The sequence below is a fragment of the Equus quagga genome, chromosome 12 (genome assembly GCF_021613505.1).
Source record: "Equus quagga isolate Etosha38 chromosome 12, UCLA_HA_Equagga_1.0, whole genome shotgun sequence".
NCBI lineage: Eukaryota > Metazoa > Chordata > Mammalia > Perissodactyla > Equidae > Equus > Equus quagga.
In genome coordinates this window covers 6,824,086-6,968,264 of record NC_060278.1, presented here as the reverse complement: position 1 = coordinate 6,968,264, position 144,179 = coordinate 6,824,086, and the positions used below count along the sequence as shown (strand labels likewise).

The following is a 144,179-nucleotide window of genomic DNA, read 5'->3' as shown; positions in this document are numbered from 1 at the left end:
ATTTCTGAAATCCAAATGCTGCCTCGAGGGACATTCTGCTCTTGTTAATGAACAGTTTGTGTATACTGAACTCTTCTGAAAAACTTTAATCAAATGGTCCTTGAGCCTCTTACTCTTTGAAAACTCATTACAGTGCCTGCTAAATACAAAACAAACAGCAAATCCTGTGTTATTAGAAATTCTCCCTGAGGCTGAGCTAGTTGAATATTTTAAAAATGACATTCACTCTGCCATCACTCGGAGAACTTAGTTCTATCAGTAAACACATACTCACTGACTGTTTTCCCAGACAGCACATATGATGAAGGTATGACAGCATTTCCTTGTTTGTGCTCAAATAGTAAAAGTACCACCTCTTTAAATGAGATCTCATAGCCTGTTAGCAGTTTAGTTAATAAGTAGTTAGTTTCAACCTTTTCTAGCTCTTGACACCTGATTTAAGGAGGCCCTTGGCCCCCGGGAGGCTCAGGATCTACCTGGAGACTTTCAAAACAATCTACGGTTAGGAACCTCTAAGGAGAGCGCTTCCACGTATGAGCTTTTGTTCTTTCTTTTTAAAAGAATAACTAAAAGTTCTTTTTTTCCCTAAAGATTGGCACCTGAGCTAACAGCTGTTGCCAATCTTCTTTTTTCTTTTTTTTTTCTTCTTCTCCCCAAAGCCCCCAGTACATAGTTGTGTATTCTAGTTGTGAGTGCGTCTGTGCTGTGTGGGGCGCTGCCTCAGCATGGCTTGATGAGCGGTGCCATGTGCGCACCCAGGATCTGAACTGGCCACACCCTGGGCCACCAAAGCAGAGTGTGTGAATTTAACCACTCGGCCACGGGGCCAGCCCTTAAAAGTTTTTTGAGAAATAATCAACTGTATATTACATCTCTAAATTGCCTTTAAATCACTCAGCTTGTGTCAAGGACTGATTCCGAATTCTTTGGTTTCTAATGGCTGTAATTGATAGCTTGAAAAGATTGTGGTTCTGTGTGTGTGTGTGTGTGTATACTATATATTATAATAAATAATTTTGTTATTTAAAGCTTCTGGCCTAGTCTGAGATGTTAAGAATTAATTCATGCAATCTAATTAAGCGCGCTTAACTCCAGGTTCCTGAAAAAAGAAGGGAGGCCTATTTATGAGATAAAAGAACGAAAAGTCTGGAATCACCCCAACCTTCTGTCCCTGCTGCGCTCATGACCCGAGTGTTCTTCCCCAGGACGGAGCAGGCTCAGGACTCTGGGAGTTCACGCCCATTGGCTCATGACCTGCCTGTTCTGGGCACCCTTGGTTTCAGATCCTTTGTTTGGTCTTATAAGAAAAATTTTCAGGGTTGAATAAGTTGCCTCAGTTACTAAATGTTGAAGTTAAAATTTTAAAAACACAAAGCCTGCCTCAGATCCCCGATCTCAACCATTTCGTCATATGTAATAGACAACATATTCCAATTGAAAACATTTTCATAACGCAATCGGAATTCCCCTTGACCCCCAGCACGTATCAGTTCCCCTCCCAGAGGCAACTTCTCTTAGGAGTTTTTCAAATCTTTGTTTTTATGCATTTGTGGTATATGTCTATAAACATGATTTCCTACGGTGGGATTTAAAATATACAAACTATCTCACATTGTGCGTCTTAACCTGTAACTTGTTTTTTTAATGTAACAATGTATTTTAGAGATTTTTCCAGTTCAACACAAAGGCTGGGCTTTATTTCTTTTAAACGGTTGCCTAGTATCCTATGTTGTGGATATACCCTAGCACATTTCCCTCCTGACAGATGGTGATTAGACTTTTTAAATAAAATAAAAGAGCTGCAATGAGCATCCTTGTGTAGGCCCCCTTTGCAGACTTCTCTTTATTTCTAAGAGGATACAATGCTAACGTTCTGTGGCATCATTCCTAACACACTGACTGGCTACTTCACCTTTTCTTCTCCTCCAACATAAGAGAAATTCAATTAGAACTTTTGAAAATTGTCTGTGCAGATGATGTTTGTATTTTTTTAAAACAAATTCTTACCCTTTATGTCCAGGGGTTCATAGGACGGCAGAGCACATCTGAGCCAACATGGGGCCCATGACATGGCCAAGTGAAGGTGAGTCCCTTGCCCTTGGCCAAATGCTCACTCGTTTCTTCTCCTTAGAGGAGAAATGGCTTGGGAAAGAATTTCCTCCAGTATGCCAGCTTTGGCCTCCCCTGAACACTGTCCAGTGACCTTTCTCCTGTGTGAACCACCTTAGCTGGGGAGAAAAACCCTCCTGTACATATATCTTGTATATATTTTACATATGCAAGGGAAACTGATTTCTGGACTTTTCCATCCAATTTGTGGATGGTTCGGTAACAGCATCAGTAGATTTTGCCACCTGTGAGTTCACTAAAATGTGTAGACAAACCCCTGGCTTTCTTTGAAATCGCGTTTCCGTGGAGAATCATGTCATTCCACTCCATGTCTTCACACCAGAAAATTCTCCAAATTTTCAACTTTCATTAAAATTTTCTCTCTTCCAACAAACAGTTTTTCACACTGGCTGGATCACTGACTAAAGCGGTTCCCTGAAGTGCTTTTTCTTGTGTTGATGTGAAGGATAACCTGGACTCCTTTACATTCTACATCTGAGCTAACTGCAAGGTTTAGCTTCTACTCTTAATTTATCTCAAAGTCTTTGTTAAGACCCTTGACTTTCTTAGGTATCATCACCCCTTTAATTATCACTAACACTGCTATTACTGACTCCCTAAAAATGAACTAATTTGGCTATTTCTCCTCTGTCTTAATTAGAACAGTTTCATTCCTTTCATTCCACTCCTAGGGCTTTGCCACACTATCGTAGATTTGGTCATTTTTTAAGAGAGTCATAGAATTTGAGAGCTGGGCATACTTTCAGCTGTCATTTAATTTACATAAGGAGACTGCGTGTTTAAGTGAATATCCTGATGATGGACTAGAACTCAGAGCATCTCATTCAAGTTCAGTGCTGTTCCACTCCACTTATGTTGACCTGCGTTTCTGAGCCAGAACTTGATGAACAGTTTCCATGGAGGGAGGTCTGAGTTCTTCTGGCCAGTGGCTGGGGTATTTTGGGGGGGGGGAGGGGGGAAGGGAATGGGAGAGTTTGTGGGGATTACAACACACTGCAAACCCTAAACAAACGTAAAAGGCTCCTATAGGTTTTAGTGGTTGGTGGGTCTCGAGCGTGTCTAGAGCAGGACTGACCAGGTCCGGATTTCTAGGTCTCTCGCACTCCTTACACACTTTGGAATCAGGAACTGTGGGGCTCTTCCGCCCAAGACAACCCCAGAGGGGCACCAAGAACCTCACCTGGCCCTTGGGGGCATGCGGTGGGGAATGTGGTTCCCCTGGCCAAGGGGTTTAAGGAAGTGTTTAGTTGTGGCTCTGTCGAATGTGGTTGGGCACGTTGCGGCTCTAAGGAGGAGAGGTCCTTGCAGCCGTCATTGTCTGAGCAGGACAGGCTCCCAGCATCTCTCTAACTCACAGAGACAAGTGGCATGACTTTGTGCTGTCAAAATCTTTGTGAGCATTCCAGACAAATAAAGCCCCCTGACAGGGGACCTGCATTGGTGACCATACTCCGAGATGATGGAAGGCAAGTTCGTGGCACATGGCTTACAGTGGAGCCCCGAGAGGTGGGACTCAGGAAGGGGGCGGGAAGCAATCAGGTTGCCTTCGGCATGGGCTTCCCCTCGTATGTCTTTCCTTTCTCTTCTCTGTGTTCCTCCTCTTCTTTCTCTTCGCCGAAATATTAGAAAGGCGTGGTGTCTTTGGGGCTCTTTTTGTCCCCACCTCCTCCATTCTACCTGTACCTGTTGACTCACTCTGGAGAGTTCTTTCATTGGCTTCTGGTGCAACCTGGCTCAACACTGTCAAGTCGGGCTGTTCTTATAGGACGTGCCCACTGATAGCCAGGCAGTAGATGCCGGCATCACCCTGCTGACTAAAGAGGAGCGGGGCTGTGGGCACTGGTGCCAGGAGGCACGTTTGCTCTTACTAGTGGGAAGGACTGGTGGGCAAGGAGTCCTGAGAAACGCAAGCGAGAAAGTAGGAGGCAATCCGAGGAACCGGACACTACTGCTGGTCCTCATTTAGACTTTGTCTGGAATCCTCAGGACCGTTCTCTCAGAACGTGGGTTCTAAGAAGCACCACAAGTAGGCAATGCGTTGCCGACAACTCTTAATGCTAAGTTTAGGAGGCAATGCAACATTCTAGAGAAAAAGAAAAATGGTGTATATACGTGGTTATATACATGGCATATATAGATATATATACACAAACATATGGCTCCTATGTGTATATATATATGCCTCCAATAACTTTGTTTTTAATTTGTTCTGGAGGTCGCATGTATGTGAGCATTTTTTAGTCAATATTGAGAATATTATAACCTCATTGAAAGACGCATTTTCCTCCAGAATGACCACAAGAGGAAACTATTAATGATACGATTTTGAGGCTATTGTGCGTTCTCGGCGTGCTTCCCTAATGATCAGCATTTGTTCTCCAGGCCACAATTCCCTCCACCACTTCTGGGCGGGGGAAGAAGAGCTTTCTCCATATCACACAGCAGTGTTTTGGGGTGAAAATGTGGGCTAAAATTAAATGTTTCTCTAATTAATGTTAAACCAAAACTCTGATTGTGCAAAGTGTTTCCTTTTGAGACGGCTCCAGATTGTTCATTATTGAGTCCATTTGCTGCCACTCTTTGGCCCTGGGATGCTCTTTTCTTCAGTTTCTCTTTCTCACTGAGCTCTAATGTGCAGGATATAAGGTATCCTGTATTCACCAGTTAGGGCTTTTGAGGTAAAATTTAAAAATGAAACGTGGCTTCTCTGAGACTCTGGGAAATTGAATATATTGATTTGACTTTACCATGTGGTAAAAGATTTGATTTATGTACCTTTTAATCTTCAAATCTTGGCACTGAATAAAGGTGACAAGAGAAATGGGCTCTGAAAGGACAGTTTGGTTTGGTAAGACACACCGGCCAGGGTGTTTTTGCATCCACTTCTGGGCTGTGTCAGGATAAAGGGCCCGTGGAACAGGTCATGACGGCACCTGTGGCCGAAAGCAACGCCCAGGCAAGAAGGCAGAGAAAGGGTCTGCTCAGGTCTGTGGTTTGTGGGGGCACAAGGAAGGAAAGCCATCCTGCCCCCAAGTTTTCTCCTACCAAGTCCCACAGGGTCTGAAATGCTGAAATTTGAGATCCACTCTTCTGGGTTAAGCACCTCTTTCCCTGGGTTTTAACCAAAGGGGAAAAAAATCCAGATATTGAAATATATTGTCACTAACACTTTGCTGTGAATGTATTTCTCAGCCTTAGTGACTGAAAACATCACGGAAAGTACTTACAACTTTTTCAGTGAGGCTAAGGCAGTCCTGTTTTTGCAAATCAAATCTAATTGGAACACAGCTGTGGCCATTCGTTTACATATTGTCTATGGCTGCTTCTGCACTGCAGTACAGGGCTGAGCAGTGAGAAGCCACATCGCTCACAACGTCTAAAAGATTACTGTCTGGCCCTTTACAGAAAACTATGCTGACCTTTGGTCCAAAGTTGTGATGTCTAATTCAGTAACCACTAGCCACAGGTGGCTAGTCAAATGTAAATTTTGTAAAATTAAATACAATTAAAAGTCCACTTCCTCATTTGCACCGGCCACATTTCAGGTGCTTATTAGCCCCCTGTGGCTAGTGGCTCCATATTGGGCAGTGGAATATAGAGCATCTCCTTCACTGCAGAAAGTTCTGTTGCAACATATATATTAATTAAGAAGTTATATAGTAACGTACATGAACCCTTTATATTAATCAACTCACACCTCAAACATATCAAGTTCTTTGATCTCTATCACTTTTTAAATCCCAAACAAAAATCACCTTAGGGAAAGATCGTTAAGCGTGTTGCCTCTCTCTGGGTGGTACAGTATACCTCGTTCTATGAATCCATACAGAATATCCTCCACAGTATTTGTGATCCAATTTGTAAAAGTGATTATTTTCTTCTTATACAAGAGTCTAAAGGCTGTAGGCATTCTAATAATTTCCACATATTTCATGACTCCTGCATTCACCATCCCTTGCTGGCCTCTTGGTAGGAGATACAGACTCCCTGGACAATGGACTGGACTTCTCTTGCTCAGAAGGAAGGTCACTCCGCACCACAGCTTGAGATCCTTGGCTGCCATGTAAGAAGAGAGCACCAAACTCTTCCAGAGGGAGCGCTGGAGACGTGGCTGCTGCTAGGAGTGAGCTGCTCTCCTGTGCAAAGATTTTGGAGGCTGGGGGAATCATTGCCCCAGGCTCGGCAGAGGGTTGTCTCTCTTTGAAATGACATGATATATTGAGAACGGGTAAAGAAGCAGGTGGGACCTGAGGACTCCCCTTCTGACCTGATCTGAGAATCATTTCTGTATCAGTTAGGGCCAAAGTCTCAGCTGCTGCTCAAAGGGATCCAACGGGGCAGTGACTTAAAAGACAGAGAAATTTATTTCTTTCATATGACAGTCCAAGGTGAATGTTCCAGATGCAGGCTGCTCTGTTCCACAGTTATTTAAGGACATAGGTTCCTTCCAAGTTTTTGATCTGTCCTCTGCCATCCTCCTACTCCTTGGAAGAATTGTCATCTACATGGTTGAAGCTGGTTATAGGCATAGCCAAGTTTCCACTGGCGAGAAAGAAAAAAAAACTATGGAGGAGGCATGCCCACTCCCTGAAGGCCTGATCCGAGCAGTGTAAGACATGGCTCTGCTCACGGTCCACTGGACAGGACCATGACACCTAACTACAAGGGTGGCTGGGAAGTGTAGTCTTGACTTGTGCTCAGGAAGAAGTGGAAAATGGATTTTGGTAGACTGCTGGAACTCTCCACTGTACAGTCATGCGTCGCTTAATGACAGGGATGCTGTCTGAGAAATGCATCGTTAGGCGATTTTGTTGTGCGACTATCATAGCGTGTACTTACACAAATGTAGATGGTATAGCCCGCTGCACACCTAGGCCATATGGTACTAACCTTATGGGACCACCATTGTATATGCGGTCCGTTGTTGAATGAAACATCGTTATGTGGCGTGTGACTGTACTTTTCTTCTCTCAGTTCTTTATGTTTTTTCCTTTCAAACAACAAGACTCCACCAAGAAATTATATTTTTTCTCTGCTTCCCTTCCATTTTTACCTCCCTCTCTACATTCAAAAAAAAAAAAAAAAGAATGAAAGAGAATTAGTTTTTTCAACCTTTTTATTATTGTTTCAAAGATGACAAACCCTCAAACACATATACTGGATTGAAAGTACATTACATTTCTGTAGGAAATGCCTTTCCATATAAATGCTAAACTCTCCACAACAGGAGATATTTAGTGCTTTCCTGGAGCAGGGTTGGTGTGGAACATTGACCCCTCTCATCATATCTTCAACAGCCGGAAACATAGATACAACTGGAATGTTCTTCAGAGCCAATCAGCTGCATGCAGGCTCGGAGTTCCTCATTACTTTGTTCCCTTCATTCCACTAGAGCAGCTCCAAGTCATGACAACCAGCGGGATAATTGACGTGAAAATGCTCAACTCCAAGTGCCCAAGCTTCCCCCAAACAATTGCTGGATTGTTCTGGGAACTGTTGATGCAACAAACCTCATGCTGAGAAGTTTGCCTCGTAATTAGCAAGCAGCAGCTGTCAAGCCCATCAAATGGTTTTATGTGATGAAGTGAATGAGACAAAGCAGTTTCTTCTTCTTCTCTGGCAGGGAAGACAGTCGGTTTTTGAGTGGAGCTGACACTTCTGTAAAGGAAACTAAGTGAATTTGGCTTCCATTTCACACTCGAGCATTCCAGACTGATATCGAATCTATGAGGCTCATCTCTTGAGCCTGGTCCCCTGGCAGTTGGCTGATGGGGCGGCCAAGTCTTGATGAAGCTCAGGGAGAGGAAGTAAAGGCTGTGGGTTGTAAGCCCCTTCTGCTCTATGCCTGGACAACCCTTAGTGACCTCTGGGAATTCTCAAAATGGAGAATGTTTTGCACTTCTTCAACACCGAAAGGAAGTTCAATATGTGATAGTTTTAACCTTGACATTGTCTTTTTATATTTGGGGAAATTTGAAATGATGTAGGGTGAACTCAAAGTTACTCAGTGCTAGAAGCACACCAGTCACTATAGAACTGTGATGGAAGTAAACGTAAATTGTATCTTATCTTTTATCTGCATTTAATGAAAACATACAGTTGTAAAGAGACACTGTGGAGTTATGAGGAAAGCAGCAGATGAGGAGAAACTGGGTAGAAGTTGTTTAATTTCTGTGGATCTTGGCTGGCTCACCTGTAACTTGGAAACATTCCATAATCTTTAGAATCTTATCCAACTCCAAATATATATGGATTGATGGATGGTGTCCTTTACCAAATATTGTAATATGTATAGTGATGTTCTTAAAGTGGCTGTAGGTAAAATCTATCTTTTATATACATATATTAATATTTATATGTTTGCACATGTATTTACATGAAATATAATAGCACTCTGTGGACACCCTGATGCATTAGATACTTTCCCATATACTCCTATGTACCAGTTAGAAATAGATATGAGTTCAAAACGTGACTCACGTGTTCCTGTGTTGAATGAGAATGGAAATACAGTTACTTAGCATTATATATATATAGATATTCAAATAGTCACTGTTATTAATATCATCATGACTGTGAATGACGCCTGGAACCCTATTAACGAGGTGTCTAAACAGTGGAAATTCTGTTTGCACTTGTTGGGTGCTAAAGGAACTGTGATGGGAAATCTTTTAAAATAGAAAAATTCCCATTTGCTTTAACTCTCACTATAGCTTTAATTCTTGAAAAGCCTTCAGCCAAGTGTGTCATTATAGAATTGGGGAAATGTATACAGTGCGTAAGTATACATGGTTTACTGTGTTTTCCAAACGATGCCATCTCTTGGAGGGCTTTCAACTGTAACCAGGTGAAGTGAAATCTAACCGCTGACATCAATAGGACATGCGCACCTGTGACGTGAATTGAATATGAATATATATTTGGGAATTGTGTTTACATTTCCTTCCATTTCAGATTATCTCATAGAACAAAAGAGCAGCTGCTGCATGGCCTCGGAGATAATGTAGTGAAGAAGAATGTCTTATTTGATTTAGAGTACGACCCAATCTGCAGGTTAAAGAAATAAAATGTTACTTTTCAATTACTGCACGTTTTATAATCTAACCTATTAAGAATCTTAATGCCAGAGATGGGAACACGTTAATGCAGACAGTTAGGAAGCAAGCCCTTCTATTATGTTTTTGCCTTTATTCTCCCCATTGTATTCCTAACTTACATCACCGCACCTGGCGTATAGAAAGAATTCCACAAATATTTGTTCAGTGAATAAAGAAACAAATGCATGAATAAGGGAAGAGTTTCCTCTAAGGTCTTTGTGAAACTCAGAGTTACTTTTTGATAAAACTGTCTGAGACCAAAGATGAAGAACTTCTAATCTATCCGGGGCCTAAGGGAATGAAATGTTTTATCATCAGCTAAACATCGCCCAGGAATGCTTCCAGTCATGAGTGAGGTTCAGATTCACCTACTTGGACATTGTAGAGACAGCAAGCAAGACAGTGCTGGGAGCTACATCTCAGCTCTGCTTCCCTCCGAGTCAGAGTTTAATATCTCTATTGGGACTGAACGACATTTGTTTGTTCGTCAATTGTTTCAAAATATTTGCTGAACACCCACCATGTGCCAGGCACAGGGCTAAGTTCCAGAGATCCAGAAATGGATGATAGAGGTCTTGCACTTCTACTGAGGAGTTCTAAGTGCGTCAGGGGAAAGGAACACATAAAGAGACCCAGAGGTGAGCAGACTAAATTTGGAACTCAGCTTTGTCGTTTTCTAACCAAGTGGCTGTGACTAAATGCTGATTCGGTTTCTTTGTCTACAACGTGGGAGACAGCATCCCTGGGTATTGCTACCCAATTGCATATTTGAAGCCTGATCTCTTGGAATCGTGTGTCTGCTGTGTCCCTTCTGTTGGGTGGGGCTGCTTCAAGTGGGTTGAGAGGACAATTCTCTTTTGCCACAATCTTAGGGTCCCTTGTTGGAGCAGACTGGCTCCCCATCACCTCCTCTGCCCGAAGGACTCCAGGCTGGCTTTCTGTTCATTTGTGTATTGCTACATCTTGTCGCTTTACATGGGGCTTCTCTCCTTCTCCTCCCACTGTGAAAACAGAACAGAACCCTGGTGCTACTTCCTTAGCCTTCTGTACTTGAAGCAAATTTACACCTTGTTGGAAATTTCCAAGATTCTTTTCTCTAGTGGCCGGAAACAAAAGTGCAGGAGGCTTGTGTGGGCACGCGTGTGTCTTGAAGAGTTGGATGTGAGCGCAGGCTTCCTTTTGGGTTGTATCTTGGGTCTTTCCCTGCGGCTTCAATTTTTTTTAAGACACAATGTTTTTGTTGTTGTTACGTTGTACAAAGGAGAAAATTTCAAGTATATTTCAGAGTGAAGTAAGACACAAAAGGAGTGTCCTGGGTGAAGAGCATTATAGAGCGTGCGGCTGAGTGGGTGAGAAGAGGAGTCATGAGAGGATGGGTTCACTCAGAGCTCTCACTAAGAATATTGCCTTTAAGGGATGAGATTGATAAGTGTGCTAGTGTAAAAAAAGACTGCAAATTTCTTGACACGACTCCCATTAAGAGGTGGACTCTGAGTCCTCTCCTCTTAAATCTGGGTGGGCTGACAACGTACTTGTGGCCAATAGTGTGCTGCGTGATTTTCACAGCTAGGCTGGAAAGGGTGGTGCTGCTTTCCCTTTGTTGACCGGACACTCGCTATTGGAGCTCTGAGCTGGCCATTCTGCGAGGAAGCCCAGGCCACATGGAGAGGGCACATGTAAGTGCTCTGGGTGAGGTGCCAGCTGGCAGCCGGCATCAACCACCAGATGTGTGAGTGAAGGTAGCACCGGAAGATTCCCGTGTCCAGCTGTTCAGTGATCTGTTGCTGTAGCATTTTTGCAGTCGAGGTTCTAGATATTGCCGAGCAGACATAAGCAATTTTCATTGTACTCTAACCAAACCCCTGACCCACAAAATTTGTGAGCATAAAGAAATGGCTGCTTTAAGCTGTTAGGTTTTTGGGTAATTTGATATGCAGCAATAGTAACCGGAGCAATGGGGCATAGGAATAAGGATGTGGAGAGGTAGGGGCGATAGCCGGCATGAGGTGTTACCTTCGCTTTTCCTTGGCACCACATATTCTGTCACGGATGTTTTTGTCCTGAACAAACACTGGGGCAAAGTAGGAAAATTGAGGATAAGAGTCCAGAAGGGCCTTAGCATCAGTTTCAAGGGGAAGGAGAGGGAGAAAGAGAGGAAGTTCCTGCGGCCAACAGCTTCAGGTCCCATTTTTAGGCAACGCAACACAAATCCAGTGTAAACAAATCCGTAGGTACCTCCACAAAGGTTCCTTTATAAGAACCAAAGTTTCAGGGATGAGGATTCTGTTTTTGCATACTCAGAGATATATCAGTTTCCTAGTCAAGATTTTTCAAAAGGAATGTTTCTATATGGACTGTGGGGATGGTTATTCTCTTGAGTAGCTGACAGCAGAGAGGAATGACACAGATGAAATAGAACCAAGGGTACTCTGTCCAGGCCAAGTTAGGTCCATGAAACCACAGTAGGGAGGGTGGCTATCGTCCCAACCCAGAGGAGGCCCCACCATTGAGAGTTAGGGACCGCTGCTCCAGAACCCTCCATCCTGAGGTACAAAGTGGTTCTCACAAGGCATTGAGATACTGTGCTACACAAATAAAGAGTGCATGGAGATTTGGTGCTCACTATACCCAGCATGAAGTTTTCCCCTAGGATATAATTTATAGATTAATCCTTTTTTAAAAAATAAATAAAAAGATCTCAACTAGGGGAGAAAGGCTTCCAACCCAGTAGGTTTCTTGAATCGTTCTTATGAATAGACTGTTTTTCTAATTTCTTCCCTAAGTTTGTGTATGATATATTATTACACCAGAATGTGAAACCAGCCAAATGAGCCCCAGGAAAGAAACATTGCTCCAAAGTAAATATAGGAACTCGGTTAATACCACACGATCAGATATCTTACAAATAAGACACACAATTAAAATATCATCATATATGAGATTGGGAGTTACAGATCGCATGAGATAGTCCCACCATACTGAACTGGAAATCTGATATACTTATTGAGCCTTGAGAAGAATTCTGGGAAAATGGAACTTTAAATCTGTTTAGGGAGGAGAGAATGATTTTGTAGAAATATGCCTGAAAACTAGGGGACACAGAGGAACAAATGCAGGTCATAAATCTTTAATGTAAACGTTTAGCAAACTATCGTAGCTGCAGAAAGAGACACAACTTTTGTGGACATGAGGCAATTCTCAAATTTTAGTTTGCACCAGTCAGCACGGAACTGTCAGGTTAAATTCTATTAAAGCATACATGTATTTAAAAGAATCTTCTCGTAGAAAAGAAATTCAAAGTGAGACAGTGGTCTACTTATTTTAAGCAGATGAAACTCCACTAAATGAAAGCATTAAGGATGAGGAGGTATTCTTTTAAAACTTATTATAATGTGATTTTTACCTTGCAAAGTACATCGTTTAACAGATGCGTGAATAAGTTTACCTTTTAGTAGCGTCAGAAAAATAAGTAAAGGGCAGGAAAAAGGAAACCACAGACCAAGAGACAAATAATACAAACTCTAAGAGACTGTCTTATGATTACATAGCTTAAAATAAGTCATTGCCCAGGATTGGAAACATTTTTATTGCAAAAACTTTTTATATTGTGACATTATTTTACTTTAATGAGGCAGCTTAGACAATTTGGGATATATATTTAAACAAAAAGTTAGGAAGAGACTGTCTTCCCATAAATGAAGAGTATTAGGCACAAAGGAGATTCAAAGATTTCCCTAGAAAATTCAGCCTAACTTTTTTTTTCTTTTTTGCTGGCAGAAAGTTAATGCAAATCTCTCCTTTTATGGTAGTGATGAACTTTATTCTGTGCTTGGTGTAGATGGGACCCTGCTTTCCTGGCATTGTGCATTTTCACATTTTTAAGGGACATTTCCTTCTCTAGGGTCTTACAAATGATTGACGCTAGTCCAGCAAATTTGCAGACCCTGGTCTTAAAGGATCAAAGACTGAAATGGAGCTAATTTCCTACAATGATTCTACAGCCTGAGGAGTTAACTAAGGAAGAAAAGGCTGCCTATTGCCATTTACTGAACTAATTAAAAATAAAAACATAGCTTTCAATAAAAAGTATATCTCAGAGCATGATACTAATTAGTCGTTTTGAGGTTTTTTTTTTGCCTTGAAAAAAAATGTAACCTTATCCTTCTCTTTTGAAGGTTACCAATGCTCAGTAAATTTTGTTAATTGGTTTATTAACTTTTCCAATCCTGGGATAATTCCTGTTCAGACTTTCTTTTATAGGTTCACATTCACATCCTTTTGTAACCTCTGATCTTAGATTGGATTTTCTTACTACAGACCAACAAAAAGAGGACACTCTGTTGGAAGAGAGCTTGGAAGGTTATTTAGTCTCATCTCTGCCTTTAAGCAAATGCATTCTAAGCCAATAAATGAAGATGTACAAAAAACAGCTGGGGAGGTGGTTGAGTTTAGACCAAGGGTGGCTAGTGAGGTCATGATGGGGTAAAATCTTATTGTCTACCTTCACTGTGTAGAAATTCAATATTCATCTCTTTCAACAGTAATCATGCTGTGGGGAGAGGGCACAAACCCACGATGCAGAGTTCCATCAGAATAACGATTACTAGAATTACTTTAATCTTGGGAGTACATTTCCAGTGACTTTGATTGTAGGCTCTTGACCTACAACAGCTGTGCTTTGAGGCCTTATAGGCCTTATATTCACCTTTTATAGGAGTTCGTACAAGATGTTTGGGTTAGGAGATGTCATAGCTGGCCAGGTCCGTTAAATCTTCTTATGTTCTCTTTTGACATGTCGTTGTCTGAGGGCCTTACCGGTCTTGGTGGAGTGCATGGCCTTGTATAAGAAAACCACAGCCCTTTGAGTAAAGAACTCTCTCTAATTTTGCCTCGTTCAAGGTTTCTAAGTGGAACACTTTTTCATAAACATCTTCAGTTCTAACCAAGTACCCCTGGACTCAGAAGTGAGGATTTCCTAAATATTTGTAAGGGGGAGAGAAAATCATGCGGCAGATTTTATCTGGCTCATGGAGTATTTTTGAAGTCTTGGGTAAGACTGGACATTTTGTAGGCTTTCCTTTGTGTGTCAGAGAAATTTTCAACAAGGCAGGCAGCTAGATAAAAGAGAAACCCGGGCCTATTTGGAGATGAAAGTCTTCAAACTAGGGCATGCCAAATTCATCGGAGAATATCGCCTCAAAGGAAATATTTGCATTCTTTTGAAAATTCATTATATAAAGCCATTGTGTGATTAGGCCAGTTGTGTGATTATTGAGAAACAACTAAAAATAACAAATGAATGCCTCATCAAAGGCATGATAATGCTGGATGATCTTTTCTATTGAAATCGTGAGTCATATATATCCTAAGTGCCTGGATTCCCCGTGAAAAGACACAATCTGTACCCATAAGTTTCTACCTAGGAAAGCTCCCGAGCAACTATGGTGTAAAGGAAAGTTGAGGCTTTTAAAGTTTTTATTCTTGGAAACATGGAAAATATTTTACATCTGAACTTCAGAAGAAAGATCTGCTTTTCTGCTCTGTTCTTGGCCCTCCAGATTGGTCCTGCCCTTTGATAAATGGCAGTTACCTTGTTAACCAACACTGAGCAGATCCGGCCACTGATTTGCTTGAGCTCCGCTCTGGGCAGGAAGCGTTTTTTTCCCCGAGGCCAGATCTCATTTTCATGACTGAATTTTGTGAGATCTTGAGGCACTAAATCAGTGGCTTTTATTCAGTCAGCCCTGAAAGGAAGGCAGTTATCAAAAGGAGCACAGGCAAAGGCAGGTGACAGCAGATGAAACTCTGTGATTACGGTCCAAAGGACCAGCGGGCTCTGAGGTCTGATGATGCTTCTCTGACGTACCCCAGATCTTCCTCTTCTAGTTCAGTTTGGTGCCAGCCTGGGCCTGTCATCAGAATATGGTGAGTAAGTTTGTTCTTGAAACAGAAAAGTAAGTGAAAATACTTACATCCCAGTTACCTAGTCAAAATGCACATGAGCCAAAAATAATTGCCAACACTAAAAAGAAAAAAAAAAGTCAGCTCAGGAAGATGTAAATATCATGTGCCACTAACAAGTAGAACTTCTACGATCAGACATGGCATACTTTAAGAAATGTGTTCTGTGGGCATCAGAATTAGCCACCCGAAAATGTGTCTTTTTGGCATAAGGATTATTTTGGGCTGGTTACTCTTAAGAACTGCCGACAGGGGACAAGCTCTGAAAACCAAGAAGGAAGAAGTTGCCCTTTGTAAGAGACATTTACATTAGTGAGGAAACTCTCCATGTGTAAAGTTATCTCCCTCTCTGTACCAGGAAGAAGGGGATGACCTTATCTCTAGAAACTCTTATCAATATGGAAGGTCAGGACTTAAATCTGCACAATAGCCCTGCTCTTGGTTACTGTGTTTTTCTGGCAATCTCTCATAACTGACTCCCGCCACCCCCAACATCCTCCTTTGTCTTTAGCTGAAGATGATGTTTAAGGGGGCAGCTTTGGCCATTCTGGGTGAGTTACCCAGTTTTCCTGGGTTTCTCCCATGTATACATGTTATAAAGCTCTGTTTGATTTTCTCCTGTTATTCTGTCTCATGTCAATTTAACTTGTAGCCAAGCCAGAAAGACCTAGAATGAGTAGAGGATTTCTCTCCCTCCCCTGCAGTTCCCTCTTGTCTCCACCTGTCCTGCCTCATAAAACAAAGAAGTCAAACATAGGCAGAGTTTTCAAAATGTAGGAAGGGTCCTTTGATTAAAATATACAAAGAAATCCATGTCATAATAAAAATAAGATAATGAAAATAGAAAGACCATTTCCTCCAAGCAGTCATCCTAGACTGGCAAGGATAGCATTGAATTTTTTCCCCTATCATTGCATGTCTGCTATTTAATGCTGAAAGTTATAGCAAAGCCTAAGAAAATGTATTACAGGGGCCTGGATTTCAAAGCTTCAGGAAGCTCTGTTCCTCAAATAGCAGAGGAGGGGCATCGAAGCATTTTCAAATGCCAGATCCAATCAGACCCAATATATCTAAACGGGTAATCAGATTTCCCTATCAAAACAAGGCTAAGGTTTTTCCTTGTACAGAAATACTTTTTCAAATGTAACAGAGGAATTCACAAAGAGTCGTGTATAAATCAAGTGTTTGTAAGTGCAATCACGTTTTAAATGTCTTTGCTTTTTAAAATGAATTCTGTGATGACTCCTTCCTACAGAGAAGGATTATTTTCTAATGTGCAAAACTCCCACTAAAACATGTAAGTATTGGGGGTTTTATGTTCAGAAGAAGGCTCCTCTGAACCAAAGCTTTACCAAATGGGTAACTCTCTCTCTGATTCCTTTCTGTTAATTCCTTGCATTTAATTCAGTTTAATGCTGGTTTCAGTTTTGATTATGTTTAAGGCAAGTCTCCACTTAGTGAGACGTGAGGCAGTGGAGGCTGTGCCTTGAAGTTGCTTATGAACCAAAGGAAGCATGACATTCAGCTTCTGTGTTTGCTTCATGCGTGAGTCTCCGTATCTGTCTGTGATAAATTCACACACCTTTCGGGGACAAATCTGGAGACTCTTTATTATTGAAGAAAAGAGACACACACATGATTCAATCATTAGAACAAATGTATCCAAATATACAGATGAATTAATCTCGTCTAGACTGATGACCATGGAGCTATGTGCATTCCAGGAGTTGGAAATCAGGATAATTAGTTCAAAAGCCAATACGACTCAGATCACTGGGAACCAGAAGACACTCGTGCATATTTCTCAAGCATACAATTGCAACTTGCAGCTTGCTGAAGGGCCCTTTGGAAACGTTTCCTTACAAAACCAGCGGCCAGTCTGTCATTCCCAGAGTGCACTGGATGAGGCTGGGGAGGACAGGAAGCAGGGCCTTCTCTGCCTTGGGGAATCTGGGCGTGATGCCAGCCTCAGGGATCCGGGCCACTGGGATCTCTTTGGGAGGAAGCAGCAAGCCACCACCCACTTTGCCTCCAAAGAGTGTGAGCCATGGAAGGTCCAGGTCCGGGGCCAAGCCCACAGAGTTCTGATGCTGTGGAGAGAGGCTCCAAATCAACCAGAGCTGATAAGTGTAGTGGAAGCCATTTTTATTTACTCCCTGCATATTCATACCCGCAGCCGAGAGAGGAGTTTGTTCTTTCAAGGGACCCTGGGTAGAATGCATTCCCTTCAATGGAAACTTTAACAAAAAAATCAAGATCCCCATGGTAGGTATTGGTCATTGGTTTCCAGTTACTCAACCTTTTTACAAGTCTTAAGGATCCTACAAACTTTGAAAGTTGTAGTAAAATATTTATAGAGCAAGTCAAAGAAAAATATAAAACAGTAGTCTATGTCAAATTTTGACATGACTAGAATTCCTTTCTACCTTTCTTGCTTTTTGATTTGTAAGCCTATAGGTACCTGGCCTGGTGACATATCAACTCACTTCACCCCATAGGCCTGGAGCCGTGTGATTTCCACAGCCGCTATGTTATTTCAATTCTCTTCTTCCTGATGTTTACTTTAGAAATTCAAGAGATGATTTTCATGAAAAATGACAGTCCAACTCACACCAGTGCCACAGCTGCAATCTCTCAGGTCATCACCCCTTCTGAATTTTCCTGGGAAAGGGCTTTGGATCCGCTTCTCCACTCTGCATGAGAAATCCTAGAACAGCAATTGGTGTTTCAGGTTTGTAGGGCAGATACAAAAATGGAGGCCTGACTAGTAAAATCTGCCACCCAAAGGCCCAGGATACTGCTTATTCAAGCAGTCCCAGGACCCTGGGGGAACTCCAGCTGGAGCAGTCACCTCTTACCTTCGGACCTTCGCTTCCTGGGCCAGTACTGAGGATCCTTCCCCTCCCAGCCAGGGTGCGGGGTCTTTAATGGTAGGGTGCTGTTCAACAGCTGCTGTAACCCTGCTCAACAGTGAGGACTGGTCTTGAGCAAGGTAATGCGGGGTTCATAAACATTCATGGGGCAGGAAAACGCTATTGCATATAAATGTGTGCAATATTATTCCAGGAAAAACACATGAATGTTTTGGAGGTCATAAGGGATTTCCTAAATAACTATGGTGCATGGCAGCCAAGAGGTTTTTGCTCAAAGAAAGCCCAAGATCATAACTGAAAGTGTGTTATGAGGCAAGGAAAGGTCAAGAACCAGGGGCAAAAGTAATGTCTTGTTTGGTCTTGCTACCATAACTCTAGGGGTCAAATTAAGTTCATGTCCCTTTATGCAGAAGTATGCTTATAAAGTAACGGGGTAGGTGCCTCAAGAAACGAATACAGCTAAATAAATGTGGTCTTCAAATTAGCCATGGTGAAAACTCTAATTACCATGACATATGTTTGCTTAAACTTTTTTTGAAGCACTTTGCTCAACCCCTCCTACTCCCTAAATTTTTTATTTTTTAGTGTTTTTCCCGTAGATTGTAATATGCACTACTCCTCTGAGACTCTTGAGGTTTTGTACATGTTACTATTGTAAATATTCCCATTTAACACTATAACTAGTTATTTTCTGGGTTTGTGCCCCATATAGGAATGCATCCTGGCACAGAGTAAAAATGTAAAAAAAGGGTGTTGGGTGAAGAGCCTTCAGAGGTAGTTTATGACCCACACCAGAAATCCTGCCTGATATTTCAGAGTTACATTTTGTTTTATACCAAAGTAGTGTCACCCAGCTTGACCAGCTATATTACCAGTTTTGTTTTTAAATGATTTTTCATTGATTTTAAGAATCCAATGCACCTTCTTGGTATAAAGATTTATAACTATTGAGACTATTTTAAAAGAATGCGCTCTTGGCTCGGGAGGCAATTCCAAAGGAGGAATTTCCAAAGTATTTTGAGCCATGACTGCATCATTGTGTAGTGATGCCCAGTGGAAAAATATTTTTTTAAAGCAGTGGAACTGTTCTTTAGAAGTTACTCTGGATTACTAGAGGCCGAGAAATCAACGCAGTATTGTGGCTGATTTTCTTTATATGGGGAAACATCAGCAGACCATGCACTTTAGTTTATCCGAGAACAATCATTTGTGTAATGAAAGTCATCATCTGTCTGACTCTAGAGGTTGTAGGCTGAGATGTGATGTGTTCTATTTAATGTAAACTGAGTCTAGCAGGATATTGTCCTGGCAGACTCTGAATACGGATTTAGATTTTAGTAATTGTCCCTGAAATTGTTCTAGGAAGATGTGTGTGTGTGTGCGTGTGCGTATCCTTCTGTATGTATAAACACATGCACATTTTGTCACATTATTTGTTTAAGGACACTGCAAACCCAGAAAGTAGCCTGACCTTGACATTGGGGGAAAGACTGGGAAGAGAAATGGAACCAGGTTAGGCCGGTGCTATCGGGGTTAGAGCCCAGCTGTAGTGTTAGTAAGACCAGTGGATGGAAATGAACCATTGTTTGGGGCCATGGAGGCTGCACTGCAGCCCGTGGGTGGTTTGTGGGTTCTTCTTGTAGAAGGGCAAGTTCCCTTTGCCAGGAATTTTGGGGTGAAAATAAGCAGGCCTGCCACTGAGGTCTGGAGCTGTGAGGCTAGAGCTGGATTCAGGGTTAGGAAAAAGACCTGGAGACCAGCTAAGAGGAGGCTGAGCCGGCTCGGTCACATAAGACGTAGCCAAGAGTGATGCAGAAGGCCTGAGGCTGGCTTTTGGAGCTGGGAACCTCTGGGATAACCACTTTTAATAAGCATGTAAATGTTTCCCTGAGTTGTAGCTGTGTCAACCCCACGCCTTCAGTAAAATTTTATTAAACATTCTGACTGCTCCTCGTTGTACATTAGGGGATGAAAGGCAGAGCTGGTGTCTGCCCTCAGAGTGCCTTGCTGTGGGGAGGGCAGAGCAGCCTGGAGAAGCCAAGTTTGAGCCCGCTCAAGGTGACTTGCAGAGCCTGGGGTCAGGGTGGCTGGAGGGATGACAAGTGGCACCTGTGATAGATGGATGGCACAGCCAGCATCTCCCAGGACTTGTCTAAACTGTCCATGGAGGAGAACGAGGGAGAAAGTAACTCTCGAGTAGTGGGATTGGGCCTCAAAGTCATGGCAATTTGGATAATTAAGGAAACATGACCTTTTTGGTCATTATAGGTAGACGAGGTCTGGGAACATACTGATTCTAACTGGAATAAGAGTTCAGTCAGCCATCCAAGGTGACTGCTTTGAAGGAGACAGCATTACCATGTCTACAAGATACCCCATATCTAAAGAAAAAGAGACAAACTTAAGCATCGAAACTATTAAGTTCCATATTTGACGTGTATTCAGAGGTTCTCATGATGCAGGTGAAATAGGCACAATTTAATGGAAATGTTTCGTTTTTGGTGGCTTGTTTGATACTCTCTGCTATCACCTTTTTCCTCTGCTCTTAATGTTCCTCACTTCCCCAAGTCTAGTCCATCAGCAAGTCTTTTATGGGCCAAAGATGTCTCAGATCTGTCCCTTCTCTCCATTGCTGTTGCATCATTCTTGTCCAAGTCACCACTCGCTCTCCTTGGCCTCTGGTGAATGTCCCCTAACAGCACTGTCCTCTCAGGGCAGCAGAGAGATGTGAGTCAGATCATGACATTTCCCGCTGAGAACTCTCCGCGGCTCCCCATGGACTTAGGAAAAGGAACCCAAACAACCCATGCTCTTCCATTTCCAGAAGATTCTATGCGACCCCTCCCCTCCACAGGATCCCTACATCTTCCCTTTGTTCCATCTTATAGACCCTTAGCTGCTATTGCGTTTTCCTGTCAGGCACTTGCATCAGCTCTTTCCACTCATTGGAATGGTTCTTTCTTGGGCTTTTGGCAAAGGTGGCTCCTTCTCCTCAATCAAATGTCAGCTTAATGTCACCTTTCTCAGAAAGGTCTTCCTTGAACACCCTGTCCAGTGTCTCCTTCCATCCCAGTTCCCTTCTATCACATCACTTTGCTTATTCAAGGAACTTGGCATAACCTCAGTTCATTCATTCATTTTTATCTGTTTGTTTGTCTCCTATTTGTAAGCTCCACGTGGGCCAGAGCTTGCCTGTTCTGTTTACTATGGTGTCCCTAACTCCTATCACATGGTAGGTTCATTAAATAAATGCTAAATATATTACGTAGTGAATATATACAAGGACATTGGAAAGGCACAACGGTGGAGTCCATTACAAAATAAAAAGCTTGACTGAGCAAGTGTATGCACGGGGTCAAGAAGGGTGGGTAAAACATAGAGCCTAGGAGACTGGGCTCTGGAAGGAGATAGACTCACACACACACACCAGCTCTTCATTTCAGGCTCAAGTTGTCCACTGCAATCCATTCAGAGTCCACTTTGGGTGGCATTAGGAAGTGGCCCCTCTGCCTTAGTCAACAGGCCCAACCTGCTCCTCAATGGTCAAGGTAGATCTTTATTCTCCATTTCTCTCCTCTGGGGCTCTGCTTCTCTGGACTATCAGGAAAACTCTCCCTTGAGCCTCCACTGTCCTCCAATGTCTTTAACCCTTCTGGTCCGCACTCAGTCCTCCCACCCACTGCCACTCATTGTTCTGTCTCTTCCTGTTGACGGCCCTGTAGGGAAGATAGGGGTGAAGGACAGCAGCTCTCCAGTCTGGGCTCAGGCTCAATCTACACGGCCTTCAGACTTTTCCAACTGCCAGGGATGACTTCTAGAAAAACTCTTGAGTGTGACTATACTCAGAGTCTCTTTGTCCACTTTAAGTTGTATTACAAAAGACTCCCTAGTGTGACCATCAAGAGGGAAAGATGCATCCCACTACACTGACATAAACACAGAAGTCTCTCAAAGATGACAACTGCTTCTTCATCTTTTTTCAAATCTACGCAAACGTTGACCACTCATGAGACGCTTCATAAATATGATCTGACGTGCAACTTCACCGCGTCTCCAGGGTACCTGGCAGGGCTGAGGGATTTCTGGCAGGGCAGTTTCCTCTTCCCCGTGGCCCCAGGGAACCAACTTGCTACAATTAGTTTATGTTTTTGGTAGAATGGAATGGGACGTATTGTCAGCAATTTTCTAGCATATGCATTCCCAACCAGGGAGAAATCCGTGTATCATCTTATTGGTTTGATTGCGTTATGAAATCAGAAAATTGTCTGGGCTACTTATACTGATTATTTAAAAATAAAAGACAATTCAAACAGTTTTAATTTGCAAGACACTCTAAGAAAACCATATCCTAGGAAGGGATTAGGAAGCAGGTCTGGAATTATGCCTGGTTCCTGTCGGCCAGCCCATCCCTGAGATGCTGGATGAAGCATATGGGACGAGGTGGGTGGAGGGACTTGTTAATGGTGATGTCACACTCATGGCCTCGTATGTTCTTATGTCCTGATTCCCAGGAACACCAACTTCATAAAAATATTCCTCTCACTCAAACCACCCATTAACCTTTCTAAGTTGGCTAATCATTAATGTCATTAGCTTCAGGATAGGATGACAACTCCCCGAGAGGGTATGGCACCCACAAGGGGGTGGGTTGTAAGAACTCTGCAAACCTAGCCTGCTGTCCTCAGGCTGTCTGGGTGTGGAGATAATGGTTTTACCCCCTCCATCAATGCCTTTTATTGCAGTCATAATTATGCATCTGTTCAGTTAGCACCTGCCCTACTAGTGGGGAGAGAGAACCCAAATAACAATGTCAAGTTTACCAGACTTACACAATGCGGACATCACCAAGAACATGGGTGACCTCGTGTTTAGGAACCAAAGTCTCCTTGGGCTAGGGAGCAGCCGAGGCACAGTTTCTCAGGGTCTGTTCTGATTTCCTTTATCCTTGGCTTGGTTCGATCAGGTTAACCTTTTATGAGATTGCCATTTCCATAGGTCAAAAATGGCCAAATATCAGCAATTTCATAGGGTTCAACCCAATATTTTGAGAATTTTGCTCTCAATTCTTCTAGAGCAGAGAGTCACAAGTTGAAGGTAACAAGCAAGGAGAATAAACTCAAGTGAGAGAGACCTCAAAGTTAGGGGCAGTACATTTTGGTTCTAACTTGCCCTGGAGAAGACTGCATGGCTGTGGCACAATTTTTTTTTTCTTTTAAAGATTGGCACCTGAGCTAACAACTGTTGCCAATCTTTTTTTTTTTCTGCTTTTTCTCCCCAAATCCCCCCAGTACATGGTTACCTATTTTCTTTCAGTTGTGGCTCCTTCTAGTTGTGGCATGTGGGACACCGCCTCAGCATGGCCTGATGCGTGGTGCCATGTCCGCGCCCAGGATCCAAACCGCTGAAACCCTGGGCACTGAAGCGGAGAGCTCAAACTTAGCCAGTCGGCCACGGGGCCAGCCCCTGTTGTACACTCTTGCATTAAAATTATTTGCATGTGGATTTTGAACTATTTCGACTTCTGGGGTCGAGACATTTAAGGTAATGAGTTCGTGAAGTTTCATGTCATTATAGTGCCTGAAAATAGTTTTCATGGTATTTTCATTAAGTTATGAGGGATGAGAAGGTTGTCTTTACAAAAGGAATGATTGTAGTCTCAGAGGTCATGTGGGACATTGCAAATAACGAAGGATGGCTGCAGTTAGGAAGTCTGGTTTGAATTAATAGTAGGTGTATTTCAAGACAGCAGGAGTCACGACCGTCCCAGATGTTCAGTGATGGGTCAGTGAAGTGAGAAAGAAAGAAGAACATTGCTTATCTACCATGTGACAGGTCTTTACGTATATTTTTCTTTCCATCCTCATAAAAATCCATTGGGACGGGTGATATTATCACCATGGGTAATAGATGCCCTGAGCAGTGTTAAATAAAGTGTCAAGGTCCATATCACTTGATATGCTTCGTTGCCTGTTGAGTTCCAAAATTTACGCCCAGGCCAGTCTTCTTCAAAGCCTCATCATCTTCTTACACCTAGAAAGACCAGATGACCTGGCTCCTGAGATGCTCTATGTTTATTCCTTTGGTCCTGGCATACTCAGAAGTGTCCCCGTTTGGGACTATGTACACTGCTGGCACTTTCCTACCTCCCTGGTCCACTGAGCATGTATTTAAGGAGGCTTCCTCCAGCAGAGAGCACTGTGGTTTTGGCTTGTATTACCATTTGCCTCCAGGTACTGCTGCTCCAGGGGTCCTGCCTCCAGGCATTGCTCTTCTGAAGAGAGCCTGGAACTCAACAGGCAACTAAGCATATTCTTTAATAGTATTTCTGATGTCCTTGTTAGCTGCATTTTCTTATCGTAAATCCAGGATAAGAAAGATTTCTAAGTCACTTTGGTATAAGACAAAATGGAACAGTCCCGGAACCTTCAACCACTAAATTCTTTTTGGGTCATGTGATTGCTGTAGGTTGATGAGCCATTAAATCAAGTAACAATTATGCCGGGCGCTTGAAAGGGAGGATGGTACATGGTTTTGATGCTGGCTTTTACTGCTGGGCTGATTCTTGGAGTGATCCTGTTTTAATCAGCTTTCATGGTAAGGGGCATGGGTAAATACTGCTTCACATGTACACATAAGTACTGAACTCAGAAATAAGGAGGACTAATGCAGTAATGCAATACATATTAATCTGTTTGTGTACTTATTCTGCACCTGTCACAGCCTATAAACCCCAGCAACCCGGAGGCTGCTAATTCTACCCTGTTGCTGGACACACAACGTAGAGAAATGACAAAGGGGATGCATGGAAACTTAGCTTGTCCGCAGATGTTAAGTGGATCCACTATTGCTCACAATGGATTGTCTGTTCGATCTATTGGAGCTTTAGTCAGCTGTGTGCATAGAATATCCTCAGGAAGGGAAAACAAGCATAGTAAAGTAGCATTCACTGTACATTTACTCACTGAATGACTAGCTGTGACAGGCTCCAGTAGATTCCATTCAGTTCAGCCACCGAGTACAGGGCTTCTGCATGATGGGAGTTCAATAAACGTTTGAATGACAACCGTTTGCTGGGTTCCCATCCCTATGTTAGCCAGAGAAGAAGTATAAGGTACTTACACTGTTTTTAGGGAGATGACGGACATAAATGAAATAATTAGACATGTGGCATTTAGAAACCAAATCTAGAAAGGTTAAATGAAGTGAATTGAAGGTAATCAAGGGCCAAGTTAATCACTGGAGACCCCAAAATGGTATTTGTCCAGTTGGCTCTCCTTTGGGGGACATGTTTCATGGATCTGAGCTGCAGAGCAGAAAGGGCATGGAAGGTGGAGTCTGTCTGGTGACCTAGAGTTAGTCATTCAGTGGCTCAGCATATTGCTTTCCTCCTTTTCATAATAAAGCTAACAATATCCACATTAAAGGATCGTCGTAGAGATTCGCGATAAGGTAGGGAAGACGGTGTCCGATGCCTGGCACAAAACAGGAGCCAGCAAGCACATGGTACACGGTAGCTACTACCACGGTCACCGTGGAGGAGGACTGGAAATGGATCTCAGACAGTGAGGAGAATTTCAAGCTTTGAAAGGGTACAGGCATCCTCCGTGCTGATGTGGAGAGCTCTTCATTGTTTATTTTCACAGCTGCATAGTTTTCCATTCTATGAATATTCTACAGCTTATTTAAGTTTATTTGGTTATTTCCATTTTCCATGAACAATACAATGCATTAGTTTCCTGGGGCAGCCTTAACAAGTTACCACAAATTAGGTGCCTTTAGACAACAGGAATTGATTCTTTCACGTTTCTGGAGGCTAGTCCCAAATCAAGGTGTTAGCAGGGCCATGCTCCCTCTGAACACTCTAGGAGACAATCTGTTTCATGTCTTTCTCAGCTTCCAGTGTAGCCAGCATTCCTCAGTGCTCCTTGGCTTGTGGACTCATCCTGCACATCTCTGCCTCTACTGTCACATGGGATTCTCCCTGTGTGTGTCGTATCTTTTCTTCTCTGCTTATAAGAACACTAGCCGTATTGGATTAAGGACCCACCCTTTGCCAGCATGACCTCATTGTAACTTAAATAATTATGTCTGCAACTATGTTATTCCCAAATAAGGTCACGTTCTGAGGCTCTGGGAGGACATGGACTTTAGGGGGACACTATTCGACCCAGTCCATATGGCTATAAACATTCCTGCACCTGCCTCCTGGTGCACCTGTGCAAGGTGCCTCTGAGACACCCATCGGTGTGGATGTTCTTCCACTGGGATCACTGGGTCATAAGGTCAGGGCATCTTCAGCTTTGCAGGATTAAGCCAACTTGCTTTTCCAGTGAGTTGTGCCAAATTACTCTCCTGCAAGCAGCGTGTGAAGCTCTGGTTGCTGTCAGAGTTAAAACAAATGTGGCCAACCCAGTGTTTGTAAAGTGGCCCATCTGAATGGCTCATTTGCGTATCCCTGATTAATCTTCCTCATTTGTTTCTCCTTTGTAAAATATCTATTCATATCTTTTGCCTCTTTGCTTGGGTTTGCTTGTCTTAACCTTAACTTTCTGGAGGAATTCTGTCACTTATAGGTTTTCACTCACTTTATGGGATCTTTTGATGAAAAGTTCTTAATTAATGTTGCAAAACTTATCAGTCCTTTTCTTTAATGTTGGGAATTTTTGTGTCTGAAGAATCCTCTCCCCTATAAAGATCTTTCTCCTTATGTCCTTCTGACATTTTAAAGTTTTGTCTTTCACACCGAAGTCCATAGGACACCAGGAGGTGACTTTTGTGAATGGTGTGACTTTGGGATCCAAACTGATTTTTTTCCATATGGGTAATTAATTATCTCTGCAGCGTTTTTCCTTTCCCCACTGATCTCCAATGTCACATTTGTCATTTTAACAAATATCCATATGTGTAAATCTGTTTGGGTTCTCTAGTCATTTGTCATCTGGCTGCTCATTCGAGTTGTCAAATTTTTGCCATGATGAATGGTTTGTGTTAGCAACAATTTTGCATGTAGCTATTTGGCTCATCTCTGTTTGCTATTTATTTCCTTAAAATAAATTTTTAGATGCGATTTTGCTACATCAGAGAGGAAGCGCATTTTGTTTCTGTTCTTTTTTCCTCATGTCTGGACCCTTCTTCACTTGTGGCCTCCATGCACATGTCTTCACTTCCTTCAGGCTCTGACTGCCCACACCAGGGCAGCGCACCCGCTGCGTGGACAGCCTCCGCACCCCTCGCAGTCTCCCCCAGCCCACCCTGGGCCACCACAGCTCCTCCCGGGCCCTTTCCCCACCCCATGTACCCTGTTCTGCACCATCTGTGGCTTTAAGATAAAATCGTTCAGGGAGGAAAGAAAAGAGGAAAGAAAAGAACAATAGGAGAAGCTTAGGTGCATGTTAAAGGCTTTATTTAATGATGTATTGAGAAATCACTCTCACAAAGGCTTTCCCCAGTCCCACTTCCACCACCCGGGTATGAGAAGGCCGCTTTGACCTGAGGGAAGCTCCGTGAAGGCCAGGGGTCCATCCTGCTCATTGCTGTATCCACAGCACAGCCCAGGCACATGGTCCATGCTCCGTAAAGATCTGTCGAACAAATGACTCTGCTTCTCATTTTTTCACCAGCTAGTTTTCGTCATTGAAAAAAAAGAGAATCCAGTTTGTCAATCTATGATGGCACCATCTCTAGTCCAGGTAGCATTCCACTGTAGGGTGGAGCAGCGCCCCAGGTCTGTGAGGTCTCCAGGCGTCTCCCAAACCTTGCCTGCAGTAATGCCCTCCTGTGGTCCGGCACCTGGCTCTGAGAGCTGAATTCCTGCAGTGATTTCCAGCAGAACACGCCAAACAGACTTGTCTTCACAGATCTGCTTCCCAAGGGAGCTGTAAGACCAAATTGTGCCCAGCATGTAACTGGTGACACAACGAGACAACCAGGAACAGATCATCTTTGTACCATTGTGGGTATGAACATGAGCTTTGTCATCTAACAGATTCTGGGTTCAGTGCTGGCTGTATTATTTGTCAACTAAGAAACCTTGAGTTTGACCTCCTCTACCCTCAACCACAATTTTCTCATTTGCGTAACCTGGATAGTAATACCTGGTTCCCGGGGTTCTTGGGAGGAGTAAATGAGAGAGAAGGCATATAAAATGCTTAGTACAGATCCTAGCACATAATAATAGCTACACCTACAGCTTGTTAGGCACTAATAATTATTAGCCTGACAGGGAGGGACACTGGCTTCAGAGAGCTTAGAAGTTCTGCTTACATCCAGTTTCTTTATTAACTGAGTGGAAATGGAGAGTCACTTCCAGGACTGGGGAACGAAATAAAAGCCTTATTTTTAATTTGATTAAATAAGCTGCCTCTTGGAGTTGTTGTTGCTGTTACTATGGGTTTTGATTCCTATAAATTTCTTCTGCCTTGCCTGGACTGGTGCACCAGGAGGCCAGTAATGACTTCACAAAGACAAGTGGTGGGATGGGGGGCAGGCACTAGAGACTAACCAGCTCGCCCGAGGCGGGCTGTGCCCGGGAAAGCCCCAGTCATCGGTGGTCTACCTCCCGCTCCTCTGTGGTTTTGCCTTAAAGCACAGTTCATCAAAAGCCCCGATCCTGGACCTCTTGACACACTGCCAGATGATAATAAGGTACGGAGAACACAAACGAGCTCAAAGACATCGCTTATTAAAGCTGAGATGTACCTAAGAAGAAATAAACCCAATAAATGCTCTCCTTGAATGGTAACAAAGAAGCTATAAGAAGTTATAGGAGACTTTGTGAGCTGTAATATCCTCAGGAGGAATTTAAAAAACGATTTTTTTTTTTTACAATCTTTCATCTTGGACTGAAAGAAATAAAAGTTCTCCTTCAATGTGACCCAATACTGACGAGCAATTCATGAGCACTGCCCTCTTTCCCTCTGTCCTCAAGTAAACAGAGAGATAAGAAATTTTTTTATTAGTAGAAAAGTGATATGACTTCTAGGAAATCTTGGGTACTTGTTGCTTTGAAGACTTGGCTGATGAAAAACTCACTTTGTTCATCAAAGACTGATTTAGCGTTTCCTCCACAGCGCTGACAAGGACTGTGATCCGTTCCCGGAAGTGTAAAAATTAGCAACGCTGGGCATCATGTCAGTGGCTAAGCTTCTCAAAAGACCTTTAAGTCTAACAATTAATTCTTGCAGCCCTCCTCACACTGTGTACAGATGTAACAGATGTTCCTGAAGGTTCCGAAGGAAAAGATGGAGGAAGGAATGGCACGCAGTTCTGAAAATGCTCTTCCACGCTCTCTGCCTGCAGGTCCTCTCGAAGCTCCTGCCTCCTGGATCTGCTTCTTTCCTCTCCTCCGACTGCTTCTCACATCCTCTTTCCCAGATTGTTCTGGGAGCTTCGCATTCTCCTCCCTCTGTGATGCAGAGCAACTGTGAGCCCTTCTACCAGAACTCTCCACTTTGACTCAGAGTCCAGGGTCCAAGCAGGAGACAGGAACCACACTTGTGATTTTAACAGAGAGAATTTAATATAAACAATTGCGAACTAGAACAAGGTTATTAACTAGTTAACTGGAATGGCAGAGTACTTTCAGGTGTCCCAGCGGTAGCAATTGCAGGGAGCAGCTACCGCCTCTAGAACGGGGAGAACAAAGAGAAGGATGAGCTTGGAGGAGGGGTCTAAGGAGCTGAGACCCAGACATCTGCCGAAGCTGGTGTCTCTGAGACTGTGGTGTCATGAAGCTGGTTCTGCAAATGCTGGAAAAACTGTCAGCTGTGTTCAGGAACTGCTCAGCTGTGGTGAGATGGTGTTGCTAGGGTGAAGCTCCTAGGAGTGGGAAACAGGCAGGAAGGAACGAGTTCCCTCCTCCCCCCAGCTCTCCAGTCTCCCTCTTGAGTCTCCTCTTGGTGGAATCTAACACAGAGCAGATGGCCAAGCAGAAATGCAGCATCCAGCCCCGCATCATACAGCAGAGTACAGAAGGGGGATGTGGAGCCGAGAGACACAGCCCGATAGCTGGTGCACGTGCCCAAAGCCATTCGGGTGCTCAACAAAATCACGGGGCTTCCCTTCAGCTTGGGCCACCTTCCTAGCACGCATTTGTGGTTATCAATAACAGCAACCACAAAATGCCGTCACACCATAATTTGAGAGAAGCAAACTTTTAGAATCCAGGTGTCCGTCTGGTTGCTCATATCAGCCTCCTTCTCTGCTGCCCGTCCACCTCTCTCACTGTGATTAGAATTAGCTTCCACAACCACTCATTCCATCACATCACTTCCCATTACTTCTAATGCTCAAGTCTAAACTCTAGAGGATATTTATAATCCAGTCTTACCTCTCACTTTCTGCTTGCTGTCCTCACTCTCCATTCTACCTCAAATCCACACTCCTCACTGTCTACCTGGTAACAGGAGTGCTTTCTTCCTTCCAACTCTTCCTCCTCTTTCTCCCCAGCCCCACACATTTTCCTTTATTTTTTTAATTCATTTGTTCTTCAATTAATCTGGATCAAGGACCTGTTCGGAATTGAATAAAAGATAGAAGACTTCTCCCAGAAAGATACATGTGGGCACTACGTTGCCATGTAACCCTGTGGGCCCAGAGACACGCTGTGGATCTCTGCACAGACCCTTCAGGGGTCGCTCATTCTCCCATTAGGATCTCCCTTCAGAACTTCGGGGCCTAGAAGTCCCCCCTTTGCACAGAGCCAACCCAACCACCAGCTCCTCGGATCGTCTTCGTTGATGCTGCCTTCCATCTCACAATTGGTCCCTTTATTTATTTATTTACTTACTTATTTTTAAAGACCATTTCACTTTTTTTTCCCCCTTGAGGAAGATTGTCCCTGAGCTAACATCTGTTGCCAATCTTCCTCTTTTTTTTTTCTCCCCAAAGCCCCAGTATGTAGTCGTATATCCTAGCTGGAAGTCATTCCAGTTCTTCTCTGTGGGGCACCACCTCAGCATGGCCTGATGAGCGGTGCTAGGTCCGTGCCCAGGATCTGAACTGGTGAACCCTGAGCCACTGAAGTGGAGTGCACGAACTTAACCACTCAGCCATGGGGCCGGCCCCATCCCTTTACTATGCCTGCATGTAATCGTTGGGTTTTATTGACTAACAGCTTCATGTGTTGCTGTTGCAACTCCTCAGTGAATGTAAACCCTTTGTGTGTAGGGACCATCCTTCCCTCTCTCTCTCTCCCGCTCCTTCCTTCCTTCCTTCCCTCCCTCCCTTTGTCTCTCTCCCTCCCTTTCTCTCTCTGCATCACACAGTATTTGCTTTCACAATAAGAAGCAACAAATAATACATATTTATGCACATGATCTAAGTTTCTGTACCCTCTTGCAAGTGATAAAACTACATTTATTTAAAAATATCCCACCATTCCTACTTTTTGCTAATCAGACAGGCCCCTCTCCAAGTTCATAGTGAGTTAATAGGTTTTACAGTATTTCAGAAAGGCACACAGTGGCGATTTTTGTCATCCTGTGTGATGTACCTTTTTCTCAATGCCAAAATGATACACAAGAAGCTGGTTTCTGAGTCAAGGGCCCGGCATCCGAGAGCGGCAGCAAAGCCTTGCCACGCTCGGTTTTGCTCCTGCGTCTGTTCGATGCCTTTCTCCTCGGTGCAAGGGTGGGCTGTCTCCCCGGCTCCGTCTCCATCTGAAGCCGCGCTCTGGGGTCTGCCCCAGAGGGCTCCTCCCATGCGCCCCTCCCTGACTACGTGCTCCCAGCTGCCTCTGGCCCCCGTCAGCCACCCCAGCGCCAGCCCAGCCTCTGCCCTTCTGCCCGCCATGGGCCATGGGGTGCCGCTTGGGCAGGCCTGTTGTGCCCGGGGGAGGGAAGACAGCACCTTTGAAGAGAGCGCCTTAGCAGGCAAGAGACCACCTGGAAGACTTCAAGGGCGGGGACCAGACGGCGTAGTACAGAGGCAGCAACAGGGACGGCGTTGCATCTAATCCTCCCTCCGTTTGGCGCCGGTGGTCTTTCCCTGGGACAGAAACGTGGCTGCTCTCGATTGCGGAGGCAGGGCAGTGTGAGGGCGGGGAGGGCAGGAGAAGGGAGTGTGGGAGGTAGGCCTCCTCTGCCCCGCCAGAAGCCAGAGCCGCAGCTCTGTGTGAGCCTTCTGCTGAGCGTTCTTCACAGTGATTTCAAGTATGATTCCCATGTAGTGACAAGGTTGTCTGAGACTCAGAGAGGTTATAACAGTAGCTTTCCCAAGATCACACAGCCAGTAAGTGGTAAAGCGAGGCTTCAAATGCTGACAGTGTGTCTCCGGCGATGAAGATGGGAGTTACATGGAAGCCATGCTGCAGCTTTCCCCTCCCCCAATCTCTCATCTGTGAAGGACGAATGACGTCAGTAAAAAGAGAACAGCACTCCGTCCTGCAGATTGAAGCCACCCTCAGAAGCTTTCTTAACAGTGTCCCAGAAAGCCCTTACCAATTATACGGAGTTGGCACGTGAGATGACATTTATTTGCCATCCTTGCCACCAGCCATCCTGTTTTGCACGTGGAGGAATGGCGTCGTCGAGTTTGAGGAGCCAGGAAGCAGAAGCCAGTGTTGTCCAGCATGCCTTTTCTCCCATAGTTGTTAGGCCTGTGCTCTTTTGGGAGGGATATGAGGCTTGTTCTGGTGCTCCAGATCAAAGCGGAGGAACTGGCGGAGAGGGAGGTGGGACGGGTAACAGGGGAACCACGAAGAAGAGCGTTCCCTGGCTCCCAGAGAGAGCTGCCGCCGCCCAGCTCTTGGGCTCCGGACAGCCCGGGTTCCCTTCAGGGAAAGCTGATGCCAGTCAGGCCGGGTGAGCCGGCTCCCCGGGCCACCTAAAGGCAGACTGGGAGGAGGGAGAACAGATTCTGGCAAGGACCAACGACTGGCCCCTCGACTAAAACGCGCCAGCCCCCGGTGGGCTCCCAGAAAGGTCCTGCGGAGGTCCCGGGGAGCGCTCCAGGGGTCCCTGCAGTTTGCGTCCTTCGGGGCTGGGGACTGCGGCTGTGGAGCAGGGGTGCCCCGGACCGCTGCGCGCGCACCGCGTGTCCCCGCCGTCTCCTCCCCTCGCCGCGGCTGCGTCCGAGCGCACGTGCCGGTGCAGCGCGCGTGTGATGCGCGGCCCGGCGGTAGCTGGCAGGGGAGCCGCAGGGCAAGGCGAACACAGCGCTAGTGTGTCGGCTCCGCTAAGAGAAACAGGGCGGCTGCGCCGGGCTCGGCTGCGCACCGAGCGAGCGGGAGGAGCCGCGGCCCGTAACCCGAGGTTTCCGCACAGCGAGTAGAGGCAGAGGGAGCAACAGACCCGCGTATTCATGAGCTCCTGTCACAGAGAGGTCGTTGCAAGGCCTTTACCCAACGACCGTTTCGTTTCAGGAAATGCTGTCTGACTCCAAAGTTAGCACAGCGAAGCTGTCGCCGACACCTGGACGTGTAAATCAGGGCCACTCGGAGAAGGCGAGGAGCGTGCCCGCCAGCGCCCAGGTTCCCCGTCTGACTGCTTACTGCGGTGGAGACAGGCTGTCTTGAGGTTCGAGGTGCAGAAGGAGAGGAGAAACGCCAGAAATGGGGGCTGTGTGGCTTCCCCAAGCCAACTGGGTGCAGAGACTGGGCCTCAGCATTCAGTAAGCTGGGGACCCGGATGTTCCAGTGTCCCGGAGGAGCAGGAGTGGAGACACACATTTGAAGGAGTCCGATGGACTCTGTCACCTGCCCTTGTGATTAGACCTGAGTTGTTTATAGTCCCCCGTTTGCTCTGCAAGCCCTGGGTAAGGTGATTCAGGCCGGCGGGATGCAAATATGCGTGGCAGGATGTGTGTGTCTGCGTTGGGAGGGTTGTTCAATGACTCCATTCATTCGGTGATTCTCTTGGAAGCCAGATATTGTAAATAAATAACTCAAGTTCCCCCCATATTCCAGTAGTCAAGGGGGGATTGCTTGCTTACTTATTTTGTGTATCTGGCGCCCACCTAGAGAGAAAGGTGGAGCGTGAACATGGAGGCCTGGGAGAGGATGAGACGTGAGGAATTGGTGTGCCACCCTGCCCCACCATGGCCGCCGGGGAGGCAGTGTGCAATATGCCCCCCTCGGGGAGCTCCTTGGTCTGACAGGACAGTGTCACTGTGTGACTTAGAATAACCTTGATGAGATTCTGCTGATACCCTCTACTTCGAATGAAACTGATTGGTTAGTTTACAGGTCCTTATGGAAGGGCCGCCATATGGGGAAGTCGTCCTTGTGTCTCCTGTTGCCCTCAGTGTCTTCCTAGCTGTATAAGCCGGATTCCGAAGTTTTCCGGGCCTTAGTTGGCTGATCAATATATACATATGTATATATACACACACACACGTATATACATTCATATCACACACACAAACCAGTTGCAACTAATATTAAGTGAAATCACTGATGGATTAAAGATCAAGAAATTTATCCATGCTTGTGTAATGTAAGCACATTATTGATGTTTGTTGGGAATTGTGACTATAGCTGATTAAGATGAATGATAGAAGTCCAAGTCTCTAATGATCAGCATTTCTAAATGTCCTTTTTTTATTTTGGGAAATTAGCCTGTGGCCAGTAGACTTATAGAGTGTGAGTAAAACATGAGCCTTGTAAATCCTACCCTTGAACTTGCAGGGCAAAGGCATTTGCTCTCATGCTTGGGAGGAGTAAACCCGGTGCTTATAGGCATGGACTTTGGAGTCGGATAAACCTGAGTTTAAATTCTGTTTCTGCTGCTAATAGCTGTGTGACCTGGGGCAAGTAGCTTAACCTGTCTGAACCTAAATTTCCTTATGAAATGGGGGTAATGACACTCAGCTTGTGGGTGTCTGTGACTGGATAGTGTCCTCTGGATGGTACTGTGGCTCACTGTGGGTCTTCGCAACCACAGGGATCAAGTTGGCCCCTTGAGGATGATGGAATAGAAACATGCCAAAAACTCAGGTTCCTGATGACATTGTTGAGCCATTGAGTTACTGAATTAACAACCTTGAAACCACTCACCTTCCAGACTTCTTGATATAAGACATAGTATGACCCCTTATTGGTTCAAGCCAATGGAATTGGTGTTACTTGCAGCAAAAAGCTTCCTAATTAATACAACCAAAAGCAGAATGACTTCATCTTAAGTAAAATTGATGACCTTTCTACAATCAAACACACAAACTATGTAGAAAGTTTTGCTAAATATGGTAAAATTTGGACCAAATCCAAGGAGGATGCTTAGATAACATTTAGGAGTTGACAGCTGACGGGAGTCTCAAAGGATGCCCTTCCGAGGAGGGGGCTCACAAAGGCAGCCATCCTCACTCTGTGTCAGGAAGCCCTCAGAAGGTCTGAATCAGGAGAGTGCCACAGCTGGAAGTTTTCAGGGTGTTTTGCTCCTGCATCATGTGAGCGGCAAGAATGGGCTGGAGGGAGTGAAGATTCCTGTTAAGGATGTTCCCCAAAAGGCGGTGGCAGTAGTCCAGTGAGAAGTGAAGCGGGTTTGAATTGTTCTATGTCAGTGGGAAGGAGATTTGAGGGTTTGGTGCATTGAGCAAGAATGTAATCGGAATTTTAGAATGAATACCAGGAAGTAATGTATCACAGAAGCCAAGGGAGGAGAGAAGAGAATGTCAAGAAGGAAGTGATCACCACCACCACCATCGTCACCACCACCAATGATAATGTCGGGGACCGAATAGTGGGGGCTTGCCATGGGCCAGGCACTGGTGGCCCTTTTACATATATTATTCTATTTAATCCTCACAAGAAAACCGTGACATAGGTCCTCATATTGTCCCCGTTTTCTGATGAAGGAACCTACATGTCAGAGAGTTCAAAGCTCTCTGCTCATCAGAGTGGACCCAGGATGTAGCGTCTGATTGCTCCTGAAGCCGATATGCAGTGACACAGAATGGTAAGCAGGAAAGAAAGCCATTGGACTTGGCAATTAGGAAGTCATGGGTGAGAGAAGTTTCAGGCAAAGGATGTGTTGAAGTGTGAAAGGAAAGTGAGAGAGGGCAGTTGGTAAAGGGATCCATCTTTGAAGAAGTCTAGGCCTGGAGATAAAGTGCTTAAGCCTAGAGAGAAGAGAGGGTCATAAAAAGATATTTTTCCCATTGGGTGTCATGAGAATTGCTACTGTATTTATTAGTCATAATTATAGTGGTTTGGGAATTGCATGTAGAAAGAGTTCGCCGTGATGCCACTTAGAAATCAAGATCTTTTTAACCCCCAAAGCACATTTTTCTCTCACTTCATATCGCATCAAAGATAAAATATCCAGCAATTCTAAGAGTGGTTAGGCTGGGAAGTCAAGACAGCTGCTGGTCAGTAGAACTTGGAATGACAGCACCCCCCGCCCCCAAAGATGTTGAATGACCATCCTGCGTTTAACCAAACAATTATCTAATCAAATTGATAATCTCTGCTCAACACTAGCCCAGTGATGATTTACACGTCCGAGATCGCTGTTCTGGGCTGGATTGTTTTGGGCAACACCTTCTAGTTGAATCCGACTCTGGGCTTATTAGGAGAGGATTCTGGCTGGGTTGCTGGCTTTGTGAGCCAATCACAAATGCCAAAATTGCTGGCAAATTGCTTTAGGTGTGAATGCCAGCTCTCTTCTGGGGCTTCTGAGAGGTTGGAATCCTTTTGGTACTCCCAGGTCTGCTGCTGACCCTCAGGAGACTGTCCAGTCGGGAATGGGAAAAGGGGAGGGCTGGTCGCTTGACCTTCCTAGGATGAGATTAAGGAGAGAGGCTGGAGACTGAATTATTACAACTGCTGGTTTGGAGACGGTTAATTGAATCTGACGGTCATGAAAATGATTCTATGTCCTGTGTGCTACCAGGACAGGAACCTCTGTGCTTCTGTAACCCTCCTTCTCCCTAGTCTGGAAACACTCCACGAAGAAGTAGAGGGCAAGTTGAGGGCATACTTTCCAATTAAACAGGAGGTTTCAACATGATGATGTAAATAACTAAATAATTACACTCCCCCAAGGCATTGTTAAACTTGTCCTTTAAGGAGAAGGCAGAACTTTTAGTTTCTTTGTCGATGAAACAAATTTTGTTTTAGCAGACAAGCTTCTTGAGTCCAGAGACCAGGTTTTGGGGATCTTTTATAACTATAGTAATCATTATTGCTGTTTATGAAATATTTCCAGTTCTCTCCCCTGCTGGGCACATGTAGGATTCTACTTCCTGCTCCCTGTGGGTGAGTGGGGCCCTGAGACTAGTCTGGCCAATGAGTGATGATCGAAAATGACACGTGTCACTTCTGTGCTGGAGGATTTCGTCTCCTGTTTGAGATCCTCCAGAGCTTTCTTTTCTTTCTGGCATGGCAACCAGTAATATTCAAGCTGGTGGCTGCTTTATCCACTGGGATACCTGGATTTTTATGAGAACAGACCCCTACCCCAAACCGACTCCCCAAGCCTCTAGCTAACTCCCAATAAGCATGTGGTAGGAATGAGAAATAAACTTTCGTATCTTTAAGCCACCACAATTTTGGAATTTTTTGTTGCTACAGCATAATCCTACCTAGTAAAATGTAAGACCCAACCTATATTTCAAGCGTATATTACATCTGTGTTATGTGGTACGCTCTTATGGCCCTAGACTATTAGCACTTGAAGGCAGACGTGGCAGGTGGGAGAAGGTGCAAACACCTGGAATGGATAAGAGAAATGTTGGGAACAGAGGCCACCAATGCCTTCAGCTTGTCCCATCTTCCCATTGCTGCCCAACAAGTCCAGTAGCAAAGGTGGTGATGAAAGGTATGGGGGTTCTGGAAGGCAGGGAAAGACAGGATGTGTGGGGGGCACCAAGTGGAGAGGGGGATTAAGAAAAAAGTTGCACTTTTTTTTTTCCTTTCCATCGTAAACTTAGCATGTCTTTCCCTCTCCTTGTGGCTCTTTTTAAAATTATGAGGCACCGAGCATTTTAAATGGGCTCTCTGTTATGTCATAAATATTCAGACTGGGGATGGTAATTGTTCGCTGTGATTAATTCTGCTTACTCGGGAAAGTTGTGCAAGGTTTTCACTGGAGGGTATGTCTTTTATGTTTTAATGTTACTTGTGTATAATGCAATTTGTCCTCAACTCCAGTTGAGACAGTGGAGTTAGGTTAAGGGCTTTTGGGGTCCTTTTTCTTATGACAATGTTTGGAAATACTTAAATTGGATGGTTTGTAATACGCCTCCCTGGGCTTAGATGAAGGTAATTGATGGGGCTCAGGGCCAAAAGTTCCTACTGGCCATTCCAGTTGTGTTGGTCTGGGGTTAATGGACAAAAGCGCCATGTTGAAAGTTACAGCATTTTCCTTCGCTTCCATTTTAATGATTCCTGCCTGCCAGTGTTTTCTCTTTGAAGAGCAATTTAATAAACAGTCACTGGCGTTTCATGTTGAGGGCAAGATTTGTAATGGCATTCATCTCCCCAGGAGTTCTTCCTCGGCATGTGATTGGGTCAAGCCCTTTGCAATGAATATGGGTTAAGTGCTGGTGGCTCTGAATGTACCATGGGTCGCCCCTGCTCAGGATGAAAATGGGCTGAGCATGGGGGTTAGGGGACGATTTTCAGGAGGATTCTGGACTCTGCTTAAATTTCTCCTACTTTAAAAACGTTTTCCAAGGAAGTCAAATCTGAGCCTGTAGTTACACTGAAGACACTTAAAAGGAGCTCTAAAGGGGGCAGTGGGCACACAAAGTTCTGGAATGTGAACTTTAGCCAGCTCTGTATTTCCAGGTAAGAAGGAAGTTGAACAGCCAAGGGTTTCCATTGTTGAAGATGACAATGGAAGCTCTTAGGCTTGACAAGGAAGATTATCATCAAATGGTGCTTGTTAAGCACCCACATGGGAAGACAGTGTTCTGGGTGCTACATAAAGCAAGCCCAGGCAAGGAGTTGGGTTGCATGCATCTATTTTTGATTAAAATCACATGTAAAGTTATACAGCTAATTAGGGTGGGCCTCAGGCTTCAGTGAAGGTGCTATGCAGGTCTGGGTAGGGCTGGGCCTGGGCATCCACACTGAGAAATGAGGAGCTTGACGGTTTTCTGGCTTCTTCTGTTCTGTAATTCACAACAGCAGTGCTCTAGAAACAGCTCGCTGGAGAGGGCCGAGCCCCTGAGGGAAACTGCGACATGACATGAGACTGGGTGGAAAGGACAGCTGTCATTTGTCTACATGAGTGGTGCCATAGGGACCCACACAGCTTGTCTCAAAGACCATTGCAATGACAGTTTCTGTAGGATCAGAGTTTGGCAAGATCCCAAATGTGGCAAGCTGGTTTAGTTATTCTTTTTTCTTTTGATGTGCCAGGGTTGAAGAGAAAGTGGTAACTAAACATCACTATTTTGGGCTCCTTTGAGAGCAGAGGGTGTGACTTTTAGCAGCGGGGAGGGCTGGCTGTGGCCAATATGCAGATACTTCCGGGAAGAGGTGGGGATGGGCGCACTGTGGTGGTAATTCACCCACATGGTTGACAGTGGCCATTCCTGTGGCTAGGTCTCTATATGTTATAAGTATGCTATAAGTCTCTACATCCTGTTTATCTTAAAAAATTCCCACAACAACCAGAAGATATTCTAAGCTGTAGCCAGTGATATGCTTATTCTGTAATAATATAAAACTTATAACAGAGTGATTGCAGAATAATTAGTATGGCCCCTTGCAGGTGGTGTAAATGAGATTTGACTTGTGGATATAAAAGCAGAGGTGGCCGGTGCATGTTGAGGAAGCTGCCAATGATCTCCCGAAATAGCTTCAGAGTTAACCTTGAGGTTGTGCAGACAACCCATCTCTTACCCAGGCTGCGCATAACCTAGAGGCTGGCACTTTCTCTGGCTTAGCCAGAGAAATACATATTAGATGTAGAATAAGGAATTAGGATCAGGTCAACCTAACCTTCCCCATTCTCTAACCTCCATCCACTCATTCATTTTTATACCTAATAGGACACATTGAGATTATCCTCCAAGACTCCAATTAAGTAGAAGAAGAGGAATGGTTTTCCCTCTCTATTTTTCTGGGGAAGAATTAATTCTAATTCTAGTGGATTCTTCTATAGCAATATTGTGTGATAAGTTCATGAGCCACCTGTGATATATGGAAGACATGATTGTTGAATAACAAAGTTCTTATTAGAGTCATGAAGGGCTGAGTTTTCATGGCAAACATGATGTCATTGGGCCCAGTATAGTGTAGTGGCTGAGAGATGGTTCCAGAACTATTCACCCAGGTTCCGATCCTAGCTCTGCCATTTACTAGCTGTGTGACCTTAAGAAAACTGCTGGACTTCTTTATGCCTCCATTTCGGCATCTGTGAAATGGGCATGACATTAGAACGTACCATCGTTTGTTATGAGGGCTAAGTTATTGTAAAGATTAATGAGTATAATATGCACTAAACACTGGCACAGTATCTGCACTTGCAAATTAGTGCTGCTATTGTTCCTTCTTAATCCAGAACCTCAAGTAGATAGACTTCCTTCCCTCCCTCTCAGCCCTATTGGCTAAAGTCAACTACAACATAGAGTAATCTGCATTCTGCCTGAAGGAGTTGCATTCACCAGGTTTACTAACAAAATGATCAGTAAAAAGCCTGATGCCATTCATGAAAACAAACAAGCAAGCAAATAAGCACACGTTTGTGGAGAAGCCCCGTGCATGTCCTCTTCGTCCACGACAGACTTTCTATTCTACATCAGGTTAATAAAGTTAACGGGGAAAAAAGGTGGATCTCCATATTCATCTAGCGAATTGGAAAAGGCATGAGTTATTCAGGTTTATTGAACAAACTACTAGCTTTTAAATACAGTTATGCATCTGAAACCGCAGAAAAACTGCATGAAAATACCAGCATCTGAGCATCAACCCTGCATGTGTCTGCAATGCAGCCTGGCATCTGTAACATGTTCTCCAGATGATTCTGAGGCACACCCAGCTGAGAACCACTGATCTGAGCCATCCTAAGCCTAACAAATGAGGACAGAGCCCACACTGGGTTAGTTAGCAGACACGAAAAAATACCATGAAAGGAAGGACTCGCTTTCACATTGAAATAAATTCTTCCTGTTAGTATATCTCATTACAAAATTAATGATTTTCCTCTATCGTTGGAGAGGGATATTTGACAAAAGGAATTTTAAAGAAATTGGGTATTGATGGAAATCAAAGTCTTGGTTAGGCATTATATACATGACTCCTTATCAATCTGGATTCACATGTTAATTTCATTAGAAGTCAAAGCGTCCCAGTGCAGTACAACACACTCAATAAATATTCATTGAAGAGGAGCACCGGAAACAATGCAGGTAAGCTTGCAGTTGCACTGAGCTTGAACTTTCAGAAACAGTTTTCCACCGGGTGCCCGGGCCCCCACCTTGCGCTGCTCCAGGGGGCTGTTTGCTTAGTGTAGAGTGGGGACTGCCTTGATCAAGAAGGACTTGCTGGCCCTGCAGGAAGGGGCCACGTGCTCCTTGTCCCCACTCAGCACATCCCTGCCCTCACCCCGCTGGAGTTAAAAGTCCAGCAGGGTTGCTCACCATCTCTTACTCACCTGCTCCTCTCCCACCCTCCTTCCCATCCTCCGGCCTCATAAACCAGTAGGAAACAAATCTGCACCACACACTGTCTCCTTTCAGAGCTCCAAGTTCATCAACATACAGTTATTAGGAAAGTTCAGTCAATCAAAAGATAACTCCTTGACCCTGGAGATGAGTAGGATAGGTTTATGTCATTAAACCTGACAACTAAGAGACTCTTCATGAGGGGCACTTCTTTAGGAGGTGACGCCTCTGTCAGTGTGAGAGTCCTGGCTTCTTGTAGGGTTCTTCCGGCGCCTTCCGGGCAGGTCGTCCCAGTTAGTTGGAGGCCGCCACCCTCATTAGGTCATGTTTACTGAAGGTGCTTGTTTTCTGTCTCTCCATTCAGTCGGTTACAGGACACCGACAGGACAAAGCGTGTTGTAACTGACCACCAATGGAGCTGGCTCTGTTCAGGGATTATGGTTGCCTTGGCAACCAGCTTTGCTGAACTCACCACAGCAAACATGGAATGAATGGCTGGGTCAACACCCCAGATAAAAAGAGGGTTATGCAACTGTTTGCTGAACACTTGGCAGGATTTTTTTCTGGACATTTCCCAGAATATTCCCATATTCATAAATTCCAAATGAAGAATTCTAATTTAGACCCATAACAAGTATTTCCATTGTTTGCAGCAAAGAGCTGCTGCTTTTGGAAATATAAATTAAGCCTGCACAAGACTTGAACTGGGTGTTGCATCAGTTTCGGTAACGGCTAGAAAGCCCGTTTGACGATAAGCTTTCCCTAGACAGGAAACCAGGGAGGCCACTCATGTATTTCTAATGATCTCCACAAATAATTTCTTCTTCTTGGATTCCAAACTTCAGTCATTAAATGATTTTACTCTCATGGCAGCTAAATAGAGTCTCGAAAATGAATTTTAAAATTCAGCAACAGGCTTTTGAAAAAAATTCAGAGACAGGACGGAGCCTCCCTTTGTGGAAAAGCAGATTGGCAAACAGGACAATTTATTTAAGACAGGGAGGACAAAGGAGCAAGGTTGTGGCATCTTCTAGTTGCCCAAACCATTTCATTCTATGCAAACAATTAAATGGTAATATAATCCAGGTTTCCAGAGTAGTTTATGTTTATTTCTGTCTCTGACTAGAAGAAAAATATCTCGCAGAGTGAGATAGTAACAGTTGTTAAGACTTGTACCTGGCTGGTTGACATGGTTTTCCTCAGGGTCTTTCTTCTATTTTCCCCATTTGTGAATTTCTCATGCTCTCTGAGTTTTGACTCCTTTTTCTTCCCAGTTGCATCTGCTCTGGCATTTTGTACAAAGTAGGCACTAAGAGCTGGTTGTTGTCTTCTTAAACAGCTCATTTCAGATGCCTAAGTTGAGATCTTTCTTCCTTGTCTCCTATTTGTTCTTCAATGTGACATCTTCAAGGTGACGTGTGTCACTGGCCACATTTCTTTAAACTCAATTTGTGCCACCCTCAATAGCAATCACTTTGTTCTGTCTTTAACATCCACCTGGGAGAGGGGGACCAATGAAATATCTTGAAGACTTCTTTTATTTTTACTTCTTTTTTATTGCTCATGGCCCAGATAAATTATTTTAGATTGAGTGATTGTTAGGTGTAGCAAGGTCTTAATAGCCAAATAATTTCAAGGCGTCTTACTTTTTTTCTTTTTTCCTTTTTCTCTTCAAAGCCCCCTGGTACATAGTTGTTTATTTTTAGTTGTGGGTCCTTCCAGTTGTGGCATGTGGGACGCTGCCTCAACGTGACCTGATGAGCAGTGCCATGTCCATGCCCAGGATTCGAACCAGCGAAACCCTGGGCTGCTGAAGCAGAGCATACAAACTTAACCACTCGGCCAGGGGGCTGACCCCTCAAGGCGTCTTATTTTTTATTGTGCTATTATTTCCCATTTTTATCTTGTACGCATTGTTCTTTCTGGAAAATTCTGGAGAAAAATAATGAACACGATTGCGAAAGAATGTGTTTTATTCTGAAGTAAACATTTTAAATAGCACTTACTATTATTTTTAACTTTTTATCTTTCAACAATTATAGATTCACAGGAAGTTCCACAGAAATGTACAGGAAGATCTGGGGCCCCTGCACCCCGTCTCCCTCAAAGTTAGCATCTTGCATGACCATAGTATAATATCAAAACCAGGAATCGACATCGGTACAATCCATAGAGTTTATTAAAATATCACCAATTACACGCGCACTTGTGTGTGTGTATATGTATAGTTCTGTAAACTTAGCTTTGTGAGTTTTTTGTAGCTTTGTGTAACTAACACCACAAACAGAATACATAATTGTAACATCACCACAAGGCTCCTTTCACAGTCGCTTCCACTCCCTCCTCACCTCTGGGCCAACACTAATCTGATCTCATCTCTGTAAATTAATTGATTTCACTATTACATGAATGGAATCATGAAGTATGTATCTTTTGGAGATTGACTTTTCCACTCACTCAGCATAATTTCCTTAAAATTCGTCCAGCTTGTTGCATGTATCAATAGTCCATTCCTTTTCATTGCTGAGTAGTATTCCCTGATATCGAGGTACTACTATTTGTTTAACCATTCACCCATTGAAGGACATTTAGATCATTTCCACTGTTTGACTCTTACAAATAAAGTTGCTATGAATCTTGTACAATTCTGTATGAAAATAAGTTTTTATTTCTCTGGGATATTTACCCAAGAGTGCAATTGCTGGGTTGCATGGTGTCGATTTTTAGTTTTAAAAGATATTGCAAACTATTTTCCAGTGTGGTTGTGCCATTTACATTCCCACCAGCAATGTATGAGTAATGTAGTTTCTGCATATCCTTGCCAGCATTTGATGTTGTGACCTATTTTTTTTTTTATTTTACCCATTCTAATAGATATATAGTGATATATTATTGTGATTAATTTGAGTTTCCCTAATGGCCAGTGATGTTGAACATCTTTTTATGGGCCTATTTGCCATCTATATATCCTCTTCAGTGAAAAATCTGTACATGTCTTTTGTCCATTTTGTAATTTGAATTTTTTTTTTTTCCTGAGGAAGATGTTTCCTCAGGATGCTGAGCTAACATCTGTGCCAATCTTCCTCTATTTTGTATGTGGGTCCCCACCACAACATGGCCACTGAGGAGTGGTATAGGTCTGCATCTGGGAACCAAACCCAGGCCACCCAACTGGAGCACACTGAACTTAGCCACTAGGCAACACTGCCAGCCCCTTTATAATTGGATTTTTTTTAAATGTTGAATTTTCAGAGTTCTTTCTGTATTTTATATACAAGTTTTCTGTTGGATATGTGATTTGCAAATATTTTCTCCAGGTCTGTAATTTGTCTTTTCATCTTTTTAACAGGGTCGTTCACAGAGAAAAGTTTTAAAATTTCTATGAGGTCCAATTTGTGAAATTTTCCTTTTATGGATCACACTTTTGGTGTCAAGTCTAATAAATCTTTGCCTAGTTATATGTCCTAAAGATTTTCTCCTTTTTTCCCCTAAAAGTTTTATAATTTTACAATTTATATTTAACTCCGTGATGGCTTTTGACTTAATTTTTATATAAGGAATGAGATTTAGGTTGAGGTTTATGTTTTTCCCTCTGTGGATGTCCAACTTCCCAGTACCATATTTTTTTAAATGGTGCCTTTCTTTTGAATTTCTTTTGCTCTTTTCAAAAATTAAATGGGCTTATTTGTGTGAGTCTATTTCTGGGTTTTCTGCTCTGTTCTGGTCAATGTAACTACCACTCCAACAGTACCACAGTGTCTTGATTATTGTAATTGTATAGAAAGCCTCCATATCAGGAAGAGTGATTCCTCTTCCCTTATTCTTTGTTTTCAAAAGTGTTTAGGCTATCTTAGGGCCTTTCCCTTTCCATATAAGTTTTAAAATAAACTTGTCTATTTTGTAAATTCTTTTCTGAGATTTTGACATGAATTGAATTATATTTATAGATCAATTTGGGGAGAACTGAAAACTTTACTATGTTGAGTCTTCTGATCCATGAACATGGTATGTCTCTCCAATTATTTAGGTTTTGTATGATTTTTTTAAATGAAAATTGGTAATTTTCAGCATAAAGGTCCTTTATATGTTTTGTTAGATTTATACCTAAATATGTAAGTTGTTTTGGAGCAATTACAAATGGTATTTTACTTTTTATTTTGGTTTAAACTTGTCCATTGTTGGTACACAGAAATAAAGTTGATTTTTCTGTGTTGATCTTGTATCCTGAGACTTTAATTAGCTCATTCATTTGTTCTAGAAATCTTTTGCAGATTTCTTGAGGTCTTCCAATAATCTCATCTGCAATAGAGGAAGTTTTATTTTTCCCATTCCAATCTACATTCCTTCTTTCTTTTTCTTGCCTTATTCAGTGGTGAAAGCAGATATCCTTGCCTTGTTCTTGATCTTGGAGGTAAACCATTCAGTCAGTCTTTCACCGAGATGCTAGCTGTAGGAATTTTGTAGATGCTCTTTATGAGGCTGACAAGGTTCCCCTTGATTCCTATTTTGTTGAGAGTTTTTATCATAACTGGATGTTAAATTTTGTCAAATACTCTTTTTGTGTCAATTGATATGAACATGTGTTTTTTCTTCTTTAACTTGTTAATCTTGTTAATATGGTAATATGTTGATACATTGATCACTTTTCAAATATTGAACCAGCTTTGCATACCAGAAAGAAATCCCATTTGGTTGAAATATAGTATTCTTTTTATACATTGCCAGGTTTGATTTGCTAAGATTTTGTGGAGGATTTTTGTTTAAACTTATAAGATAAATTGATCTGTAGTTTTCCCTTTTTGTCCTTCTTGCATTTGTTTGATTTTTGTATCAAGGTAATACTGACCTCATAAAATGAGTTGGGAAGTGTTCCCTCCTCGTCAGTTTTCTGGTGGAGATAGCATAAAATTGGTATGAATTCTTCTTTTAATGTTTGGTAAAAGTTTCCAGTGAAACTATTTTTCAGGAGATTTGAAATTACAAATTCAGTTTCTTTTATTGTTACAGGACTATTAAATTATCTGCTTCTTCTGGGCTAAGATATGATAGTTTGTATTTTTTGAGGAATTGGCCTATTTCTTCTAAATTGTTGAATTTATGATCATAAAGTTGTTCATGGTATTCCTTTATTATCCTTTTAATGGTCGCAATGTGGTTTCCCTGTTTCATTACTGATATTGGTGATTTGTGTCTTCTCTCTTTTTATCTTTATCTGTCTTGCTAGAAATCAGGTTTTTCCCAAAGGGCTAGCTTTTTATTTCATTAATTTTCTCTATTGTTTTAAATTTCATTTATTTCTGCTCTTATTTTTACTACATCCTCTCCTCTGTTTGCTTTGGGTGTATTTTGCTCTTCTTCTTCTAGTTTCTTGAGATTAGAACTTAGACTCTTGGTTTGATCTTTCCTGTTTTCTAATGTAAGCATTTAGGGTTATAAATTTCCCTCTTGGCACTGTTTTAGATGTAGTTCCAAAATTTTGATATGTTGTATTTTCATTCAGTTCTATGCACTGTAAAAAACTTCTTTTGAGAATTTGTCTTTGAGCCATGGATTATTTACAAGTGTATTGTTTAATTTACATATGTTTTAAGATTTTTCTGTTGTCTTTCCATTATTGATTTTTAGTTTAATTCTCTTGTGGTCAGGAATATACTCTGTATTATTTCAATTCTTTTACATTTATTAAATTTGTGTTATAAATCATGATATGGTCTGTCTTGGTGAATGTTGCATGAACTCTTGAAAATAATTTGTATTCTGCTGTTGTGGGTGGAATGTTCTGTAAATGTCATTTAGAGCCTGTTGGTTGATAGTATTATTGAGTTTTGTTTTCTTATGAGTGTTCCGCCTAGTAGTTCTATCAGTTGGTGAGAGTGGAGTGTTGAAGTCTCCGACTATAACTGAGGATTTGTCTATTTCTCCTTTCAGATCTATTAGTTTTTGTTTCATGTATTTTAAAACTCTGTTGTTTGGTGCATATAAATTTTTGATTGCTGTATATTGTTGGTGGATTGATTCTTTTATCATTATTTAATGTCCTTCTTTGTAACTAGTAATTTTCTTTGCTCTGAAGTCTCCTTTATCTGATATTAATATGGCTACTCCTATTTTTTTGATCGATGCTTGTATCTTTTTCCATCTTTTTACTTACAGTCTACCTATGTTGTTACATTTGAAATGCATTTCTGGTAGACATCATGTAGTTATTCATGTTTTTAAAAATTCTCTCTGTCAATTGCTGTCTTTTAATTGATGTATTTTGATGATTTACATTTAAGGTAATTATTGATGTTAGGACTTAAGCCTGCCATTTTATTTTTTATTTTCTGTTTGTTCCCTCTGCTTCTCCTTCCTCTATTTCCTTTTATTATTGTGGACTACTTGAACGTTTTTTAGAATTCAATTTTGATTTATTTATAATGTTTTTGAGTATCTCACTGGTATAATTTTCTTAGTGACATTACAATATATAAATGTAACTTATCACAGCTTACTGATATTGAGGATTTACCACTTAGAGTAAAGCATGGAAACCTTGCTTCCATTTAGGTCTCTTTACTCTCCCCACTTTTTAAAATCTGTTTTAAAATATAATCATCTTCAGTATTTGCTCTACATACCTTAAACACCACATAAGATGATGATGTGTTACAATTTTTGCTTCAACAATAAAATGTGATTTAAGAATTTCACAAGGCAAAGAATAGTCTATCATATTTACTCCTAAGTTTTACCCATTTGGATGTTCTTTTTTCCCTTATGAAGGTCTCAGTCTTCTGCTGCTATTTCTTTCTATTTGGATGTTCTCGTTAACCATTCTTTACGGGTAGGTCTGCTAGTGACAAGTTCTGTTAGTTTCCCTTCATTTGAGAATGTTTTTGTTTCCTCTTTGTTTCTAAAAGATTGTTTTGCCAGGTAAAGGAATCACAATTGACAGTTCTTACCTTTTAGCACTTGAAAAATATTATGCCACTTCCTTCTGGCCTCCATGGTCTCAAATGAGAAATCTACTTTCGTTCAAATTGCTTTCCTTCTGTAGGTAATACATCACTTCTCTCTGAATGTTATTCAGATATTTTTCTTTGTCTTTTGTTTTCAGAAGTTTAATTGTGATGTGTTTTGGTGGCAATTTCTTTGGGGTTATGCTATTTGGGTTTGCTCAACTTCTCGGCTCTATTGATTGAAGTTTTTCGCCAAATTTGGGAAGTTTTCAGCCATTATTTCTTCAACTACCTTTTCAGTTCCACATTCCTCTTGTTCTGATACTTCAATGATATAAAATTTTTAACTTTTATTTTTGTCCCATGAGTTAAAAGGATGGGTTCATTAAAATTTCTAGTTTATTTTCTTTTTGAATACACTCTACTGATCTGTCTTTGGCTTCACTGATTCTATCCTGTGTTATCTCATCTTTACCACTGAGTCCATCCAGTGAATTTTTTCTCTCAGCTGTGGTATTTTTCAGTTCTATAATTTCCACTTGGTTCTTTTTGAAAACTTACATTTCTTTGCTAAGCTTTTCTATTTTTTTCAAAATTTTCAAGAAAATTTATAATTGCTTGTAGAATCATTTCTACAATGGTTACTTTTAAATCCTTGCCAGATAATCCTATCATCTGATTCATCTCAGCGTTGGTTTCAGTTGATTGTCTTTTCTCATTCAAGTTGTGTTTTCCATGATTCTCCATATGACAAGTGATTTTGATTGTATCCTGGATATCCTGAATATTATGTTTAGAGACTCTTAAATTTATTTCAGCTCCTAATAAGCCATCACTCTGTCTGGATTTAGGTCCTGGCTTATTTTTTCAAGTTATAGTTTCAATGAATATTTAGTTTTCAGAGCCCCTACATTGTTATTCTGGTTGACTTCATTCTTGTGGCACTGCTCAGCTCTTCTTACTCAGTTCCTGTAGGGCTGCCCAAATAAGTGGATAGATGATTCCAGAAGCACTGGGCTTTGGTTGTTGCTGCAGCTGATTGAGCCTGCCACTGCCTCTGGAATGGATTGGCGTGAATCTCTCCACTAGGTCTCTGCTAGGCAAGCTGCCCCTTTCCTAGTTCTTTGGCCAGAGAAAGCAAGGTTTTTACTTGTCTATACCTGTGGGTGATTCGAGGTTGCAGGTCTGTTTAATGCCCAGTCTGTGATATTTGGGCCACAGAAAGAAACCACAAGAGACTCACTATGATGTTGCTCCTGAAGGCTTGGGGTCTTGAGCCAGAGTATCTTCTTATTCCACCTCTTGGAACTGTTTTATTACTGTCTGATGAAATAGATCCAGGATATTTAGTTATATTTACAGGAGAAGAGCAGGGAAAAGTGAATCTATGGCATCTTGTCCCTGACCTGGACAGAACTTAGTAGTTTTTAAATAAAGGGGAAAAAAAACCTCTTCCCTCTAATGCGAATAATTTATTTTGTTTATTGAAAAGCCAGGAAATAAAGATAAGCAAAAAGGAGAAAAGAAAAGTAAGCACCAATATTCTTACAGTTACATAGATTTTTACCACTTTTTTTTCCCTTCTTGATCTCCTTCTGTGCATATGCAGTTATTTGAAAGTTATCGAGTTTTATACTTACTTTTACATTAATATGTCTGACATATATTTCTAGGTCAGTATATAATCTTTGATTTGTACTAAGCACTTTTAGTTTGCACAGAAGACACACAGCTAGGTTACTTCAGTGGTGAAAGCTAAGATTAGGATCTGGAGGAATTGAGAAAGCTGTCTTTGTAGTTCTTCAGATGTTCTGGGGACCAGACTTGAAGAAAAATTGGAACAATGGCTCATCTTCAGGATATAAGGCCAGCTCAAGGGACCTCCACCTCTGGTGATTTGGTTATTTTATCCCCTTGACACAGAGATCCCTTATTCCCTGCTACTTTCTGCTCTCTTACTGTTCCTAAAAGAAAGAATCTGTTTGGTTAAGTTTTTACATCATTTAATATGGAGCATGTGTGTCGGGCAGAGTCTTAAGCCAAGCCACATGATAGAAAGCTAGCCTCCAAAATGATCATCTTATACAAGTTCATCTTGGTCTCTCACAGCTCAAGACCAAGGCTAGTATGTTGTGACTGGAGTAGCAAGTTACATATAACCCAATATATGACACTTCACACGAAAAAGAACTACCTGTGGTCAATTTTCCCATACAGGAGTTATGCAAAGGGAGACACATAGAAAGACTCAGACCTGTATATTCCAAATGCATAGAACATTTGGGTTGATTTCAATTTTTTTATGCTTATTAATTACACTGCAGTAAACAGCCCCGTGGCTAATCGTTGTATTAGTCTTTCATAACCTCAGTGACATAGGTGACTTCTGCAGGTCATTATAATAACAATACAAATCACGATTGCTATTATGCCACATAGACCCACAGTAACTGTCAGTTAAAGAAATTCACTCATTTTGCTGTATTTTTGTAGAATTCTTATGCCTGAATATCATATTATAAATAATTGAATATATCTCAGTGGAACAGAAGACCATTAGAATCAAAGTGATATATCCAAAGGCAGATGATTAGATTGGTGAAAATTCTAGGGGTGCTTTCCAGATTTGGCGACTTCTTGTCCAAGTGTTGCCACTATACCACGCTGCCTTTCTGTTAGAAAAAAGTATTCTCAGAAGAGCCAGAGTATAATACTGTATAAAAATCCTTCCTATGTATACATTTCAGGAAGGCTTTCAATAACAAAGGTAAAACAAAAAATAGAGTTTTTCTAGTTGACTCTCAAGTAAACAGGAACGAAATTGGACAATTCCATTGCCAAGTATTTTGGTAAATTGAAGATATCCTATAAATAATGATATTTACTTGGTGTCTGCTGTATACAAGTCCATTACTCACAGCTGCTTAAGTCTCTAGGAGGTTGTAGCATTCTCCATGTGCTGCATCATTAACTCCGCTGGTCATATGTATCCAGGAGCCCTCAGGGATCTCATGATGATAGATTCCTCTTTCATTTACCCTGAAGTATCTACGTTTTGGGAATCTCTGGTACATTACTTTAGGCATTCAAGCTTGACAAATGCAACATATTATTGATATTTCCACATTTTAAATTTGTGTTCAAGGTATACATCCTGAAATAAAGAGAAATAAGAATTTTCTATACATGAGCATATAGTAATAAGAATCAAATAGTTTTGCCAAAATTCACCTCTGAGAGCTGAAGCTATTATTGATGACATTTTCACTTCTCATTCAAATGTTTTGTATTCCAGAGTTTCATCTACTGGATGGTGGGAGAAAGTGAGAAACAGCAATGCAGCTGGGCACAGCAAATAATCAACAGAACGTTTGTTAGAGATAGGAGAAGCGATGGGCGAGGAGAAACTAATATTTTCTGAGCATCTAGTGTGTGCCAGTTACTTTAACTTGCTATCGCCCTCACTTCTCAAAACAACCCTTTGGTTCAGCTATTTTCCCATCTGTCCTTTGCATAAATGATGAAACTGAGCTTTTGAGAGGCTTGGTGATTTCTGAAAGTTCCTTCGCTAATAAGTCACAGAGAGGGGACTAAAGTCAAGGTCTGTGTGTCTCTAAAACTTGCATCTTTCTGTCCACAATACAAAACTGATTCCTGAAAGTCTTAGGATTAAAACAGACTGAGTTCTGGGGCTCAAGGATCTCTCTTTCAATTGATCGAGTATGAATCCACCATAGGCTTCTCCTCAGTTGAATTCTGATCAGTCCACCTTTAAAATGCACGCAGGTTGGAAATTTGAGTCTTTAGTGTCAGGAGAGCACGACAACCTGGGACTTGTTGGGTTTGTTGCAAGACTCAAAGCTAATGTGCCTCTAAATCCCTCAAAGGCACATTAGTGGGTAATTACAACAAATAAAGGCTAATGGGAGAACCACATCTGTTTTGTTGATTTGGCTTAGGGAAGAATTCTGGGTTAGGAGATTTAGCCAAATTGCTTGACCCTCTTTAGCCACCCCTCACCCCAATCCAAAGCATACCTGCACGGGGCCCATTGTCTAATGGAAAGATCTCTTGACCTCCTGTGTGCATTGGAAAAGCGCAAGCAGCCACGTACTGATTCTTGTCCTGTTTCTGACACAGTGACCTGGCTGATGACTTTAGAAAGGCCACGCACTTTCCTGACCTTGGAAAGGCCATAGAATGTGCCTAGGAGGAGGAATGCCATGAAGAGATTTTTATCTCTGCTGTCTCCCAAGGGATCCAAAGTGTTTTCCAAATGAACTGACAAAAATCCATTTGAGAGAGCGCTTTTTTCTGCTTTAAATGCTCCCAAGGTATCTGTAGTCCAGGTGCTAATGGTGTGAAACTTTCCAGGTGGTCAAGCCTTTATTTTTTGAGAAGTTAGTGTAACAGAACTTCCACTTGGGACATAGAGAGCCCGTTATTAATTTTTTAATGCATGAAGTAATTGAAAACCTGTTCTTATAAGCTTTCCCTATTATGTGATGTAATTCATATCTCTCTGTGGTAGAGACAATGCTACATGTTCACTAAATTCCATTTAATCTTTGTCTTCCTGAGAACATGTGCATTTCCTAGCCTCTCTTCCAGTTAGGTTGGACCATGTGACTGGTTCTCCCCAATGGGGTATAGGCGTAGGAGTTGTAATCCATTCCCAGATCTGATCTTAGAAATATTACATCCAAACACATAACCTGCTCTTCCCCTGACTCAGCAACCATGGAAGCCATATGTTGAGTTCATTTCATTAAAAGAAGGACACAGCCTGAATCTCTGAACTACCAGGCAGAGGAGAGATGCCCTGCAGAGTCATCTGCCCCATCAGACTTTATGTGAATGAGAATCAAACCTTTCTTTGTGTTAAGCCACTGAGATTTCTGGGTTTATTGATACCATGGATAGCCAAGCCTATTCCGAATAATACATTCTCCTTTTCATATGTCCTTATACTTTGTGCTTCAACTTGAGTTGCACAGAATCTTGGCTTTTTATTGAGAGCTTAAAGTCCTTAGTCCAACCATCCACCTCATGCTTGACTCTCTTCTGCCAGATTTCTTCTACCAGTCAAGCGCATTTCATCTCCTCTTATAACAGCCATTTAGAGCAACACTGACTTTACATATTCTCTTTATGTTGAGCTATATATTAAATGGTGTCTGCTGTACACATGGGCCATTAAACCAGGCTTCGACCCAGCACTTCCCTCACCAACTAACCGCATTTCAGAAACCCACAGAAGAAAGCCACAAGTCTAAAGGGATGTTATGGGCGTTTGAACAGGATTCCTAAATTAATATCACCATGCTTGGGCTTGTCCTCTCCACCAGTGCCCCAACACTTTGCAGACATTAAAGTGCTCTCTACTTCTCCTCGTTCTAACTCCCCACTCACCATTTCGGACTCTGGCACTCTGGCACTGTTTTGGTTTTTCCCTCTGATGGCACCATCTTATATTGTCTCTAAAGAGGATCCCACCTTAACTCCCACTACTGTCCTGGCATCTTTGTAGTGCTCTGGTCAGACAGTCCAGCTCTGTGCTCCTCCGCCTCCCTGACTAGAAGTTGGAAAAATTTAGGGTTAGAATAGGCAACTCATTTTATATGATATCTAAAAGTCATGTCTAATGAGATCATGACAAAAGAGATCTGTCAGGTTAAACATTAGAGGCCCCCCCGTCCTGAGAAAACCTTTTTTTTTTTTTTTGTGAGGAGGATTTGCCCTGAGCTAACATCTACTGCCAATCCTCCTCTTTTTTTTTTGTTTTTGTTTTTTGCTTGAGGAAGATTAGCCTAGAGCTAACGTCTGTGCCAATCTTCCTCTATTTTGTGTGTGGGATGCCTGCACAGCATGGCTGATGAGTGGAGTAGATCTGCTCCCAGGATCTGAACCTGCGAACACAGACTGCTGAAGCAGAGCACATGGCACTTTAACCACTCAGCCATGGGGCTGGACCCCTGATAAAACCTTTTTAAAGATAATTGTGCAGAATTTTAGGAAATTTTGATTTACTTCTCAGAGGTCACCTCATCTGAGAGGTTGTTTATGAATGAGAGAATTCCTTATTATAAGGATTTCATTCCTCATCAAATGAATCTATAAATTCAATGTAATACTAATGAAAACCCCAAAAGTAACTTCTATGTTAGAAAAGTTATCTATGCATTTAGTAAAAATAAAATAAAATAAAATGTCATCTGTACTCAATCTAATTGCAAAAACAAATTCCACATTGACTAAACTTCTAAATGTGAAGAAAAGAGAAATGTAAAAGCATTAGAAGAAAATATAGACAACTATGTCTCTGATGTTTAGAGCAGGGAAAGCATTCTTAAGTGGAATTAATGAAGCCATAAAGCAAAAGCATAATAAATTTGTCTGTATCAAACAAATAAAACAATAATAAACAAAAAATCTTTGGTATGATAAAATACATCACATATTAATAAAGTTAAAGAGACAAGCAAGAGCATAGCCAAAAATATTTGCAATATAGACAAAAGACAAAATATTACTTTAAAGAACTTCCACATATTAATAAAAAAAGAACAAAATGAGTATAAAAATGAGCAAAGGAAGAGATAAGGCCACTCAAGGAAGTTCCTGAAACCTGAAAGCCAATGTACAATGAGAAGATGATTAGACTAACTGGCTTTACCATTTTTCAAGTGATTTGGTAAAAGTTGCAAAGTGGCTCACATATAAAATGAGAGGATATAGAAAATGATGAGAGTAAGTTGATATAGCCTTTTAGGAGAACAGTTTGGCATTATCAATAAATAAGTGCATACCCAAGGCCGAGCAATTCTACTCCTCAGTATCTACTGTAAGACATTCTTGCAGCTTTGCTCAAGGAATCATGAACAAGGACATTCACTGCAGCATGGTTTATACTAACAAATGATCAACAGCAATCAAAATAGCCACTAACTGGGAACTGTTGGAATAAACTAATATTATGAAAATGTCTCCAAGCTGTCGAGGAGTGTAAAATGTAAGGTGAAGAGCAGTAAGTAATAAGAAGCAATGTATATGCCTTGTGCCCAGTCCTCTGGGTTCAAAGTCGTGGCTTTGACCTGCCATCATGGGGACCACACTGCCACTGACCTGAGCCCCACCTTTTGGGTCCCAAGCTGTGGCTTTGACCTACTATCTCTGGTCAAGCTGCTCCTATTCCATGCTTCTCCCTCTGGGACCCAAGTCTCAGCTTTGGCCTGCCACCACTGATGTGAAGCTGTTTTGCACCCCGTCTCCTGGGCCGAGGCTACTGCTGCACGCTGTCATCCTTGTACTGCTGTACTCCCCACCACCACAGCCTCCCCCAGCTGAGTCACTGTGGTGAGACCCAGAGACCCAGACCACGGTTCCATGGAAGATCTGTACATGACCATACCTCAGACACTGGTTCCACCTCCACAGCAAGTGTACCCATGCACCATGACCCCAACACTGCCGCCACTCTGACTGCCAGCACATCAGACCTGGCACCATAAGGGATCTCCTTGGATAGTGCTTCCCCCATGGAGGAAAAAGGAGAACAGAGGACCCCAGCAGCCTTTGACACTGAGGATCATAATAGCCCTAGCCACCATGGCCATTTGTAGGATCTCTACAGTCTTGGCCACAGAAGACTCCTACAGTATTCACCAACACTGTCCTCAGCTGACAGGGCTTCACAGAGACTGGAGACTATGCCACTGTGCCTTCTCCAAAACCAGAGATGCTGCAACCCAGCCATCTGGCACCCTTGCAGCTACTTTCAGGTGAAAGTCTTTCTCCCTGTTCAAAAGCCTGCAGAAGTTGATGACTGCTCCCTCAAATGTGCAGCCATCAATGCAAAGACACTAGAAACATGAAAAAGCAAGAAAACATACCACCAAAGATACACAATAGTTTTCCATTAACTGATGCTAAAGAAATGGAGATCTGTGAGTTACCTGGAAAAGAATTCAAAATAATTATTTTAAGAAAGCTCAGCAAATTCAAGAGAACACAGACAACTCAATGAACTCAGGGAAACAATGCATGAAGAAAATGGAAGTTCAACAAAGAGACAGAAATTGTAAAAAAGAACTAAGAAATTCTGGAAGTGAAGAACACAATGAATGACATGAAAAATGCAATAGAGTGCTTCAACATCAGGCTCAATCAAGCAGAAGAAAGAATTTGTGAACTTAAAGACAGATCTCTTGATATTACTCAGAGGAGAAAAAATAAGAATAAAAAAGAGTGAAGAAAGTCTATGTGAATTATGAGATATCACCAACAGAAGTAATATTTGCATTATGGGAGGAGAAGAGAGAGAGAAAGGGGAAGAAAGCTTATTTAAAGAAATAATGGCTGAAAATTTCCCAAATCTAGGGAGATACATGACCATTCAGGTACATGAAGCTCAAAGATCCCCAAACTGATTCAACCCCAAAAGATCTTCACTGAGACACATTACAATGAAACTCTCAAAATTCAAAAAAAAAAAAAAAAGGAAAAAAGAAGGGGAGAACTTTGAAAGCAGCAAGAGAAAAAAGGTTAGTCACATATGAGGGAACCATGATAAGGCTATCAGCAGGCTTCTTATCAGCAATCGTGCAGACTAAGAGAGAGTGAGATGATATAATTAAAGGGCTCAAAGAAAAAAATTACCAAGTGGAATACTTTCCCTGGTAAATGCCCTTCAGAAAGGAAGGAGATATAAAGGTTTTTCCTAGACAAACAAAGGTGAGGAAATTTATCACCATGAGACCTGCCTTACAAGAAATGCTAAAGGGAGTTCTTTGAACTTAAATGAAAGGACACTAATTAGTACCATGAAAACATATTAAAGTATAAAATTCACTGGTAAAGATAAATACACAGTAAAATTAAAAATACTCAATTTGCAATGGTGGTGTATAAATCACTTTGAACTCTAGCATACAAGTTAAAAGACAAAAGTGTTAAAAATAACTATAGCTACATATTTTGTTAATGGACATATAATATAAAAACATGTAAATTTTGACATCAACAACACAAAAAGTGGGGAGAGGTAAGTAAACATGTAGAACTTTTAAATGAAATTGAAGTTGTTATCAGCTTAAAAGAGACTTATAATTACAAGATGTATGATGAAAACCTCATGGTAATCACAAAGCAAAAACCTATAATAGATACACAAATAATAAGGAGGAAAGAATAAAAGCATACCACTACAAAAAAAGTCATCAATTTACAAGGAAAGATAGGAAGAAAGGAAGAAAGGAACTACAAAGCAATTAGAAAACAATTGATGAAATGGTGATAGTAAGTCCTTAACAATCAATAATTACTCTAAATGTTAACGATTTAAATTTCTAATTAAAGTATACAGAGCAGCTGAATGGATATGAAAAGAAGACCTGACTATGTGCTGCCTATAAGACACTCACTTAAGTTTCAAAGACACTCATAGGATGAAAGTGAAGGGATGAAAAAAGATATTTCAAGCAAATGGAAACCAAAAGAGAGCAGAGGTAACTATACTTAAATCAGGCAAGAGAGCCTTTAAGTCAAAAGCTGTAACAGGTGACAAAGAAGGTCATTATATAGTGATAAAGGGGTAAATTCATCAAGAAGATATGACAGTTGTAACCCAATATTGGAACACATAAATGTATTAAACAAGTATTAACATATCTGAGGGCATAAATAGACAACAATGTCACAATAGTAGGGAGTTTCAGTGCCCAACTTTCAACAACGGATAGATCATACAGGCAGAAAGTCAATAAAGAAATAGCAAACTTGAGGGGCTGGCCCAGTGGCGCAGTGGTGAAGTTCGCACGTTGCGCTTCTCAGCAGCCCATGGTTTGCTGGTTCAGATCCTGGGTGAGGACGTGGCACCACTTGGCAAAAGCCATGCTGTGGTAGGCGTCCCATGTATAAAGTAGAGGAAGATGAGCATGGATGTTAGCTCAGGGCCAGTCTTCCTCAGCAAAAAGAGGAGGATTGATAGTAATTAGCTCAGGGCTAATCTTCCTAAAAAAAAAAAAAGAAATAGTAAACTTGAACTACACTATAGACCAAATGGACCTAACAGATATAGACAGAACATTGCAAACATTGCAGCGAAAAGCAGTGGAATAGACCTTCTTCTCAAGCACTCATGCAACATTCTTTAGGATAGATCATATGTTAGCCACAAAACAAGTCTTAACAAATTTAAGAAGACTGAAATCATATCAAGTATCTTTTCTAATCACAACAGTATGAAAGTAGAAGTCAATAAAGGAGGAAAGCTGGAAAATTCAAAATATGTGGAAATTAAACAACACATTCCCGAGCAACCAATGGGTCAAAGAAGAAATCAAAAGGGAAATAAGACAATATCTTGAGAAAAATAAAATGTAATCATAACATACCAAAACTTACAGGATGCACAAAAGCAATTCTAAGATGGAAGTTTATAGTAATAAATGTCTATATTGAGAAAAAGGAAGAACTCAAACAATCTAATCTTATATCTCAAGGAACTAGAAAAGAACGGCAAACTAAACCCAAAGTTAGCAGAAGGAAGGAAATAATAAAGATTAGAGCAGAAATGAATGAAATAGACACTAGAAAGATAATAGAAAAGATCAGTGAAACTAAGAGTTGCTCTCTTGAAAAGACAAATGAAATTGACAAGCCTTTAGCTAGACTAACAAAAAGAGAGAGAAGATGCAAATAAAATTATAAATGAAAGAGGAGACATTACAACTGATACCACAGATATACAAAGGATCATAAGAGACTACTATGAAAATTACATGCCAACATTAGATAATTTAGGAGAAATGGATTAATTCCTAGAAACTTACAACTTATCAACACTGAATCATGAAGCAATAGAAAATGTGAACAGGCCAATAGCAAACAAGGAGATTGAATCACTAATCAAAAGTCTCCCAACAACTGAGCCCAGGACCAGATGGCTTCACTGGGAGTTCTTCCAAACATTTAAAGAAGAATTAATACTAATCCTTCCAAACTCTTCCAAAAAATTGAAGAGGAAGGAACACTTCCAAATTTCTTTTATGAGTCCAGTTTTACAGAGATACTGAAGACAGATGAGGATGCTACAAGAAAACGAAATTACCAGTATCCCTCATGAACACAGACGCAAAAATACTCAACAAAATACGAGCAAAATGGAATTCAAGAGCACGTTAAAAGGATCATACACCATGATCAAGTGGGATTTACCCTTGGGATACAAGAACAGCTCAACATATGCAAATGAATATATATGATGTACCACATGAACAGAATGAAAGATAAAAATCAGATGATCATTTCAACAGATGCAGAAATAGCATTTGACAAAATTCAACATTCTTTCATGAAAAAAACTCTTAACAAATTAGTTATAGATGAAATGTACCTCAACACAATAAAGATCATATTTTGAAAGCCCACAGTTAATATTATATTCAATAGTGAAAAGTTAAAAGCCTTTCCTCTAGATCAGAAACAAGACAAGGGTGCCCACTCTTCTACTCAATATAGTACTAGAAGTGCTAGCCACAGTGATTAGGCAAGAAAAAAGAAATAAAAGCCATCCAAATTGAAAAGTAAGAAGTAAATGGTATCTGTTTGCAGATGACATTATCTTATATAGAAAACCCTAATGACTCTACCAAAAAACTGATAGAACTAGTAGACAAATTCATTAAAGTTGCAGGATACAAAATCAACACAAAAATCAGTTTCGTTTCTATATACTAACAACAAACCCTCTGAAAGAGAAGTTAAGAAAGCAATCCCATTACAATAGCATCAAAAACAATAAAATACTTAGGAATAAATCTAACCAAGCAGATGAAAGATCCATACATTGAAAACCACAAGACGATGAAAGAAATTGAAGACGACACAAATAAATAGAATGGTATCCTGCATTCATGGACTGGAAGAATTAACATTGTCAAAATGTCCCCACTAACCAAAGTGATCTACAAATTCAATGCAATCTCTATCAAAATTCCAATGGCATTTTTTGCAGAAATTGGAAAAACAACCCTAAAATTTGAGTAGAACCACAAAGGTCTCAAATAACAAAAGCAATCTTGAGAAAGAACAAAACTGGAACCATCACACTTCCTAATATCAAACCATATTAACAAGCTATAGTAATCAAAACAGTATGGTACTGACATAAAACAGGCACGTAGACCAGTGGAACAGAACAGGGGGCCCAGAAATAAACCCATGCTTATATGGGCAATTAATTTTCAAAAAGGGAGCCAAGAATATACACTCAGGAAAGGATAATCTCCAATAAATGGTGTTAGAAAAACTGGATATTCACATGCAAAAGAGTGAAACTGGACCCTTATCTTACACTACTCACAAAAATTAACTGAAAATGGATTAAGGATTTAAATGTAAAACCTGAAACCATAAAACTCTGAGAAGAAAACATAGGCAGTAAGCTCCTTGACATTGGTGTTGGCAATAACTTTTTGAATAAGACACCAAAAGCACAGGCAATAAAAGCAAAAATCAATACTTGGGACTTCATCAAACTAAGAAGCTTCTGTGCAGCAAAAGAAACAATCAATAAAGTGAAAAGGCAACTTACTGAGTGGGTTGAACCATATATATGCTAAGGGGTTGATATCAAAAATATATAAAGAACTCATACAACTCAATAGCAAAAAAACAAATAATTCAACTAAAAAGTGGGCAGAGGACCTGAGTTGGTATTTTTCCAAAGAAGACATTCAAATGGCCAACAGGTACATGAAAAGATGCTCAGCATCACTAATCATCAGGAAAATGCAAATCAAAACCACAATGAGATATCACCTCACACCTTTTAGGATGGCTATTATTAAAAAGGCAAGAGGTTGCAAGTGTTGGCAAGGATGTGGGGAAGAAAGAACCTTTATACACTGTTGGTGGGAATGTAAATTGGTGCAGCCACTATGGACAACAGTATGGAGGTTCCTCAAAAAATTAAAAATAAAACTATCATATGACCCAGCTATTCCACTCCTGGGTATATTCAAAGGAAGGGAAATCAATATCTTGAAGATATATCTGCACTCCCATGTTCATTGCAGCGTTATTCACAATAGCCAAGGTATGGAAACAACCTAAATGTCCTTTGATGGATGAATGCATAAAGGAAGTACACACACACACACATGCACACACACACACCAAGGAATATTATTCAGCCATAAAAAGGAAGGAAATCCTGCCTCTTGTGACAACAAGGATGAAACCTGAGGGCATTATGTTAAGTGAAATAAGCCTGACAGAGAAAAAGAAATACTGCATGGTATCACTTATATGTGGAATCGAAAAAAACCCAGCCAATTTCATAGAAACATAAAATAGAAGGGAAGTTACCAGGGGCTGAGGGGAAGGGGAAATGGGGTGTGTAGGTCAAAGGGCACAAACTTTGACTTACACGATGAATAAGTTCTGAGGATCTAAGGTACAGCATGGTGACTATAGTTAGCAATACAGTATTGTATACTTGAAATTTGCTGAGAGTAGATCTTAAGTGTCCTCACCATGGGAAAAAAAGTTAATAATGTGAGGTGATGGATGGATTAATTATCTTGGTCTTGGTAATCAATCCATAATGTCTATGTATATCAAATCATCACATCGCACATTTTATATAGAATTATATTTGCCAGTATTCCTCACTAAAGTTGAGGAAAAAAAGAAGTAAAAAAAAGGAACCATTTATGTAAAACAAAACAGCAAAACATAAAGCATTATTGTATGTTTCTATAGACTTATATGTAAATATGTAAATGTATGGAAAAGGATAGAAAGGACAATTACCAAATTGATTATGGCGGTTACCTCTGGAAAGGGGACTGAGATGAGGTTGGAGTGATCACAAGAACTTAGCTTTGTCTGTATTCTTTGCCTTTCTGTGAAATATAGTCATGTAATCGCGCCTTTATATTTTGTAGAGTTAAATAAAGGTCAATTCAAAAACTTTACTGGAAGTTTGATGAGTATGGTGTGTGACTTGATCGAGGCAAACTGCTGCCCTTGGTAAGGACAGTACTTAGTAAATACTGTCTTGCCTTCTGAGTTTTAGCTCAAAACACATAAATAAAGGGGAAAGGAGACAATGATGAAAATTTGGCATTTTGTTATTGTTTCACTCTCCCAGGTATTTAACATTATTAGGTGCTGAGAGTGGGTGCTGTGCTGTACTAGAAACCCTCTTAGCCAATATAATTGGAACTGTTAGTGGGACAGTTATTAAAAATAATGATAAAGTTATGAAGCAAGAAAACGTTAAAAATGTTACATACGTACCTTAAAACCATGTTAAATACAGCTATGCACCACATAATCATGTTTTGGTCAACAACGGGTGGCATATATGATGGTGGTCCCATAAGATTAGTACCATACAGCCTAGGTGTGCAGTAGGCCATGCCATCTAGTTTTGTGTAAGTGCTCTCTATGATGTTCACACAAAGATGAAATCGTCTAACGACTCATTTCTCAGAACATATCCCCATCGTTAAGCGAGGCATGAGTGTACATATATTTATTTGCCAAGCTTTGATGCAGGACTGAGGGCTTTGCTCCAATCTACTCTACTTGGGGTTTCCTATCCTCTTCTAGCAGAACTCACGTCTGTAAAACATCATGCTTCATCTCCAGTTTTGCTTTCTTTAAGCTACAACAAAACTGAGGACACTTGCAAAACAACCAGAGTGTAGACTCCTTGTCGATTTCTGTTCTTCTACCCAATCATCTTCAATTGTCTATCTCTCACCTGATTTGACAACAATATTGGTTTTGGCAATTCACTTTTATCTAACTTTCCAAAACACTCCACCTAGTTTTATAGAGAGCACCTTCTTTTGATATTTATTTTCATCAATTTACTTAACACAAAATTAAATCACATAACTGTGCCAATACAACTGTTGTAAAAGGTATTCGCTAACTGAGTAAGAAAACAACTCAATGGTTGGGAAGAGAAGAGGCCAGGTGTCATCACCAGCATCTGGGAGCTGAGGCCACTGTTGTGTTTGTCTTACAGAGGGAATGCAGAGACCAGGTTTGTCTCCAGAGTTGATCAAACAGGTTGGCTGGGAAAACTTCTACAGTGTTTGCTGACATTATGGCCAGTCCTGGGAATGCTTGAATCCACCAGTCCAGGGGTTTCTGAGGGGGATATACATACGAAAGAGTCACTCTCTTCTTACCAGCAGCATAGCTCACTGGTGAAGAAAAGTTGTCATTAAGAGCCACATTTTAGGATCTCTCCATCTCTCCAGATCTGCCTGGCAAGCTTCCTAACACAGGAGCCCAGGCCAGGGACCAGCACACATTCAGGCATGGACAAGGAAGAAGGGCTGCAGGGCCTCCAAGTGGGCCTTGAGTCCCTTATAACCCAGATGCATGGACGAGGATCACTGGGGAAGTCCGGAGCCAACTAGCTTGCAGAGAAGATTTACCAACCCAATTGCACTTGAGTCAGAAGCGGAACAGGAGAAAATGTGGTTGTGGTTACTACTTGTTTTTGTTAGTTATTTATTTTTAATAATATGATGAACACCTGTGATTCCAATGCCCATACCCAAAGCCTCAAGGATTGCCTGTGACTTGCATCTTCCTACGCGTTCTTCCTCTCTCCCAGCCCGGCCTCCCCAACCAAGCTCAGCCAGCATTCTGGGCCTACACTTATCATTCCCTCAACTTATTTTTCTTTGTTTTAAATATATGTATGCCTCTGCTCTTGCTTAAACAACGTAAAAAAAAAAACACCTTTCTTATTACTTGCCCTGTTATGCCAGCCATGAAAGCCTAAGAGAGGGCTGCCATACAAGATCCAGTAGAAGCCTATAAATACTTGTTATCCAAGAGAGGCCAGTGCTTCAGAGGGAGTGGGAGAAGGCTAGTTTCTCACAGAGAAATTGTAAATTGCTAACTAAGTTTCCTTTTGGTCTGGAGAATCCGTGATCTTTTTTCACCTATCTTTAGTTTCTTTTGGTCCTGCCAAGGGTTTTAACCCAGTGGCTGAGTTGCACTATGGGAAGGACCAAGAGTGTGCCTGTGGTTGTATTGGACCAACTGTTTAACTGCAGCCTCCAGAGCAGAGGGGACATTTTCCCACCGGGGGACATGGTATGACTGTCATCCTCATGATAGATGGGGAGACCACAACAAGTTGATTATTCTAGAGGCTTGCAACAAACTTAGGAAATTTTTTTTGACATGAATCTGACCATATCTCAAATATATGAGATTACTTCTACTAATAAAAATGACTAAAGGAAACAATTTAGGTGATACAAACTTTACTTAACACTTCATGAAGTGGACAGCCTCCATTCAGAGAACCGCAAATGAAGCAGAAGGCAGGAGACTTTTAAGGAATAAAGAATTAAGAACAAGGAAGAGAAAAACCAGAAGAAATCTGATTGGCTGGGGCCACACAGTCAACCTTGTTTGGGGTGAGAAGGCGCAGAGCTGGCTTGGCGTCTGGGGACTGGCTGACTGGATTTACTGCATCTCTGGTCAAGCAGAGAGTTTTCAGGGACATGAAAGTTATCTAGGTTTTGATTTGCCGATGTGACACCAAGGGCAGGAGTGGCTCCATCTTGGGTCTAGAAATTTATTTTAACACTTCTGTCTTCACTTCCCTCTTTCTATATTGTCCTTTGTTTTCTTAAAGGGAAAAACATCCCCACTCCTTCCATCTGTGCTCTCAGATGCTTATGCCATAGGCTGCTCTAGACGGAGGTTAAGATCTCCGAAGCTCCTCCTGGTGTCCTGTGAGACAGCCAGTGTTATTTTCAGTTTGGAAAGGAAGAGAAGATGAGGAAGCTGCGGTGCCCAGAGCAGTCCTCGAGCCTCGGCCTCAGTACCTGGCCTGAGGGGAGTTGATTTGTCCATCTGTCTTGCAGGAGCCTGAGTCTATCTGCAATGTGAAAACTCTAAGGTGGACTCTTGCCATTCAGATGTCTGGAGTCTGACTGTCGCCACCGCTCACACAGCTGGCTCCTCGGGCTTAGATCACAATCGATGGTGGAGAAAAATGCTTAATGGGAATGACTCAGCAGGGGCTGATGATAAATTGAGAAAACTCAGTCTGCATACCTCGATAAGGAAAATGTCGGCTCGACTGGTCAGGACTATCGTCCGAAGGAATAGCTCATCCACCCACAACCCATGCACACACATAATTAGGTGATTTCTATACTAGGCACTTGGCTGGGCACGAGGGGTGAGATTGAAAAGTAAGACATCTTCTCTTTTCACAAGGAACCTACTCTCAACCTGGAAGGACAGAACAAAACGCACCAATGAGAGTCATTCAGATTGAGTGGGATAAGTATCTCAAGAGACATGAATGTAGGGCTGCAGGGGTTTCGAGGAGAAAGACACGGGTGTTCACTGAGCACCCAGCACTGCTGGCCGCTGTCCTGACATGGGTAGTTTCAGACCTCAGCCCCTGCTCGGCTCGATGGCATCCTTCAGGAATCTTATCGCCACTACAAAGCAAACAGAGAGGACAAGATAAGCTCTTGTTTCTCATTAGTTCTTCCCATGACTAGGCCCTTATGTCATTTTTCAGGAGACTGAATTTGAACTTTGAAATATAAAAATGTAAAAAATCCCCATAAATTTTTGTGCTCACGGCCTTTTATGTTTTATTGCTGATGACTTTCACATGTGTATTTAATGAGATGGAAATAATCTTTTTAAAAATGTTGGAAATGAGGGAATCACAGTGGGTGAACAGGAAAACCTTTGGATGGGACTTTTTTTTTCATTTTTCAGTTACTTTGCTGCTGTAGATTTAGACAAGTCCAAGCACGACACTGACATACGGTGACTGATAGAGAATTTTCCACTGCAATCTAAAGGGCCCAGTGATGTAACTCTGATACTAAAGTCCTTAAACCCAACCGAAAGGAGAACTGAATAACCATCAATTGGATGAGAGCAGAGGTTCTGGAAGTGGTTCCCTATCTTGGCTGCTTTAAAAAATGCAAGTGCACCCGGCCACACCTCCAGCCAATTATATCAAAATCTATCACAGTGGATTCAGCCTTCAGCAACTTTTAAGGCTCGAGGTGATTCCAATGTGCACTCAATGTTGAGGAATTCTCCAGAAGTGACATTTAAACTCGAATCCCCTGTATGCTGTTCAAATACAAATTCAGATTCAACAGGGCAGGGCTTGAGTTTCTGCATTTCTGACAAACTCCAAGGAGATGCTAGTGCTGCTGGTCTGTGGACCACACTTCGAGTAGCCAGGGTGAAAGTGAAAGGTTTTTTGGAGTGAGATGCAGACCTCTGGGGGTTGGGGGAGTGTTTGCCAAAAAGCAGATTCCTGGGCCCCACACCAGACCCCCTCATTCGAATCTCTTGGCGTGGGCTAAGACTAATCAACTGGGGAGCTTTTTGTAAAAAATGCTCATGCTCATGTCCAACCATCCCATCCTCCCTCTTTCCATATTCTAACTTGATTGGTTTAGGCGGAGGCCCAGGCACTTTTAATTCCTTAAGCTGTGCTTGTGATTCTAGAGTACAGGCAGGGCTGAGAACCACGGACTAGGGCGATGGTTCCCAAACTCTTCTGACCATTGGAAGCACCTGGAAAACTTCAAAAACTCTTGGTGCCTGTGGGCCACCCCCAGAGACTGGGATCTCATGGGGCTTGGGTGTGAACTAGACTCCGGAGTGTTGACAAGTTTCCCAGGAGATTCCAATGTACAGACAAGCTTGGGAACCACTGGGTTAGAGTATCCACATTTGAACACATTGTCCAGGCATGTCTCATGTGTGTTAAGGCTTGAGAGCCTCTGCTCTGGAAGGAAAGTCAGCATCAACTCTCTCGTTAGTATAAGGGGAAATTGCCTGCAAGGACTCCAGCGATAATTCGATGTGCAACCTTAGAACTATGACTAAATCTTCAAACATGTTTGATTCACTGGAGGTAGGAGGATGCAAGTAAGCAATAGAAAGACAAGGTCAATGGAAAAATAATACATATGCTCTGACCCTTGCGAGGGGATTTACTCCAATATGCTCGTACAGCACAGCCGTTAACTGCAAGGAGTTATTGATATGATCCAAGAGTAATACAGAAAATATCTGATTGTAAGTAGGCACTTTTATTCCTTTCTGAGTTACCTTTTCAAACACCAGATTGGAAGATAATGACCTTCAATGGTTACAGGTATTTGTTTTAGTGAAGAGCTCTGTTTTTAAGGAGAAAAATAAGGCCATAAAAACTGTAGTATACATCTGTTGTTTACAACTGCCCAGCAGACCTTGCACACTTCTTCTGGAAAAGCACACCCTTTTTTGAACCAATTATTTTGCATAGGGGTTAAAAGATTACACTTGAGTTATATGTCTGGCCTCGGGCCATAGAACCTGAACTCTTTCCCTCAACCCCAGACCCCAGCCAGGCTGCTTAGAGTCCGTCTGTAGGATTTCTCAAACCCGAGCTGGTTTCTCTGTAATCATACAGTGACATGCTGTGGCCATCTCCTGTGGTTTGGAGGGGACCTGCCTGCAGCAGGCAGCAATTAGGCCAACTCAGTGAGAGACGCGGGGTGAGCCTGGGAAGGGAGACACCCTAGTACCTATCTCTGAGGTCCCTGCAGACACTTGGTTATATTCGGTCTCACCTTCAGTTCTGTGAGCCGTCCTAGCACCATTCCAATATATCACCTTTTTTGCCTTAAGAGAGTTTGTATAAGGTTTCTGTCACACGCATGCCAGAGTAATGCCCACTTCAATATGGCACCTTCCCTTAGTATATGGCTCTAGATGTGCAGGAGGAGGCACCAACTTCCCCAGGTAACCTCAAAAAACTGGCAAGTCTTGATTACTGAAAATATGGAACCAGGTCATTGCAGGGCATAGGAAAAATTTTTTTCCACCGGAGATGGAAAAGGGGCAAGTCGCTAGAAGCAAAGGAGGGATTCAAAACGGGAGAAAGGAGAAAAAACCCTTGTGTGGATACCAACAGGGAGAAGTAAGTCTGCGGGTTTCCTGTGATGCCTACAAAAGCCATGGGGTTGCATAATTTGGGACCAGAATTATTCAAACTTGTGCAGCTTGCCACATGCTGGCCTTTGTTGGGCTTTTAAGGCAATTAGTATCAAAATTTATACCACACCTTGCAATTTACAGGATGTTTTCAGAGATATTATGTCATTCTCCAGATGAGGAAAGTTGCTCAGAAGGTGACTAGGCTCCCCCAAGAGTCCAACTCCAAAGGGTTAGAACCAAGACCTGCATCCAGGATTTCCAAGTCTAATCCTGTGGTCTTTATCAATGCACCACTGTGTCTGCCTCCAGGGAATATATAAGATCACTGGGGAGGCAACAGCAACTCAACCTACTGGGGAGACATTTCTTCACTTTGATAATGAAAGCCAATGAGAAAATAGGAATTCCTGCCACTGTTAAGTGACAGATGTGCGTTAGACAACAGAAGTGGGAAGTGACTGTGATAGTAATCTCTAAATGAGTGTTTGTCTCAATAAATCAGTTCACCTAAATTGTGTAAGGTCAATGAGCAGCTTTACAACACGGAAGACCACAAAACAAGGAAATTAGGAATCTGAATCCTAATCCAGTGTCATTGTTAGCTGCTTGTCTCAACCACGGACAAGTTTCTCAATCTTCTTGGGCCTCAGTTTCTTCATCTGTAAAATGAAAGGGTTGGACAAGATGCTCTCCGAGGGCTCTTCCAGCCCTGTAATTCCATGTTATTTACTAGAATGCTCGTAGCAGGTATGCTACACTGTGGTTTATAGTTCACTATAATTACAGGGTTCAGAGTAGGAAAGAATACTGAATCCTAAATCAGTCCAACGTCTAATTCCTGTTCAGTCATGTCAGGCCAGATTGTTTTTATATACACGAAATTTATGGCACTGCCCCCTTTGAGAGGAGGAGGTGAGGAAACTTCAGGTAACCTGTCCAGGTGAAGAGGCCAGAAAGCTATAAATAATCACGAGAGTAAGAACCAACTAGGACACCTACTTTTCAAAGCGTGCTCACAGTAAATCCTTAAGATAGATGGGACAAGTGGTCGCTTTTTTTATTTTAAATCACTTTTTGCCAAATGAGGAAAGTGAGGCACAGACAGGTTTATAGGATTTGACCAAGATCTCCTTATAACAGAGCCAGGACTAAGACCCAGGTTTCTTGACTCGGATTCTAGAATTCCTTCCAATAGTCATGAAGAGTGTGTTTCCCTTGGGGAGTCATATACCATTACAGTCTCATTAGCAAAATGTTCCTTTCTGATGACTAGGAAAAGGAATTGGCAAGTATCACCCTTGTTGACAGGTGTTAGAGAGAGATATATCATTAGGGTGCAAAGGCCACTTTGGAATGTTCTTTCTCACTTTTTCAATGTTTGCAGAGGTAAAAGATGTATGCATCTTAGGGTCTTCATCACAAGAGCTGTAATAAAAGAGAACTTGGTTGGATTTAGATAGACCTATCATTATTTCAAATTGCATCTGGCCAAAAAGAAATGGGGTTTTTAGAATGTCGTCATCTGTTCTATCCCTTCATTACGAGGTTTGGTTGTAACTCCTGCTGACTCTTTCATCTAAGCACACTTGCAATTTTGCTTTACATGACTCATCTTAAACTATTATCACGTTCATTGTAATAACGCTAGTTGACAACACTTTAAATAGTTGGCTTCCCATGATAAAAGGCAATTAATTTTTATATTGCATCTTTAACACAAAGCATTGAGACAAAGTCTTTAAATATCAAACCAAAGTAGGCAATGGTTTTGAGGGTATGAGAATTGGATTCAGACAATATCAGAAAAGTCAAAATGTAGAAATAATGAAAAGAGAGAGATTAGGATGAATGTTGTTAAGCACCAGAATGGGATATTGAGTAAGGTTGCCCAGGTATTTCTTTCCAGAAGCTTTGAGATGCTGAGTGGTCTGGTGGTTTTTATGACAAGGGAGTCACTGTATCTGAGGTTTATTTCCCCTTCTAATTTTCTGGAAAAGGGATTTAAAAATGACAAGACCTAGCTTACAGGAATATTAATAAAAGGAGTCTGTAAAAGACAAAGAGTAGGGATTATAAATCATCCTGGGTAGAGGGGGATTAAAAAAGAGATGTTTCAAGCCTGATCCAGGGAGAACTGGGTTCTTGCTGCCTCAGGCAGTCTTGGTGGTGGCGCAGTGCTTCCCTAGAGCCCAGGGTGGATGATGAGTGCAGAGGTGGAGGCAGATAGAGACATGCAGGGGGTAATTACAGCGAACAGACTGAAAGGCGTGTTTGCTAACCTCAGAGATTTCCAAAAAGGGAGGGAAGAAGTTAGGGAAGGTTGGAGAAGAAGGAGATTGCACTCTGGACTCCGTTTTAGAGGAGACGCGTCGTCCCAACATTGGTGTCGGTGCTATTAGACGGGGTCAGGACAAAACTGTGGCAGAAGCCCTTGTCTTTTCAGCTACATCCCTACTCTACTGACTTGTTAGCAGCCTCGTCCTTCTCCCTTCAAACTTCTAGTGCCCGTGAAGTTTCTCAGACCAAAGACGATTCCATGAGCTCCACAGTTTCATGACAAGATTTGCATTGAACTCTCTCTAGTTTTCCCATCTCCTTCCAGGAAAGCATTCATTATCAGCTGTTTTCATTTTAAATGTAAGGTAAATGTAAGAGAACATGTTCCCTCACTCAGGGGTATTTGCAATTTCATTTCATAGTTAGAGACAGCGGGTAAAAGTTATGTCTGTTGTGACCTTCTTAGAGTCCCTTAGATGATGTAACCAGAGGATGACCCATTCTACCTGGAGTAGGAAGGACTCTGTTGCATAGCACAGTTGCTTCAAGCTGCTATACCTTGCCTCCTCCGACAGTGCCAGCTGCCCTGGCACATACTCTCTGTTTGAGGACAAAGTCCCAACCACCCTCCCACTCAACGTTACTCTTTGCTGTGTCCTCGCCTGGGCTCTCCCAACATTGACTTGGCTACTTGCATTTGACTCTGTTCTTGGCCTGCCTATCCAACCTCACCCTGAGATCCTCCTGGCCGGGACTTTGACTTCCTCTAAGCCTCTTCTTCCTCCCTATCCCAGCAGGGGCTTCTAGCCAGCCTGTGGCAACGTCTTCTCTCTGCCTACCTGGACCCCAGGAGCTTCCTACCTGCTGGGCTCCACGCTGTGGGCAGGGCTCCAGCAGCCACCCTGATGCCAGTGGCAGTGCTCAGACTGCAGAGGAAGCAGTTTCATGAACCTCAGTCAATTCGTGGACAAAAGCAGTGGTTTTCAGAAAGTTTTTGGAGCCATAGGATCCTCTCTTCAAATGAAATCTAATGTAGAAGCCTTCATTTGTAAACTATGAAGAGAGTTGATCTATTACAGTTAAAATGTGGGGCTGGAGTCTCACCTGCTTACCCCTCTCACTGTCCCTCCCACCCCCTGTGGCCATGAGAAGCAGGGCTTTGAAACCCTTTGACTGGAGGACTCTCAGCCCTTTTATCACATTACACACTGTCCTTACCCAGTTCCACCCACGCCCATGCATCAGCTGCCAGTACACACTGCTGCCTTCTAAATCACCATCTCCTGATCTATTCTGACTTTTAGTTGCACATTTCCAGTTTCTTACTAGAATTTACCCAACAAAGGTCCATATGTTCCTCACCATGTCTGAAACTTCATCCTCCCTGCCATGTCCACTCCCCCATTTACATCTTCTATTTCTTACTTCCCATGTAAATTGATAGGATTTCAAGGAAGTTTGAGATTACCATAGAGTACTTCTGTAATCTCAACTCATGCATCGGTAATTGGTGACCAATTCCTATGATTCTACCACCGAACTCTCTCTTGGATCTGTAACCTACTCTCTATCTCCACGGCCACTGCCTGGGTCGGTCTTTCGTCATCTTGGGTAGAGATCCGGACATCGATATCCCAATTTAGTGCCTGCCCTGAGCCATTCCTGACTGCAATAAAGAGGAATGCTTCACAGAAGTGAGACCTGGATCCCCCATTGAAGAAGGGGTAGGATAGTCATAGGATTTCCCTTGGGCTATAACCATGATCTTGCTATATTCTTAAAGTATGAAGCTCACTTGAGAAAGTTTCTCATGTAAACATCCATTGAGGGTAATGCAAATACAGCCCAATCACTGATCTGCCTTTCGCGTCTTCTCTTCTGATAGGATGGCTTTTTCCTTATGCACGGGTGTAGTGCTGTGGAACAGCTGTTCTAGTGAATGAGGAATTCCCATGGGCAATTCACCACCAGTGCCCCGTCATTCACAGAAGACAATCTGACTGTGTTTCTCATTGTGCTTCACGACTCACCCACTGCAGGAGAAAACTAACACACAGAAGTGATTGTTTCGTCTCCCATAGGAAGGGGCCTTATTATGACAGAAAAGTTATTTTCTTTTCTGTGGTTTCTTAAGGTTCTCTAATTGGGTAACCCCCTGCTGACCCTGGCCACAGTAGTTTCTATATTGACATCTTTGTTCCACTACTTGCACACCGAAGCCAGAGACGAGTAATTCAAACCAACACAGAGCATGAGATAATGGGGCTAAATAAACTGCTGGTATTTAAAAGGCAATGACCCCTTAAGTTCACTGGAGTTCTTTCCCATTAAGAATTTTTCTCACCTGTGTATAAGAGATGGGGTGTGTGTTACCGTCCCCTGTCTGCTCTGGATGTGGGCCGAATTGATCTGCCCGACTTTGCGGGCTTGAACCTGGGTTGCTTTGGAATTCGTTCACATTCCTCATACACATGGATAACAACTCAAAAGTAGCACGACCATTTTAAGTTTTCTGTTTTGATAAAAATTTAAAATATGGGAACATACGAAGGACAATGTAACAAAAACCTATATTCCTACCATCTAGAGCTACTAACTTGGCAAATTTTGTCTTATTTGCTTGCAGTGTTTTTAAGGATATAAACTATTAGAGATAAGGTTAAAATCCCCTTTAGCCTCCAACCATAGGTCCACACCCACTCCCAGTCCCCTCCCCAGAGGCCACTGTCATTACAAGGTGGGGTGTGTCCGTGCAGCCCATTCATTTATTTTCTTCTGCAGATATGGAATTTATTTATCTCGTTTTTATTCTTTTAGAGGCAATACAATTTTAATATGCATATTATATTTATATTTTTCCTTCAAAACCTGAAATGTATGGATGTCTATATCCTCCTTCACAAGGTATTGTAATTAGCACGCTCTGGTACCTTGGAGCTTTCTCCTCTCAACCCCATGTGATCACCCACATCTTAGTTCAAGCTTATCTTAATCACACTGACATTTCTTTCCTTTCTTCCCTTCCTTCTTTTTCTCCTTTCTGTCTTTGTCTTCTGTTACTTCTTTTGTATTTATCTATTAAAAGGTATTCAATTAGGTTTACTATCATGTTTTTAATATTTCTTTTCTCACCATTGCTCCTTGCAATATTTCTTCATTATGGGTTTGGTTGTCTTCTTGTGGAGGTATATTCTTTAGTGGTTGTTCCAGTAAACATCTGAGAGAGTATATTTTCCATGTCCTTATGTCTCTGAAAATGCTTTTATTTTGTCCTCATTCTTAAAGCAAATTTAGTGCAGGCATAGAATTCCAAGTTCATAGTAATTTTGCCTCACCCCTTTTAAGATTTTACTCAGTTTTCTTCTGGCATTTAAAAACAAATTATTATTCATGAGAAGTCTGCTATTGATGGTTCTTTTGTGGGCAACCTAATTGTTTCTCTCACAGCTTCTAGTGCTTTCTCCTTCTCCTCAAATTTCTGCATTTTAGTATGATATATAGATATTTGTTTATTAATCCCTAGTCGATATTTTTATTCTGACTCATATCTTTCTTTTTTCCAAGAAATTTCCACAGTGTTTAAATTTGCATATTTTCTCTCCTTTAGTTTTTCTGTACTCTCCTTTCTTTTTGGAAATCTGTTGATCAAATTCTCTTGCTATTCTCCATGTGTTTTAAATGATTTTTAAAACAATTTCCATGTCTTTATCTCTCTGTGCTGTGTTCTAGGACATTTTCTCAGTTCTGAATTCTAATTCACTAATCTTTACTTTAGCTGTGTTTAGTTCATGAATTAATGCATTTGTATTTTTCCTACATAACAATGATTATTTCTTGCTTTTGAGTACAACTAATTTTTTTCTTCTTTGGAATAATTTAATGTTTTTCTAAAATGTCTATGTATTTGACATAGGAGGCGTTTCTATACATCAACAGCAGAAGGAGGGAGGTTTAGTATATACTCAATCCACAATCTTGATTGCTTTTTTGGGTTATAGTAAATTTTACCCTTTCCTGAATTATTGTGTCTAGTATTGTTGCAATGACCATATTTTCCAAACTAAATACCAAGTTTCATGGTCTGAGAAAAGACTTGTTTTATGTGTTGTCAATTTATTTAAATGAAAAGTCTTACAAAACTATGCAAACAAATCATATTTAACAATTTGTTGAAAATAATAAAATTACATGAACCATAATAATCCCACCAAAACCCAGACTGGAAAAGTCACTATGAGTAGAGTAAACATTTCTGAATCTTTGTTTATGACTCAAGCAGCTACAAGGCCTAGAAGATTCTTTCTTGTTCTGTTAAGTCTCTAGATGTAGGAAGTAGAGATAAAATGAATATGCACGAAGTAAACATATTTTATAGAGTTTCTTTAAAAATCTCAGAGTAAACTGTTTTTTTATGATTTGCTTCTTTCTGATCAAAGTACGGCCTAGCAAAACATTTCAGTTATTTGAAATTTCTCTGTGGACTGATGGCAATTATAGTGGTGGATTTTGTTTGTATTTGAGAACTGATCACATTTATAAACATACAGACTATATCCATTGTGAAATTCATGTCCCTTTATTAAAAGAAAGTTTACAAAACATTTCTTCATTGTTGCCTCAAAATCATTTTCATATTGTGGCCAAGGCTAGAAGTCAGTAGCGTAAATAGTTAAACAAAGGAAAAGGTAATCCTTTTTTGTAAATGGGGAAAAGGATTGGATTTTCTTTGTTACTTTCCATACTCATGTTTGAAAACTTTTGGTTATGAAGTCAGGAAATTGTATTACACTTAAGAGCCAATATCGTCTATAAATCTTCCTATGTCTTCTTGGTTATTAATTAATGTGCTAATGATGCCAAGAAGTTTCTTAGTGGAACTTGTGGTCTAAAGTGGCTGTTCTGGAAAAAAAAAAACCTTGGCCAGATTCCCTTTATAGACCTACAGACTTTAGTGCTTACCATACAATTAGCGATTTGTTCTCATTTTTTAAAAACTAATGAAACTGGTAATTTGTGATTCATATCAGTTATACTGAAGGAAATCACAGTAAAAATCTATGTGCACCTTCTCAAAAGACAAATTGCAAAAATTGCAAACAAACGAAACAGTACGTATAATGCTTTCAAAATTCCTGGGAGATCAAGCTCTTTTGAAATTAAAAGTATTTATTGTTTAGTGTTGTTACAAATGAGACACCTGTCTATTAAACCTGCTTCAAACAACGCATTACAGTTATAACTGGCGACACTGCCAATCATGTATATCCTGGGAGAGGTCATGGGGAGGCTCCTAACACCCCCCACGCCCAACATAATGAGCTGGTTGTACATCAGACTCTCTAGATGTCTCCTCACAAAAAGCTGTGTCTGGAGCAGAGACCTGCTTAGCCATCTGAAAAAAGAAGAAAACCCACAGAGAGTGACACCAATGTGGGTAATATCTAAATCTTCATTCTTACTCTATTTCAATGTAGAGAATAAATGCGCGGTAGAATAGTCTTTTAAAAGAATTAAAATTAGGCAGGAGTCCCTGCTGATATTGCCAGTGGCCTAAATCATTAGTCCCTGAGTTTAACTCTAAGGCACCTTAGTCACTACGATTTAACAGGTTTTGATATCTGCCGTCATCTCACCAGATCTCTTGAGTTTCCACATCTGTGAAGATCTGTCTGCTGCATTGCTGTTTTCTTTCCAGATTCCTGCCTGGGAATATTTAGAATCAATATCCAGGAATACACCATTTCTATGGGATGTTGGTGTTTTCCTCTTACTTGAAGGTAAGGGAAATCGAGCTAGACACTTATGAAATATGAGAGACAAAAATGCCTTGAAATATATTGAGTGACAATCCTTTAAGACTGTCTAGTGTTTTCTGTACATAACTCTATGTATCCTTGCCAATGTTTCTGAATTTGGGAGCAAGAAGTTTCAATTCCTTTGCACTCATATCCCAAAGCTGAAGTATCCAGAAAAGAAACAACTTCTAAGAAAGATACCAGAAGTCAGAGAAGGAGCTAGATAATGAAATCAGGTTTCAAACCCTCTACAACCAGAGGGAAAGTTGGAGAAGAGCTCCTATGCAAAAAGACGACAGTGACAATGCTATTTGCAATATCTGAAAGCAGATTAAATTTAAAGCTGTTTAGTGTGAAAAGCAGGCACATAGAAAATTTGAATTTCTTGTAGGGGAAGAGAGTTACAGAAAAGTATTGGAGTTACTCACGCAGCCTTGACAATAATGTACATACCAAAAGCTCCTGCCATAAATTTTATGGCATTTTTCATCTAAATGGAATCTCCCTCACTAGACTATATCACCAGATTTGAACTTCCTGGATGCATATTTTTAATATTTTTGAAAACATAGGGTTGGTGCAAACTGATACTTTTGTGTTGCCGATCCCTGGTGCAGCTGAATAACCAAGGACACCGCTGCCACTTCCCCTGCGCTAAACCCTTGACCTTGACCAGGGCACCCGAGAGGAGGCAAGCGTTAAGAACATCAGCCTTCGAGCTTTACCCAACACCCACCCACTCCAGTGCCTATGAGTCTCTACCTCCCACAGCATAATACCTTCATTTATTAAATATGTGCCTGGAAAGTTTCCCCAAGAGCCACATTCACTTACGTCCACATTTTACAGTGGTAGGTTGTAGAGATGGCGAGAGAATACACAACTGACCCGCCTTGATGAGGTCTTTGAAAAACATTCCCAGTCTTACATCTCATTTTCAATGTAGACTTCGGGAATAAGGGAGAAGAATTAGGAAATCAATGGGATTAGCTAAATTCACTGCCCTCTTATTCCTTATTTTTGTAACACTTAAGGGTTTTTTGTCTCATTAAGAACTTGGCTGAGCACTATATTAAGCAGTCCCATGTTCCAGATAGGAATAACAGGTTCTATTTCAATTTTTGGCTCATTTGTTTTAAATGTTTCTTCAGCAACACAAGAATGAGCATCAAATCGCCTCCCCCGAGGGATGAAGGAACTGGCTTCAGGAGAAATTGTGCTAAAACCACCTTTGTTTTAAGCACGTAAAAATCCTTAGATCCCGCTGTATTCTAATCATTGCGCAGAATTGGGGAGGCTCCGCCAGATTTTTATCAATATTGCCTTCTTTTCCATCTCCTTCTATTGCACTAGCCTGTAGCAACAAGCCAACAAACACAACAACAAACAAAGCAGCCTAACACTGAAACATAGAGCTCCTTCTCAGACAACCCGTGCGCCAGGAGAAGGGGGAACAGAGAGATGAAGCAGAAGGGGACACTGAGAGTTAGAAGTCATGACTTTATACATTCTGTTGCCTGGTTCCATTCAATGAGCATTGGTTTCCTTTAATCCTGGGAAGGGAATTTATGCTATTTTTTTTCAGACTAGGTTAACTCTCTCTAAACACAGTGAAATAATTCAGACACTGCTATTTCAAAGACCTCAGGAGATATAGGGAAGAAAGTAAGGAAGAAAAGAGTGACCCACAATCTAAAGCCTTGCATTTCCTATAGAAAAGCTGCACAGTGTGCCTTGCAGCAGCTGAAGGCCGATCTCCACCCCAAGAAGAAACTCTCTTCTCCCTGGAGTGTATGAGGGGAAGCTGTGCGGAGTCCTCCAGCATGAGCTCATGTCACTGCCGTTGCGGCTTCTGTATCCAAGACACCTGGATTCGTTTCGGAGAGCTGCTGTAACCGGCTACCACACACGTGGCAGCTTAAAACAACGCAAATTTATTTTTGCATAGTTCTGCAGGCAAGAAGTCCAAAATCAGTTGAAATTGGTCTAAATCAAGGTGTTGACAGGGCTGCACTCCCTCCAGAAGGCCTATGCCTTGTCACTTCCAGCTTCTGGTGGCTGCCGGCCTTCCTTGACTGATGGCCACATCACTCCAACCTCTGCCTCCGTGGTCACACCGCCTTCTCCTCTTCTGTCTGAAATCTCCCTCTGCCTCCCTCTTATAATACTTGTAATTGCATTCAGGGCCCACCCAGATACTCCAGAATAATCTCTCCATTTAAGATCCTTAACTTTATCACACGGTCAAAGTCTTTGTCACATCAGCTAACTCTCACAGGTTCCAGGGATCAGGGAGTGCATTTCTTGGGTGGCCATTAGTCAGCTGAGCATAACACCCACTGTTTCCTGGCGCTCAGATTTTTAGGAAGTGGACTAGTTCGTCATCTCTCTGAAGAGTAGTTAATTCTCATAATGATGAACCCATTTTAGCAGTTGTAGTTCTCAGGTCAGATTGAGCAATTACATCACGGGATGATCTGTCCTAGGATTTCTAAGACTAGGACCAGATCTGGAGAAGGTGTGTTAATGATACTTACTTCAAGTCTCCGTTTAATCTCCTGGGTGTGCAAGAGCACACTGCGGACTTTGAAGGACTCACAATTATAGGATGTTTCCTTTTGTTTGGAACTTAGTCTGCCCATGGTGCTAAGATACATGCATGAGAAAGTATACTCAATCTGGCATGGGGAGGTAGAGGAAGGGTAAATGAGGAGTGGAAAATGGGAGACAGCAACAACAGATGGCATTTGGACCTGGCTCTGAAGGATGGGCCTCTTTTAGGAAACCCATCATTCATGACCATTTCTCCCACTCAAGGCTGATTCAAAGGATCCGTCTCACGTTCTTTGATATCTGTCTTTGCTTTTCTCTGTCTTAATCCTTCTCGCATCATTTCTCATAGTCTGTTTACCTGGCTGTCTCCCCAGTGAGGCTAAAGACAAGGATTTGTCTTGCTTGTTCACTCGGAGATCCCCAGCATGTAGCATGGTGCCTGCCATACAGGAGAAGTTCAACAAATGTGTTGGATTGAAAGAATGAGCGGAGAGGAGAAAGTAGGAAATTCTGGGCAGAGGGTTGGCACAAGAAAATGCTTGGAGGCAGGGCTATTTCGTGCAAGTCGATATGGTGAGAGTTATAAGGAGGAAACCGGGGCAGTGTGACTAACTTGGCTCATGGCATGGTTTAGTGGAAAGGAAGAGAGGAGATGGCTGCCCTCACCGTGGCTGGTAGTATTCCCGTGGCTGTTCTTGGCAGGTGTGAAGGAGGTGGTGGGCCGTTCCTGGCAGAGCGCACTCCGCTCCTGCTGATGCGACATGCAGTGTGGCAGAGGGGATAAGAGTGTGGGCCTTGCAGCTCAAGTCCTGGCTCTGCCACCTGTGTGAACTTGGGCACGTCGCTTAGACTCCCTAAGTCCCCTGAGACTCCTGCAGCAGCTCTGACCTGCTGATGACGAGACTAGCCATGGAGAGAGAGCAGCCCAATGCCGGGGTTGTGGGTAGTGCTATGATTAGTGTGCTCATCAATCATGTCTGTTAGGCTCCCCTCGGGGGGGGTCCTCGTCACACCATGTAACTGGGTGCACCTCAGTCAGCAGTTGTGACTGATGCTGACATGTGAGCTGTCTCTTCGCCCCTGGTCACCATGAGCAACTAGTGGCCTGTGTGACTCTGTCAGGTCACACAGTGCAACCTTGATGAGAAACCTAGGGACTCCAGAAGGCAAAGCTTAATGTCTCCGAGGCCCTCTGTGCAAGCATAAGCAGAAATCTGGCCTTTTCTAAGCACCGAGTTTTGGCTCTGGGTCCATAGTCCAGCTTGCAAAGAGCTTGTCTTGTAGCCTTGAGAAGCCCAGCAAAGGGGCACTGGGAGCTTTGAAGCATCCTACTTCTGCTTGAAAACAGGGGTTGAATGGTGCCAGATCTGATGTTAGAGCCAGACTGTGTCTTTGGACCTATCTCTCAAAGAGGTGAGACCAAGTATCAGAGCCAATGGGATTTTTTTCTGGTGTTAGATGGAATTAATTATAAATAATGCAGAAGTCTCTCACCATTGTTTTTCCTGGTGTCTGCCTTACATGCTGAGGTATGGAGCTTGAATAAAAATTTTGGAGAAATGCTGGCTGGTTTCGAGGTCTTCACCCTCATGGTGAAGGTTGCATAGCAGGTTTCTTCCTTATCAAGAAGGTTAAAGGTCAGAAGGAGCAGTGCATTTCAAATTACTTGATGGACTGGGTAAAACCCATTTACCAGTTGGAGTATTTTTTTAATAGATGAGGTGCTCACCAGAGCTCTAATTAAAAATCAATGTGATATATAATTAAATTCTAGTGATCACATATGCACCAGCTCGTCTCTTTAGCTTTTAGCCAGAGGCAGAGGAGGAATGCTGTTATTGATCAGCTCGAGAGCCCTCCGAGGCTGTCAATGTGAGATGTCTCGTCTGAGGGCCGGGTGGCTGCTCAGAGCCCCGCGGTGTCCAAGCACCGAGCTTGAAGGACACTCCACGGACTCCAGCAAAGGGTCCTGTGTTCCCTGATCATTTATGTGCTCTGTCCAGAAGGCCGGGACCCGGTGCACAGTCTCCACCCTGCCTCCCATCTCTCTGAGCAGTGAGCCCCAAAGAGGAGGCTTTAGAAGAAGAGAGGACGCAGATCAGTGTCGTTCAGACTCACATTGTCATTTCAGCCTCCCTGTTCCAATTCCACGACTGCAAGTCCCCCTCAGTATTTTCAGTGAGGTCCGTCAGGTACGAAATGTCAGCTGAGTCACAGTGACCAAGGGTCACAGTGGTTACAGACTTCTGTGAAGGCAGCTGAGGCCCTCAGGTAGTTCAGCCCAGTCCTAGGATCCATCCTACCCCTTTGATGTGGAAAAGTATTATTACTATTTTCCGATTTCTTTAAAAACAGAGATGTCGGCGTTGTTTTGCATGCATTCGTGGCAACATCCCAGGCAATTTACTAGCACAAGCTCACATATGTGAAGGGTATATTCCTTCTAAAGACTTCCACCCTTTTGATTTTTCTCCTCTCGTCTGACCCTTGTCAGCGTGGTGGAGTGAGGCAGGGAAGTGTTATTTGTATTCCCACTTTGCATGTGAGCGTTTCCTCGTCCGAAGCATGGAGGGTGAAAGGATTCTCCAGGTTCATCCAGGCTAATGGCCTTCTGGAGTGGACTGGGGGGTCTTCCTGTGCACGTCCTGCATCACCCTTCTGCTGAGTGACCACCGTGGACCCTCTTGTCCCTGCCAGGGCCTCCCAATCTCCAGAGGTCTTCTTCTCTCTTTTTGGGATGAATTTAGTCAATATATTATTTATTTATGACGTTTCCTCCTTTTTTATTTACATTTTTATTATACAAATATTAATATATTTTTGTTGTAAAGGATTTAAATTGTGTATAAGATTAGAGAGCATGACAGGAAAGGGCCATTTCAGGGCTTGGAACACATTCACTCTCACTGCCTTCCCGAGCTGCTAGGGGGCGCCCTCCTCCCCTCCTCCTCACCCCCTCTGCCTCCTCCCCCTCCCTCTCTTAACCCTCATCCCCCTCCTCTCCTTCCCTCTCCCCCCTCCCCTACTTCCTCCTTATCTCCCTCTCCCGTCCCCCTCCTCTCCTTCCTTCTCTTCCCCCCTTCCTTTCCCCTCCTCTTTCCCTTCTCCTCTTCTCTTCCCTGTCCTCCTGCCTTTCCTCCTTCCTCTCCCCTTCCGCCTCCTCTTCTTTCTCCCTCTCTTCCTTCTCCTTCTTTTTTTCTCTCTCTCCTTTCCCCATCTTTCTCTCTTTCTCTCTCTCTCCCCGCTCTCTGTATATTTAAATAAAACAGGGATACTATTTTGCATGAAGAAAATAGTAGTCTTAAAAGCCTCGCTTGGTGGAAAACAAGCATTTTGTCAAATTCTTTCCTTTATATAAAGGAAAAAGACTGAAGGCCTTCGATTTCAGATTTTCCTGTAGCGTAAAGCTGGGGCTAAAGTTAGGAAGGAGGTGAATATGACACAGACGAAGGACAAGAGCAGTTTGCTGGTTCACCACCCTAGGCTTTGTGGGGAGACATAGGGAACAAGACAAAGAAAGCCCCGCATGTCACCTTTGTCCCCTGGGCAGTCCACCAACAAATCTTCTCAGCAATATCTTCATAATATATCCAAAATCCGACCCCCTTTGACCACCTCACAACTAACATGCTGGTCCAAGCTTCCAGTCTCTCCCCTGGGTTACTGTAATGGCCTCAGTGGTATGCCAGAGCCAGCTTGTTAAAACTCAGGAGCTGCTTGTTAAATCTCCAGGAACTTTGCAAGTCAGTTGGTAAGTACAGCCAAGATTAAAAATTAAATAATGTCCATTAACAGATGAATGGATAAAGAAAACGTGGTACACATATAAAATGGAGTATTATTCAGTCATAAGAAGAAGGAAATCCTGCCATTTGCAACAACATGGATGGACCTTATGCTAAGTGAAATAAGTCAGACAGAGAAAGACAAATACTGTATGATCTCATTTATATGTGGGATCTAAAAACATTGAACTCGTAAAAACAGAGAGTAGATTCGTGGTTGCCAGAACCTGGGAAGGGGGAAATGGGATGTTGGTCAAAGAATACAAACTTCCAGCTCTAAGAGGATTAAGTTCTGGGGATCTGATGTACAGCATGGCCACTGTAGTTAATAGTACTGTATTGTATACTTGAAGGTGGCTAAGAAAGTAGATCTTAAATGTTCTCATCACAACAGCAACAACAAAATGGTAATTATGTGAGGTGATGGAGGTGTTAACTAAACTTATTGTGGTAAACATTTTGTGATATATACATGTATCAAATCATCACATTATACACCTCAAACTTATGTATGTTATATGTCAATAAAGCTGGAAAAATTAAATAGCATAAACTTATCATCAAGTTATGTTAAAAACCAAGGTAATGCATAGTCAAAAAGTTATTACTTCCTCATTTTGTTCTATTTTACTATTATCTAAACTCTTGAGGTTATTGGTATCTATTGTATTTGTGTGGTGCAAATACCATATCATGGTGGCCACTTAGCAACTCTTTCTACTCTGCTTTCAGTCTTATTGGCAGCTTGAAACCAGCTATGGCGGGAGTATTGACGCCATGAAAACCAGCAAATGCTACAAATCAGTAGCAGTCGACACTTGACGAACCCTTACTGTGGACACTTCACTCTGAATGAACAAAGTCCCTGTCTTCTTAAGTAGAAACTCAGCAGACCTGACGTCATCTCACCATTCCCAACATCTCCTATCGTTTCCCATCTGGGTCAGTTAATCATGGTTAAATGTTACCCTTAAAAGCCCAGCCAAAGTCTCATCTCCATCATGAAACTTTCCTTCTGTTTTTTTTTTTTTTTTTTATCTAATCTCCTCCTTTTCAGACTCTTTTCATTCCATAGATTGGACTTAACTAAACTGTTTCTACATGTTTGGTGGCACTGTAAATTCTTGGGACAGAGGCAGTACACATTAGGTGCTAAATAGGGCACACCAATTGATTCAGGTCTAGGGACCTGGCCAGGAGAGAAGATTGTTGCCAAGAGCAGTGAAAATAGGTATTAAATAACATAATTATCATATGTGTCCTTACTATCATTCAATGGAGCTTACATTTTTGCTTTGTCCTTTGTTTTGCTCATTCACATGACGGTCTTTGAGGTAAGCAACATTATCTCCACTTTGCACATGAGGAAGTTAAGAAATTTGCTCAGGGTCAGACAGCTAGTAGCAGGCAGAGCCAAGACTTAAATTGTACTCTTTCTAAGAGGAGGCATTTTCAGCAGACTTATTGGGAGGAAATGTCTGAGGTCTCCATGAAAAGCTGATTTTTCCCGGGAACATTAAATGGTATTGGAGAATGCTCACTGTGGTACCACGGAAGCCCTGCCATTGAACACCCTTGGTTTCCAGATAAAGAGACTGTGAAAGGAAGTGTAATGACTTTCCCAGAGTCACAAGGTCTACGTAGGCTTTCTGCGTTCCAGACGTTTGTAACAAGAGGAGTAAGTGCTATCTTGTTGGGGTGGCCTGTTCGAAGAAACTTGCCTTGGTTTCTCAGTAGGGGTCTCAAGTCAGGGGCAAATGACACCAAGGTAATCAGAGCCCTTCTTGCCATGGGTGGCTATGACAAACAGTGACATGTATCATCCTCTCCACAACTTACACAGAGATTCACGGGGACTTCAGGAGCGTGGACTGAAATACGGGCTTAGAAGGCCCGCTTCTTCCGGGTCTGAGTTACACTGAAGCCATCATGGTGGTCTCAATATCAAGTAACACAAGTCGACCCAGAACCATGTTGGACTCGTTAGATCTTACATTTTGCATCTCTTCTGATAAATTTAAATTATGCATTAGAATAGCAGCAAAAAGGTACATGGCTGTTGAGACGGATGGATTTAAATTTTAACCTTGGCTCTGGCTCTGTCTGGCTATTGCCCTGAGGCTCATTATTTTGCTTCTCTCAGCCTCAGTTTCTTCATTTGCACGGCGGGGATAATGCTGGGATTAAATGAGATGAAGTACATAAAGAGCCTACTAAAGTGCCTGACGCACGGTCAGTGTGAATCAAGTTTAGGTTTTCTTCCAGAAGTACAGGTCAGGGCCCCTCGGCAGGGATTTACCAGCCCCACCTGATGTCATTCTTCCCACCAGTTTCAAACTGGGCTGCTCGCCTGTGGCCAGGGAGTGCGTTCCAAAGCATTCCTGTGTGCCAGCTCAGGCCTCAGGGCGGCTGTGAAGTTGCAGTTCCTTTCATGGAGCTCATGTGTGTGACAGGGTGTGTCCAGCTCTTAAAGCACTTTGATGAAAATGCCTTTGTGCTAAAAGCTCTATAAATATAAGGAGCAGACCTGGGCGTGGTGTTTCCAGCACACTCCCAGTGTTAGCCGCCATCAAAGGCTCAGGTCACAGAAAAGTTGGAAATGGAGGTGGTTTGCCAATTCAGAGCTTCTCCAAAGCAGACGTGGCTTTTTCCTTTTCAGCTTCCATTTCTTGACTCGCTTTCCTTGATTGTACAAGGCCCATCTTGCCTTTTTTGTATCTCCAGAGCTACAAAAACCTCATTTCAAGTATCTTTTGAAAAAACTGCCAATTGCATGCTCTCTACCCACCTTTACCCCACCCAACCCACCCACCATCCAACACCACCCAACAGCGCCCCCTGGTGGCCAGCAGAAAGCTTCTATGACCTCACACCTCATCTCTTTCCTTATCCTTCAGAAGGAATGTACCACTCATTCATTCATTCATTCAGTAACTTTTTGTTGGTTAACTACCATGCACCAGGCATGGTAGACACTGGAGATACCAATATGAACAGATATAGCTCCTGTCAAGGAGTCACAGCTCATTGAGGAAACAGATAGACAAATAAGTGATTATAATTTAAAACGATTAGCCCATAACACAGAGGTATATACAGGGTCCCAGGGAAGGAACCAGAAGCACACTTATCTTGAAGTGAGCAAACTAAAGCTTCAGGTCCTGCTCATTTGCATGGACCACTTCTGGGGCCCTTGCAAGGTATTGAATTTTATACTTTCATAAAATGTGTGAAAGTAAGCTATTTTAAAGGAACCAGTTAAAATTACTTTTCTTCTATACTGACCTTCTCTCTGTCATGTTTCTCCTTGTGTCAGGTGGTGTGGAAGCAGCCAAGGGCATTTTTGTAACTGACTAAAGGAAGGTTGAACTTGGGGTGCGTTTTGTTTGGGTTTAGTGAGCTGTGCTTACGTGGTTCATAGTCAAGTTATCGATAGCCTGCCTTGTGCAGAAACGACTTCACCCCCTATCATGACTTACCAGCCCTGTGATGTACAGCTTCCTGATCAGAGGTTATAGCACAATTTGAACATATCTTCTAACCCCTGGCACCAGAACTATGTGAGTATTGATGTAAGAGAAATGCGATTTAAATGTATGGAGCCAGAAGCTAGTCTGGAAGATTCTTCAAATCATCAGACTTGTCGTCCTGTAAGCAGAGGAGAAACTTGAGAGAAGTTTCCCCAGCTTTGATAGCAATCTTAAGATTTTTATGTCATTTCCAATGCGGAGCTGTGAAACTGAAAGAAATGTTTTCAAACAATCTGTAATATAAACCAAATTACCATCAACTATGTTAGAGGAAAGAGAATGGCTCTTTCTAGTCTCTGTACAGAGAAAAGAAGACAGCCAGCCCTGATGGTCTAGTTGTCAAAGTTCGGCGCTGTCACGGCTTCAGTGGCCCGGGTTTGTTTCCCCATCACAGAACCACATCACCCCTCTGTCAGTTGCCATGCTGTGGTGGCAGCTCACATAGAAGAACTAGATGGATTGACAACTAGAATATACAACTGTGTTCTGGGACTTTGGGGAGGAAAAAAAAGAGGAAGATTAGCAATAGATGTTAGCTCAGGGTGAATCTTTCCCTGCAAAAAAAAAAGAAAAGAAAAGAAAATAGAAGATATGAAAATGTCCTAAGAGGAAGTGATCAGAGAGTATGCAGCTAAAAAGTAGAGGAAAAAATTGTTATAGAGGTACGTAAGGCAATCACTATTACAAAAATAGTGTAGCATTTGTGATATTTGTCAGATGTAGATAACATAATCTCTCATGATTGTTTTCTCTTTCTAAATGAACATTCACTTTCACACCGAATTTTCTCTTTGAATTTTGTATTCTTTTCTGTAAAGGGGGCTCCCACACTGTATTAGCTTCAGATCCTACAAAGCTTGGAGCAGGACCCAGAAGAGCCCCTGAGTTTGCCCAGGGGAGACCTGTGTGGCTTCACAGAGGGGCAGTGGGTGAGCAGGAAGATGGAAGACGTCTGTGAGCCCACCTAGTGGAAAGCGGTGAGGGGACTTTTCAGGCGGGACAAGGTGAGAGGCATGTCAGATCATTTCCATACAGCAAAGAGGGACATTGTGACTGGGGCACTGGAGGCTAGAGAGGCCGGGGGCCAGGTCATGAGGCACGGCTTCCGCAGTACCAAGAGGTTAAGCGATGGAGACCCACCCGAGGGTTGAGGCAGGGAACAGACAGGTGCAGGTTTGAGAGTTCTCTAACTTTCCTCCGTCCTTGTCACTAGTAGCTTTTAGTTAATTCTACCTTTTTCAATCTTTCCCATCTCCATGTACACGTCCCTTTTAATCTTCTTGCTTTCTCGTACTTTTGGTTAATTCAGGAAAATATTTCCGTCTGCCCTCCTGTCTATTCTGTGCACATAAATTCTTATTTCTCTCTTCCCAATTCATTCGTGAAATAGGAAGGACTGCAATCATCAGATGAAATACAACAGTATTGATGAGCCACCACTGTCTTAGTGTATTTGGTCTGCTATAACAGAATACCAGAGACCGAGTAGCTGATAAACAATGGAAATTTACTCCTCACAGTTCTGGAGGCCAGAAGTCTAAGACTGGGGTGCCAGCGAGGCTGAGTGAGGGCTCGCTTCCTGGTTCATAGCAGCACCCTCTTGCTGTGTCCTCACAAGGTGGAAGGGGCTGGGGATCTTCCTGGAGCCTCTTTCACAAGGCACTAATCCCCTTCATGAGGCTTCCACCCGCATCACTTAAGCACCTCCCAAAGGTCCCTCCTACTAATACCATTACTCTTTGGGGTTTAGGATTTCACCATACGATTTTGGGGGGAAATAAACATTTAGATAATAGCCCTCACTATGTGTTAGATGCTGAGTAATTAGCTGATAATGAAACCAGTGAAGACCCTGCCCTCACGGAGTCCATGCTCTAGTGGGAAGTTCAGCTAAACAAGCTGCCAGACATCTGATTTTTAAAAAACTATGGAAGAGAAGCCATACACCACAATTTGTTTATCCTTTCATCCACTGATAGACATTTGGGCTGTTTCCACCTTTTGGCTGTTGTGAATAGTACCACTAGGAACCTTCATGTGCACGCATTTGTTTGGTTACCAGTTTTCAGTTCACTTGGGTACATATCTGGAAGGGGAATTACTGTCACTTTTTTTTTGCTTTGTTTTTGATGCTTTGTTGTTCTCTCTCTCTCTGGAATCTTTGATTTGTCACTTATTCCCTTTGCTTCTCCAGTCTTTCCATTTCTACTGCCTCCTTCTCCCTGATGTAAGAGCACACTGAGATACCCAACCTGAAATAAACATTAAATATCTCGAAAGAAAGTTACTATGATTTTTGCATACAGAATACCTCAGTTCAATCAGTTATAGAAAATCTTTACAAAAGAATCATAAAAATATGACGAAAACTGAGGAGAAAGAAAACCTCATCAAATGTAGTTACAGGACACTATGCCTCCTCAGTCTCATTTCTAGAACCATCACTACTGTGGTTGGTCATTGCCACTGCTATGTTGCTTGTTTTTATCACATTCATGGATTTATGAAAACAAAAGTTTCATAGATTGGGGCCAACTTGTCTACCTTTCTGTAAGTTGATTTATTTCTTGGGTTGGGGAGTTTGCAAGTGTAGCTAGATTGCTTTCAAAGGCTGCTTCACGAGCTGGAGAGATCTGAAGTTGGGTAGATAAGAGGTGATGAGCTAGCTCCTGCGAAAGCCCTGAGGCCGTGTGGCGGGAGGGAGCAGGTCTGGGGAGTCACAGACTGTATTCCTGGACCACCAGCCAAGGGCATTCTGCACGCTGCAGAATTTGAAAATATCTTATCAGCAATGTCCAAGTCGCTTTCTAAGGTTTCTTTCAGCTTTAAAGGCCCGAGATTCTAAATATAGCGCTGGCTTTGTCACGTGATCAGATACAGAAGTGGCACCGGTCCTATCGGCGTTTCTTACTCTGAGTCTAAGCACAAGAGATTTGTTGAAATATAAATTTGCTGATACACATATTTCCGTTTCTTAAAAGTGCATTTATTTCACTTCCCTTTGAACTTGGAAGCCGTACATATTTCAAGTGGAGTGTTTGGGAAAGACTGTCTCACAAGAGGCCCTGGCTTTAGCGACTTAAGAGGCTTCTTCAGTGGAAACTCCATGCAGTTCTTACCGGATACTTTTTCAGGTCCCTAAATAGAGAGAGCAAAATGTCTTAAAGTTTTTATAAAACTCTTAAGATGGTATTCTATTTGTTTGGTGAAACTGTACCATCTCATGGAAATATTACATTCTTTGCATTCTCTTCTTATTCAATCTCAGAGATACTTGCTTCGCTATGAGTGACTTCTTATGTTTTTTTCACTTTATAATTTCTTTGACTTTTCTTTATTTGGATGGAGTGACCACATCCGTGATTTTTTAAGACGCATGCTCCAGGCTTAGGATGCTTAATGGATTCCAATAAGAGGTGAATATTTATCCAGTGAGGCTTGCCCATGCTGCTTGTGTCACTTGCGAAGCCAGGCTCATTTCTGCAGAACCTCCACATGTGTTCGCTCACCTTCCCTCAGGTGGGTCTGTCGTGCCTTGTTTCAATCCGTCTATGCAATCTGGCTGGGGTGGTCTTCCTGCAGTTTGTGATTCTTTCTTCCTGAGCAGGTGTCTTCTGTTTGTACCTACTTGGAGACACTGGGCTTCATTGATTAATTCTTTCAGTGTTTCCATTACCTCTTCATGTTCTGACTCTAAAAGGGACTTGCTCAAACCGTGTCTCCAGGATAAACGGCATGAAGGTCTCAGTCACTTAAACGCTTCCTGCCTGTGTGCATCTTCAGGCACTGACAACACCTGCCTGATGAATGTGCTGTTCTCACCAGGCCAGTGGTTTCTGGATCTTCAATGGTCATCTTGTGTACCAATTAAACCATGGAGATTTTTTTAAAACATATATTTGCTTTGATATTTCATTACATGGATTGAGCAACTTGGGTGTATTGATGTTAGAGTTGTGGTGGCTTCTCTACAGAAGGAGGGGAAAAATTCTACATTTTCTTTTTTTTAAAGGTAATTTTTTTGGGTTTTTTTGGTGAGGAGGGTTGGCCTTGAGCTAACATCTGTTGCCAATCTTCCTCTTTTTTTTTCTCCCCAAAGCCCCAGTACATAGTTGTATATCCTGGTTGTAAGTCATTGTACCTCTCCTATGTGGGAGGCTGCTACAGCATGGCCTGACGAGCGTGTGTAGGTCCGTGCCCAGGATCCAAACCGGTGAACCCCAGGCCGCTGTGGTGGAGCACACAAACTTAACCACTTGGCCATGAGGCCGGCCCCTACATTTTCTTCTTATTTAATCCTAGTAAGATTTTTTTTTTTTTTTAATAAAGGCAAATAGTTTATAACCTGTGAGAATCGAGTCCTCAGGTGTTGTGCATCTTGGCGGCACTGCAGCCCTGGATGTGTTTCTTCATCCTGGGAGCATTTGCAAGTACATATTTCATTTGAAAGTATTTTCAATTTTTACCCCCAAATAATGTGCATTGTGTAAATGTTCCCTTCCTCAAGTATTTGTTTACTCAACAAATATTTATTGATGGTCTATTCTGTGCAAAGTACTGTGCTTGCCCTGGGCAACCAGACATCTATAGTCGGCCCTTGTGTCCTTAGAGAGCATGCAAAGTTGCTAAAAGGCAAACAAAACAAAACAAAACAGAAAAGTGTAATTGAGAGGTTATTTGCATACAAACACCTAGCCTCAATGTTGGCAAATTTAATAATGGTGCCCTCAAGTTAATAGTAAACATCTTTCCAGCCCCGAAGGCTTTATGTCTCTGCTGAGGCTGGATAAATGATTGTAGCACAAATTATTGGATTAGAAGAAATTCATTTATGGTGTTTCCATGGCTTATAACAAAAATGTGAGTGCCGCTAGAATACTTTTTACTAGTTTAAACTCAGAAAAACCTCTGAGCCTTTTCCTTTTTTTTTTAAAGATTTAAATTTTTCCTTTTTCTCCCCAAAGCCCCCCAGTACATAGTTGTATATTCTTCGTTGTGGGTCCTTCTAGTTGTAGCATGTGGGATGCTGCCTCAGCGTGGTTTGATGAGCAGTGCCATGTCCGTGCCCAGGATTCGAACCAACGAAACACTGGGCCGCCTGCAGCGGAGCGCACGGACTTAACCACTCGGCCAGGGGCCAGCCCCTCTGAGCCTTTTCCTTTGAGTAAAGAAGTGAATTTTCTTTTAGTTGCTTTTGGACCTTGAAGACACAGACTAAGAGAAACCAGGGGCTACCGTTGTGAAGTTAGCGAGCACAATGCGATGTCGGTGGGGCTGTGCGGTAAACGGCCACATCATGCCAGTAGGGAGACCAGAGAGACGGCGCTGACATTAGGAGGAATGTGGTAAAAATCACTTCTCAGGTCCCTGTGGACCTGAGCCTTTATATTTCCATTCATCTCAGGGGTACCAAGGAAGGCATTTTTTAGTTCAAATTTCTGGCCACTCCCATCACCAGGAGAAGCATAGCACATGATGCAGGACGATGAAGCTGTTCTCTGTGTTTCACATTTGCTCCTAGTGATTTTTTTAGCTTGGTTTCAGGTCCTCGGCTGTGAGAGGACACTGCCTGCTATGGTCTGGATTTGTCACCTCAAAATTCATATTGAAATACTAACCTGCAAGGTGATGGTGTTAGGACACGGGAGGTGATTAGATCATGAGGGTGGAGCCCTCAGGAATGGGATTAGTGCCCTTATAAAAGAAGCTCCAGAGAGCTCTCTCACCCTTCCACCACGTGAGGTTGCAGATGGAAGATGCCGGCTAGGAAACAGGAAACAGAAAGCGGGCTCTCACCAGACACTGACTGGCAGTCTCATTCATCTTAGACTTCCAGCCTCCAGCGCTGTGGGAAATCAATGTCCGTTGTTTATAAGCCCTGTCCCCCTCCCCGCCCCTCCGACTGCCTCCCAGTCTATGGTCTACAGTATTCTGTTAGAGCAGCTTGCACAGATTAAGGCATCACCTAGCCGGATTTGAGGACTGATGTGTGCCTGTCTGGATTTCACATGTACACGCCAATTTGGCTGTTTGGATTAACTGAGCCATCGTTTAGGCTAAGTAAGTGGTTCATCAGGTAAAACGTTTTGAGCAGATTCTCACGTGGAGACTGTTGGCTCCATGGAGAAATGTCCTAGGTGTTGGAGTCCAGATTGAATTTACTGTGTGGTAGGGGAAGGGAAATTTGGGTGGGGAGAAAAGCTCTCGTATTAAGAAAGGATGGAAAAAATGTCAATGCTGTCAGAAATGCAGTTAAAGTCACACTTGCAGGCTCTGAGCAAGTAAGAAAGTAAGCTAACAGAGAAGGCACTCTCTCAGCCCTTCCGACATCCTAGGACGGGGGAAGCTCAGACCGTGTGGACTCCACACGTTCTGGATCCGCCTGTTGAAACACTAATGCTGTCTGAGCTCTTGATTTGGCAACACAGAAACACACCTTGTGGGCTATAGCCTGGCCGCCTGAGGACACATCTTTCTAACGAGGCTTATGTAGAGCAAGACAGCGGATCTGCTAGAAGGCTGATCCAGGGCCAGAGGTCACTGGTCTTCTTGAGGTCTTCAATGCTGCTCCACTCTTAGAGAGGAGTGGAGAGGATGTCGGCCCTGCTCTGCCTCCAGCGCATCCCCGCCCTGTTGTGCACATTTTCCCTTCCCCATCCTAGGACCCCTTCCTCAACGCTCTATGGGATATTTCCATAACTAAATCCAAGGCTAAAACATTTCTTACCCCTTTCATCTCTAATGGGTACTTTTTATTACTGCCACACAGCTGTGACTGAGAACTTGACTCCTGGGTTGAACGCATATTTTGATCTTCTAATAGGTAAAATATTTTATTTGCCTATTGACACAAAATGCCTGAAGAAATCTTTGCTCATCCTCTGAAGAGTTATTCCTAATTAAAACGGGAGCACTGGGGCCGGCCCAGTGGCATAGTGTTTAAGTTCGCACGTTCTGCTTCGGCGGCCCAGGGTTTGCTGGTTCGGATTCCGGGCACGGACCTGCACACCGCTCATCAGGCCATGCTGCGGCAGGTGTCCCACGTATAAAATGGAGGAGGGTGGGCACAGATGTTAGCTCAGGGCCAATCTTCCTCAAAACAACCCAAAAAACAGGAACACTGAAAGAACGGGCTTCATCATTTTCTGTTTACAGAAAAAGACCTCACTGAATATCCACAAGTGTAAAAAACTTTGCATTTTAAACATCAAAACCTTAAGCACTTGCCTTTTTCTCATCACAAAACGATATTTTTATGATATTTCTGTATATTTCTTTTTTTACAATTACACAATTAATTAGCACATTTCACAAACATTTTCCACATCATTAAATATTTTCCTATGACTATATTTTTAATGGTTTTATTATATTTTCCATGTCTGTACTATAATCCACTTACTTTCCCATTATTACAAATTCATGCTGTTTCCAATTTCTCTTTTTTAGCAATATCATGATGTACACTTTTCCCAGAAATGTAGAATAGCACCCATTTCCCTAAAAAATCATCTATAGAGGGTATAATCATATAAATAATTTTAAAATCAGTTTAATAGGTAAAGAAGGCATCTTAGTTTTGCTTAAATCATTGCTTAATAGTAGCTTAAATTTGTACCTTTTTGATAACTTGTAGGGCTGACTATATTTTCAAATGTTTACTGGTCATTTGTGTATGTTTGTGAATTTCCCCTTTTACTCTTTGTCTATTTGGGGAAGGAGAGTCAATTTTTTCCCCATTAATTATAAGAAGTTTTAAAATTATACTATAGATGCAACATGTTGCAAATACATTTACTATTTTGTCATTTTTCCTTAAACTATATTTACAGTGTGTTTGACATATAGAAAATTTTAACTTAAATGTTGTCAGAACTGCTCTGGTATCCTGGAAGAAATAAAGTAAGTGTAAGCCACTGTCTTTGTCTTTCAAGAACCTGCAACCCACCTGTGGAAATAAGATATAAACGTATGTGAAATAAACCATGCAATATTTAAGGCACCAGCTTTTCACAAAGAAGAGGAGTAGGCACTAGGGGATGGGGCTGTTGGCTGCTCAGAGTTTGAAAAAGCCCGTTGGATGCTGCTGGTCATCACTGGCCCCTCCCTGGTTGATAACCACAGGTTTAAATATCAGGCTGAACAAGATCAAGCATCTCCGGGCGGTGTGTGATGAATGGCACACACGGGTGATAATGCACTCAGCTGACCCTCCTGATAGCGTTGAGTTGTTTTCTCTCTTCTGGGCAACCGACTGCAGATTTGTGCCAGCACCTTCGATAATATCAGTGATGTAAGTTGTGTTTATCTCTGGTCTGTGAAAACTTAGAAAAGTATCCACAAAAATTTTGGGGAGAATGAGAATGGACATTAACTTTGGTTATTTTCTTTTTGTAGTTTTCGAATTATATTGTGTTGTGCATTAAGAGCCAAGACCTTGCTTGTTTTTGTGTCTCTCTCAGCACTTTTCAGAGTACCCGGCGCATTCGTCAGAATTTGCAATATGTTTTAAAGATTCCAAGCCAATGAGACCTCACTATGTGGTGTGCGTGCGTGCGTGTGTGTGTGTGTGTCTATAGGCACAGGGAGAGGAGACTAGGATTAAATGAGCTGGTTGCAGAAACCAGGAACAGAAACTCTGGGAGGAAGCTGCCCGAGCTGACTCAGGCCGGTCTGCGTGGGATGCTGAGGCCCTCTCTGGAGACATCCCTCCGGATGGTACGGCAAAGCAGCAGGAGACGTGCAGATAACAAGAGCTTCTCTATGCAGGTGGACTCAAGCCAGCGGGGTGCTGGTAAATGTTTAACAGCTGGCTCCCTGGGGGAACAGAGTCCTGATGCGAAGCAGCTGCCGATTTCTCTGGTGTAAAGACCCCCGCTGTCGTCCACTGTAAGATACTACTGTGAAGTCATTGACTGTGGAGTTGGAAAGAGACATGCACCGTGGGCTCTTGTGAGCCAGTGGGGGCTGACGGCGTTTTGTTTCAGTGCAATCCATCCATTCATTCATTCATTCGTGGCAGGACCACAACTACTTCTCGAGGCAGGAGCCAGAGGGGTAGAATCCAGCAGCCCAGAGGAGGCCACTAGCACAAAGTGCACAGTGTGCTGGGGCACCAGCCCCCAGGCTAGCCCCCAGGCTAGAGGCAGCAGGACCTGGTGCTAAGCCGCGAAGCTGAGGCAGAAGTTCAGTCAACACAGCGGAATAGGAGGAAGATCTCCCTCAGAGAGGCTGAGGGGTGCCAGCACCCATCCCTGACCAACTTCCAAACTGCCGTCATAACCCAGGGGTTGAGGTCCTGGAAGCTGAGGATGTCCTTTTTCTCCTGGTCAGACCTGGCTCAGGCTCAGACGAGGGGGCACGGCTGATAGAGAACACCAGAGACTCCAAAACCAGGGCCAGACAGATCACTGGCTTCAGTGAGCACCCAGTGAGTGGAGCTGACGTCTTCGTTTACCCACATACGTGGAAGAGAGTGCCCCTATTATTTCAGTATTCGGACCTCATGGGGAGTGACATCACATCGTTTACCTGTTGACAGATATTTTAGGTGAAAAAGAGGGATAAGTCCTTGCTGTCATGGGACTTGCATTCTTGTGGAAGAGACAGATGACAAACAATTTATAGCAGGACGGATAGAGATGTCCTCAGATGGAGATGAGGCTATGAAAGGCTAAGTCGTGACAGAGTGGCCACAGGAGATGGGCTGCTTTAGACAGGGTAGCCGGGTTCTTTCTAAGAAGACAGCACTGAGGTCTGAAAGATGAGAAGGGAACAGTCATTCAAAGAGCTGGGGGTAAAGGCAGAAGGTAAAGCAAGTGCCAAGGTCCTGAGGCAGGAAGAGGCAGGGAGAAGCTGAACATGTTTGAGGAAAAGGTAGGAGGGTGGAGTGCTGAAGTGTGTAGGGGGAGATACAAGATGAAATCAGAGCGGTGGGTGGGCCCCTGATCTTGTAGGGCCTTACAGGTCAAAATGGCGGGGAGGGGTGGATTTTGTTCTCAGTGAAATGGAAGGTCATCTATATCCTTGTTACTCAAAGTGGGGACCATGCACCAGGACGACAGCGTCACCCAGGAGAGCTGCCCCGTGTCCTGACTCTGAATCAGAATTTGTTTTAACAAGATCCCAGATGGTTCATATGACTGCTTTAGTCAGCTTGGGGCCACAATGAAATACCACAGACTGGGTGGCTGAAAGAAATGTATTTTCTCAAAGCTGTGGAGGCTGGAAGTCAGAGATCAGGGTGCAGCATGGTCGGGTTCTGGGGAGGGCCCTCTTCCTGGCTTGCAGGCGGCCGCCTGCTTGCTCTGTCCTACATGGTGGTGGGGGGAGAGGGAGAGAAGACGGAGGGAGAGAGAGAACGGAAGAGAGACAGGAAAACAGACAGAGAAAGAGGAAGAGAGAGAGAGGATCTTTCTCTTCCCCTCTTCTTATAAGGTCACGGTCCTATTGGATCAGGGCCCCACCTTTATGACCTCATTTAGCCTAAAACACCTGCTAAAGACTCCATCTCCAGATACAGTCACTTTGGGGGTTAGGGCTTCAAAATACAGATTTGGGTGGCGGTGCAGGGAGGCTCATTCGGTCTGCAGCACGCACACTGCCTGTGAGCAGCACTGATCTAACGTTAGTAATCCTCAGCATTTAGCGTGGATGGGAGTCACCTGGAGAGCTTGACGATGCCCCTGTATTCTCCGGCGCCCAGGGACTCTCACTCAGTTGATCTAAAACTGATTCAATAGCTCTGCCCCCAAATGTGAATTTCTAACAAGCCCCTCAGCCATGCTGCTACTGGTCCATACTCTGGGCACTGAATTGGACTATCTATCTGGGTAACCAATTTTCAAAGATCTAAAATATCATAAAATAATCTAAACTAAATCTTTTTAAGAAATGACTCAGCAGTTCTGAAGACTTTTCGTATTTCAATGCCTTAGAGAGTTGTCAATGTCTTCTATTTTAAAAAATAATAGGTATATTTCAATCTTTTTATTTTAACTTATTTGTTGTTATTCTGGCTAAAGGGAGTTTCCCTTATCTACTTTCCTCTGATAACCTGAAAGCTATCAAAGCATTTTGTCAACCCTCAAATCTACTTCAGGGAGAATAGTAAACAAAAAATTAAATATGGAGAAGAGCAAATTCAAGATATGGAGAAATCAGTGCCTTGTATGAAGCAAGGAGCAGGCAGAGGGGTTTGTTCACAGAATTCTGTCCACGTAAGGAAGTGTCAGAGGGAGTGATGGAGGCTTCCTCCATTTTTTGAATTAAGCAATGAATTTTGCGAGTTCATTAATGCACAGACACGAAGTTACCCTTTTAATATTAAGAGTCTGCAAAAATCAGCAGTGTCTTGGGTCTCAGGTTTCTGAAACTGCGGTTATTGAACCAAACGAGGATGCTTACGTATCAGGCATGGTTGCTCCTGGTGATCTGCAGCAGCTAACTTAGTCCTTCAAACCCTGAATGTTGTAAAGTTTAGCAACAATGCAATAATGAATCATAAAAGCTGTAGTTTCCATTATACCACCATTTTACCTAATTATTTCTGGTATAAACCCCAGTGGAAACAATGCTTATTTTGTTATGAAACTCCCACCAGAAATATTGGACCTCAGACTAGAAGGAAATTTTGGCAAAGACTCCCCAGTAGAAACTATGGCATGTGTATTCCCACATACATAAATTGAAGAATTAATACAAAATATCATGCCAAGAGCACATTACGTAAAACTTGTGCCTTTTCTTTTAGAAATAAATTTGTTTTCAGAATAACTGATTTCCCCTCCAAGACTCAGAAAGATTATGTCACTAACTGGAAGATACAACTCATTTCAAAATTCACCTAAAGAAATGTTTTGGTGCAAAGACACTGTATTCGCAATTAGTAAAGACCTTTCCTTGATGTAAATAACAAAGATGAGGATGTCATTGACAAGTTCACTTTAATGAACTCTGTGTTCCCAGAGTGAAACATAGAGTTTTGAAAGTGATTGGGAGCAGAGATGGTGCTGTAAACATAACAGGAAGGTGTTTTTTTTAATTAAACGTTTTATTTTGAGATGGTCGTGGATTCACACGCAATTGTAAACAATGACACGGAGAGATCCCATACATACTTTTTCCCAGTTTCCCTCATTGGTAACATTTTGCAAAACTACAGTACAATGTCACAACCAGGATACTGACATCAATACCGTCAAGATGCAGAACACTTCCATCACCATGAGGATCTCTCATATCCCCTTTTTAAGCCACACCAACTTACTGCCTCCACTTCACCTTAACCCCTGGCAACCACTGATGTGTTCTCCATTTCTAAAATCTGATCATTTCAAGAATGTTACATAAATGGAATCGTTAAGTATGTAACCTTTTGAAACTGACTTTTTTTCCACTCAGCATAATTCTCTAGAGATTCACCCAGGTTGTTTGGTATATCAAAAGTTCACTACTTTTTATTGCTGAGTAATCCTCCATGGTACGGATGCAGTTTGTTTAACCACTCAGTCATTGAAAGTCATCTGGGTTTTTTCTAGTTTTTGGCCATTTTGAATAAAGCTGCTCTAAACATTGGTGTCCAGGTTTTTGTGTGCACACAAGTCTTCATTTCTCTGCGACAAACGCCTAGGAGTACAACTGCTAAGTCCTGTTGTAGTTGCACGTTTAGATTTTTAAGAAACTACCAAACTGTTTTTCAGAGTGGCTGCACCATTTTATATCCTGACAGCGGTGTGACCCCGTTTCCCTGCATCTTCGCCAGCATTTGGTGTTTTGACTATGTTTTGTTTTAGCCATTCTGATGGGGGAACATAGCTCATCGTGGTTTCACTTTGAGTTTCCCTAAGGGCTGATGATGCTGAACATCTTCTCAGAGACCTGTTTGCCATCCGTGCATCTTCTTCAGTGAATGTGTGTGTGTGTTTTATGTTCTAATGGAATTGTTTGCTCTTTGAGGCTTAGACATTCTTTGCACATTCTGGATCCTAGTCCTTTGTCTGATATGTGGTTGGCAAATATTTTCTCCCACTCTGTAGCTTGTCTTTTCACCTTCTTAACCAGGTCTTTCACGGAGCAAAAGTTTTTAGTTTTGATGAAGCACAGGTTGTCAACTTTTTATTTTATGAATCGCACATTTAGTGTTAAGCCCAAGAACGCTTTGTCCGGTTCTAGACCCTGAAGATGTTTTCCCCCAAATTTTATAGTTTTATATTTAAATCTATGATCCATTTTGAGTTAATTTTTGCATAAAATGTTAGATTTAGGTTTGAGGTTCATATTTTTCCCTACGGGTGTCCAATTGCTTCCAGCTTCATTTGTTGTAAAGTTTATTCTTCCCCCATTGAATTACTTTTGCACATTTGTCAAAACCCACTTGGGCATATTTGTGTGGGTCTTTTTCTGGGTTCTCTATTCTTTTCCTTTGTTCTATGTGTCTATCCGTCTGCCAATACCACACAGCTATACAGTAAGACTTGAAAGTGGGTAGACTGATCCCTCCTATTTTTTTCTTCTTTTCAAAGTTGTTTTGGCTATTCCACTTCCTTTGCCTTTCTGTATAAATTTTAGAGTAATTTTGTCTATGTCTACAAAAAAATCTTGTTCCGATTTTGATAGAAGTGGCATTAAATCTGTACATCAATTTGGGGAGAACTGACATCTTTACTATGTTGGGACTTTCAGGCCATACACACAAAATCTCTCCATTTATTTAGATCTTTGATTTCTCTCATCAGCATTGTGTAGTTTTCAGCATATGAAAGTATAGAAGTTTTGTTAGATTTATACCTAAGTATTTCATATTTTTGAGCAACTGTAAATGGTATTGTATTTTTAATTTCCATGTCCACATGTTCATTGCTAATATATAGAAATATGAATTTTTGTGCTTATCTTTTATCCTGTGAGCTTGCTGATGTCATGTATGAGTTCTAGGAGGTTCCTTTTTTTGCAGATCCTATGGGATTTTCTATGCAGACGATCATGTCATCTGCCAGTAGAGGTGGTTTGATTTTTTTTCCAATCTGCATCTTCATTAATTTCTTTTTCTTGCCTTCGTATATGACTAGAGCTTCTAGCACTATGTTGAGTGAAAGTAACAGAGTAGACATCTTTTCCTCACTTCCCATCCCAGGAGGAAGCAGTCAGTCCTTCCCAATTAAGTATAACACATGTAGATTTTTGTCAAGCTGAGGGAGTTTCCTCTCTAAGATTTTTGTTTTTATTAACAAATTCAGCAATTCAGATTATATGAACATTACAGGAGTTTTGCTTTCCCTTTAAACTGTTTTCTCTTTGATATGGTTACAATCATATTTTTTGAGTTTACAAAAGGACTTCTGTCATCTTTTCCTACTGAAAGGTTGCCCCGTTGTTGTCTTATCTTTCCTGGATTTGTCATGGAGCACACTCCTCACGTAGAGAAGATGTTTGCTGTCAGCCTTAAGCTGACTCACCAAGAATGAAATCAGTCTCAGGTCATAATGTAGCTAGAGAAGGACCCTCTTCTTTATGGCATTGGGTGTGACACAGGAAAGTTGTTGGAAAACTACAGAGAAAGGGCCTAAGTTCTCTCAGTCTTGGCCGGCTCTGCCTCTTCTGGCCCAGGCCTGCCGGGCACTTCAGGCTGTTCCACAGGGTCGGCAATAGTTTTCTTTCTAACTCTGATTCCTTTGTGGCACTTGGCATCGGAGAGTTCAGGCAAAGGCTCTGTTCTTTTCGGATCGTGCCCGACCACTCCCAGAGCCCTAGTTCCTTCCACCTCAGGGCTTCTCACCCAGCCTGCCCAGCGGGAGCTGCAGGACCGGCAGGCAGGCCGTATTGCTTTCTTTTCCTTCCCTCTCAGATTCCCCAGGCCCGTGGTTTTCTGAGTATATCTCTACTGCTTGCCCACTAAGCCTCACCCATTACAAACTCTCCTGGGTTTTAGATATTTGCTTTAAAGGGAGGAGTGTCACTCCCAGGCTGTAACTATCACCAACCACAAGATGAAATGAAAATCTGGCAAATGACACAGCTCAGCCCTCTAGACATGAAGTAAGATGGGCTCTCGCTTGTTCATTTGCCTGCTTTGATTATGCAAGTGGATTCTCTACACGGATCAAAACTCTTTGATAACTTCCAGTCCCTTTTCTTGCCCTGGTCTGTGCTGACGTAACTGACGTCCCTGAGGTCTCATTTTGTTCTCCTTTTCCGTGTTGTCTCTTTGAGAGGTGAAACTCCACGTGGCACAGCCACCCAGGATCACCATACGGGAAGAGTAGTTTGGAGCTGCACAGCGTTCTGGAAGCACCTTTGTGCCCCCTTTAATTGCACGATGCCCTTGGTTGACTTCCGGCATTTTTTAATGACTTTCCTCTGAGAAGCTCAAAGCACTTCACGGTGTTATTCTGCCACTGGCCAATTTCATAAGATGCAACATATACCAGGGTTGACAGTCATTCCATGGATGGTTCTGCGTTTTATTGACAAGTGTTTTATATACTTTTGAATAGACACAATCCAATGAGCTTAAGCCCACAGACCCTCTGGGTCCTCCTTGCTCTGAGAGGAGCACTTATATTTGTGGCTTTGGTTACAGTATTTCCCCAGTTGCTCAAAGTGGCATTTAAAAGACATTAACAAAGACCCGTAACTCTCCAGAACTGAGTAGAAATGTAAGGGGAGTGGTCAGTCTTGCTCAGTGAGTAAAGCTGGAAAGGAAGCTGGACGTGAGTCACCGTGATAGTCTTACTACAACTGCACTGTGGGGTTCAGTCTTTACCAACTTCGTCTCAACCAGGCGGTGTCTGTTCCAGGGTGGGCAAGTTCCCATACGGTTTTGCATGGACTGTATCCTGAAAGAAGCTTATGGAAACTTAGTTTGAGTTTTGTGGGATTAGAAGGAAAATACCTCTGAATTGTCTCCAGCATAAATTGCTGCCTAAGAAAAGGATTAAGACTAAAAATAGCCCAACTTTAAAGGAAGGAGGATTCCTAGAGCTCGAGGCAAGGCGATGGCAGCACAACATTCCTCACCGCTGCGGCCAAGCTGACCGTAGACAGTGACATTGACCCACCTGCCAGATCCTTGTGTGGTTGGCATTTAGTAAGTTAAGCAAGAATGATGTTAGTTTTTGACTGAGTTCATCCCTTTAGGAGAGCAGAGGGAGGAGTGACCCCCCAGACAAAGGCCAGTGGATCCATCCACGAGGCCTGTCCATTGATCCATGTTCCTTTTACCAACAGCAAAAACCACGTACTCACCAGAGGTGCACATAAACGAGATTCTTACGGGCTTACTTCTGTCTGTCTGTCAGATTTTCCCATTTCCGGAAAAACAGCACCTAATGGGAATTTCTAGTGTTGAAAAGTGGGATAAGTTGGTATAGCCACAGCTCAAGTACAGATATAACTGATAAGTTTTGAAGATAAAATTCAGGAGAGAAAGACACTTAGCAAAAGTGTGAAAGAAAAGAAAAAGAAAAAGAAAAGAAGAAGTGTGAAAAGAAAAGAAATAATAAGTCTAATCATCAATATACGCTAAGCATCGAAATGTACATCTGTCTTCTGTGAAAACTAGAAATGATCTTTGCATGTTCCATCCCCTTTCTAGGAATAAAATGGCACCATCTAGAGTCTACCCGTTTCTCAGCACAAACGGCCTCGCCCCTGTATGCTGACCCTGATCACTCTTACCCAGAGGAGGCAGATTCTGGATCACGAATTGACTCTATCATAGCCTGCTTTTGGCACAGAGTGATAGATATCTATATTTTTGTGTTCATATCTTATTTTTTTATCTATGTTGTATACTTCCTAAGAGCAAGGTCAACATCTTTCAGTTCTTCCTAGTGTGGTACTTTGCACTGGGTAAGTGCTAGTGAATGTTTCAACTGATGATGACTGGAATAAAAATAAATGGAGACAAAGCTGAGAATTTAAAGAAAAAGAAAAAGTGCTCAACTCTATCATTTATAAAGTTGAATATTAAAGAAATGCGATGTGTTGGAGTTATAATATTGCTTACACTCTGGCCCTGTGTGGACTGTGTTCTACAACGCAGCCACATAGCAGTACAAAAATACCCCCACTCCTCTCTTTCATTAGGAGGAACATTGTTGTACGCTTGCAAGTTGGTGTATGTGCCAAGTTATAGGATCGATTTAAATGTACTGATCATATCTTGAGTAGCCAAAGAGTAATTGGGGAAGGCAAGATTGGTTTTATAGCAAATGATTACAGGAAATCTTACCTGAATCTTTTCAGGTTATCGTTCTACTATGCAATGTTTCACTGGCTAATTGTTACTGAGACAATGAAGGAGTCAGTTCCAAAACAGTCAATTACTTAGTCCAATTTGGATAATAAAAACATTCTGTGAGTTGAAATATAGTTTACTTTGAAAGGAAATCATGCCTCCTTGGAGGCTGTTAAACGGTTTGGGGAAAATGGTTCTACTATTCGCCTCTTTGTTGCAACATTATATGTTGGAAAAATACGCTTAATTACATTTGGTTGGCTCTAAAGGTTTTCTGGTGAAACTGCTAAGATATTAACAAGGAAAAACCTTGGGGTGAGAGTTGTACACAGGAGGAGCCTGGCTCCCAGGCAGGAGGTAGGATGCACCTGTTGACGAAAATGATCCATATCCAATCTATAAATGAAAATTTGGGTGAGTTTATTCTGAGCTTAAATCTGAGGATTATAACCCGGGAGAGTCTTTCCACAAAGGAACAGAGCACTCCAAAGAAGTGGGGGTATAAGGGTGGTTATATACCCTGAAAGAGGATGTTTCACATAGGATTGAAATGTCCCTTTTACAATAGTCGCGAGACTGCTCTGTTGGCACAGCGATTGATGGAAATAGCAGGTAGGTCTGCTGTCTCGGTGAACACAGCAGGGTGGCAGTCTGTTGTCTCCAGCTGGGTGGTCACAGGTGAGCTGGGAGGTGAGTGCAGCAATCAATTCCTAGCCTAAGGAAAAATGCTTATCCCTAAGGAAATGCTAATGTGGGGGAAAGTTGCACCTTTATCTCAAGGGCCTTTGTTCTGGCCATAGGAAATGTCTAAGTAGATATGCAATGCGTGCTCAATAGCCACAGTCAGGCCCTTTTGAAAAAAAAAAAAGTCAGGCCGAATTAGGTTTATACCAAATGGCTTCCTCATATACTCCAATATATCCTATTGCTTGCCATTTTTATTTGTCACACCCAACGAGCACCCCAAAGTGTGGCAGGGCAGAACTGAGAGCCTCAACCTCCGGACTTGGAATCCGAGCGTCCTTCCATTTCTTTATGCAGTAAAACTGCAAATAATCAAACAGTGACTGAGGATCCCTCATAGAGTTTATGTAATGTATCTTATGTTAGGATGCACAAGTGCTGAGGCCTTTGGAAATTTCTGAACTGTAAACTGCTTTTTTTTTTAATTTGATTAATTTGACTCCTGATTTTTAGCAATAAAAATGCATACTACTCAACAGTCATCCTAGGCGACCATAACATTTGTGCTTCACTTAAAAAGGCTTTTTGGTTGCTTTTACAAGGGCCTGCAAATAAGTCATTGTCATAAAACAATGGGTTTGGGAGGCCTCAATGTTCTCAAAAGGTTTCCTTTGCCACTATTGTCTTCTCTGCCGGGCTTTTAAGGCAAATTCCCTCTCCTCACGTCGCCCTGTCACTCCCCCAGCAGCTGAGAGGGAGGGTGTGCCCGAGACATCAAGATGGTGAATGTGATGGTTCAATTCTTTTTGCTTTTTAGAAAAGTTTAAATAGTTCTATCTCTCTTCTTTTAATTTGCTGTTTCCTCCAACTCCTATGCAGGCACGCACACACACACACACACACACACACACACACACACACAAACGCGCACGCGCACATGCCTGAACCCCATTTTGACGCTGGACCTGAGCCTCAGCCTGCTGCTCTTTCAGATCTGACGCGTTGCATCGGAAGGATCTGGAGCTGCCTGTGCCTTTCATCTGCATGCCGCATCCGCTGGTGCCCAAGGCGGTGCTTGCTCCTGAGGAGCCATGTCTTCAAGAGACCTGTTGGAGGAATCAGAAGAGCTCTTCTAAGCATGGAGGACGTTATCCAAGCCTCTGCTCTCAGTTTCCATAAAGGGGCCCAGCAGTGCTGCTCCCCACCCGGGGAGTCCCCGAGACTCATTCCATCCTGATGCAAAAGAAGTGTCAAACTGTCAAACCAGCCTTTGCAAGATGTCATACCTGCATATGTCTTTAAAGCCTGTCTCTGAAAGAACAGAAAGAGTTTCAAATAAACTGTATTTTTGGTAACATGATGACATTGGAAGCAATGCAATATTCAAGGAGTTTATACTATTAATGACTTCTCTGGATCACACCTTTATAAGATTACCTGTGTCAACTTAAAAAGCAAATTTGTCTGTTATTTCATCTCTAAATGAGTTTATTCAGGTATAGCCAAAAGAATTGCAATTTGGCATGTGCCTGCTGGAGAAGCATAGGCGAATCTGGAAAAGAAAGGAGGAAGCTGCTTTCATAGAGGAAAGGGGAGCGGGGAGGGGCTGCTCTAAATGAAAGTCCATTGGGGGAAAGTAACAGTTCAGGGAGCAAAGGCTTCTCATTGGCTGAGCTGCGGCAGTTCTCATTGGATGCGCTGTTGCCAGGTAGGGAGGGAAGTCTTCCTTCAGTAGTAAAGTAGGTTTACTTCTTGTCCAAGATGCAAATGACGGTCTCTTCTTGTTTGATGTAATTGAGGATGTGTGATAGGCCATGAGGGCTCCCCCTACAGGCCATCCCGTCTCCCATTTAGTTTGGGTTCCTTTTATTAGTTTCCACCTGTAGTCCCTTTCATACTCCTGAGCACAAAGTAGATACTAAATTTAACATTGTTGGAACTGAACTACTTAAAAAGTGGAAATGTTGTGCTCTATATACAGAATATGGTGGCCTGCTACATTTCGAAATTATATAATATCAAGTGATAATTGAGGGTCTGCCTGGTGGCGCAGTGGTTAAGTGCACATCTTCTGCTTCAGTGGCCCTGGGTTCGCAGGTTTGGATCCCGAGTGTGGACATGGCACCGCTTAGCAAGCCATGCTAGCCATACATGTAGGCATCCCACATGTAAAGTAGAGGAAGATGGGCACGGATGTTAGCTCAGGGCCAGTCTTCCTCAGCAAAAAGAGGAGGATTGGCAGCAGATGTTAGCTCAGGGCTAATCTTCCTCAAAAAAAAAAAAGTGATAATTGCAAAATACTATGCTCTGTGGGATATGGATTGAACCAAATGGCACCAGTTCATCCTGTATCTCTGCACTTTACAAGTTGCCTTTGCAGTTTTCCCATCAAGAGGTGGAATATATTTCTAACTTGGTGGTTAAAAGGATGTTAGCACATTTGTAATAAGCAGATTTTTTTTAAAAGGTGCTTGCATGTTTCTGCTTCTTGGTCCTCTGCCCTCACAATGAGAACATGCCCAAGCTGGAAAATGAGTCAGCTCACCCTAGTTGTCCCAACTGAGGCCATCCTAGACCAGCTGACAGCCAGCTCACCCCCCAGATACAGGGGAGAGCTCAGCCAAGATCACCAGAGCCGCCTAGCCAACTTTGAGTGAGTGTCAGTGTATGAGCAAGCCCAGCATAGTCCAGAAAGAGTGCCCAGCTGACCCACAGAATCACGAGCAAAATAAATTCCTATCATTTTACACCACTGAGTTTCAGGGTTTTTATCACCTAGTTTTGTGGTTGCAACAGATTATCAATTAAATATTAAACAATGTAATCTTTTTTGATTCATAAGTCACTTCAGAGTTTTAATCAGAGTACTGTAATGAAAATTAACTATCCTTGTCCAGTTATGGACAAACTTTCCTTATAAAAGGAAAGGATGGGGACTGAGGGGAATCTGCACAGACCCTGTTATTATAATGGCTGAATATTTATTTCGAGGCAAATATTTGGGTATGTGGTGTGATAGCATAGGGGTGTTACAAGAAATATATTTGAATTGTGGCCCAGTGCAAAAATGTACAATTGTTCTATATTCCAAGTTACGTAAAAATAAACAACAAAAGCAAAACCAAGATCGCTCTTTGGTTTTCCATCCTTTGTCTTTTTCTTATAAAATTATGGAACTTGGATTATTTAAATTATACTTAAATGGATTCTGGATAAGTATAAATTAATGGTTTACATTTACATATTTAATATATAAAGTATCATAGTTCTTTGTTTGCAAGGAATAGACACTGACTCTTTCTTTGGCTTAATTAGAAAAGGAATGTATTAGAAGCTACTGAGGAGCCCACACATCCTCGGGAAGACTAGAGGCCCAGCATGGAAATAAACAGAAACTAAAGCATCTTTTAGGATTGAAAAGGGAAATGAATGGAAAAAACAGGAATTTTTAAAACAGACTGTCCCTGACATACAATGGTTCAACTTATGATTCTTTGACTTTATATGGTGTAAAATTAGTATGAATTCAGTAGAAACCATACTTCGAATTTTGAATTGTGACCATTTCCTGGGCCAGTGCTATGAGGTCTGATCCTCCCCCATGATGCTGGGCAGCAGCGCCACAGCTCCCAGTCAGCCCCGAGATCACAAGGTGAACAACTGATGAGCTGACAACTGTTCAGTACCCAGAGGACAATCTTGTTATCCTGTTTGTCACTTTCAGTACAGTAGTCAATCAATTACATGAGATATGCAACACTTTCTTACAAAATAGGCTTTGTGTTAGATTTTGCCTAACTGCAAGCTGATGTAAGTGTTCTGAGCACATTTAAGGTAGATGAGGCTAAGCTAGGATGTTGGGTAGGTTAAGTGTATTAAATGCATTTTCCACTTACGATATTTTCAATTTGCGATGGATTTATCGTGGCGTAACCCCATCGTAAGTGGAGGAAGATCTATATCGGCTTTAGTTTCAGTTTTCCTCTGCAATCTCTTCCTTAGTTCCCTCATGCCGGGAGGAAGCAAGGTCGCTTTGAGGCCTGTTGAGTGATGGAAAAGCTGACTGGGGAGTTGTCAAAAAACAACTGGGCAAGGGAATCTGTGCCAGCAGTCCCTAGGATTAGAGCGCAGGAAGCCCCAAATCTAAATTCTCTGGTCCATGATGGTGACGCTCACCACTGCCTGGGAGGCCCGCACTGTCGTTCACCCGCAGGCACAGCTGTGCAAGCAGTGACTTCAGGATGGAGAGGTGAGGACCCAGCACCGAGGAGCTGTGGACTCTGGTGAGTTTCTCAGCCAATCCGAGCCCCAGTTTCTTTACCTGTAAAATGAGGATTAAAAGGGTATCTGCCTCACAGGGTCGTTGTCGAAAACCTTTTGTACGCAACCACTCAATGAAAGCGAGCTGAGCTCTGCTTGGGGGAACCTGGTGTTGTTTGCTGTGGACAAAGCGTGAAGACCGAGGCAGGTGATGAGTCAAAGACCACGGGCTTTAGGCCAGACATGCTTGGCTTCCAGTCTTGATTCTGTGCCAACACAACGTGTGACCTTGGGCAATGTTCTTACCCTCTCTGAGCCCAGGTTTCTCATTTGTAAACCGAGGTGATGCTGCCCTTGGAGGCTTGTCGGGAGGACTGAACATCTGTGGCGTGCTCAGCCGTGTCCGGAAGTTAGTGGGGGTCCAAGAGGCACAGTCCCTTCCCTTGCCTTAAAGGGGGCTGGAGGTCCTTCCCCCTCCTATAGCCTTTGATGGAAAAATGGAACCAGGTACAGAATTCAAGATGATAATTTGATTACATTCTTGCTCTCAGGAAGGCACGTCAGCTGATAACAAGACCAGGCTAGTTCCATCTGCCGGGGAAGACTTTGCACCCGCAGCAGGGCCCTGCTCCCAAGATCACCTCAGGACAGCAAAGTCTAAGAAGGCTGAGTCACCAAGCAGCCGCTCCCACCGCTGTCATCCCAGCAGGCGACTTCCGTCTCTTCCTCCTCCTCCTTCTCCACTTTCTCCTAATGCTACCATTAATTTCACTGACGGTGCCACGGGGAGAAACGTAATTTCATGTCTGTGTTTCACATTTTCCCTTCCATTTCAGAGATGTATTTCTTTGTCCAGTAGGTGCCATAGTACACAGAGAGCGAGGTGTTCCTGTGGGTACCTGAACTTTGTATACACACAGTGAGCCCACCAGGCTAGACACATTTCTGACTTTTTGCAATAATGTTCTTGACCAAACCTTTTCAACTTCTGGCTGTATTCTTACTCTGTCCTTACAATTAAGAGGATCTGGGAAGGGTGTGTTGAACAGGGAGCCTGATAGCTTTCATTAAGAGAGAAGAAAAGGAAGAAAGGGAGGGAGGGAGACAGGGAGGGAGGAAGGAAGGAAAGAAGGAAGGGTATGAAACTCATGGAACATACCAGGATTCAAGTTCAAGTTTCCCAAATCAAAATTCATGTTCCGAAGACATAATGTTGGATCACCTCCAATCTGTATACATACAGGAGTGTCCCTGAGTCTACACAGAGGCCACGTTTTGTAGGAAAATTTCACCTCCCCACCTGTTTTCTCAGGCTCTCACAGGCACGCTTTCACTCTCTTGGACTAGAATGGAGATGCTATATCCTCTAGAGTGAGATTTCTTAGAGAGAAGAGTTTAAAAACTTGGCAGCCATTCATGTGAAAGCGAAGAGCTCTATTTGGGGCAAAGCTATTGAGTGAAAAGATAACAGAACTTGGGAAATATGGTTCAGCATAATATCTGCAATTCATTCACAGCCAGAGCACAGGTTCTTTCTTTAAGTGAAAACAAAACAGTAATTTGCTAAAATGATGGTGTTTCTCCCTACATGCTTCAGATGGAAGGCGTCCCACAGGGCCGTGTGCTGTGTGGTGCATGGTGATATTTCTGTTTCTGCTTACTCTTTGAATGGTTCATTGCTAAGGTTTCTCTTGCCCTGCTTTGTCAGGAAGCAGGGAAGTCTCTGGGCAAAAGATGCAATGGTTTAGTTGATTCTCCTTCTTGAGTGACTCAGGCGACAAACTGATACTTTAACTTATTTAGAAAATGTGTTCAATGTGGGAATATAATGGAGTTTCCAAAACAAGCAAACTAGAGGTCCTGAGTTCATGGAGCTTGCAGCTATTCTGGCGGAGCAGCCTTCAACCAAAGAACCACACATACAGATGCACAATTACAACCGGTAAAAAGAGGGGTACAGCACAGTGCAAGTCCTATTGGTGTCCAAGGTGGGGGAACATATGATGTGGTTTGCCAAGGATCATCCCAATTTCCACCCGTATCCCAGCATAATTAATCACAGTGCCTAATTTCACTCTCAAAAGTGTCCTAGTTTGGAAGAGTAACCATAAGGCCACTCTAATAATAGAAAACTTGACCTACTCAGGAAGATCAAGAAGTCTTCCCTGAAGAAGTGATTAAGGTGTTGAGATCTGTAGGAATAGGAATTAACCAGCCAAGGGGGGTGCGGTAAAAGAATATTCCAAGCAGAGGACACAGCACTTACAGGCCCTATCAAGACAACAAGCACAGAACATTCTAGGAGCTGAACGTGTAGTGTTGTTGGAGCGCAGAGAACAAGGAAGTGCAGTCCTGAAACGAGTTCGTCCAGGCTGTTGGGGCCCAACCATGCAGAGCCTTAGAAACCAGGTTAAAGGTTTGGGGTTTTACTGTAAGACCAACACGAAGCCAAAGAAGTGTTCAAGCAAGGGAGTTACATGGTCAGATTGAGTTTCCAAAAAATCTCTCTGGCTGCACATGGAGAGGAGAATAGATGGACATGAGTGGAGAGGAGACCAGGGCAGAGATAGAGACGTGGGAAAATTCGAGAGCTAAATTCGAGAGGAAAAGGTGACCTACTAAGCACTGGTTTGCCTTTTGGAGCTAGGGAGAGGGGCTTTCAAAAATGCCTCTGAAGTTTCTAGTCTACATACTGGGTTCATTTAGAGAGACAGGAAACACTGAAAGAGTACTAGGCTTAGCAGAAGGCAAATGAGTTTGATTTTCTACATATTGAGTTTCAAGTTTGAGATTCCCACTTGGATTTATCAAGTAGGCAGCTAGATATGCGGATCTGGAGTCCAGAGTAGAGGCTTAGGCTCGAGATGAGTTTGTGCATCATTTGTGTAGTTTGTGTTTGATAGACGCATGGGAGAGACTGTCTGGAGGGAGAAGTGGCCCCAGCATGGAGCCTTGGGGAATTCCAACACTAAAAATGTGGCAGAGGAAACTGAGACAGTAACGGGACTACGAAGAGCAGCAAAGTGGCAGGAAGCAACCAGGAAAGTGAAGCACCTTTAAGCCGTGGAAAAAAGTAAGGCAGGAGGGCTGTGAACGATGCTGAGTGATCAAGAGGCATGGCCAGCGTGACAGGCTTAGAGCAAAGTATGGTGAGCAATAGCCTTCGCTGAGCCCCTCCTAGAGAAGGAATGCAGAGTACACACAGTTAGCCATGTACCAGGAAAACATACAGCAATAGAGAGGACAAGGAGAGAGCGAACTGAAAGTAATTCGTTAAAGCTTTCTCCAGGATCTAGACTGTTCTTAACCATAAGGATTTTATGCACAACGGAAACAAAGCAAAGCTTGAGCTCCCCGTTGGTCTGTTCAGCCTGACCTGTCCACCTGGAGGCGGAAGAGGGAGTGGGGGATGAAATGCATTAGAAATTTCGTTGCCTTAATCAGGAGGGTCGTGTGAGTCTGACTTAAACCTGGGGTTCTCTGCATGCCAGTTGATAGGCAAGTATTGGTACGGCCCAATATCCATGTCACCTCTGAGCTTGTCATCGCTATACCTAATGCAAATCACACACCCTGTGACTGAAATACATTCTCTGTGCCACTTAGACACATGACAGTGATTGTGGTACTCACTGAAGGACTCATGTCTTTGGGAGGACAACACAGAAATAATTGTTTGTCACTCACCCAGGAAACCAGAGATTGACCACATCCAGATCTGATTGCTCCTTTGTGGAAACCCAAACGAAAAGAAACACGGACGGGTATGCACACTCACAGTCAAAGGGGGCCTTGCTTTGGCAACACGTGTTCCTGAAATGTTGTGTGTTCATCAAAGTTTTGTAAACCAATTTCTGTATTTTTCTTTGACTCTATATTCTCATTTCAGAGATGATTTGTCCTGATTTATTTTCAAATGGCAATGTTTCTTAACATTTTTGGCTAAAAGTGACTTTCTTTGTTCCTTCTTTCTCCTCTGCTTCCCTCACCCCAATTTTTTGTCAAGAATTTAATGATCTAAAAACACTTAAGGCCATTAGGAAGTTACCATAGGAGAAAAATCCTTTCACAATATTATTAATTCATGGCTCTGCTGGGGCCCTGAGGTCCAGCACGTGATAGAGGACAACATTCTGGAGACAGACGTCTGGACCAGAGGACCTCTGTCTTCGGGGCCCTGCAAAGTTTATGACGCAGAATAGAAATGCGACTTCTCATCTGCTTTGATTACTGTCTGAAATTTTTCCTTCTAGGCCTGGGCTCACGCTGGAATTAAAAAGGGAAATTCTCAAAGATACACACACCCTGTATTATAGTCACAAACGTTGGAAGAGGGTGAAAGGGAAAGAGGAGTCAGGAAGTAGCAAAGTTAAATTGAAACTTGAGTCCTAATTCGCCATTTCACGCCTTCGCAATGTAGTTGATACAACAATAATGTACCGGGGGGCTTCCAACCATGGGTGGGAGAGCTACAAATTGTGCGTTAGTTCCTTTTCCTTTGTACCCAGAACGGAAAACTGGCCCCAGCTCAACGGCAGTTGGCACAGCAAAAGAACCAAAGAGAGTGTCAGCGTGGACCCGAAATGCGTGCATATAGTAACTGAATTTTTTTTTCAGTAGATTTTCTGAGCATTTTAAACAAAATTAAGGGAGCAGTAATCAAAGACAAGAGAAATATCTAGGTAAGTTCCTTTTTCAAATGGAAAAGAATATGAGGCTATCAGACGTGGGGTTCCTATTCACAGGTGGCATTTTGGGGCTCAATCTCTGCCCAGCTTCTCCTGCCAAAGCGAAGAGCTGTTTTGAGCAATCACGTTGCAATGAAGGTAGAAGAACATGATTTACATGGAGACTTTACTGCTCTCAGGCCCTTTGGATATTGTCCATCAGTTGCCTGAAAAGATGCTCAAACTAATTCTGGGTGTTTTCCCTTCAGTCTTCTTGGAGCATGTTGAAGATGACTGGAAATTTCTTGACACTTCTAACGAGAGATGGAGTTTATGTTTCCCTCCCTTGAAGCTGGGCAGGCTCTGTGACAACTTTGACAAATAGAGTACAGAGGAAGTGACGCTGCGCTAATTTGCTGGCCCAGGTCTTACTCTGTCTCTTACAGTCCTGAGCTGCCATACAGGAAGCCCAACTATTGCAGCAGAGACTATGCAGAGAGGCGTGGACCCCACGTGGAGAAGGAGAGGGGCCCGCTGAGCCCCCCTGCCTGACTTTCTTGCCAACGTGCCGGGCATATGCGTGAAGCCATCTTGGACCCTCCAGCCCAGCCTAAGTGCCACCAGAACTACCTACTGCCCCCCATCAATGCCACATGGAATGGAAGAAATGCCTAGCTGAGCCCTGCAGAATATCTGACCCATAGATAGTAAGGATAAATACAATGATGTTTGTCAAGAAGCAGGTCTCTGATAAGAACCTTTGAACCATAGGAAAAAAAAAAATGTTTTCCTATTTTAGGAACTCCTTTCCAAGACGCATGACTCATTTATAGCCACCTGCAGATTGCAATCTACAGCACAGATTCCAGGCAGCAGTGGGGCATCTAAATTTGATTAGGCAGACAAAAAATTCCTGTATTAAATTCTTATCTGGTTTTGAAAACTTTCTCCTAGACGCCTTGAGAACAGATGCCATTCATTCCTGTTGACCTTTGCTCTACTGATTATGATCGCATTCCCTGCCAGAAAGCGCCGTAGATTAGAACAAGTCATCGTTTTTAATAGGCTATTTCAGGAGCAATATATTAGATTTGTAGAAACCTCATTCCAGAACATCAAGGGCAATTTTATTGAGGAAATGTAAGAACTAAGCTCTTCTACCTCTGCAAGAACTTAAAGGTATTGGATGGCTGAACCTACAAATTGATTCGATACACGTTATACTTGCAGATATTACTCTTCTGTCTAAAATGAATCAATAATTTCACTCAGATTTTGCTCTGTGCACAGTGTGCTCTCTACAGAGGGACCAACGCCTGTTTCTCTAAAATGGTCCCATAATGGAATGTTCTGGTTATTCAAGTATTCAAATATTTTAGTTAATTAAGAATTCCTATCCATACCATACAGCATTCTCCAATTTCAAAGAATTTTAAGTAAATGAAATACTTTATAACTTCCTCTGAAAATGGTTTTTTTCTCATCTAATGATTCAGAAGGTCCTTGCATTTCCACGGCACCCGAGGGCGCTGTTAGGAGCCTGACACTGTAGATTAAGTTCAAGAAACTGGGAAATCTGCTAAGTCTATTCCAATTGCAGATTCCAGAGCTCTTGTGCAGAATTCATCCCTCAGAGTGAGTTGCTCGTTTGTCATTTCTCTTTTGTTTTTATAAACGTAGAGCTGGGAGAAAATCCACCTGCTCGCTTGCACTTTCTTGGTGTTCTAATTTGGCGTAAATGAGCATTTCTTTTACATAGATATGTACCCAGTCCTTGGAAATCATGTTTCTGCTAAGCTCCTGGAAATGGTATGAACAGGCGCTCCCAGGGAAACAAGCAGGAAAACCACACGGGCAGCAGGTAGAGGAAGATGAGGAGAGAGCCGCAGAAGGCCAGCCACCCGCTGTATCCCGCCATGCCTGCTCCAGCACAGCAGGGCGGTGGCTAGTTCGTTGACCTTTACTCAGAGACCCCAGACGTGTTTCTCAAACGTCAAACTGAAGGTCTCTACCTTCAGTGCACTTACTTGGCTGGAACTGAGGAGTTACCCTTGGGATTGCGTAATCTTGCTGTCCCTTCATCGTCTCCAGTGGAAACGGAGGCAGAGGCATAAGGAGGGCAGAGCGGCTGTGCTGCTGCTTCTGCAGGACGCAGCCTCTCAGGTCAAGCAGAGCTCAGGAGGCAGAGCCACAGAAGGGAAGCCTGAGTTGAATATTTATCATCACCCAGATTATAAATCAGCGCCATGACGGAGGGGATGAATATAGCTCCCTCCAGCCTCCTCCTGCCAGGAGAGGTCTGTGCGGCCCTCTCCTAATGACCTTGGCCCCAGCGTGAGGAGACTCTCACAGCACCCTAAACAGCCTTGGAGGCCAGCCCTGGGCGGGCCATTGCCCCAAACACTCCACAGCCGGTTCCAGGTGGCTGAACTGCTCTGCTTTAGAGACGTAACCTCCGTGGTTGGCATAAGTAACCCCCAATTTCCAACCAGCCTGCGCCCTTCACTTGCAAACTGGCTTTGAAGCACGTGAAATCTTTTCTTGAGTATATATTATTTGTAGAAAAAAAATAATTATCAAGCCAAAAGCTCCTTGTGCCTTTCAAGCATCTGCAAACATGAGGCTTGGTGAATGTCTGAATGGAGGGAGAATGAATGAATGGCTATGCCATTTGCTGAATCATCAATGTCAGTTCCTCGTTGTGAACCCACAAACAGCTGCCAATAGGGGAAGGCAGGCCATATATGAGAGAGTGAGTAGGTAAATGTCATATGATTATTTAGGTCTACGAGACGATTGAGTGAATTAGATCTAAAGACGCTGCATTTTCCCAGGCCAAACTGTCTGAACACGAGAAGGTTTTTGGGTTGCCAGGTACATACTTTCATTCATTATTCATTCAACAAATATTGATGGAACATGTACCATATGCCTGGCTCTATGGTAAGCGCTGAGGCTGAAGCATCAAACTGGACAGACATGGTCCCTGCCCACATGGAGCTTACACCAGGCGGGGAAGCCGGTAGATGTATTATTGCACAAGTTGTTGATTAGCACGTGACAAGAATGATCAGGGAGACGTGCAGGGTCCAGTGAAAACATAAAATAGGAGATCGAACCCAGAAAGGTGGTAGATGACGGCTAATTTCCCTGTGACAGAGACTCTGAAATCTGCAGGGGTTAGCAGGGTAGAGGGAGAGAAAGGTGTTCTAGGCAGAGGAACAGAAGTGGGCGGGCCCCAGAGTTAGACGGAGCCTGGCCCGTCAGAGGAGCTGAGAGGAAGCCAACTGGTCAGCGAAGTGGCAGAGGTAGACCGAGATCACCAGGGGCCTTACGGAATATTTTAAATATTTGGGATTTTATGCTAATGAACTGGGGAATCCCTAAGGGTTTAAGTAGTGACGTGAAGTGATCAGATACAGGTTTTCAACAGATTGTGTGGCTGCCCTGTGGCGAATGTACTGGAAGGAACGGGATGGACACAGAGCACAGATAGGAGGCTACGGCAGGATCCAGGAGAGAGAGGCTGGCGCGTTTGCCCGCAGGCTGGAGGTGAGGCCAGAAAGGCCCTGTGATGCTCCATCCCTCTGCCCGCAACCTGCTCACCACACAGCTTCCACACATTCCTGAGATGGAAAGCCGTCCTCAGAGAGCAGGGCGGGCAGAGACAGGCGTCAAAAGCTGGGTCATCCCAGCACGTTTGTCTTGTACCGCATCAGGCACTGTTTATAGCACTTGAGGGTACAGAGGGAACAAAATCAAAACCTAAACAACACTCTAAGGGCAAGCGGCTTAACGGCTGTGTCCCCGATGTCCTGACCCTCCACCACTTCTCTGTCCCTCCTGATGTACCTAAGGAAGCGCTGATGCAATCTGTACCACTTTTCCTGCTTTTCCTTTATGCAGCGTGTTCCTTCTCTCCTCTTCTATGATGCAGTTTAAGGATTTAGTACCAATTTCATTCTACTTTTCTGAAAAAAAAAGATTTGGGAAAAGAAATGCTAAACGTTGAAAATGTGTCAGAAACATCCCCTTCTCCGTCGAGAACCGCCTCCTCCTCTGTGCTCCAGGTTTGAGATGTGGTTATTGAGCATTTGCTCTCGCTGGCACTGTCCTAAGTGCTTTGCAGATGTTAGCTTTCTTAATATTTGTCTTCATAGCCTCAGTAAGTACTGTTATTATCTCCATTTTAGAGATAAGAAAACTGAGGCATAGAGCAATTAAGTTGCTTGCTGAGGGCTACACGGCTAGTGAGTGACAGAGGACTATGCTGCCTCTTTAGGTGAAGAGGTATATACAATTCCTTCTTCTTCTTTTTTTTTTTGGTGAGGAAGATTGTCCCTGAGCTAACATCTGTGCCAGTCTTCCTCTATTTTATATGTGGGATGCCACCACAGTGTGGCTTGACCAGTGGTGCTAGGTCCAGGCCCGGGATTGAAACCCGGGAACCCTGGGCCGCCAAAGAAAAGTGAGCAAACTTAACCACTACGCTGCAGGGCTGGCCCGTGTACAATTCCTTTTTTCATCCCTGTCCTTACTAGGCCACTGTCCTCTAACCTAAACAAGCAAATCTAAAAATTAAACAGTTACAACCAGAAACCCAGCCCCAGTGGAATAAAGTCTCCAGGAGATTCTGCGAGCGCATTTTGCCACGTTCCATCTGGCTTGCAGGCCTATGGCTGCTGACTTCTCTGTCGGGGGCCTGGTTTCCTTTGTGGGAGCCACACTTCCCCATGATGGACACTGTGTGTCATTGGGAATGAGGATAAGTTGCTCAAATGGTACGTAGACAGAGAACGTCCCTTCCTTCCTTCAGCCCACTGGCTGGTCCTTCTGAGGATGAAGTTTATAAACCATGAGTGAACCTGAAATTCTGGCTGACCAGACTTTGAGAAACTTCCCATCTGTTTTGTGTTTAAAATGAGCTTTTCATTTGTGGAGAAGTTTCAAATCTGGGATTCCGTTAATGCTAGAGATGGAAATATTCCCCAAGATAAGATCATTCAGATGGGATTCCTTGGAGAACGTATTGAATTTGGTACCTAATCCATAATCTGTTTGCCCAGTGAACGGGCATAATCCTGCCTGGTCCTGCTCCTGGCCCACGGCCTCCTTGACAACCAAATAAGGAAAAGATAAGTGGGGGCAAGGGGCAGTGGCCGAGCAGGGAAGGAGAGGAGAAGGGTGAGCGAGGAAAGCATCCCAGTATATCAGGATGTGGCTCCATGTTCGTGGAGTGTTAGGAGACCATCTACGCTGTCCGCAGCCTCAGGCTGATTTATCTTTTGTTAAACCGCCATGGCCCCATAGAGGGCTCGGCCATGAAACAGATCTGCTTGGTCACTTATTAAGGTGGGGTGGGGCCATCTTTCTATTACTTGCATTTCTCCTGCAATCTCCGTGGTCCCCTCCCAATGACGGTTTTGAGAGAGAGAAATTCCCATGTCCAAAGTCAGAAAAACAAAACATGCCCCAAATCACGTGGACAAGCCACGTTCATCGCTGTCATTAGAGAGCGTTTGTAGGCTGGAAGGCTTGAAGGCAGTCTGTTTGTATTCAGAGGAAAGCATCTCTAATACAGAAATCTCCATGGAGAGCATGGGTCACCAGCTGGGTTCTGTCCCCACCAAAGAAGACACAAGAGGAAGCGCGCTCAAATGGCAACATGAAGGACATGAGTTAAGCATGATATAAATAGACAGTAAAAGCAAAGCCCGTGTAGAGGGGAAAGAATCTGACAGTTCACTCAGACCCCAGGGCACGGAACCCAGAAATTTGTTTTAAGTTTATTCTGAAAATACCTCTGTGTCTCTTAAAATGACAATAATTTCATTTTGGTGCACCAAACAGTGATCTTTCTGCCCCCTTCTGGAATTTGGAACTCTGGGCCATTATTCTACTCAGTCCTGGAGCCTGGGTCACCCATTCATCTCTGGAGGCAGATGCAAGAAGCAGCACAAGAGCAGGGCGCAGGTGGTGGTGAGGTGGGACTGATGGAGGCGGGAGTGGTGGATATGGGGATGCTGGTGGAGGAAAGGCCTCTGGCCCCGTGGGGCTGCTTAGAGACATGGTAACTTCTGAGACAAGAATAAATTTATCTTCTCTTCCCCAATCTCACTGCAAAGGGTTGTAATTTGGGGTATGAGATTGATTGAACCAAAATGTATTTCGGAATGCTTCCAATCCTCAGATACAAAGACAGTCAGGTCAAGGGAGCAGCTTTATTTTGACAAAAGATATGAGGAGGATTTCAGGGTTGGCTTCAGACTGACATCACGTCCTCTCATCCTTGCCTCAGAGATGTGTGAGCGCACGTGTGTGTGTGTACAAGGGGAAGGTATTTGCAAAGCTGATTGCCTGTTTCACAAGAGTCATCTTAGTTAATTTCATGATAGAAATGAAAGAGATATCTAGCACGTGCCGGACCATTTAATCTCACTCCTTTCTTCATGAGGATGAAAGGCAGAGACGCCAATAGGACCTGCCCTGAATGTGTTTTCTGAGGGGCTAAGTGATGGAGGTTGGAGTCCCCATATGGTAACATCACCTCCTCCTTCTAGAATTCTCTGAGGCTTTTCCCTCTAACAATGAAGAAATGAAATCTCACCATCAGAGTACTCAGCCTTTTATTTCATTTTCTTACCTGAAAGAGAACTTGGAACAGCTTGTTGGACTCAGTTCTCCTCGATTGTGACATTAGGGACTGAGAAAATAATGATAAGTGCGATTTTTCAAAGTATAATTGCCACTGCTGACAGAAGTCAAATTCATAACACCAGGAAAGCCTGGTTTTAATTCCTGTCATCTTCCCGGGATAGTGGGTGGCTTGGTTAGTAAAGCTGATCTCTCCCTTCTGGCATCGGATTGCATTCCCAAGCTGAAACACGTCTGCATTTAATTTGGATGTGCTCGTGTATTCTGGGTCTGTGCTATCCAATGAGAAATGGGGCTTAACTTTGGCACTGCCGCACTGGCCGAGGAGCATTGTAACTCGCTACGGGTCTCCTAAGACTTGAGGGTTTTAAGCTGTTGGTTTTCAAAAGTTTAGTCTGATTGTGCGAATGCCAAACGGAGAGTGGGGGCGGTGGTGGGGGATATAGTATTTTACAAAGAGTCATAAAAATAGAGTTACATTTAGCCAGGCAATTCTCTCTTTGCTTACATATCTAGGAGATAAGCCAGAAACCTAGAGAAGGCTCAGTATGAGTACTGATAGTGAACACCTCAAAAATATCTCCTCTCTTAGTTTCTTTCTGCCAGTCGAAGACAAGGGAATTTATATGCAGAGGTGGATGTTTCTAGAGGGCTCAAAATTCTTGGTGTGAATTAATGCAATTTATCATATGGACAGGGCTAACAATAAAAGTCATATGATCATCTCCAATAATGGTCAAAAAATACATTAGAGAAAATTGATCAACATTCCATGTTAAAACATAGGAACTGAGAAAACTTTCTTAACATGACATAGCAAAATATATATACCTCAGCCTAAAGCCTGCGTCTTACTTAGCGGGGAGACACTAGAAGCTTTTTCACTAAGTCAAGAACAAGGCAAGAATGACCATTACTCACCATTACTATTTAAGCCTGCACTGGAGATGTTGTTAGCTAATGCAACTGGACAAGAGAAAGTAACTAGGGGCATAAGAATTGGAAAGGAAGAAGTAAAACTATTCCTCTTTGCTGGTGATCTGTTTATATATGTGAAAAACCTAAAGGAATCAATGGGAAAAAAATCTCCTCTGAAAGTTTTAGTACAGAGACAGGATATAAAATTCACCTACGTAAATTAAAATCATACACACACACTAACTAGTTGGAAAAAATAGTAGAAGAGAAACCACATATAAAGTAGCAAAAATGCAAAATACCTAAGCTTAAATTGAATAAGAAATGTGCAAACTATATGAGGAAATCTATAAAACACTCTTGAAAACCACAAATGTAAACTTGAATGAATAATAAAATGTATCACGTTTGTTCATACCAAGATCCAGCACATGTAGACTCTCCCTATGTTAATTTACATATTTAATGTCGTCCAAAGAAAAGTACCATCAGCTTTTTTTGCTGGAGCTAGACAAATTGATTTCAAAGCCCACTTAGAAGGATTGACAAATGACAAAAAGAAGAGGAGGAGTGTGGAGACTAGCCCCACAAGACATTAAAATATTTTTAAAGCCTCTTTAATTATAACAGGTGGTATTATGTATGAACAGACAGACTGATGGAACCAGATGGAAAATCTGGAAGTAGGTACAAGAGTCTACGGAAATTTAGTATATGATAAAGGTAGAATGTCAACAGCGGAGGGCAAGAAAGACTTTTTAATATAGTGACAGCTGGATAGTCGAATGGGAAAATATGAAATTTAGATCTTTCCTCACACCATACACTAAGATAAATTCCAAAAGGATCAGAGACCTAAATGCAAAAAGTAAAACCGTTCGAGTACTAAAATAAACATGCCTGAACTACTTTAAATCCTTGAATTAAGAAAACCTTCCTAACTATACTCAAGATCAAGCAGCAATACAAAAGAAGATAAATAAATTTGAGCACATTAGAATAAAAATAAACTTTGTGCAGCTAAAGCAAATGAACAAAACAGCAGCAGCAACAACAGCAAAACTACAGTAAAGTGAAAAGACAAAAGACTAAACAGGAAAAATATTTGCAACTTATATTACAGAAAAGGGCTAATATTCCTAATACAGAGAGTTTATAAAAATTGATAAGAACAGAAATAACATGATAGAAAAATGGCAAAAGATATAAACAGTTTACTGAAAGAGAAATGCAAATTTCTCTTTTTTTTTTTTTTTTTAATTTTTTTTAAAGATTTTATTTTTTTCCTTTTTCTCCCCAAAGCCCCCCAGTACATAGTTGTGTATTCTTCGGTGTGGGTTCTTCTAGTTGTGGCATGTGGGACGCTGCCTCAGCGTGGTCTGATGAGCAGTGCCATGTCCGCGCCCAGGACTCGAACCAACGAAACACTGGGCCGCCTGCAGCGGAGCGCGCGAACTTAACCACTCGGCCACGGGGCCAGCCCCAAATGCAAATTTCTCTTAAAAATATAAAAGATACCCAGCCTTGATCATAATAAGATAAATGCAAATTAAAACTACACATAAATAACACTTTCACCTATCAGATTGGCAAAACTCCAAAAGTGTGGCAACATATTTCTATTGGCAAGACTGGGGAAATAGTCACTTCATAACTGCTGCTGGGAAAGCAAATAATATAATCCTAACAGAGGAAAATCAGCAATATATACAAAAATTATGCATTTACCCTTTGACCTAAAAACCCATTTCTAGAACTCTATCCCAAGGATACACTGGCAAAAATATGAAATAACGTTTATGGTCATTGTAATACAATTTGTAATATCCAGTGATTGGAAATATCCAATGTCCATCAATAGGAGATGTGAATAAACTATGGCACATCCTTAAAATGGAGCACGATGTAGCTATTAAAAGGAGCAAGGAAGATCTCTGTAAATTACTGTAAAGTGATCAGTAGGATATGTTGCTAAGTGAAAAAAACCCGAGGTGCAGAAGAATGTGTACAGAATGCCACTTTTGTGATAGAAAAGGAGGTAAATATGGAGATGTACTTGCCTACATTTCCAAAAATTGAAGGGTAAAGCAAAATCTTTTAAAATTGTTTTCTATGGAAGAATGAGATAGGGATGAGAGAAGGGTGGCAGCTGGAACTCAATGTTTTGATTTTGGAACCATGTAAATATTTGACATAATTGAACAAAATTTTAATGAAATTTAAACAAGTAATCTCAATTAAAAGCCAAACTGAAATAAATAAATCAGAGTGATGTCATCAAGATGGCAGGACAGGAAGCCTAGCTCTCATTCCTCTATAGAAATACCTATATAACAAGATATTGGTACCAAAATACTTGAAGAGAAATTCAAAATCCAACTAAGAAGTAGAAGCAACTCCAGAGGAGCATGGATGAGAGCATCCGTCTGGGTAAGAAGAACAATTGCCCTTTACCTGTGTCAGTCCCTCCACCAAACTGGCTTAGCACAGAGCCAAGAAGCTCACTTTGGTCCGTGGTTTCTCCCTCAGAGGGTAAGCAAGATTGGGGTGCACAGCCGGTCACCTGTTCTCCTGGACTCTCAGGTGTCCTCTGTGGGAGTGGTTTCTATCTCACCACACCAAGTGCTGAAAGAGCTGCAGATCCTGGTGCCCTGGGACAGCTAGGAAAAAGGAAAGGGAAGGGCATGACCTTACAGTCAGCACTGTTCTGGGAATAGGGACAGAACTGAGGGCTTCTCTCCACAGGGGAGTGAAGGAATAAAAGGGGCAAGTCAGAGTGCCTTCCATGGAGATGATCTCTATCTCACCTCATACTGCAGAGTAACAGCAGCTCAATCCCCGGGACAATTAGCAGCAAAGAAAAGCAGTGAGCATCCTCTTATAGCTAGCACTACTATGTATAATTGGGAAAAAGCACAGAGCTGAGGCTTTTCCTCCAGAAAAGAGAGAAGGAAGTAAAGGGGGCCTTGTCTCCAGCCTTACAGCATACTCCCCAAGGGGAGGGTCTCTATCTTGCCTCATATCGAGCACTGCTGACTCATGAAGCTCTCCTCCAGTCAAAACCAGTCCATAAAGATCACAAGAGATAGCTGCTTCTTTGAATGTGCAGACAACAAAGCAAACCTATGAGGAATATGAAGAATCAAGAAAACGTGATGCAGTAAAAGGGAGAAAACAAATCTGTGGTAACCAACCCAAAAGAAATAGAGATCTGTACAAAAATATCAAAATAATCTTCTTAAAGAAGCAGAGTAAGTTAGAAGAGAACACAGATAGCTAAACAAATGAAATCAGGAAAATGATACATGAAAAATGAGAATATTAACAAAGAGACAGAAATGACAAGAAAGAACCAAACGGAGATACTGGAGCTGAAGAACCCAAGTACTGAACTGCAAAATTCACTAGGGTGGCTCAAAATCAGATTTGATAGAGCATAAGAAAGAATTGGAAAACTTTAAATAATTTTACATATTTTACTATTAAATAATTACTTTAAATACAAATGGATTAAATTCCCCTATCACAAGACATAGAGTGGCCAATGGATTAAAAAAACCCAACCACGTGCTGCCTACCAGAGACTCATGTTAGCTTTAAGAACATACAGAGGCTGAAAGTGAAGGATCGGAAAAAGATATTCTATGCAAATGGTAACCAAGAGAGCACAGAAGTGACCATTCTTAATCAGACAAAATTGAATTTAAGTCAAAGACTGTAACAAAAGATGAAGAAAGTCATTACATAATGATAAAGAAGTTAATTCACCAAGAGGATATAACAATTATAGATATATATGCACCCAACATTGGAGCTCTTAAAAAAAAAATATATATATGGCATAAATATTAACAGATCTTAAGGAGAATTAGACAACAATACAATAATAGTAAGGGACTTCAATATCCCACTTTCACAATGGATAGATCATTTAGACAGAAAATCAATAAGAAAATAACGGATTTGAACTACATATTTGGCCAAACGGGCCTAACAGACATATACGGACATATACGGAATATTCCATCCAACAGCAGCAGAATACACATTCTTCTCAAGTACTCACAAAACATTATCCAGGATAGATCCTATGTTAGGCTGCAAAACAAATTTTAACAAATTTAAGAAGATTGAAAACATATCAAGTATCTTTTCCAACCATAATGGTATGAAACTAGAAATCACTAACAGGTGAGAGGAAATCTGGAAAATTTACAAATATGTGGAGATTGAACAACACATTCCTGAACAACCAATGTCAAAAAAAGAAACCAAAAGGGAAATAAAAAAATATCTTGAGAGAAACAAAAATGGAAACACAACATACCACAACTTATGGGATGCAGCAAAAGCGGTTATAAGAGAGAAGTTTATAGTAGTAAATGTCTACACTAAGAAAAAAGAAAAATTTCAAATGAACACCTAACTTGACACTTTGAGAAACTAGAAAAAGACAAAGAAACTAAGCCAAAAGTTAGCAGAAGGAAGGAAATAATGAAGATTAGAGCAGAAATAAATGAAGTAGAGACTAGAAAAACAATAGAAAAGATCAAACAACCTGAGTTGGTTTTTTGAAAAGACAAACAAAATTGACAAACCTTTACCTAAACTAAGAAAAAAGAGAGAAGACACAAATACATAAAATTCTACACAATAGATGAAATGTTATGACTAATACCACAGAAATACAAAGGATCATGAGACCACTATAAACTATGTCAAATTGGATAACCCAGAGGAAATGGACAAATTGCTAGAAAACATACAACCCACCAAGACTGAATCATGAAGAAATAGAAATTCCAAACAGACCAGTAACAAGTAAGGAGATTGAATTGGTAATCAAAAATCTCCCAAGAAATGAGCCCAGGACCAGATGGCCTAATGGTGAATTTTACCAAACATTGAAAGAAGAATTTCAAAGTCAATCCTTCTCAAATTCTTCAAAAAATTGAAGAGGTGGGAACACTTCCAACTTCATTGTATGAGGCCAGCATCAACCTGATAACAAAGCCAGATAAGGACACTACAAGAAAAGAAAATCATAGGCCAATATTTCTGATGAACATTGGTTCAAAAGTTCTCAACAAAATGCTAGCAAACAGAGTTCAACAGCACATAAAAGAATCATACACCATGATCAAGCAGAATTTCTCCCTGGGATGCAGTGGCAGTTTGACATACACAAATCAACAGCTGTGGCACACCACATTAACAGAATGAAGGATAAATATCACATTATCTTCTCAATATATGCACAAAAAGTATTTGACGAAATACAACATCCTTTCATGATAAACACTCTCAACAAATTAGGTATAGAAGGAAAGTACCACAACATAGCAGAGGCCATATGTGACAAGCCCACAGCTAAAGTCATACTCGATGGTGAAAAGATGAAAGTTTTCCCTCTAAGATCAGTAACAAGACATGGATGCCCACTCTCACCACTTCTATTCAGCACAGTACTGGAAGTCCTAGTCAGAGCAATTAGGCAAGAAAAAGAAATAAAATCCATCCAAATCAGAAAGGAAGAAGGAATATCTCTGTTTGCAGATGACACAATCTTATAGATAGAAAATCCTAAAGACTCCAGCAAAAATGTTAAAACTAACAAACAAATGCAGTAAATTTGCAGGCTACAGAATCAAGATACAAAACCAGTTGCCTTTCTATACACTAATACAAACTATCTGAAAAAGAAAACAATCCCATTTACAGTAGCATATAAAAGAATAAAATACTTAGGAATAAATGTAACCAGGAGGTGAAAGATCTGTACACTGAAAACTACAAGACATTGATGAAAGAAATTGAAAATGACACAAATAAATGGAAAGGTATTCCATGTTTATGGATTGGAAAAATTAATATTATTAAAATGTCCAAACTACCCAAAGAGATTACAGATTCAATACAGTCCCTATCAAATTTCCAATGGCACTTTTCACAGAAATAGAAAAAAATCCTAAATTTCATATGGAACCACAAGAGACCCTGAATGGCCAAAGCAATCTTGAGCAAAACAAAACAAAAACGAAAACAAAAACAAAATACTGGAGGCATCACTCTTCCTGATTTCAAAAAGTACTACAAAGCTACAGTAATCAGAAAAAGTATGATACTAGCATTAAAATAGACATATAGACAAATGGAATGGAATAGAGAGCTCAGAAGTAGATCCATGTTTCTCGAGTCAAGTGATCTTTGACGAGGGTGCCAAGAACAAACAACTGGGAAAGGATAGTCTCTTCAATACATAGTGTTGGAAAAACTGAATATCCACATGCAGCAGAAGGAACCGGGCCTTTACATCACACCATATACAAAAATCTACTCAAAGTAGATTAAAGACTTAAACGTAAGACCTGAAAAAGTAAAGCTACCTGAGGAAAACATAGGGAAAAAGATTCTTGACAATAATTTTTTTGGATCTGACCCTAAAAGCACGGGCAATAAAAGCAAAAATAGACAAACGGGATTGCATCAACCTAAAAAGTTTCTGCACAGCAAAGGAAACAATCAACAAAGTGAAGAGGCAACTTAAGAAATGGGAGAAGATGTTTGCAGACTGTATATCTGATAAGGGGTTAATATCCAAAATATATAAGGATATTAGACAATTCAATAGCAAAGAACAAACACAAAAACCTGATTAAATATGAGCAAAGGACCTGAATAGACATTTCTCAAAAGAAGACATACAAATGAAAAGGTGCTTAACAGCACTAATCATTAGAAAAATGCAAATTAAAACCACTATGAGATATGATGTCACACTTGTGAGAATGGCTACTTTCAAAAAGACAAAAGACACTAAGTGTTTGATAAAAGGAAACTTTGTTCATTGTTGGTGGAAATGTAAATTGCTGTAGCTATTATGAAAAAAAGTATGGAGGTTCCTAAAAAAATTAAAAATAGAACTATCATGGGGCTGGCCCCATGGCATAGTAGTTAAGTTTGGTGTTCTCCACTTTGGTGGTCCAAATTTGCAAGTTCAGATCCTGGGCATGATCCTACACCACTCGTCAGCCATGCTGTGGCAGCAACCCACATGTAAAGTGGAGGAAGATTGGCATAGATGTAAGCTCAGGACTAATCTTCCTCAAGCAAAAAAAAGAGGAAGATGGGCAACATATGATGGCTCAGGTGAATCTTCCTCAGCAAAAAAAAAAAAAAAAAAATAGAACTATCATATGTTCCAGCAATTCCATTTCTGGGTATATATCTAAAGGAAATGAAATTAGCGTCTTGAAGAGATATCTGCATTCCCATGTTTGTTGCTGCATTATTTACAATAGCCAGTATATAGAAACAACCTAAACGTCCCGGACAGGTGAATGGATAAAGAAAATATGGTGTGTATACACCATACACAGTGGAATATTATTCAGCCTTAAAAAAGAATGAAATCCTGTCATTTGTGATGACATGGATAAACCTGGAGGACATTATGCTAAGTGAAATAAGTCAGACAGAGAAAGACAAATAGTGCATGATCTCACCTATATAATGGAACCTAAAAAGTCGGACTCTACAGAAGCAGAGAACAGAATGGTGGTTACCAGGAGCAGGGACTGGGGAAGACAGGGAAATGCTGGTCGAAGGGTACAAAGTTTCGATTACGCAGGATAAATAGATTCTAGAGATCTAATGCACAGCCTGGTGACTATAGGTAATTATACTTTATTGTATACTTGAAATTTGAGAGAGTAGATCTTAATTGTTCCCATAAAAAAAAAAAGGTGATGTTAATTAGCTTGATTGTGGTCATCATTGTGTCCTTGTCACAATGTATATGTATATCAAAAACATCATGTTGCACACCTTAAGTATGTATGATTTTTAGACACAATTTTTATCAATTATACCTTGATAAAGCTGGAAAAATAAAATAACAAACTCTAGTAAGTCTAGGAAGTATAGCCATGTTTCAAGAATCTTTAAAATAAAGTATTTGAATATATATTCCTAGTGGAATATAGCCAAAGAATAAAAACAAACCACGAAGAAATCTTAAACTGCATTCAATAGTCTTATTATTAGCATTATCATTGATACCATTATTTTGAAACTATTACATATAGTTTCAAAGTATTACATATAAATTGTAGGATAAAGCAGATGAGTCATTTTATTAGTGTTATTAGAAACCAAGATTTTCAACAAAATAGAAAGGATTGCAAATGAAAGAACAGCCCAGTATCAATGAGCACCCCTCCAGCTCAGATTGTGAACTCTAAGAACCATTTCTTCCTAGGAGGAGGAAAGGTTGATTCTGGATCTGGGGCAGAAAATGTACACCTTGAGCCTGGTGCATCTTAAGTTATTTATCAAGGTCTGTAGGAATCTTGTCAAAAGGACAAAAGAGAAAAAAAACAGAGGAGCCAACTTGAAGGAGCTCTTGCTGGCTGAAGACTGTGTAATTTGAGCATCCAAAAGGATAACTACAAAGGGTTGAAACACATCCAATATAAAGATCCGTGTGTCATAATGATGTGCTAAAAAGAAAAGTCAATGGTCACCTTTGGAGGTTGTTAGGACATCAACTCGTTCTGAAAATTCATATAAGAAAAAAAGTTAAGTACTTATCTTGCCTTTCCTGTGAGGATTATCTTTCAAAGTAACCAAATAGTTAATGGAAGAATTTTCTTCTTTGGAGAAGTATTACCATGAATAGATGCAGAAGGATTGCTGGAATTAGAAAAATCACTAATAGATCACTGATAGAATTAGAAAAATTGCAGTGCTAATGAAATAATGGATCTAATCAACAATCAGCAATGGCAACTAAAATCACTAGGTGAAATACTGATGGGCACATTCTATAATAGATGGATTGACTGACACCTGACCCACTGATGTATCTTAGCACCTCTGCAGTTGGGATACCCAGGTTATGTGCATGCTGATGTAATGCATTAAGAAGTACCCAGCAGCACCTATGGAGTATCAGTAGCTAAAACATTGACCTCAAATATAGTTGAGGCTTTAACTCTAACAATTTGCAAAATTATGGGGGTAAAAACATGGTAAACAATACCACAAGGATGAGGGAAACTCCTACTAGACAATCTAATTTCTTCAACAAATAAATGGCATGGAAATAAAAGGAGAGACTACTATAGATTTAACAGACTTAAGAGACATAGCAATTAAGTGCAAGGCATACTCTCATTTGGATTCTGATTTGAACAAGCCAACTGTAAAAAGGCATTTTAAACAACCAGGAAAATTTGAACATGACTGATTATTAAGGAACTACCGTCAATTTTGTGGAGTATGACAATAGTGTTATATTTTTAAAATCCTTATCTGTTAGGGGTATATACAGAAATATTTGCGAAAATGATACAATACTTGGGATTTAATTTAGAATACTGCAACAAAAAGTTGGAGGGGCAATGAAGCAAGCAGGACGGAATATAGATATGTGTTGAAGCTAGGTGATGTGTACACAGGCGTTCATTACACCATTTCCCCTATTTTTCTCTCTTGACTTTTATTGTGTTGGAATATTTCCCTATAAAAATGTTTTTAAAAAATCTTGGTGTCAAAAAGAGTCAGTCATTATGAAAATGCCACGTAACACCTTAAGTGAAACCTAATAGTAAGAAAAAGAATTTGGATCCTCCAAATTCAAGAAAAGACTGACTGCTCTTTGACCGTAGTCCCAAGCTATGAATTAGTAACCTCCGAAATGGATCTTAAACTCTTCCCACTCAATCAGCGACCATTCCCTTCGGTATCCATGCTTCTGTAAGTCAGCTAATCAGAACAGCCTCCATCCACCAGCAAGGCTTCCACAGCCAAAGACCAACCCATCCCCAAACTTCGATCTCTGAAAGTGCCCTAGTTGCTGAGCCCCATGCTTACCCAACCCTAGATAAGATCACCAGTTGGCTTTGTTCCATGGCACTGTGACTTAGAAGGACAACAGCAAGCGATAAATTCAGGTGTTTGTTTCAGATGATGAGTGGTGGCCTCTTCTTTCGACAAAAGAATTAACCCCTTCAAAATAATTTTTGAACGTCTGCTAAAATCTCCAAGACCGAATGTTGGGGCCTTGAATCCATGTTTGTAATCCGCTCAAGTTGCACTGGCCTTTTGAAGGCAGATTCTAGATGAAGCCCAGCCATCGAAAATGAACTTCCATCTCCCTCTTTACTGAGCAGAGGGAATCAACCCAATTAATAAAACTTGACAGTATCAAAGAAGGGTTGGGAAAAAGAGAGATAGAGCAAAGTGATATTTTATAAAACACTTCTTAAATATGGTTTGTGGACTTTGCAGATTATCTTCCAGCCGAAACACACTGATAATCAATAAATGTGTTCAAAGGGTCATTTGCATTATGTACTTTTAAATAAATTTTAATGTGTCTGTCATAAAGGGAAAAAAGCTCAGGCCACTCTCTTGAAATGTGCATTCCACCTGTAATTTTCATACTGAGTGAATCAAAAAAACGTGTTCCAAAACACGTTGTTTGATGTGTGACTATTCTTGAGTGAGATCTATAGTTTACAGAAGTGCATGGGGAAATGTGGAAACTCCAAAGGAATTATTCTCTGATCTATGATCTGAGTAATACTTTTCAGTTGAGACCGCAAAAGGAGAAGATGACATATATAAAAACAAATGATGTGGAGGAAGTTTGGATTAATTTATTCAAGATATAAGTTATAAAAGTGGTTTTTTAAAACTCCTTTTATGAAAGTTATCATTAGTATATTTGTTCAGGAGTCAGCATCATCTGTACCTTATCAAGCTGTGAAGACTTTCAAATGCCATGGACTGGGGAGTTATTATTAAGGAATTTCAGACAGTGCAGAACTTGGCTGCCATTCTTTACGGACTAAGAAATGACTTCATAGATTTCTCTGGTGACACCGATTACGTTGTTCTTAGTCTGTTAAACTGATATAAAAACTCACCACCATCTTGAAATGATCAAATATTAAATACTCGACTATCTGTAATTTGAGGACATTGCTGAAAAATCAAGCCCTTTGTAAATGAATTCAGTTTAAGAGAAATAATATTTGGGAAGTTGTGTCTGAATATCTTTGAAAATTGAGGTGTACTGGTGGATAAAGCATTCAACATTTTCTTCTGTGGTCTCATTTTTGGAAGTTTCCATGTAGATAACCTTTCAAGTACCTCTCTACCTTTACCAAAGTGCCACAGCACTTTTCCTTTTTATTTTTTAAGTTGTGACGTTCTCATAATTTGTTGAATGATAGGTAGAGAATTCTAGTATCAATTAGAACAAGGAATAAGTGTGGGTAGAGTACGGTTACTGAGACAACCAAGCCAAACAAATGTTCCAAAAGATAATCCTAATGTCATAGTGAAAAGAAAAAACCATTTAGGGGTCAAGAATCTCCATAAATACGTGCATTTTTTGGAAAGAGGGTCTTTAGCCTATCAGACTTTCAAAGTGGTCCTTGACTGTACAGTAAGATGCAGGCCAAGTATGCAATGCCAACCTTTGGATGGAATCTAAACATGTCAGCCAACTATCCAGGTATTTGTCTGCACAAGTCAAATCAACGACTGTTTGACAACTTAACCAATTTTCTACTTTTATCTGGATATGCCAAACACTTATTTTTTTAATTGAGGTATACTTGACATATAACTTTAGATTAGTTTTGGGTGTACAACATAATGATTCAATATATGTATGTATTGTAAAATGATCACCACAATAAGTGTAGTCGACGTTTGTCACCACACGTAGTTACAAAAATGTTTTTTCTTGGGGCCAGCTCTGTGGCTGAGGGGTTAAGTTCGCAGGCTCCGCTGCGGCGGCCCAGGGTTCGGATCCTGGGCGCGGACATGGCACCGCTCGTCAGGCCATGTTGAGGCGGCGTCCCACATCCCACAACTAGAAGGACCTGCAACTAAGATATACAACTATGTACGGGGGGCTTTGGGGAGATAAAGCAGAAAAAAAAAAAAAAGAAGATTGGCAACGGTTGTTAGCTCAGGTGCCAATCTTTGAAAAAAAAAATTTCTTTTCTTGTGAGAACTTTTAAGATTTACTCTCTTAGCAACTTTCAAATATGCAATACAGTATTATTAACTATCGTCACCATGCTATACATTACATCGCAAGGACTTATTTATGTTATAGCTGGAAGTATGTACCTGTTAACCCTTTTTATCTATTTTGTTCTAGATGGAACCCCACCCTATCCCCCACCTCTGGCAACCACCAATCTGTTCTCTCTACCTGTGAGCTTGGTTTTGCTGCTGTTTGTTTGGGTTTTTTTTTCAGATTCCATGTGTAAATGAGATCATATGGCGTTCAAGGACTTTTATTATTATCCTCATTTCCTGGATGAGGAAATCGAGGTGTCGAGTGGTTCAGTAATTCCTACAAGCTTGAGCTGGGATCTAGTTTGGGCAGGCTGATTCCAGAGCCCGCTCTTTCTGAACCACCGCGCAGTTTCGTATGCCCTGAGAATAGCTTAACTTCAGGTTAACATTTCAAGAGTTAACTCACGAAATTTCTTACACTTAGGGAAAATAAATAGTAATTTCAACTGAAACTAATTTCTTATTTGATGTCTGTCTCCTTCTATGTGTCCTCATTACATCCGTTCATCCAACATTAGTTAATTGTGGTTTATTGGTCTGTTTTCCTTCTGGCCTGTAAGCCCCTTAGTGCAGGGGTTGTGTCTTATGCTTCGCTATACTCCTAGCACTTAGCACAAAGCTCTGCAGGTAGTAAGTTCTAAATTCGCTGAATGAATGACTGCATTTTATTTTCCTTCCTTGCTGTGCATGAAGGTGGATAATCTTTGAATTATTACGGCCTCATCTAGATTTGGGGTTGGTTCTAGATTGTATTTAAATATTGGCCAACGAGGATGGGGCTGGATCAAGGAAAATAGGCCCATCCTGAAAGCCAGATACCTACAGCCAATACCGTGAATCACTTTCCCATCAGAGTGTAATCTGACAATGGTAAGCGAGAGGTTATGTACTATGATTCTCAGAATTTTATCTTAACTCTATAACTCTAGCCGTTATCTTATACCTAATTAGGGGGACGACAGGATAACAAAACAAACCAACAAAGAACCTAAAGCTTGTGCCTTTTCTAGGCACTCAGAGCAAGGGCTTAGAGGTTCACGAGCTCCCTACCCACGGTATGCAAGAATCGGCTGCGGGTACCAGGGAGTGCGGCTCCGAGTACTCTGGTTAAGAAACACCGCTTTGGGGGATCTATGTAATCTGTTGGTAATAACCACATCTACCCCTGTGTTGCACAATCAAAACATCTGTATCAGAGTCCCCGCCAGCCAATTCAGTAATCGTTGGGATGTTTCCCTCCATTTCTGCTCCACAAGATCCTTGAGAACAGAAAAGTGTGTGTTCTTTCATTTTTTACCCATAGCACCTAGTATGAAGCTTTACAAATTGAAGTTTCTCAACAAAAAGGGAAAGAATAAATAGCCTAGAAACTGTAAAAGCTATAGTCTTCTGTAATCATGTAGAATCTTCTGGAATAGTTTAATTCTTTATTATCATGTGTCCATGTTTCTTAGTACATAAAACAGGGCTAATGTTACATACTCTGGGTGGAGGGGTAATGAAAAAGTAAATGTTTATCTCCTTCAGAGACTAATTGTAGGAATAAGTTTTTAAATTATGCTTTTCTTCCTGGATTCATTAGCTTCACATTTTAATTATGAAAAATAAAAGACTAAGTATTTTTCTGACCAACTAGCTTGTCCAATGGTAGGAAAAATGTGGCTTGAGTCTGTCAAAGTGGTCCTTGGAGAATTTCTCCTCTAAAATTCCTAAAACTTTGAATTTTCTAGGTGCTCTCATGCGTGCTTCCGATGAAATCTATTACTGGAAACTCACAGGACTGGAAAGAATTTGAGCTGCGTGAACAAGGCCACCAGCACCGGACAGACAAACCGGAGCTTGGGTTTTAGCCTTAGTTCAGTTATTAACTCGAAGGTGATCTTAAGCCCGTCATTTAATCTCCGCGGAGCTCCGTTTCATCAGTCTGTAAAGTGAGAGGACTGGTTCAGATGACCTTGAGCACTCTTTCAGCTCGCACAATCTATAAATCTTTACCTAGTTCATTTCCTCTTCTGAGCAGGGACAGCTCGCTGTAGCCTGACAGTCTCATGAGAAGCAATCCTTCTGGATTAAAGTGCGTGTACTGGATTTCTCTGTATGCACCTCAGATCTGTTCCCACCTTTTCCACCCTATTCTTTGTCCCCGAGGTTGACCTTTAAAGATTGTATCACCAGGCTCCATTGCCCTCTGGCTTTTGGTTAGGTTCAGCCCCTTGGGAGGCACCAGCAGATCAGAAGGTGGGAGGAAGGGAAGGTCAAGGTTTCTATTATCTGGTCGTAGACTCTACTGGAGCCTCTGAGGGCAGGAACTGTGCTTCTCTGTTCCTCCGCTGAAGGTCACAATTCCAATTAGGGACCTTCTGCTGTGACTACAGCTCTGGGACTTGCTCCTGCTTTTGCCTCTTTAGGTCTAAGGGTGACAGTGGCTTCCTGCTGTTGCTCCCCCCGGGTGCTTCACCATTTCCTGTGGTTGGTTTCTCTTAATCCTGTCCTCATCTTTGTGAAGAGGTCATTCATCAAACTCTCTTTCCCCCTTTCGTATTTTGAGAGGGAGGTAATTAAGCTATGTGTGCACAGTTAGTCAAGAGTGGTTCTAAGCATTTTCCAGTTGGAATTTTTTATTAAGCTGATTTAGACACTCAACACAAACAGGAATTTATTAAACACTTTGACAGACATGGATCCATGGACCTGATAGAATTTACCTACCCTTTTGAAATCCTGATAATTATGTCACAAGGTAAATAAACAATTTTGACCAGTGTTTCATCTTTCTTAAACCCTGCAGTGGAAATGATTCCTAGATTCACTGACAAGTCCTGGGGAGATTAGGGTTGAAGATACATCTGTTTATAAAAGTGCACTCTACTTGGTTTACACTGTGTATAATTTCTTTAATTAGATATTCTCCTTGGAAGGTAGAGCATATATTTTCTGAAAAATACCACCAGTGTGTACTAGAGGAATGAGAACTCTGCAGTGTGGTTGACCAGCTGACTAATCTCATAAGTCAAAAATAGACTATTGGTATGTTAATGGCAAATTTTCTCCAAAAGAAATTCAGTGCAACTCGCCTTAGTCCAACTCTATGTACCATGGAAGAACTGTAAGGACAAGTAACACAGAGAAGATTTTAAGGACCCCCTAGAACTTTAGCACATTGAGATTTCTTTTGGAGTAAGATTAAAAGCAGAATTAGCAAGTAATTCTCCAAAAGAACAGGAGAAATCTAATTGTTTGCCTGATACATTAAGATTTGAACAAGTCTTAAAGGCAGGATAAAAATTCACAGGTAGAGTCGAGGAGGAAGAAAATGATTTCAAAGCAAAAAGAGAAGCACATGCAAAGGCACTGAGGTATGGAATGACTTTGTCCATTCAGAGTCAACAAGAAGAATGGTTCCATTAAAGAGGTCAAGATAGAGATGTAGCTGGGGACAGACCAGAAAGGTCTGTATATTCCATGCTAAGGACTTTGTATTTCATCCTATATACCAGTTACTTACTATTATGAGTTAAATTGTGTCTCCCCGAAAGGTATGTTGAAGTTCTAGCCCCCAGCACCTCTGAATGTGACCCAACTTGGAAATAGAGTCTTTGCAGATGTAATCAAGTTAAGATGGGGTCATTAGGTGGGCCCTAATTCCATATGACTGGTGTCCTTATAGGAAGAGGAAACGCCATGTAAAGACAGAGACAAAGACTGGAGTGATGCAGCTGTAAGCCAAGGAATGCCAGGGATTGATGGTTACCACCAGAAGCTAGGAAGTGGCCAGGAAGGATTCTCCTAAGGGTCACAGAGGGAGGCCATGATTTTGGCCTTACAGACTTCAGAACCGTGAGGGAATAAATTTCTATTGTTTTAAACCACTTGGTTTGCATACTTTATTATGACTGCCTAGGACACCAATATACTTACATAGGTACCTCTGAAGACAAGGACTGTTATGTAAATGAGTGAAGGGACCAAGGGCAAAACAGTAGGGAGTAGAGGTGACTGTGGCAAACTGCAGAACTCATGCTCATCATCATATTAAAATATTTTTAAATTACAGCTTGCACAGACAGAAAGAATCTGTGGACCAAATTAGACTCCTAGGCTCCCAGGAGTGTGACTCTTACTACATAATGGGAAGACTCCAAAGAGTTCTAAGCTGAAGGATGATATGAATTGTGCATTGTAGAAAAATTTCTCTGGTGGCAACGAGGAGGAGGAACTATGGGAGCACAGTCAGGAGAAGATGCTGGCAACCAGTGAGGTGGTCCAGGCGTAGACCAAGACAAGGACCACGGATGTGGAGAGGATGGGCTATAGAATTGACAGTACACAGTTTTCGAAAGAAGGAAGTGGAGGAGTTGGGTTGGGGGGCACTGAATGGATGGTAATGTGAATGAATTAGCTGTTGCCATGGTTACGCTGTATGAGAAACCAGCTTGAAACTCAGTGTCTGGAAACAACAACTATTTATTCTCATGGATTCAAAGGTTGGCTGTGGCTTGGCTGATCTGGGCTAGGCTTAGCCAAATGGCTCCACTTCAGGATGGGGCAGCTGGAACAGCTCTGCTTCTCACTGAAAGTCTATGGTTTGGATGGAGTAGTGCTGCTTAACATGTCCCTCATCCTGCTGCACCAAGCAAGCCAGGCAGACATGCTTCTGATGGCAGCCGCAGAGATACAAGAGAGCAGGAAGAATCACACAGAGCCTCTTCGGATCAGGCTCAGAATGGGTACGCTGTCTGCTCTAGCCATTTCCAGGGCCCAAGCAAGTCACGTGACTGTGTCCAAAGTCAAGGGGCAGGGAAGCGAATTCCTCCCACCATGAGGCTATGGCAATGGTGTGCATGCAGGAGGGGTAAAAAATTGAGGGCAACAACTCAATTTACAATAGTCTGCCATCTGGCTACAATTATTCACATCTCTCCCCCACACAAAATTCACTCACTAGCCTCCCAGTACCCCCGAAGTCTCATCAAATCATGGCATCAGGCTCAAAGACCAAGATTTCATCATCTAGATCCAGTCCAGACGTGATTCTTGTTAATTCAAAGACCTATGAACTAATAGACAACTTACCTACCCCATACACGCCCAACGTATAATGATTATAGAAGGAGTATGATGACCACAACAAACTCTCTCGTCAGAAAAAGGGAGGAAACAGAGATCGATAGCCCTGGCCTACAGCAATTTTGAAATCTCACGCAGCAAATGTGGCCAATAACTCCTGCCCTTGGTAGGAAATGTTCCTTGATCGGATCTGGGTTCTGTTCCCCGAGAGTGGCTTCTTAGGTTTTTATTCTTGCTGGATCTTGGTTCTCCATTCTAGGATTTTCTTGGCCATTTCTGAAGAGGACCTTGGAAATATGCCCATTTTGATGACTGAGCAGCTCTCCAAGACTGCTACCTTTCCTGTAGATGGTTAGAGGCCCAGAAGTCTCTATACATTTTGCTAAGTCGAGGTCTCTTTTAATACCGGCTGGCAATTCTTTCTTGTAGATCTTTATTCATCTGCAGCTGAAAGTAATTGTTTCATACTTTTAATACTTCAAAAAGCTTTCTTGTCCTAGTTCATACATTCATTAAGTACCTTGTTTGTCTTCCAAGTTATCATAGGTAACAGTCCTACTAAATGCTTTACCACCGCATGTAAGAAGTCACCATTGTTTCAGCCTCCTGTAACAATTTCTTCACTTCCTGCCACCCAGCCCTAAGCCAATAGTACCTGTAATGAGTTTTTCTCACGGGAGCACTCCTTTCCCAGAACCAGCTTCTACATTGTTTAGCTTTTGCTACAAAAACATCACTCTAAAACTCAGTGGCTTCACGCAACAATCATTTATCCCCATAGATCTAAGAGTTGGCTGGCATATGGCTGATCAGGCTGCACTTGGCTAGAAACAATGAGGCCATGGCTAAGATGTGGATACACGATGTGTACGATTCACCATGATTTGTGAAGAAGAGGAAGAGCAGCCTTGAGGGGAAAGGCCAAGAGTTCAATTTTGGATACACTGATCCTGTGATGCCTGTGGGAACTGAAGCGGAAAAGACATGGGAGTGGAATCCAGAGAATAGTCTTGGCTGGAGAGTGAGAGAGAGAGAGAAAATCACAGAGTCATTAGATGGTAAATTTTGACTAAGGCCATGGGAATAGATGACTGCCCAAGGTGACCCTATAAAGTGACAAAAGGCTCTAATATGAAACCTTAGGATACACTGATATATGAGAGGAATGGAAAGGAAGAGAAGCTCACAAAGAAAGCTTCGATGGAACAGACATACAGGAGAGCATAGTGTCATGGAAGCCAAAGGAGAAGAGTTTCCTTACTGGGGGAGTGAATGACACTCCCAAATACCACAGAGTGGTCAAGTTATATAAAACCAGAAGAGTGTTTTGGATTTGAAAATTAGGAGATCATTGGTGGAGAGACCAAATAATTTATCTTCAAATCAAGACACATGTGAGAGTGAACAGAAGTGTTATTAATAATTACAGCAGAGCAACACATGTTCTTAGGCAAACAAAGACATATGGTCACATTAGTCCCTGGGGATCTCTGCCAGACTGTTTCTACAGGGTAAGTGGAGTGTAGGCTTGATGTGCAGTGAGCAGGAGTGATATGGAGCAGGGAAGAGCTGAAACAGCCAGAGTAGATTTCCTTCTCGGAGCTTGCTTGGATAAGGAAGTGGGAGGAGAGGGCAACAGGCTTTGTACAGTTTGAATATTCTTCTAACAGAGGAATCCTCACACAGCTTCGCAGATTGTGTGTTCAAATGTAACTGACCGTGAGATTTTCTAACAGGATTTAGAAAGTAGAACTAGCTAGTGAAACCACGCCCACATTTTTTTTTAAGCAATATAGGAAGATATGTGCTATCAGAGTAAATAAGGCTGGGATAATTTCTTCAGCAAGAACAAAACCACATTCATATACACGGCCTTGAAATATTCTATTGTCAGAGGACCCTAGTGTTATAGCAACAGGCACTGTGGAAAACCCAAGATAAATAAGGACAATATGGTACAGCTGAGTCTCAAATTGTGTAGAGAGTATTAAAACAATTCAGAATATCACGTATAGCTGCAAGTAGCATCATACTTCTTCACTCTTTGTCCCCGCTAACTTTCCCTCCAAGTCCCTCCCCACCCTCCCATCATGCCCAATCTACTGTTAACAATTATTCTAAAACCAGACTGATGGCACCGGTCCCAGTCTAACAAACCCTCTTTGTCAGCCACATCAGCTGGCTCAGGAGCTCATGCGAGCAGGCATCAGGAGTAATTTCATGATAATCTAGGGCGAGTTTTCTCTTTCCCACCCGGGCCAGAGAGTGGCAGCGCCAGTTTCATTGACTTCAGGAGCCAGCATGGGCGTAGGAGCGGGCTTTATCTGTGTGGTCAGGTTTCTTCGACTGGGCTCTGTAGGGGCAAAACAAAATCCCGCTCTCAGGCAGCACATTGAATGATTCTGAGCCTCACTTGATCTCAAACCCTATCAGCATATTTATGCACATTTTCGTTCTTTTTTTAGAAGCCTTTCAGTTCACTAACAACTCATAGACTAGCATTACATTTTGGCGAAGCAGAATGTGAGAAACCAAGTTATGGCTGAAAAAGAATCTTTTCTTTTAGGACATAAACGATAACTGACTGAACAATGACAATGGTGAAAGCACTTCACCTATAAAACAGTCCTGAAGACGAGGGCCAACTTACTCTAAATGTTTCTTAATTTCATTGAAATTTCAGAACAGTTTAAAAAAATTAAAAGACAGAGTTTTAAAGGCAAGTGACATAAATTGATTCCTCATATTATGGCAGGTTGTGGACCATTGTTCCTACTCTTTTTGAGTGAGGAGTGGAACATGGTCATCAGCTCTGGGATCTCTGCATTGGCTTAGATTCGCTGCACAGCACAAAGGCTGAGTGAGAGTTGCCTTTGAAGTCCCAGCTTCACCTTTTTTTTTTTCCCTTCTTAGGAAGATTAGCCCTGAGCTAACTGCCGCCAATCCTCCTCTTTTTGCCGAGGAAGACTGGCCCTGAGCTAACATCCGTGCCATCTTCCTCTACTTTATATGTGGGATGCTTACCACAGCATGGCTTGCCAAGCCATGCCATGTCTGCATCCAGGATCCGAACCGGCAAACCCTGGGCTGCTGAGAAGCGGAACGTGCTCACTTAACCACTGCGCCACCTGGCCGGCCCCCCAGCTCCACCTTTTATTAGCTGTGTTACTTTGGATAAGTTAACTAAACTTTCCGTGTTTTATTTTTCCTCATCTAGAAACAGGGAGAAATCATGATGGCTGCCCAATAGGACTCTGTTGTAAATATTAAAGGAGGTTGTGTTTATAAAATAGGTAGGTACAGGACCTACCTATCATAATACAAAAAGTGCAGTAAATATTAACTATATTATTGTTTCTCTTGTCACAGACCCTGACTCAGGAGCCCCAGAAACCAACTGCAAAAGGACTCTAGAAAACTCTAGTATTTGGAGTGGACTATTGCAATTCTCAAACCTCAGATCTGAACAATGGGGCATGTACTCAGGACCACTGATGGCTCCTTGTGCATAAATGTTCAAGCTCAGGGAGCCACCAGCATTAGGGGATTAGGGGGTTCAACTCAGAACAGGACTTCCCCCTCCCGCAGCCGGGTTCAGGCCTGCCCTTGAACAGTATTGGGATTTAGGTTAAGTGTCCTACTCAGGTTGGAACTCTCCAAATTATTGGTCTCATCTTCCATCCACAGCCCTTGAACCTTTGCCTTCTCAAGTCTTAGCCCTACCAGAACTGTGCTTACTGAAGCCCTGCCTTTTCACCTGGCCTCCCAGCTCTGGCCTGCAGCTTGTCTCCTAACAATGCTTATTCCTAGCCTGCCACTCATCCCCCACGAGACAGCTTCCTCCACCGGTTGGGACATTTTATCATTAATGATAAGGGCTCAAGTGGCATATTATCACTAAGTGATATACAAATTTTATCCTCTGCACACCAATCCTGCTAGTAGGCTTTCTGTGGCTTGTTTATTGTACTGTGTCTGTGTCATACTTTCTTGAAAACACAATAAATATAGGGTGACAACAGAAAAGTCAGTCTCAACATAACTCTTGATTATGACTTCTAGGATATGTTGTACAACTATTTATTATAAAGGAAAATCTTAGAAGCTTTTTTGTTTTTTTTTTTAAAAAAACCAGTCAATTATTATAGTTGAAGAAGAAATTGTAGAAAGAAAACTTTCTTTGTAAGTTCCAATAGAACAAACACATTACACTTTACGGGAATTCTAAAACGGGGAACAGTATCAAGAGACCTTCTCTCACCTCTGAGCACGTTACACAGTGCTTAAAAACCACTTTTAAAGTGTGAGTTTATATGTACACATTTTATGGAAACAATTTTGTATAGGATGGCCTAGAAGTTTTGAGCATGTTTAGACCTCTTTACCTGGAAATTCCAATTCCAGGGCGTTATCCCACAAGAAATATTTATCGAGTGCCTACTATCCATCAATAACTTTTCTAGGCATTGGAGATACATCAAAGAATGACATTTGTCAGCCTCCTCTCTGAGCTTACATTCCAGCACGCGGACACAGACAATAAACAGTGAACATAAGGAATAAAGAAACTAGAGAGTGGGTCGGAGGGCTCAGCGCTTTGGGAAAACAGCAGAACAGGTAGATGGGATCAGCAAGGTGGAGACAGCAAAGAGCAGGCTACGGCATAAATACGGATCCACGGCATTATTGTTAATAGCATTCCATTACTTGAAAGTGCCATAATTTGTTATCCACTTTAGTTTATTCCCAGTTCACTATCGTAAATAAAGCTTCAATGACCATCCCCATCTGTATGTAAATGTGTTATATTTATGTGTGTACGCATACAACATCTGCCTGTCTGATTGTTCTCTTAGAATAAATTTCTGGAAGTTAAGTTATTAAGTCAAATACTACAAACAGTTTCAGGCTTACCTTGTAAAAAGTCTGAACCAATTTACACTTCTTCCGGCACTTACACTTTTTCTTCTTGCCCAATTTCATCATTAACAAATGATATCAACTAAATTTTCATGATACGTTCCATAATATCAAAAGAAAACCAAAAAACAACATATTTGATGTAACACAAACACATATTTGATGTAGCACACTAGATTACACACACACTCGACAAGATGTTGATATATCAGCATTTTAACAGTTTTTCTTTTTTAAGTATGATACTATGGGTGATTTTTGCTTCTTCATACTGTTTCATATTTTCTAGTTTTTCTACACTCCATACGAATTTCCCTTCTGTAATAGTTTTTTTACTACTAATAAAGATAAATCCATTTTAAATAAATAAATAATATTGGGAAGCTTTGTCAAAGTTTATCCCAGTTTCCCAGATCGGCAGGCGCTATTTCTTCATTTCCTTGTTAACCTTCTGAAACGGTTAAGGTATCTGAAAACACAAACTAACAACTCTTTCTGTCCTCTTCTGGCCAGACTGCCTGGCTGTTTGTTGAGGACACATCAGAATAAGGCTTGTTCCCTAAGATTTAGAAATGATTCTTCCTAAAAGACCAGGCTTAGCTCAACTTAAAACATTGTTTTATTTGTGATGGGGGGGGGGGGTCCCGCTCCTCAATCTGCCTACACAAGCGGCCCATCCCCTCACCCAAAAGCATTCTTTCAGGGGATCAAATCTGTCAAAAATGACCAAGTCAGCTATTTATTTATTTAATTTATGTAACAAATGTACACTGATGGACTGTTCTAAATGCTGAGGGTTCAGAAATGAATAAAACAGGCAAAAACCCTTCCTGCTCTCATGGAGCTTCTATTCCAGTAGAGGAGACTGAGCAATAAATAAGATAAATAAGGACATCACTGGTAGGTCAGACAGTGACATGTGCTAAGGAGAAAAAATAAAGCAGAAAAGGAGGATATGAAATGGAGGAGGGTGAGGGATGCTGTATTTGAGGTGGGCTGAGCAGGTGAGGCAGCCCCACTGGAAGCTGTGATGTTTTCGGTGGGAATGGAGGCATAATTCTCGCTTGACCTTGAAACATTTTGACATCAGGAGAATGACTGGGTTGCTGGACTATGGTTAGTATCACCAGAGATGTCCACTTGGGATCTGG

At 42.0% G+C, this 144,179-nt stretch overlaps 1 long non-coding RNA gene across 2 annotated transcripts; it reads left to right on the top strand.

The window, feature by feature from the left end:
• Positions 1-76,188: 76,188 nt before the first annotated feature.
• LOC124248337 (uncharacterized) lies at positions 76,189-106,044 on the top strand. Of its 2 annotated transcripts, XR_006890984.1 has the most exons (4): positions 76,189-76,281; positions 76,547-76,628; positions 83,717-83,926; positions 105,430-106,044. It is a non-coding gene; the product is annotated as an uncharacterized LOC124248337 (long non-coding RNA). The 2 variants fall into 2 exon arrangements; XR_006890985.1 differs by lacking the exons at positions 83,717-83,926; positions 105,430-106,044 and adding an exon at positions 78,362-78,761.
• Positions 106,045-144,179: the final 38,135 nt, after the last annotated feature.